Raw genomic sequence first — 144,179 nt, forward strand, 5'->3', positions numbered from 1 at the left:
AAGGAACTGTGAAAGACTAGGAAATAGAGCTCCGAGATAGAGGGGAGCTGGTACCCTGATAGACAGGGTGAGTGTTTTGAGTTAAGGATGTATGATTCCCCAAGGGTTTTTGGTTGATTTTTGGGGATGTGTTAGATATGTATATATATGTATATGGATGTTTAGTACTCTGATTATTTGTATTCTGGATGGTATGTATATATGGACTTCCGCTGTTAGATATGTATTTATATGATGGACTGATTACCCGGTATCCCACTTTGGGTCGAGTTATTTTTAAATGGTATAAGAGTTTTTGATGTGACTGATGTTTGATTAATATTTATTATTTATTTGAGGAAAAAAATGGTATGAAAATCGGAGCATCACATGGAAAGGTATTGTTACTGCGATCAGTAGTTTTGTAGGAAAATCAAAACTGAACTTTGATGAAGCCGTCAGCATGATTTTGACGGAAGAGATCAGGATGCAGTCAAATAGTGCTTCTACCTCAAGTTCAGCCTTAAACGTGGAAAGTCGAGGGAGAAATTCATGGAAAGGAAGCAGACATGGACGATCAAACAATCGCGACAGATCTAGAGTCCAAATCCAGAAATCCCAATGATTCCCAGGGCACAAATAACATTGAGTGCTAGAACTGTGGAAAGATTGGTCATTACAAGAAGCAGTGCAAAGGTCCAAAAAAAGAATATAAGGTGAAAACAGAAACAAATGTCGTTTCAGAAGAACGTAATATGTTAATATGCTATTTGTTGAGCCACGTAAATCTTGTATTAATTTTTATTTATTTCTTAATTTTTTAGTTGTGTTTTATTTACTTGATTTACTTATCGCATCCTATTTCCAATCATCATACAACACACACCTTATTACAATCACTACCCTAGGCCCATTGTCCATCTTAAATAACTTTTCCTCTAATTCAGATACTTCTACTTTTCATTTCTACCAAACCTTCGGCTTTCTTTCTTCCTTTGATCCAATCCTTTATATACTCAAAGCTAATCTCTGCAATTCCTCACAAAAAAGAAAAAGAAAAAAAGAGACACAGAGCTCAAACTAAAAAACTCAAAACTCATGGCTTCCTGCTGCTGTGCTGACATATGGACCTGGGTTCAGAACCTGCCACCACTCACTCACTGGAAAACAGAGTTCATGTCCACATGCATATGCCCTTCATCCTCATCCTCCCCACCATCCCTCAATCTCCTCATCACCGCAAACCTTCAACCACCCTCTCTCTCCTTCTCCATTCTTGCAGATTTCAAAACCCCCATCTCCCTCTGGACCTCAAAACCCTTCAAGCTCACTCCTAAACCCTCAAAGCTACTATCAGCATCAGATGAAGAAACCCTTTCCAATCTCCTCACCAATCTCATCGAAGATGTCCTCAAGTACAGCGCAACCAAATCCAAAAGCTTCTTCCTCAAAATCCCCAAATTGGGTTCTATCCCTAATTTCAAAGACATCTTCAATTTCTCATTCCTAACCCTAACCCTCCTCCTCGGCATCTACGAAGCTCCCATGGACATCCGCTCAAACTGTCTCACGACCCTGAAGACTGAATTAACGAGTACCCAATCGAGAGAAGCATCAAAGCTGCTGATGAGATTATTGGGATCGAATCTGGAAGAACAGTGGATGCGATCCATAAACCTTGCAATTACCAATAGGATCGTGGAGCTTCAAGCTACTCATCACTCCCTGAAAACGCCGTCTCCCCTGTTTTCTTACGCGGTTTCAGCGTCCGGGATGTGGAAAGTTCAGCTGTACTGTCCCGTCATAGCCATGGATGTTGAGAATGCAAGGAATTCGGCCGATGAGCGCCTGCTTTTCTCTCTGAAGTACCACCAGCTCGAGGGTGTCGTCCAGTTTAATTACAGAGTCATCGTCAGGGAGAATTGGGTTGATGTGTTGGTGAACACCGACAATATAAGGTATTAATTAGGATTTCCCTTATAAATAAATTAAAGAAATGGAAGAAGTAAATACTATAATTCTAATGTCAAGTAAAAAATTATCAAATAAAATTTTTGAGTAATTAAATATTAATCAAAATTAAAGATTATGTTAGACATGTCATAAAATATTTTTATAATGGAAAATATAAAATAATATTTGTACCATGCAAATCTTTATGATCAAATTTCATATTTGTGTTTCTTTCTTTTCTATTAGGTGTGATGTTATTCGACTAGTGAATGAAACTCTCCTAACTGAGCAAGGAGCAGGGCCAGCGGAAAAACACTTTCCTTCACGAATCTCTCTACAACTCACACCACTTCTCCAGACTGATGTGCTAAGCATATCGGTTAGCAAATCTTCTGAGAATCCAGTGAGGGAAATTGGCTTTGAAAATACTCTAGAAGGCTCAGTTGAAATTGAACCTCCTGCAACTCACGTGGGACTCAAGGCGACTAGTGGAGAGACCATGACCATGACCTTAAAGCCATGGAAATTCGAACAATCTGTCCATGGTAACACCGCAATGTTAAATTGGTTTCTTCATGACTGTGTGAATGGGAAAGAGGTATTCTCTTCAGAACCTTCAAAGAAGTCGTTGCTTTATCCTAAGGCATGGTTTAAAGACAGATACTCTAGTGCTTATCGACCTTTCACTCGGCAAGGTGGGGTGATTTTTGCCAAGGATGAGTATGGAGATGAAGTGTGGTGGAAAGTGGATAAAGGTGCTGTAGGAAAGACAATGAAGTGGGAGATAAGAGGGTGGGTCTGGTTAACGTATTGGCCTAATAAATATAAGACATTTTATAATGATACCAGGAGGTTGGAATTCAAAGAAAACCTTTATCTTACCCTCATTTAGATACAAAAGAATATATTATTAATAATAGGGAAATTGGCAGCTTAATTTTCAATGTTGTGTTACAAAAAAATAAGATGTTCGTTTCTTTTTTTTTTTTTCTAAATTAATGGATGTCAAAATATTTCTTTCAAGGAAAGATATTGTTGTAAACATATTATCTACGCTACATAATTAATAACATTATGCAAGAGCGTCAACTTTAGCGCTTTCAGTATGGATAATTAGAGTAATCTATTTAAGACTAGATGATTTTTCAAGTTAAAAATGGTTAGAAAATCAAACTTATGTATACGATTATTGTAACCGTAGCATCCAATTTATGCTCCCCTGATAGATTGATTTATAATTGATGTACCCAAGTAAAGATGTGAATTTTTGCCCTTGAAATTCATGAATAATCATACTTGTGTCATTTTTAGATATTGGTGTGCATATTTAAAACATGTATCAGCTCTGTATGGTGATGTTGCTTATAAAAACTTGGGACAATAATATTTTTTTAACTTTTTTTTGATAATTGATTCTAATGGTTGATTTTCTTAAAAGGTTATGGCTATTTATGTTGATGGGGCCAAACTAGAAGAACATTGGTACCAATCATCCTATATATTTGTGGAATTATGAGCAACTAAACACTTAGGCATTTCAAAACATCAAAGAACAAGTCAAAACAAAGACAAAAAATATTATGATTTACTTGTTTATGAAAATATTTTCTTGCTCAAATATCTAGGTTGATAGATACTCCAAATTAGTGATTCACTATTTGTTGGGTGAGTTTCAAATTGCAAGTATCAATCACATAATTAAAAAGGTTAGTAGCCTAATAAAGTATCTTTTGTTTGCCTACCCTTTTGTTACTAAATCAAAAAAAGAAAAACTTCAACAGTTATTGATAAAACCTTTTGACCTCATTTGGAACTCAGAAAATATTAAAAAAAAGATAGAAAAATATGAAGGAGTCCATATTTTCATGTTTGGTTCTTAAGAAAAGTGAGAAAGAAAATAAAAAAAATTGTATATCAAATATATGAAAAAAATCTTAATTCTACATATCATTAATATATAATTTTCTTAACTTAGTCATATTAAAATAAAATTTCATTTTTGATAGTGTATAATAGAGAAGGAAAAATGAGTTTTATTCTTATTTTTTTCCTTTCATTTTTTCAAATAAAATCTTTAATTCAAACAAACCATTTGAGTTTAGATTTTAAAATACCATCCTTTTCCTCTTATGTTTTAACTGATTGATGCGTAAAAATGTTTTGTATGCTCTAATTGTGTCGGTGCTTGCTTACATTTTGAGATTTTATCACATAATAGACAAAAAAAAAAATTATTTTACACAACTCATAGATTGTCTTAACATGATAAATATACAAGCATGCAGAACCTTAACACTTCTTGGATAAAAAGATTCACCTAGACTTTAGGCCTAGTTTGGAACTCTAAAAATATTAGAGAAAGAAAAGAAAACTTAATAAGAAATTTAAGAAAGAAAATACAAAAAAATATCAAATATATGGATAAATTTTTATTTTTTATAATATTTTATATAAAAATAAAATATAATGAAAAATGTGTTTCCTTGAAATAAAATTCTTGAAGGATCCTTAATGAAAAGTAAAAATTCATTTGCAAAAAAAAAAAAAAAAAAAAAAATAGTACAGGCAGAAAAATAATAAGGGGCAAGTTTAGGTAACTATTAAACCAACCACGCGGAGGGGGTGTACATAAGCTTAACATCCTGCTCGGCACACCCGGCGCATGTTAGCCAATGGCAGTGGAAGTACGCTTGCGACTTGCGAGGGAGGGGTTGTGGGCAAACAAACCGGACTGAGAGTGAGAGGGGCGGACATTTCGAAGGCTCTGCTAACCAAACTCAACCATACATACTCCGTCGCCTCCATTGTTCTTCAGATCTCTCTATTGCACTTTCTCCTCTCTCTCGCTCCCCCCTCCCCCCCCCCCCCCCCCCCCCCCCCCCGGGAATTCCAATCGAATCGCTCATCGCTTCTCCTCCCTCCTCTCATGGAGTTCGCTGCAGTTCTTCGTCCTTTCCACTGTAAGCCTCTCTCTCTCTCTCTCTCTCTCTCTCTCTCCAAATTTGGTTGCTCTGTTTGCGTTTATGAACCCTAGTTCGATCGAGATTTGCATTTATGGTGAATTGTGTGGGTTTTATTATTATGCTTCTCGTCTGGAATTTATGCTTGATATTGAATGTGCCGTCAGCCGTGCCATTGTTGTCTGCTATTTGCGTGCAGACAGGCGGAAATACAGAAGTTTATTTGCGTTACTATGAAATTGGCTAGGTACTGAAACTAGACTCTTGGATCCACTGTGATCTGCTCTCGATCCGTCTCCCGAGCTGTGCAAACCTATAAGCACGCCTAATTGGTGCGGCACATTCTCTTGAGTTAATTGAAATTGTCAGCACAAAATCGACTGAATTTTAGTGACTAATTAACCAGACATTGTTTCGGGCTAAACATGACTACATGAGTGCTTAAACGATTGGATAAAGCCCTTGATCGATGCCATTTGCTTTTGGCGTCAGTATTAATTGCTGAAAATGAAAGTGATAAGCAGATCAATTTGTAGACTACTCAAATAAAGGCTAAGAATCTGCAATAATGTCAAAATGAATTGCACCTATTTATCATGCATCCATGAGAATTTCTGTTTAATATGTTAAAACCTTCTTACCACAGACTATTGGAATACACATGCCACATAGAATAGCTAAAATGTGTAGCTTTCTCTGTCTTCCTACAGCATAAACTTTTGGTGCAATAAGTATGGGTTTTTCTAACAGGCTGCAATTAGATCGAAATCTTTCACTTTCCTGGGAATTCAAGCAGTCTAGTGCACTTCTAGGAATTTGTAGAATATTCTATCGACCCATAAAGTGCATTTTGTGAGGATTATGAACTTTTCAATGAGTCTCCCCGTATTGCTGTCATCTTGTGGTCTTTTCCTGTAATTTTATGCATTCTTTGAAAATTGCACTAATTGTGAAATGGTTTCTATTAGCACCATGCATGCACTGATCATGTTGTGTTATATTTTTGAATTCCTTTCCTGCATTTCCCATATTTTTTCTTCACGTGTGGTAAAACTGCATAACTTTAATCAAGATTTGGATACTCATTTGGCACTGCTGAATTGCAGATTCCACAGGCACTCTGTCACATATGCGTTTCTTACTTGAGAAACCTGGCCTGGTTCCTATGTATAATGCTGCACCACAAACTTTGAGGCAATCATGCGTCCAAAGATTGACAATTGGTGGGAAGCTTGTTTCTTCTCCAATAGCACGGAAAGAAACATTAATTTCATGTGTAAAGACATCTGAAACTGCTGTAACAGCTAAGTCCAATGGTGAGTTTATTTATCTTTAGAATTACGAAATTCTTTTCTTCTTTTGGGCCAAGGAATGCTCTTAGGTCTTGCTGTATTTATATTTTGAGCACTGTGGTATTTGGTCTTCCATTTTGCTTTCTTTTTTTGGTAGACATGCAGTAAAAAATGTCTTTTTCTAGTTGCATTTTGAGTTATTTGAATGATGCATGCTTTTGTTTTTTATTTTTTAATTTCATTATGTTCAAATTGAATACAGTATATGGGATCACTCGCAATTGATAACTGAATATAAGTTCGAAATGATAAATAGCAGATTTGTACTAAAGAACCTGTGTCTTCCAAAAAAAGGACACTCAGAATGCATCAACTCTAGTGGGTTTAAAATCTAAATTGTGTCAAATTCAACCTACATAATTTTTTTTATAACAATTGTAAATTGATGCACTACCCGTGGGACACCTACTGCAATAACATCAGCCATGGGTATTTACTCAATTATGTGTTTGATCCCACGAGGAATCAACCCCAAGATGTTTGAGTTGATGGCTGGTCCCAAGCTTGCTGGTACTGCTGGGCTATTATGTGAGAGTAATTTTACTTATGCGTAAGAAGGAAACAAAAAAACAAAATACATCTGGAGTGCCTCAAATCTAAATTGTGAAATTGTTTAAAATGAATTTCTTTTTATTGGTAATCATTCTTAAAAATGAATGCATTTGTGAGAAGCATAAGGTAGCTCCAATTGGGAACATGATGACGAAAAATCATTTACAGTGGTTTTGTTTGGTGCAATGAAGACCAAAGACTATGCCCGTAAAGAGGAGCAATTTGATTGAAGTTGGTGTTGTAGGAATAGAAGAAGAAGGAGGAGAAGGAGGAGGAGGTCACACATGAGCCACTAGGATACATTTATTTACGAACAAATAAAGACACATTTATTTACATACATATCTTTTAGCTCCTTTTTTATTTATTTTGGTTGCTAATGTGTTGAGTAGGATGATTGAGAGGCCCATAGTTAGGGGTAATTTTCAGGGTGTTGCTGTGGATATAGATGGTGCGATTGTGTCTCATTTGAATTTCAAATTCGAAAAATACAAGAAATTGATTTCAACCAACAGTTCATAGAATACACTAAAATATATATAAAAAAAAATACATATGAACCCCTAAGGTTACATATATTTACAAACAAATAAAGACACATTAATTTACAAACACATCTTTTATCTCCTTTTTAAAATTTATTTTGGTTGCTAATGTGTTCAGTAGGATGATTGAGAGGGCCATAGAGAGGGTCATGTTCAGGGTGTTGCTGTGGATAGAAATGGTGTGATTGTGTCTCATTTGCAGTTTGCTGATTACTCGATTCTCTTCTTGTTGGATGATAGGAGCTCTTTTTGTAATATTCTCACTCTTGTACAAGCCTTCAGTTAGTTTTCAGGCTTAAGATTAATTTAAGTAAGTGTGGTCTTGCTGTAATTAATTTGAGGCCTGAGGTGTCTTCTAGTTTGGTTTCTTTTGTGGGGTGAGCGATTTTGTAGTTGCCTTTGACCTATCTAGAAGACCCTTTAGGAGGGAACCCTCAATCTGATAGGTTTTGGGATCTGGTGATCATTGAGATGGCTATAGCCTATATGTCCAGATGGGTGGAAGGATGTGTTCTTTTCTTTAGGGGGTCGCATTACGTCAATTTTGATGTGCCTCTCATTGATCTCTTTGTATTTTTTTTTTTTTAATTCTTCGTTTAGGATCGTGTTGGGAGTGGCTTATAAGCTAGAGAGGATTATATGTGGGATTTTCTCGGTCAGGGGTGTGTGAAAAGAGGAATCACCTTGGGAAATTAGTTCAAAGGTCCAGGGAGGAGGGTGGGTCATGGCAATTTGGTATTGAAAAACATGGCTTTGGTGAGTAAATGGTTATGGCGATTCCCTTTGGAAACTAATTTTCTTTGATATAGGGTTATTAAAGTTAATTTGGTTGCAGGATGGGATGCCAATACTATAGCTAGAATTTCACATCTAGGCCATCTAGGCCCTTGAAAATTCATCTCTCAAGCACTTCTTTGTTCTTCACTTGTATCAAATATAATGTGGGAGATGGGTGTAGAGTTCAGTTTTGGAAGGATATTCAGACCAGGGATGTTTGCTTTTCTGTTTCCTTCCCCTTCTTTTTCCATTTTTCGTTGCATTTTGATGCTCCCAGCTTGTCTTGTTGTTTTGGATAGCTCTGAGAGTTCATGGGATTTTCACTTCCATTGCAATCTTAATTATCAGGGGAGGTTGAAGATCTTTCATCTCTCTTGAGGTTGTTAGGTTCTTTGCATCGTTTTCATCATGGGGATGTTAGGATTTTGTGTTTGGATAATTCACGCGTGTTCTCTTGTGAATCATTCCATGTTCGCTAAATATGTATTTTCATTCTTATCCTCTTGCCAATAGATTGCTGTGATCTAAAATCCCTTCAAAGGTAAAGGCTTTTGTGGGGGTTGCTATTCTCAACCGGGCTAGCACCAATGGTATGCTATATGTTCGAAGACCATACATGGCTTTATCCCTAGATGTTTATGTAATGTGTTATGGTAGTAATAGGGATCATGCTTACTTATTTTTGCATTGCACCTTTGGCTTGGACTTGGAGGCTTTGGAACAAACTTTTTTGATTTGATGGAGAGTGTTGGGTGTGCTTTATTCTTTGGAGGCTTACTTGACGGTTGATTTTAGGGGTTTTGGAATGTGTAAGGATGTTAGGAATTAGGATCCTGTGGTGGTGTGCAATTTTTGCTGTTATTTGGGTTAAATGGCTGGAGAGAAATGCCTTGATTTTTTGACATTCTCTGTCTTCTTTGGATTTGATTTGGGACCAGTTGTATTTTAGCGTCTCGTTTCAGTGCAAAGTGTTTTGTTTGTATGGTTTTTTCTTGTGATTGGCGGGCTCATTTGACCTAGTCTTGGTTTTCTTTCCTTAACTTTTTTGTTTCTCTATTTCTTGTTTTTTGAGGATCTCACATACTCTTTGTACATTCCTGGTTCTTCATGTATTTGGTTTTTCTATCCAAAAGAAAGGGAAGAATAGTAAGCAAGCATCTACACCATATTTAAAATGTCGGGCTCTTCCGCTTGGCCTAAATCCATAAACAAGTAAAGTCCTCTAACATCCTAAAAGATAGAGGCAGGGTTTTAAATTTCGATTTTGACTAAAATTTTGAGGCTTGAAAAGTGTGGAAATGCCGACGTTGATGTCAATTGTGGTTTTTGATTTTAAAAAATAGTTGAAATTAGAACTGAACATGGAATTTATTTTTTTTGAAACTTTAGAAACTGCTAATAGACATTATAATGCTTTACAACTAAAATAATGTAAATAAGATACATCATTGACAAGTATATGGGGCATAAAGTGCAATACCTGCAATGCAGTAGACGTATTAAACTTATTCAATTAATGTAAATAAAATTCTTATATCATGTAAATTTTTTAATAAATTTTTAGTAGTTATGCAAATGCCATTAAATTTTTTGACGTAAAAGATTGAATAAAATGTTGTAGCTAATATCTAAGTTTAATACGACATAAAACTTATGAAAGTCTTCATTATCTTAGGATTTATTAGGAGAGAAATTTCAATTTGGGTTTTGAATCTCAAATTTCAATTTCAAGTAAATTTCTTCCATAATCAAATATTGACATAAAATTTGTGAAATTTTAATATTCGATAAATTTTGATGATTTGTGGAAATATTGATGTAAATTGATTATCATTTCAATTTTGAGGGTGATGGAAAACATAAATTTCTGTGGAACTTTCGAAAAATTTCCTGGAAATTTAAGACCATGGATAGAGGCTGTAACTTATAAGTACTCACCCAAAATCCTCACCTTTGGCTTGATTATACCCCATCCACATGCGAACCATCACATTGTTAACGCTCACACATGTGTTTTTTTCTTTTATACTATCTCAATCTCACAATGATATATCCTGTAAAGCTGCAGAATCTTTAAAACCACCTGGACAAAGGATACCTTGCCCTTCCAAAAAACTAAGGTTCTGAGTCAAACTTGGAGTTTGAGGCATAATTCCAACATATAGTGAAGCTGTAGTAGTTTGGATTAAAGGGTGTCTTGAGTAGTTGGAGAATACAACAACAACAACCACAAGCCATAAGTCCCACTAGGTGGGGTTGGCTACATGAATCCTTCTTTATTAGATTAAGGGCTATTAAATCCTTCCTTACTACTTCATTCCAAGTTATTTTAGGCTTACCCCATACCCCTTTTCATGCCAGAAATCATAACTCACTCACTCACTCCTCCTCACAGGTGCTCTACTAGGCCTGCGTTAAGTAGTTGGAGTATGATTCAAATAATGGGTTTATCTGGGTGTGAAGATTAGGTATATCTCATGAAGATCCTCATTCTTGTTTTCAATACGTGCGAGGATTCTTTGAAATTCCGTTTGTGCTTGTCATATGTAATATAATGTCTCTTTGAGGATTTTATGCATGGAGTTTGCAAATTGCATGCTGAAACTTGATAAGTATATCAAACATATCTGACAGATAGCAGTCTGAAAGGATCATTGCAGAAGAACTCAGTACGCACTGCAACTTTTCCTAATGGGTTTGAGGTGAGTTTTTCTCTTTGAACATAATTTGCATTCTTTTCCTATATTTCTTGTGACTGTTTGTTGATCAAAGTTTGTGCTGATTGAATTTTTCTTTTTAATGAGATTCTTCTTTAGTTAAAAAGCATGAAGTGTTGATTGAATGGAGAAGAAGAATCCATATGCCTGACCCTAATTTGGTGGGATAAAGCCATAAATCTGAGCTGTTGGTGTTGATAACATCTTTATGAAGGCTAGCCATTATTCTATTTTTATGTGCTTGTGCATAGGATTCTTTTTCTTCTTCTTCTTCTTCTTCTTTTTTAAAATTTCTCTTTTGTGTTCTGAAAACATATAACCATGTTGTTGCTAGCATATGAGCATGAGCACATAGCCTTGAAAGTCCAAATCTATTGATTATTGTTTTGAGCCTTAAAAGCTTGTTGAAATTTCATGTATGGATGGATGGATTGGAGAGTCCTCTTATCTGCAGGATCTTTATTCTTAATATTAAAAAATTGCTTCATTTCAAAGCTTGGGTTGTTAGGTGAGGATCCATGAATAAGATTTACTATCTATCACGTCCCTAAAGCCAAGTCCGTTGGGCTTGAAAGCTTGGACAAAATGTAGGCCGCTTATTTTATCTTCTGCTTAAATTTAATTGAAAGAATGGGGACTTCATGAACTCTGGCCTTTAAGGACAATGAGGCTTTGGCACCATATTAAAGAACTGCTCTACCTAAGAGCTTCATATGATCTTATTGACTGTTAACTTTATGCTACATTTTTATTTGCTTTGTTGTAGAGATTTCACTGATTAAATCACATATTTCACCCATTCATGATCTTTAAAGGAGAGGAATGATTTTGTTTTCTCAAACATTGCATCCCCATTTGGATCTCTCATGCATCTGCATCCTACACATGTTTGAGTCTTTGAGAGATGAAAAACAAGCTTAGAGCATTTTCTTCTTCCTAAATTCAATTGTTTTTCCTCATTTTGTTGTTCTTTGTTGTTTTCCTTTGACGAGTTTGGACGATAACAATTATTCTTCATCCTACCTTCAAATGGAAGTTTAGGATTTTGAATCTTTTTATACTAACACGTTTATTCTTTTTAAATTAGGCATTGATCTTGGAGGTTTGTGATGAGACGGAAGTTGCTGAGCTGAAGCTAAAGGTAAATTGATGTTTTATTTTGAAATGATTTTCATATAGCGAAACTTATTCTTTTGCTAATGGTTCACTAAGCCTTTTGTATAGGATAGATCAAAGTGAAAAAATGTTGTGCCAACCAATTATGCTGCATGAGGGGATATGATGCATGAGTGCAAAATGTGGCTCCTTGTATTGATGATTTGACCTTAGACTTCGCCATGTTAGGTGAAACATAGTGATGTGATCCTAGACTTTGTCATGTCATGTGCTTTTGTTATAATAAATACATGCTTTAAGAAGGGAGAAGAACACTTGATTACCTTCAGGATTCAACAAAATAAATTCAAATAGAGTTTTTCTTAACTAGGAGGGTCTACATTTATCATGTAAGGATTGTAGGGTTATCCTAGGTTAAAGTTTAATTACACAACATAGAGTTCTAGTGTTAGGCATATGTATCGAAAAATGGAAAAGAAAGGATAACATAAATTAATGCCAGAAAACCAGGTGGCGGAACTTAAAGGAAGAAAATATAGTAAAATTTTAAAATAAAATGATCAAAGAGGGTGATTAGAAAATAAAGGATAATGTAGACGCCAACACTCTTTGGAGTAGGATAACTAGCTCTATTAAAAAGATAGCAAAAAGAGATTTTTCAGGTGAATCTAAAGAAAGATTCTTAGCTAGTAAAGAAAGTTGGTGGTGGGATCAACATCTTTGAAAAGCCGTAAAGAGAAAAAAATTGGTATAAAATATGACAAATGCATAAAAATATGAAAAGCTTTGAAAAATATGAAGAGGCAAGAGTGGATGCAAAGAAGGCATTAGTGAAGCTAAAGATAGAGCATATGATAACTTTATGCTAGATTATATATAAAATAATTATATGATAGATTAAATATAAAAGAAGGGAAAGAGACATTTGAACTTGATTGAACTAGAGAAAGAAAGAGTATGGACTTAGATAATGTAAAATGTATAAAAAATGAGAATGATAGTGTTTTAGTTAAAGAAGACATAAAAAAAGATGACGAAGTTACTTTAATAAGATATTCAATGAAAACCAAGTAAAAGGCTTAAACCTAGAATTTACAAATGAGGAGAAAAACTAAAAAATTGATATTTATTTGTAAAATTAGAGTTAATGAAATTAAGTTTGCATTAAAAAAAATGAAAAATAGGAAAGTTAGAGGACCATATGACATCCCAATAGAAGTTTAGAAAGACTTAGATAATGACAGAATTATTTGGATATTAATACAATTATTAGAACTAAGAAAATGCCAGATGAATGGAGGGAAAGTACTTTAATACCTATATATAAAAATAAGGGGGATATTCAAAATTGTAATAACTATCGTGGAATTAAATTTATGAGTTATACAATGAAATTGTGGAAAAGGGTAATTAAGTAAAGATTAAGGGTAGAAACAAGGGTCTCTGAGATCAATTTGTTTTTGTGCTTGGTAGATCGATTACATGAGCTATACATCTTTTAAGAAGATTAATGGAAAAGTTTAGGGAAAAGAAGAGGGGGCTTGCATGTGGTTTTTGCTGACTTAGAAAAAAAAGTGGATACCTTGGGAATTTCTATGATGGGCTTTAGAAAAAAAAAAAACATGGAGTATGCAATAGAAATATTGATGTGATCAAGGATATGTATTAGAGTAATGACTAACACTAGGACTACTAATAGAGTGTTTAGGGCAATTCTAGTCACAATAGGTGTACATCAAGGATCTGCTTTGAGTCCTTATCTTTTTGACTAGTCATATATGAACTTACTAGGAGTATGAGAGTATCCTAAATAAGGTTCCATGGTGTATGTTTTTTTCATACAATATTGTCTTGATTGATTAAAGATGGAATAGAATCTATTTTAAAATTATGGAGAGAAGCTTTAGAATCTAGAGGATCTAGGATAAGTACAAATAAGATAGAATATATGAGATGTAATTTCAGCTACAATATGAGTAATATTAGAAAAATGATTAACCTTGATGGTCAAGGAATTAATAGTAGTACTAGATTTCAATACCTTGGATCTATTATACAAGCTAAAGGAGAAAATGGTGAAGATGTTATATACAAAGTTAAAGCAGGGAGGGTAAAAATGGAGAAGTGCCTTGGGCGTGTTGTATGGTTGTAGAATAACCTTAAAATTAAAAGGAAAGTTTTATAGGACTGCTATAAGACCATCTATTCTATAAACCATATGAATTAGAATGTTGGGCAACTAAAAAACAATGTATCCAAAAAAAATGTTGCAAAAGGGAGTGCTTAGGTGAATGAGTGATATAGTGTAAAAGATGAATTAAGGAATGAACATATTTGTAGTAAGTTTGACATAGCACCTGTAGAAGGTAATATAAGGAAGGGGCACTCAAATGGTCTAGGCATGTTTAACATAGGATAAATGGTGCTCTAGTAAAGAAGTGTGAGCTAGTTATAGTTAGGGGTAGGGTAGACTTAAAATAAATTGGGATGAGATAGTAAGGATTTAATAACCTTTAAATTATTGGAAAAAGTTGCCTATGATCGTGTATATTGGTGGAAAAGGATTCATGTAGCAAACCCATCTAATGGGACTTGAGGCTTGGTTTATTGTTGTTGTTTGTAGTCGCATCAGGTTCATTTAGTGGATTTGCAAGAGTTGACCTATTAGACACTCATGTTTCTCTCATTAGAAATTTTTTTTTAAGGATTAAATTAATAATAATATGAATACGAGGAAAAATACTTTAATACCTATATACAATTGTAAAAACTAAGAAAATGTCAGATGAATGGAGGAAAAACACCTTAATACCTATATACAAAAGTAAAGGAGATATTCAAAATTGTAATAACTATCGTGGAATTAAACTTATGAGTCATACAATGAAACTATGGGAAAGAATAGTTCAACAAAGATTAAGGTTAGAAACGAAGATCTCAGAAAATCAATTTGGTTTTATGCTTAGGAGATCTACCACAGAAGCTATTTATCTTTTAAGAAGATTAATGGAAAAGTTTAGGGAAAAGAAGAGGGACTTGCATATGATATTTATTGACCTTGAGAAAGCATATGATAGGATACGTAGGGAAGTTCTATGGTGGGTTTTAGAAAAAAAGGGTGTATGTTGTAGGTATACCGATGTCATTAAGGATATGTACGATGGAGTAATGACTAGTGTAAGGACTATAGATGGAGAAACTAGAGAATTTCCAATTACCATAGGTGTACATCAAGGATATGCTTTGAGTCCTTATCTTTTTGCTTTAGTGATGGACCAATTGACTAAGAGTATTCAAAAGGAGGTTCCATGGTGTATGTTATTTGCAGATGATATTGTATTAATTGACGAAACTAGGGATGAAGTAGAGGCTGAGTTAGAATTATGGAGAGAAGCTTTGGAATCTAGATGCTTTAAGATAAGTAGAAATAAAACAGAATATATGAAATGTAATTTTAGTAATGATAGGAGGAATATTGGAGACAAAGTTAAACTTGATGATGAAGAAATAAATAGCACTTGCAGATTTCGATACCTTGGATCTATTATGCAAGCTGAAAGAGAAATTGAAGATGATGTAATGCATAGAGTTAAAGCAGGTTGGGTAAAATGGAGAAGTGCTTCAAGTGTGCTATGTGATTGTAGAATACCTTTAAAATTGAAAGAGAAGTTTTATAGGACAGCTATAAGACCAGTTATGCTATATGGATCGGAATGTTGGGCGACGAAGAAACATAATATTCAAAAAGTAAAAGTTGCCGAGATGAGGATGCTTAAATGAATGAGTGGTATAACATTGAAAGATAAATTATGGATGAACATATTCGTAGTAAGTTAGGTGTAGCGCCTATAGAAGATAAGATAAAGGAGGGACGACTCAGACGGTATGGACACTTGCAACGTAGGCCTTATAGTGCACTTGTGAGGAAGAGTGACTTAGTTACTATGGGAGACAATAAAAGGGGTAGGGGTAGACCAAAATAACTTGGGAGTAGATAGTGAGTAAGGATTTAATATCCTTGAATCTATCAAAAGAAATGGTCCATGATCGCATAAATTGGCAGAAAATGATTCATATAGCCGAATCCACTTAGTGGGAATAAGGCTTGGTTTTTTTTGTTGTTTGTTTATGAATACGAGGAAAAAGGGGGGCTTGCTAGATCTATATGAAATTAGTTATTTAATGGGGCACCCCGTACAACTGTACAAGCGACATATTGCACTTATATCACTTGGGTGTGGCAAATAATGGGCAAGGGTGGGCTAGGTCATCTCTTTTAGTGAGCTTCATGTCGGCATCTAGGTACAATGTTAAATAAGTGAGGGTTCCTACACTATTGTGGACGTGAGTGGGTAAAGAAGCTAGTTGAGGATATTAGGATTACATTAGCAGTATGGAACATAGGGACACTTATTGATAAAAGCATGGAAGGAGTTGACAGATGATACAATGATTAGAAGAAACCCTAACATTATTTGCCTTCAAAATCAAGATTTAGACTTTTTGTACATTGGAAAGAAAAAAATTAGAATGAGGTAGGAATAATTGTAAAGAAAGACCTAAATGATAGTGTTGTAGATTATAAAAAGTAGGAAATAAGAAAGATCATAAAAATAACCTTAAAAGGCAATTTTAGGAAAATATGGATGATATCAGACAAGGGATAGTAGGGAGAGAGAAGATATTCATGGGAGTGGAATAGTAGGTTTGAATGCTCATGTTGGAAAGGACAATAAAGATTGGATACTTGGAGGGCATGGATATGGAGATAAAAATGTGGCAAGGATATGATTTTAGACTTAGCTATGTCATATGATCTTATAACAAGTTTTAAAAGGGAAGAACACTTAATAACCTTCAAGAGTGGATGAAATAAAAGTCAATAATTATTTTCTTGACTAGGAGGGTAGATTGTTTATCATGTAAAGATTGTAAGTTATTCCAGAAAATTAACTACACAACATAGAGTTTTAGTACTTGATATATGCATTAAAAAATGGAAGGGAAAGGGTAATATAGATCAATGTAAGAGAGCTAGAGAAGGAGTAAAGATTTAGGTAATAGTGTTTTTAGTTAAAGAAAGAAAGATGGTGAACTTATTTTAAAAGCTATTTAATGAAAACCAAGTAGAAGGTTTCTATTAATGAAAACCAGTTGAAGAAGTTCTTTTGCTTGTGGATGATTTTGGCAATTGCATGTAGGTGTCTCATCCAATATTTAGTTATATATATATACGACTATTTATTTTTATTTTTTTGGGGGGGGGTGGTTTGATTTAGGACCACATCATGGAATTACAGCCTACAGATCATTTGGAGGGGTAGAGAGGATAGGGGAAGAAGAAGAGAAGACTCAAAAAAAGCAGCAAAAATTATTTCTTACTGCTGTCATTGTCAGTGACAAATTGTTGCACCAAATGCTGATGGAACACTGGAAATCTAATTTCTAGCTTCTTGTATCAAAATATTGTGTTTGCTTGCAAAATATTAAGTCCGAAACCAAAATATCTTGCTGCAGATCAAAATCTCAGAACGAAGTTGCAGTAGATCTGGCAATTATTTTTTATCTTACCTGCATTGCGGGCATGTGAGGTGCATCAGTCACCTGAGGCAACTTTCTGGCGATGAAATTTGGCATGAAGGTAGATCAAAGGGTGGAAAGTTCAGTGGTAGTGGTGATGTGATGAAAGAAGCACAAGAAATTAGGGATTTTGAAAGGCCGAAGGCTGGGAGGTTTTCTGTTGGCACATGAGATCACATGCGTGGATCGGATGGCATGAATTTTGGGGGTTGGGCTGATCAGCAGTTTCTGTTTTTAATGGTGAAGGAGGTGCAATAAGATGATTCCTGGAAATCAGCGTTTGAATTCAGGGGGCATGAGCATAATGCTTGGAGAAGTTGCTGTTGAATTTTTTTTTCACTGAAATTTTATAGCAGAGATGATGATTGAAGGGGCTTTCATGGACGGTGTCGAGATGAGGGATTGATAGAGAGGGAGAGTACTGAATGGAGAGAATGAAAGATGTAAGAAGAGAAGTTTCGGTTGAAGAATTCTGCTGGAGAATAGAAATTGGTGTAGCACAGAAATGGAAATTCAGAATGAGAGAAGAATGGAGGAGATGAAGAGGAGTTAAGAAGGGAGAAGGAAGGAAGATGCTGCAGCCAGCAGAGTCAGGACAAATATTAGAGACAGAACAGAGAGTTTAAGGACAGACAGAGGGAGAGAGACACAGCAGAGGAGCAGAAGGAGAAGAAGAAGAAGAGAGGAGGAAGGATGAAGGAGATGCAGCGTGATGGGGAACAGTTCAGAAAAGAGGAGAGGAGTTAAGAAGGGAGAAGGAAGGAAGATGCTGCAGCCAGAAGAGACAGGGCAAATATTAGAGACAGAATTGATTGTTAAAGGACACAGAGGGAGAAAGACACAGCAGAGTAGCAGGACGAGGAGAAGAAGATGAAGAAGAGAGGAAGAAGGATGGAGAGAGCAGGACGGGGAGTCAGGGACAGCAAAAAAAGAAGGGAAGAACGAAAGGAAGAAGAAAAATGTTTGGAAGGAAAATGGGGGACTGAAAATGGAAGAATGTGGATTGTGGTTGGGCTCTGACACCAAATGATACGGGACAGCATCATGGAATTGCAGCCAACAAGTAGTTTGGAGAGATATAAGTGAGGAGTGGGGGAAGAAGAAGGGGGGAGAAAGAAGAGAAGGAAAGAGATACGGGGGGGAAACACACATTTCATATTCATAAAAAACTGCCTCTTACATTGCTTTTACACACTATTTATACGAAAGGCAATACAAGAAATTCCAGAGACACCTGAAGATACATGAAACTACAAACAGACCTCTAAAATACACAAATACTTCCAACCCTCAAATGCACATAATCCTATATTAATTGAACTGAACACATAACAAACTATCAACTGAACTGAAAAATTGCTTGATCCAATTCTTCTGAATTAGTCTCCAATGAGGATCTACTCATGGTCCAGCTTCTTGTCCTACATCAAGTAGGGTGGGGGGGGGGGGGAGAGTAGGCGATGTGGAGGGTTAAATAAATGTCAACTGTAAATGCATATGGGATAGCAAGAGTCAAGGTTCTCTTCATGATTGACTGAGGAAATGTCTTCTGTGAAAGTGTCCTCTGCTTACTTATTCTCAGACATCAACCCATCATACAATTAAAATGGCAAGATTTGTGACTTGTGATTGAGTGTTTGTAATTATATATGGTTGATTGAATTGGGAAACCTTGTTAACAGAACTGTGGTATGGTGAAGCATAATTGTTTTTGAAATAATCATCCTCTATGAAGTTTCCATGGTGACAGAAGGAAATGATTGCTAATGTTACTTTGGAACTGAGTGTGTTGGTTGCCCTTTGACCATTTTCATTTGAATGATTAATCTTACAATATTGAGTACATTTTCATCTTTCACTGGGCATTTATTACTTTGCAATAGGTTGGAGACTTTGAAATGCATCTCAAGCGGAACATTGGAGCCACAAAATTTCCTATGTCTAACATTTCCCCCACAACTCCGCCACCTATTCCAACTGAACCCATGGATGAATCAGCCCCTGTTGCTGCACCCTCATCACCATCACCATCATCACTGCCACCAAAATCCACTTCTGAGAAAACCAATCCATTTACAAATGTCTCCTCATTGAAGTCATCAAAGCTAGCAGCCTTGGAAGCTTCTGGGACTAATGCATATGTTATTGTGTCATCACCAACGGTTTGCTTCTTAACCACATAGTATAAGTTTTCATTATTGTTTAGTCAGTGTAATGTATAACATGGTATCCACAATTATGTATACATTTTTTTCCAGGTTGGTTCATTTAGAAGGGGCAGAACAGTGAAAGGAAAGAAGCAACCTCCCATTTGCAAAGAGGTATTCATTACTGACCTTGTAGTGTTGTCTAAATCTAATGTTGATGTCTTAAGTTCTCAGATTTTTCTGTTCATCTATGTCTTTTTTTTTTTTCCTTCTAATTCTCATCTTTATATTTGAATGCGTGATCTATCTTTTGTATTTTCTCTTTTCTATTTCTTGCAACTCTATGGGATACATCAATAACTGACCTGATAAGCTGAAAATTAATCCATGAATGTGTCTGGTTAGCTAATTATGCTTAGTATGCATTCTGGGCATTTCCTTGCTGTGATTATTATGGTATTTCTCTCCTAGTATTTTTGACTTCTCTAGCAACTTTCATGTTTTTATGTTTTTTTTTTTTTGTTAAATGTTTCTGAAGCAATGAATTGAGATAAACATTATATTTATTTGTTAAACAGGGTGATGTAATCAAAGAAGGACAAGTTATTGGCTTTCTGGATCAGTTTGGCACTCAACTTCCAGTGAGGGTGAGCCTTCCATTTGTGCTTCTTCATTTGTGATGCTGCTGTCATAATAGATGCTTTTCATGATTGTTTGCTTATATTTGTGGTGCAGTCAGATGTGGCTGGAGAAGTCCTAAAATTTCTCTTTGATGATGGAGGTATGGCATTGTGGTTTTTGATTTATTATTTTAAATATATTACTATATCAACTCATTTAAAAGACTCCAAGAAAGGAAGCCTGCGATAGTAGGGGCTTGAATTCTGTGATAAAGATTCAGGTGTAGTTCACCTAGGTCTGCAACATGGTCTAGGTTAATTTGGTTTAGCCTCAATGGGCTGAACTTATCTAAGGTTGGTTCATGTTATCTTTGACTAGGATTAACCCATGGATCAAACCTAGCCATGTGTAGTGTTTGGGTTGGTTGGTTGGTCATGAAATTTCCCATTGGATTGATTCATCCCCAAAGGTGGTCATATTGTTTTGTTTTTTGCGTTTATTCTAAGGCATTATGTACCCATATATTTACCCTATGTTTGCTAAACGTAAAAGGGGCAAAAGCTATATTTTTGCTACAACTTACCCAATTTATTGGTTCTTTAGATAGTTAAGTTATGGTGATAAAAGCCAAAACAATAAGTTGATCTGATAAACATAATCTTCACAAAGGCTTCTAGATCTGCTGCTTATCGACTCTCTGTGGTTTACAGAAGCCATTGGTTATGGAGAACCTCTCATTGCTGTATTACCGTCATTTCACGGTATCAAGTGAGTCATTGCCAAAGTTGCACGCCGTTAGGAGGTCTGAGGTTGTTTTTCTCAAGTCCCTTTTCTGTTCATTCCATCTCGTGAATGTTTGTTTTGTGCAATCTGGGGGGACGGCATAGTTTGTGGTATTAGTTGATGTTTCTTTTCACTTAATGGACTATCATCTGCAAATAAGGGACTGCATTAGACTTGATCAGAGTTTGTCACTTTTGTTGGACAATGCTTTTGTATATTGGGGTAGAGCCGATAGTCATTGCTCAAGGATACTAGCAGGACTGCTCCAACACCGGCTGGATGTTTTTTCATTGAACTTTGGACGCTGTAATGACAAATTGTTAAAAAAAAATATTGAGAAGAGAAAAGTATGCCACTGCACATTCTGCGTACATGGTGCAGCAAGCTGTAGATGTATAATCCTTTTTGATTTGGATGTGGGCTTGGGGAATTTGAAGCTCATCTGAGTGAGCCAGTTCAGAAAATGAATGTATATTCCCGCCTTCCCTGGCTTGGTGGAAAATATCAACCAAATTCCTGATATTGTGTGTTTAGTTTAGTGGTTGAAGAGTTTTTGCGCTTATATATGGTATTTTAACTCATTAGACATTTGGTAATCCTTAAAAAGTTAAGCAAACATCAGGTGTTTCTCCTTTTCTGCTATGGCCCAGCTAGCGATTGGGTGGCTAAAAGTTCTTTTTAACATTTCAAAAATTATTCGTTCCAACTGCAATCATCAACACCAATAGTGACTGTAAAGGCAGTATTAGTGGCTATTATCAAAGACAATAATCCTATATTTGGATAGACATTACATTCATAGTTGTATTGAATTTGGATAAAATATAATATAAACTTGTATTGAAATTTATCTAAATTTAAATTTAAGAATTGAAATTCATGTTTTTAAATGCAATATAAGTGTGTGCTGTTAGAAAAAGAAAAAAAAAAAACTATTAAAAGTCATTGAGGAATTCAAGCTTTGAAATATCTTTCCGTTAATCTTTAAATTTAGGAATATTTTTTGGTCGACTAATGTTACATTAAATGAAATCGCTCGTCATATGGGGATGCCAATGAACTGCCCTCGCAATTCATGCTTAGTTATATGTTCCCCCGTTGTACTTTTGGCACAAAATAATCCGACTGCTGAACAGCTGAAGGCAGCGCGGCATCATGCATGGAGCCAATACTGTCTTCTTCTGGCATCTAACATTTTGAGCGAGCCTGATTCCCTATTTCCACTCAACTTGCTTGGACTGTTGTGCCGTACGAAATCAAGCATTCGCGCCCCCACCCACCCTCCCCAAAAAAAAAAAAAAAAGCCATTTCTAATATGAAAATGCGGCCGGGAGAAAAGTTAAGAGCCGCCTGTGGAAAACAATTTTTTCTTTATTTTTAGTTCTTTTAAAGGAATTTACAAAAATAAAAAAATGTCAATTTATTTTTGGGATTGTTTGGTATCAGTGTCAAAAAAGTATGAAAGGAAAATTGAAAATCCAAAACTAGCAAGTTTAGTTATTTTTTTAATAATTAAAATAAATTAAAAACTTAATTGAACGAATGTTCATTTTTATCCTTAAATCAAAAGAAAACTAAAAACATGATTAAAATAATAAAATTATAAAATGATACAAAATTTAAATATTATAATAAAATAAAAGTTATTATATTTATTTATTTTACTTGATATTTTAAAATCTACTATATAAGAACAGCTTATTGTACATCACCATTGAAAAATATATAAAATGTTTTCAATAGATTTTATTGTTTTTATTTAAATTTTTTTAAATTTAGGGATATTTTTATTTTAATTATATTTTGAATTTATACAATCATTTTTATTTTTATTTTCATTAAAAATTGATATAAAATGAATAATTTAATTGAAAAAAAAATTATCCTAGATATTAAAGTATTTTGGCATCAACTTGCAAGAACTAGATAAAATCATAAATTTTAATTTGTAATTTTTTTTTAAAACAGTTGAAAACCGACGATAGAATAGAAAACTAACAGTGTAAAGAAATATATTTTTATAATATGTTTCTTCAACATACAAACAAATAGAAAATAGAAAACAAAAGATATAGGTGACACCAAAGACACTCTTAGTTATATGTAATTTTATATAAAAAATAGAAAATAAATTTTAAAAATTGACACATTTTACTTGCAAAAAATAGTTTTATTTTTCATTTCTAAATTTCTAAATAGTTATATTGTTTTTTAGATTTTTTATTTAATATAAATTCTAAAAAATTAGAGAATAAGGTGTCTTTTTGTAATTATTTTGAAATTAGAAATGAAAAATAAAAATTGTCGTGAACAATTAAAAGATTCTTTATTTTTTATCTTTTTATTATGAATCTTGGAAATTTTTAAAATAAGTTAAACTTTTAATGTAATGACACTTCAGACCTTACCAGGTTCGGTACGTGACATTTAATAATTCTTTGAATAAAAAATTAAACATGCCCTTAGGTGTTATGTGGATGATGCTCTAGTACCACTTCTTCATACATGTAGGATAAAATATAACCATACACGGATGTAATGGTTTATCAAAATTGAAAATTTTATTTGCATGTGAAAAGGTTGAGAAAATTTTATTTTGAGAATTTTTTACCAAAAAAAAAAAACTCTAGGGTAATCTTCATTTTGGCGACATTTAATTATTTAGAATCACAATTAAAATAAAATAAGTTAGAATTCAAAATCATTTGTACCGAAGACAAGTTAAAATGTTTATTCTATTAAGGTGTTTAGATAATGCATGAAATTTGAGTCAAATTATTGAATAATTCCTATTGATGTTGTTTGGTACAATTAAGGAATCAAAATCAATTGTATTCACATTTCAAAAATAAAAAATTGTAATTTATTAACCAAAATTTGTCTCATATATGATATTTCAACAAAGCATCACTATAAATAGCAATATACATGTGCACAAGCATGTGTGTTTCAACAATAATAAACATTTAATTTGGTTTATTTTTATTTTTATTTTTATTGCAAAATATTCATTAAATTAATATTTTATAAGATTATATTACGTGATTATCATGATAATAATGTTATTATAAGTCCCTAATTATTAATAATATCACGCTATAATTGTATTATGAAAAAATATATATTCATTTAAAAAGAAGATACGAGAAGAGAAAATAAATATTTATTTAAAAGTTATTTTGAAAATTGATGAAAAATCTTCAATTGTAATTTTATGTTGAGTCATTAATAAAAGATCAATTTAATTTTATTTTGATTTAAATTTTAATTTAAACATAAAGTAATTTTGATTTTCCTTTTCAAAAACCTTTTTTTTTCTAAATTCAAAAATGAGACTTTTATCTCAAATTTTAACCGTTGTAATTAGTTAGAAACCACCAGCCACTCCCCAAACTAACCATAAATCTGAAGAAGGCCACATTAGAAATTGCATTGGAGGCCTCATATTTCTGCCATAGGGTCTTCTCCTAGGCACGAGGGAGGCCTTCACAGCTACGAGCCCGCACCGCTCGTATTCCCCTTCCCACCGCTGCCCCCCCACCCACCGTCTCCGTCCAACCCCCTCGGAAGCCACCACCGCCACCTCCCAAATCAAATCAATGGCTTCTCCTCCCACGGCTCTCCCCATCTCCACACCCCAATCTGGTGGTGGCGCCGCCCCCAGCCAGCCGCCAATCGCCACCCCCGCGTTCCGCGCCTTCCTCTCCCGCTTCTCTTCCTCCATCCGCCACGGCTTCTCCCAGCGCCGACCCTGGTCCGAGCTCCTCGATCGCACATCCATGGCCCGCCCCGACTCCCTCTCCGAAGCCGCCTCCCGCATCCGCAAGAACTTCTCCTACTTCCGCGTCAACTACCTCACCCTCCTCGCCCTCGTCCTCGCTCTCTCTCTCCTCTCCCATCCCTTCTCTCTCCTCGTCCTCCTCTGCCTCCTCGCCGCCTGGTTCTTCCTCTACCTTTTCCGCCCCTCGGATCAGCCCTTGGTCATCCTCGGCCGCACCTTCAGTGATCGCGAAACCCTAGGCGTCTTGACCCTTCTCACCGTCATCGTGATCTTCCTCACCACCGTCGGATCGCTTCTCATATCTGCACTGATGATCGGATTGGGTATTGTGTGTGCGCACGGCGCGTTTAGGGTTCCTGAGGATCTGTTTCTCGACGACCAGGAGCCGGTGAACGCCGGATTCCTCTCATTTCTCGGCGGTGCCGCCTCGTCCGCCGCTGCCGCTGCCGCTGTAGCTCCTGCGGTTGCCGCTCGTGTTTGAGGAGGACGGTTAGGGTAAACCTGATTGATCGTCGTTTTACTGATCATTTTCTGTATGGTCTTTGGTAGGAGCGTATTGAATTTTGTAGCGGCAATTGTTGGTTAGACTTTGTTTGTATGTAGAATGGATCTGGAACCCTGCAATTTAAGATCTGTTTGGTTTGATCGTGTACTGTAACTTTGTGCCTGACGGATCTAGTTTGATCACATGTTCTTTATACAAGCTATTGATTTCTTATTGATCCAATGAAAAAAAGCATTATCTTGATATTTCTGAAGATTTGTCTACATCTTGGTGGGAATTTTTTATTTTTTCTTTCCATTGTTCTTCTTCTTTCTTAATGTGGAGATTTTGCATGCTTGTTCTGCAATAAAGAATGTGGTTTTAAGGTGCGACTTTAATGTGAATTCAAGAAATCTGTCTGGTATAACATACTTCAAGTTTTCATCTGGTTTTACAATCAATGGCCCTGCCATTCCATAGGGATTTGCCTTCTTCAAAATGATGTGTGACAATAAGAACCTCTTAAGGGAAAAACAAAGGAGATGAAAATAGGCCTCCTTTAACATGAAATGTGTTTGATCTGCAGATAATTAATTTACCTGGAAAATAGTGGCTATTCCTCAAAAACAATCAAACCTTTTTAAAGATGAAATATGATATAAGGATAGACCTAGAATAACTTGGGCTGAAACAGTAAATAAGGATTAGACAGCTCTCATATTTCTTGGAGAAGATGATATTTGATATAAGGAAAGATGTAGAATAACTTGGATTGAAATATTAAATAAGGATTTGACGGCTCTCATATTTCTTGGAAAATTGTCTTAGATTTTGTGCATAATGGTGAAAGAGGATTCACTTAGCCGACCCTGGTGGGACTTAAGTTCAAGTCTCGTAGCTATTGTTGTTTGTTGTAGGGGTGGGAAACATTTGGATAACATATTGATGATGGATCCGGCAGATTTTATGTTTTTGAGATGAGTTGAACTCTGCAGCAAAAGGCTTTTCAGATAAGCTAAAATTCAATTTTGTGTGTTTTTTCAAGGAGCCTACTGTTGATTTCTGGGTGAATGCCATAGCAAATGCGCATTGTAATCTGACTTCTTCTAGTTAAAGGGAATGGGTGCATAGTGGTTGTGCTAAGGCTTTGAAACTTGGTTGGAATCATTAAATTAATGCTGATTTTGGGTTTCTATTGCAGAACTGATGGTTTAAGAAGAGGAATGCATCACTGTATCCTCACCTTATATTTCAGTGGCCAGATTTGTTTGCTTGTTACTTTTCTTCCCTACCCCGAGTCTTTCTTTTATAAGTGGGCAATCTATTGATGTTGCAGAGAGTGTAACGACCCAGAAGATATCGATATTCAAATATTAATAAAGAGAGAGGAAAATAGATACAGAAACAGAAGGAGACCGTAGACTTCGTCGACGAATATAGGGTCTTATCGATGAAGATCTTCAAAATTTCGTCGACGAACACAGGACTTCGTCGACGAGAAAATACCGAGAAAGGTTCTGAGACAGCCTGAATTTCGTTGACGAATATAGGGTCTCGTCGACGAAATTTGTGAAGGACTCGTCGACGAATACAGGGTCTCGTCGACGAAATCCCCTAGTTTATATGTAAGCGGAATCCGGGAATTATTTCATTTTAAGAAGTCTCTCTCCTCTCTCTCTCTCCCTTCTCTCTTCGTTTCCGGTCCCACCAGTCGCCGGATCGACGATCCGAAGCTACCACGACGCTCCTGGTGGAATTCTCTGCAAGTTTGCCGGAGCGGATCGTCGAGAAAACGAAGTTTGATTTCATCCTAAATTTAGAGTAAGGTCTTTTATTGAGTTTTTGACTTTATGGCAGTTATAAGAAATGATGTAAACTAAGAAATACTGATGTTTTGTTCTGAGACATTGTGTTTTCAGGATATTGAGTTAGGAATCCTGCGGGTATAGAGCCAGATTTTTATAGGGACTTTTCAAAGTTTAGGTAAGGGAAATATGCTATGTTAGGAATTTTTATAAAGTTATTAGAGAATTTATAAACGTATATTCATATCAATTTATTATACAGTTTATACAGAATATGGGTTAAATGCTTGTGTGGTTTGAGTAGATTTTCATGAGATAAAGAATTTATATAGTTTTGTTATGTATCATATTATACTGAATATACAGTTATTGACAGTACATACAATTTACATAGTTTTTCCAGTATATGAGTTTACATAGAATATACAGATATAGATTTATATTCACAGAGAAATGTACATGCTTATACAGCTTTTATATGAATGGTTTCATGAAACAGATATATACATACATCCATATACATGTATACAGATACTCAGAACAGTATATATATATATATATATATATATATATATATATATATATATACAGTGTTATAACATGCCACGTTTTCCTATTACCATAACATACAGAACATACAGACAGAGTACATATATAGACTACATGGATAGATATACAGAGGTAGCATCAAGATGCTACAGATACAGTACACAGAGATACAGTATTTATAGTACAAAAAGATAGAGTTATGGTAATTTTGAAAATATGATGAAAACAGTAAAAGAGTATATATGTATATAGTATCAGATCCCTGAGAAAAGATACACAGACAGATACAGATTACAGAGTACGGTACCGTTGCTAGATATAGATAGAGTGCAATCACATATCTCAGATAGTATGTGGGTACCGTCAACCGCGCTTGGAGAGTATGCAGCTCCCCAGTACACTGGGTTGAGAGGGCCGGTTTGACTAGGTAGTAGCCAGTCCCGAACTTAGGAGAGGATGCAGTTTGGCCAGACTGAGATAGTGTAGAGTATGATGACTTATCTGGAGGGCCGACCAGATAGAGTCCCGCCTACGAGCCGCACAACCCTGTCATGAGGGGTCCAATCATGACGTACAGAGTCCCAGGGATAAAAGCACAGTTATATATATATTTACAGTTTTACATTATGTGATGAGTATAGTATGATATATTATCAGTATGAAAAGTAGAAAAATACAGATGATACAGTGTACTTTAAATTAAGAAGGAAAGATATGTTTGAAAGATATGATTTACAGGTTGTTTATTGCATTACAGATCAGTTATTATTTTAAAAGCATACTTAACTTAGTTGCCACACACTAGTGATAGCATATTTCCACTTGCTGAGCGTCGACTTACTCCATTACATTACCATTTTTCAGGTGAGACAGTTGGGCGAGCAGATCAGGCTCGTGGATAGAGGGTATTTAGATCACCCTGGGTTTTGGGTGAGTTTTTGACGAATTTGTATTTTTGGAAAAGATGGGGATAGAGGGGTTTACTTTGTATGGATATGATCTGTATATACTGGATTCTGGTATTGTACAGTTATGTTATAATAGTGATATGCTTTATGTTTCCGCTGCATAGGAATGTTTATTGTATATAAATATTTTTTAAAAAGAAGATGATGAAAAATGATAAGAATTTTGAGGTCGTTACAGAGAGAGAGAGAGAGAGAGAGAGAGGCAACTTAAAGTTCTGTAGTCAGTCAGTCAGAACTAATTGTTCAATAACCAGCTGTAGCACTTAAACCAGTCCAATCCTAACTAAATTAATGAAGTTAAAACAAACCCAAGAATAGGGCTTGGGCCCATGGTTCATCATCTGCTCGTCATATGGGAAGCCTATTAGGATGCTTCTTTTGGGGGCATTGTAGATGGCCACATGCTGAAGAAAACAAAACAAACATTAGCAAAATTAAAGCAAGCCCAAATTATTAAAACACCAAATAAATATGCCATGAGTAACTCAAATTATGATATCATGTCACTTTTCACCTCTTGCAAGTTGCAACTATGATATGTGTGGCTCCTCAGCTTCCCCCATAATACTGTTTTTTGAAGTAGATCGAACAAGGACATGGAGAATAATCAATTTTGGCCATTGTGGGGATGTTAGGATTTGATGTTCGGATACTTGTGGCGTTGTCTCTTGGAAATCTTTTATTCTCATTTTAACTGGTCTTCTCATTCATTCCTTTTTACTAATTGAGTGTGGAAAGCTAAAATTTTTTGAAATGTAAAGGGTCATGCTCATCTATTTCTTCATTGCGCTGTGGCTTAAGTTTTTGGTCTGTTGTGATAGTGTTGGGTTTGTTATGCTAGTAGTGAGGGTCTTGCTCATTTATTTCTTCATTGTGCTATAGCTTAAGTTTTTGGTGATAGTGTTGGGTTTGTCCTCATTCTTTGGAGGCATTCTTGTTGATTGGTTTTAGAGGCTTTGGGAGGCAAAAGAATGTGAGAATATTGTGGCGGTCTGTAGTTTTTGTAGTTATGTGGGCACTTTGGCTGGAGAGAAATGCCTGGATTTTCCAAGATTGTGCTTCATCCATTGATTTGGTCAAGAACTGAATTATTTTTCTTCCACTTTCATATTTTTTTCTTCTTTTCTGCAGAGAGTTTTGGTAGCATGGCTTTCTTTGATATCCTGGGTGTTTTTATTCTATATACAATAAGAGACAGGTGGCATGATTGTGATTTCTTGGGCCTCAACTAATTCTTTTGCTGGTCAAAAGCTCAGTATCAGTCACCAATGTATGGTGTTTCCCGGACATAGGTTGAGCAATTGATTTGAGTTTTCAGTCAGCTATGAGCTCCATGTAAAATAGGAGTGTATAATTTTTATACACAAATATTTTTGGTTGATCCTTCCATTGTGATGCTGAAGTTCTTGTTTGTAGCTCTAATGTGGTTTTAAATATTGAAGATTTTTTAGTTTGGATTTAAGGTTCTTTGAAGTGAGAATTTGGAAGAATTTGAATATGTGGGGCACCCATTGATGAATATGCTTGCTGGATGGCTTTTATATGAGGGTTGATTCTTCGTCAGAGATAATTTTTTTTTAATGGGATCGGAGCCCCAGGGGGGGGGGGGGGGGGGTGTTATCCACCTTTGGACCGGCAGAAGCATACTCCACTGTTTATCAGGCACAACCATCAACTGGGGCATTAGTTTTTATCATTTCAGTCTCAGATTATTCATGGTCTAGCTTTTTAGGCCAAACTCTTAGAAAGACCTAATGGAATGATAGATGTTAAGGTTTTAGTTGCACGTCAGTTGCAGGAGAAGGATATGGCATTGATGTCTGAATGATTTAATGTTTTATGCCCGGGGGGTTCTTTGTGGAAATGAGAGGTGGGTACAGTGCGAATTCGAGGAACATAATGAAGATGTTCTGCTGTCACTTAATAGACCCTGCCCTGTGACAGCATAGACATGTGATAAAAGGGACTTGAATCTCCGGCAATAAATTGGATGTGATCACATGTGTGGGTGGTTGCCCACATAGTGGGGGAAGGAGACCCAAACAGGTCAAGTGTGTTAATGAGCCTTGCCACTTCCTTTTCTAACAGTCATTGCTTTTCACCTTCCTATTTTTATTTTGAACCAGATCTGATTGAGAGGAGACTTCTGGTGATAATCCACCATGCCTGTTTTTATCGTATGACATGAAATGAGAGGTTGGCATGGATTGCAGGGAGTTTTAAGGGCAAGGACAAACGGAGCATCAAAGGTTGACTTCGCAATTTCTCCACCCACTTCGAGGACAATCATCAGGTATGCGAATCTGCAAGATGTTTAGGAGAGGGTCAAGAGAGGAGTAAACGTGAAAAGAATCACATGGCGAAGATCATCACTCCTAACCGATGCTCGAGTTAGCAGCCTAAGGAAATATTTAGGGGGCGGACCTCACTTAATGAACCTACCAAGCAGGATCCTGTCACGTATCATCGTGACTGATCTTGGTCGTGGCCTTTATGGCCTATGGGTTTGCCTTTCTGTAGATGCTCAAGCAGTTGAGGCAAAACAGTCAGGGCAAGGTGATTACAAAGCACGGTGCTAGCAGAACGAAAACTCATCACCAACTTTAACTTTAAATTTTAAGTTTAAAATTCATTATTTGGATTAAAACATAATATAAATTTATGTCGGTTTCATTTAAATTCACATGAATTCAAATTCAAAAGTTGGAATGACATAATTTTGTGACTGCTGATCTGCTTTACTTTGATGACTTTGAATCCTATGTTACTATAGATGAAATAGAAGGGGCAACAAAAGCAGCCATTTATTAGTTTTTTGTTTTTTTTTTTTGGTAAAAGAGGACAGCACCTCTTAACTTTATTAGAAAACCCTTCACTTATGGCGGAGGAAAACCATTGTTACAATTTTGAGATTTTGGGATAATAAAAGCAAATTTCAAGACTCTAAAACTAAACTTAACCAACATAAACCAAACAGCAGCCATTTATTCATGCATTTGAATGCGACCACCAACACCACTCCTCACATTCACTTTGTCTCCCCATTTCACTAGACTTCGCAAACATTTATAATACTATTTTAATGAAGGGAGCATGGCATCCCAATAAATAGTTTGATCCCTCACAAACAAATATAATAATACTATTTTAATAAAGGAAGTATGGGATCAAGATAAGTAGTTTGAATGCGTAGTTTATCATTTATTCCTTAATTTACCTTTTAGTATTATACCACTCATTCACCTTAATATTCACATTTCGACAATTTTTATTTTTATACATATTTTTTCTTAAGGTGTAGCTCCTATAGAAAATAAAATAAGGGAATGATGACTCAGATGGTATGAACACTTACAACGTAAGCCACATAGTGTACTTGTAAGAAAGAATGATTTAGTTACCCACAGGGTGTGGTTCAGGTGATAGTGCGGATTGCGGGAGTGTCTCTCACGAGGTCAGGTGTTCAAACCCTCCGGGGCTCGTTTCCACCCCTGAACTCCTGAATTTACCCTCCCTTTGGAGTTGTGGGGTCAACTTTAAGGGACGCGGGATTAGTCACGTGGACCGCAAAACGGACACGTGGATACCCGGTACGTAATCAAAAAAAAAAAAAAATGATTTAGTTATCGTGGAGGGTAATAGAAGGGGTAGGGGTAAACTTAAAATAATTTGGGAGGAGATAGTGAGTAAGTATTTAATATCTTTAAATCTATCAAAAGAAATAATCTATGATCGTATAAATTGACGAAAAATGATTCATATAACCGGCCCCATTTAGTGGGACTAAGACTTGATTTTATTGTTGTTGTTATACATATTCTTTCTTAATTACCCAACATTCTAATCCATAAAATACGGGTTGACTTTATAGTTATCTTATACAATTTTCGTCTTAATTTTAATCAGGATTGATTTTAATTTTAATAGAATAAATTGCTTAGTTGACCTTTGAAACCTATTTAATTGAATAAAATTTCACGAACAAATTTTAAAAACGCAATGCAAATTTTAAAATTTTAAAATTAGTCCAAATGTTCAAAGTAAAATCTGAAAAGTCTAATATCTTTATGCCTAGAAAATTAGAAATTAGTGTGCAATCAAGGAAGAGGAGTCCATGTCAAATTTAATGTCATACTTAAGAGACCTACATGTTAGGTTTTAAGTGGCAACAATTAATAAGGTAGGTTTGTTATGAGCTGACCTGTCACTCAAAAAATAAAAGAAAAAGAAGGATGATGTGGCAATAAAGTAGGCTCAAACTTTAATTAGAACACATGCAGTACTTTATTCCACTTCTATGATGAACCATTCAAAGTGTGTGCGGAGTCTTTGTATTTAAACCTGGTACTGTACAACCCTAAAAAGCCACGTCCTTGGCTCTGTGGCTGACCACCCGCAGGAAGCCCTAGATCCGATCCCAGGGCTACTACGGTCTTTTCACCATCCATTTAATTGTAGCAGTACGCCTGTCGCGTTTGGAGGAGAGAGCCGTTGGAGGAGCGGTTGGGTTATTAAAAGACGAAGCTTAATTTCCTTCTAAAAAAAAAAAACTGGTTTCTAATTGTTATTGAGTCCCACCCACGGGCAATTGAAGAACCTCTTTAAAAACTAGCCGTTAGGCACTGCCCCTGCGTGAGAAGAAGAGCCTCTGCTCTGCACACACCACATATGGCCCCTGACACACTGTCTCCCTCCCATCTTTCTCCCGTTTTATTGCTCCGCATCCAATACAAAGAAAGATTCCTCTCTCTCTCTCTCTCTCTCTCTCTCTCTCTCTCTCTCTCAGAGAGGAAGGCAGATGGTCACGTGCTCCGTCACAGGAAGCCCACTTCCAGTTTCAGCTCCCCTCCCTCACTACAAAACCATTTCTTGACATTTCAAATCATCTGAATTAAACCACATTTCAATTGTGTGTATTGAAAAAGAAAAAAAAAAAAGGAAAATTCCTCACAAAGGGTGTCTGCTTTCTTCTTCTTGTTCTTCGAACAATTTTTTAGCTACTCGGTCTATGTTCATGGAGAATACAATTCACTTCTTCAGTGGATGTAACGTAGACCCTTTACAGATTTTTCACTTTCTGACAAGCAACTCGAATAGGAGGAAGGAGAAATGGGAGGGGAAGAAGAAGAGTGGCTCCTTTGGAAATGACTCATTTCGGATTTCTGAGTTTTTGTTGTTTCTTCAGTTGCTAGTTTCTGTGATTCGTCCGGTCTCAGGTCAGGCGTGGGATGGGGTTATTGTTACCCAAGCGGATTTTCAAGCACTGCAAGCCTTCAAACAAGGCTTAATCGATCCTAAAGGGTTCTTGCGAGGCTGGAACGACAGTGGCTATGGAGCCTGTTCTGGTGGTTGGGTTGGAATCAAGTGTGCTCAGGGGCAAGTTATTGTAATCCAGCTTCCATGGAAGGGATTGATGGGCCGAATCTCCGATAAGATTGGGCAGCTTCAAGCGCTCCGGAAGCTTAGCCTCCATGACAATCTCATTGGCGGTTCGATCCCACTAACACTGAGTCTTCTCCCTAACCTCAGAGGCATTCAGCTCTTCAACAATCGACTTTCGGGTTCCATCCCACCTTCACTTGGTTCATGTCCCCTGCTTCAGACTCTTGACCTCAGTAATAATTCGCTCACAGGAGCAATCCCGGGCAATCTCGCAAACTCTACTAAACTTTACAGGCTCAATCTGAGCTTCAATTCCTTGTCCGGTTCCCTCCCGGTTAGTCTTACTCACTCTTCTTCCTTCATCTTCCTTGCTCTCCAATACAATAACCTCTCAGGTTCTGTCCCAGACTCCTGGGGTGGCAGTGGAACAGCAAAAGATGGATCTTTTCAACTTCAGTCACTAGCCCTTGATCATAACTCCTTCACTGGAAGCATTCCTGCTTCTTTAAGCATGTTAAGCAAGCTTGAAGAGTTATCCCTGAGCCATAACCAGATCACAGGAGCCATACCAGACGAATTGTGGAGGCTTTCTAAGCTTAGAACAATTGATTTTTCAAGTAATGCAATCAACGGAAGCCTTCCAATCAGTATGTCTAATCTATCCTCTCTTGTTGTCCTGAATCTGGAGAGCAATCAAATAGGTAACCAAATCCCGGAAGACCTGGACAAACTGAAGAAGCTATCAGTTCTCAACTTAAGGAGAAACCAATTCAACGGCCGCATTCCCGCGACCATTGGGAACTTGTCCTCACTCACTCAACTCGATTTGTCTCGCAACAATTTCAGCGGAGAAATCCCATCTTCTCTTGCCGACATTCTAAATCTCAACTCCTTAAATGTTTCTTACAATAACCTCTCGGGTTCTGTCCCTATTCGTCTCGCCCGAAAATTCAATTCGAGTTCTTTCGCAGGGAATCTCGAGCTATGTGGGTATAGCGATTCTAGTTCATGTCCTTCTCTGGCTCCTTCTCAGGCTACACCGGGTCCAGCTCCAGCTCCATCTACAGAGAAAACAAAATCCCATCGGCGGCATAAGCTAAGTACCAAAGACAAAGTTCTCATTGCTGCTGGGGCCCTCCTGCTGGTTTTGCTTCTAGTATGCTGTCTTTTGCTTGGTTGCTTAATCAGGAAGAGGGTTGCATCAAAGTCCAAAAATGGGGAAGCTGCAGGAAGGGCTGGCGGCACTGGGAGGGCTGAGAAGGGGACTCTGCCCGTTGGAGGCGATGTTGAATCCGGCGAAGCTGGAGGCAAACTAGTCCATTTTGATGGGCCAATGGTTTTTACAGCAGATGATCTCTTGTGTGCAACAGCTGAAATTATGGGGAAGAGCACTTATGGGACTGTGTATAAGGCAACATTGGAGGATGGGAACCAAGTTGCAGTCAAGAGATTAAGAGAGAAGATCACCAAAAACCAGAGGGAATTTGAAACTGAAGTCAGCGTGCTTGGGAAAATCAGACACCCAAATCTTTTGGCCCTGAGAGCTTATTACATAGGACCCAAAGGAGAGAAGCTTCTTGTGTTTGATTACATGCCCAAAGGCAGCCTTGCAACTTTCCTCCATGGTGTGTAGTCCTCCACCTACTTAGCTCTTCATTTTCTTGCTTTCTAGACAATTGCTTAAAAAAAGACTAATAATTTCTGCTCTATTTGGCTGCAGCTAGGGGACCCGAAAACCACATTGATTGGCCGACTAGGAAGAACATTGCTCGAGGCATAACGTGCGGTCTCTTCTACCTCCACACCCATGAGAATATAATCCACGGGAACCTTACTTCGACCAATATCCTGCTTGATGAGCAAACCAATGCCAAAATTGCCGATTTCGGCCTTGCCCGGCTGATGACTACTGCAGCCAATTCTAATGTAATTGCCACCGCAGCAGCACTAGGTTACCGCGCACCAGAGCTTTCAAAGCTCAAGAAAGCCAACACAAAGACTGATGTGTACAGTCTTGGGGTTATTATACTGGAGCTCCTAACTGGGAAATCTCCAGGGGAGGCCATGAATGGTGTGGATTTGCCTCAGTGGGTTGCATCCATTGTAAAAGAGGAATGGACAAATGAGGTTTTTGATGTAGAGTTGATGAAGGATGCACCTGCAATTGTTGATGATCTTCTAAACACTTTGAAATTGGCATTGCATTGTGTTGATCCATCGCCATCGGCACGACCGGAGGTCCAGCAGGTTCTTCAGCTGCTAGAAGAGTTTAGACCGGAGATGGCTGCCAGTACCAGTGATGACCCGCCCAGAGCCGGAGCCGGAGTTGAAGCCCCTTCAACGAGTGATTAAGAAGGAGATGGAGAACTTGGGGCGGTTGGTTGTTTGTTCCAGGAAGAGAGGCTAATATATTCTTTCATTCATAATTTTTTATGTTTAAGGGGATTTTTTTCTCGTTAGTGTCTGTAAATAAAATTTGTTTTTGTTGCCTGAAAAATTTTCAAAACCATTTCCAGAAACTTCAGTTCGCCAAAACTAAAATCTCATCAGAACATGTTCTTAACAGAAAAATATATACGTTACTTCTATATAGATTTTCATTATTACAACAATTAAGGTACTACAAATTGTAGTCTATAATGTCATGTTGAAGATGTCTGTGAATTCATTGTATTGCCATGTTAAAGATGGCTGTGATTTAATTGTATTTGTGAATTTAATTATGATTTACTGGGAATGACGATGAGAAGATATCCTACATTAAATTGATAAAAATTATTTAAAAGTGGTATTGAGGCTTGTTAAAAAAAAAAACTATAACCATTTCTTAAAAGAAAAAAAAAATATTTAACACCGTAGACATCCTTTTAGATCCCACATGTATAATTGGCCCTCTAAATAATGTAACAAATCTTAATTATAAATAATTATTTTATGAACTAGTTGAAAATTAAACTTGTTTCAATGATTAATTGAACCTTTGTTAATCAATGTTTTGGACCAATATCTAGCAAATCAAATTGAAACTAGTTCTTAAACAGTATAGATTTTATGCTAAAAAAATATTTATATATATATATATATATATAAATTAACAAAATTACAATTTTCAACAGAATAAATTAGTTAGCCTGTACCTTTTTTTTTTTTTTGTTTGGGTAAAAGAGGGCAGCATCTCCTAACTTTATTAGAAAACCCTTCACTTATGACGGAGGAATACCGTGGTTCCAAGCTTGAGACTTTGGGACAACAAAAGCAAACTCCAAAACCCTAAAACTAACTTAGCCAACATAAACCAAACCAAAAAACCAAAGACCAGCAACCAAACAAAAAAACTAAGAACTAAACCACTAAAAGTGGAAAACAAACAAAACTCCAGAAAATAAAACATCATGAGCGCAAAGAAGGAAAACCCAACAAACCCAATCGAATCATTCCCCTGACTTACTAAGGAAGATCATCCTGAAAACTATATGATCGAGAAATATCATATTCACCTTATTTGACAAAGAAATCTGCACTTTTATTCACCTCCTTGTAAACATGTTTCACTTTAAATTGTATGTCTCTCAATGCTAACATAAGCTCTTCCCACAATTCCCATAAGTTTCAAATCGAGCACTTCCCAGAATTTATCCACTGAACCAACAAAGCAAAGTCACAAGCAATCTCCACTTGATCAAATTCGAGATTTTTGCACAAATTAGTTAGTACAAATATGACTTAATTCTCTTTATTCATTATAATTTGAAGCATTATCTTATAATTTCTAAATTTAAATTTAAATTCAAATGCATAAATTCTTAACATATCCAAAACAAAGAACCCTGCAAGTTCATGAATTCTTAACATATCCAAAACAAAGAACTCTGCAAGTACATGCATTTTAATTCATTCCTGAACAATAACTTCGTAAATCTTGAATTCGAAGTACATGCATTTGAAACATACGTGTTTTTCACATCCCCAAACACAATCTAATGGGTTTTAAAGAGTAAAAAAATGATGATAAACAGAGAAATTAACTACATATGATTCTGTAATAAAAGGGAGGGAGAGGATTTCCCGACCACAGGTCCGGAATAGCAATCTAAGGAAAATAGGATCAGAAAATTGTAACAAGATACCAGAAACTGCAACATTTTCACAACATAGATAGTGGTACTATAGAAAAATGTCTACAACAGACTGCTAACTTTTATTGCCGAGTACTTTTAAATAAGCTATCTCTACATCAGACTCTTATCTGCTGACATTTTTTTCTTCTCCCCAATTCTGTTTCCACATGGAATTCCCTGCTCAGCCTGTCCCATTGTTGGCGCTGTCTCTCTTGCATTATTTTCCCCAAGCCCCGAGGTCTGCATCCAAGTAAACAGGCAGCACAGAATCTTCAATTGCATTTCCAGACACATGAAGTTGATTGTATCATGAATCTCACTAATCCCAACTAGTGTACATCAATGAGTACAGAGGAAGTGGGAAGAAGGATCAAAACCAAAAGCATTTTACAGCCACGAGCTTCAACCACCATCTTTGGCATAGCCACTTGTTTCCTCTGCAACCTTTTCCCATACATCTGCCATCTTCTCTGCGTATCCCACCTGTTAACATGAATGATTCGAGTTTTGAAAAGCCACAAATAATGTGTTGCTGAATTTTATTCTCTGAACAGAATTTACAGTCCTATACTCCTATGGCAGTGTAAGAGGATAAACAAGAGGTTTAAGTACATATCTTTAGAATCTCAACTGTAATCCAATTTTAATTCATATGACTAGTTCTTTCAATAATAAAAGAGGGAGCAGCGCCAGAGGGGAAAAATAGCAAGAGAACAAAAAAAAAAAGAGAAAAAATAAAAAATGGGATCTATAAAAACAAATTTAAGGGTTGCACAAGATACACTTCTTACTGAGATAGAAGAATCCAAGTATTTTTCTTTTTTTTTTTTAAAAAAAATGTAATCCAGGGTGCTTTATGAAAAGTTACCAGCTCAACCAGTTCTCTGCAACATGGATTCTATTGACATGTATGTTGCACCATTGCGTTAGCCATTCCACAAGAAAATTAACAGAACCATATATATGTCAAAAAAAATTTTGACGGACAAATGCAGCCTTGCCCACATGAATGGCTCCATCAGCATCCAATTAATGCATATGGACTGAAGTCAACATAAATAATTATCTCCAAATGAACTCACACTATCAGGTAAATGAAGCAACATGGTGCTAGAGATTCTGATCCCAAAGTTTCACCCAAAAAAAGGGGGGAAAAATAGTAAGCGAAAGCATGCTTTAAGGGTAAAAAGAATCGGAGATTTCCTTAAAAATAAATGAAACAAAATTTTAAAAGGTTGACTATGCAATTCCTAGAAAAATTTCATATTCAGAAATAAATTTGAGTGACTGATGGACCCAGCCTTTAGTTTCTGAAGTTAAGCCATTTCTAATGTACTCTCATTTAAATTCAGTCAACTTCTAAATTTCCTTTGAGACAACCATGGAATGGCAAATGTTTCTAGTCATTCAGACCATTAACATACGTTTCCATATGATACGGTAAACAGCACCTTTACAGCACAGTGAACAGCACCCCAAGCCCAAAGTTCAATTCATCTCCCAAATCAAACCTCTTTCAATGTCATTCTACTAAACTAATGCCTCTGTTGATCAACTTGGGGCTTGTTTGGTATCGTTGCTAATTTCTATTTTCTGTTTCTATTTTCGCACAGTGAAAAAATAGATTATAAAAACACATTTGTTTATACTGTCGATTTTTAATTTCTATTGTTGGTTTTCAAATATTTGTGAAAAAAATCGAAAATCATATTTTATGGTTTTCAGTTACCTTGGATCTTTTATGCAAGCTAAAGGAGAAATTGAAGATGATGTAATGCATAGAGTTAAAGCAAGTTAGGTAAAATGGAGAAGTACTTCAAGTGTGTTCTGTGATCGAAGAATACCCTTAAAATTGAAAGGAAAGTTTTAAAGAACAGCTGTAAGACAAGCTATGCTACATGGATCGGAATGTTGGGCGACGAAAAAACATAATATCCAAAAAGTAAAAGTTTTCGAGATGAGAATGCTTAGATGGATGAGTGATATAACATTGAAAGATAAATTAAGAAATGAACATATTTGCGGGAAGTTAGGTGTAACTCCTATAGAAGATAAGATAAGGGAAGGACTACTCAGATGGTATGGACGCTTGCAACGTAGGCCACATAGTGCACCAATGAGAAAGAGTTAGTTACTGTGGGGGCAGTAGAAGGGGTAGGGGTAGAACTAAAATAACTTGGGAAAAGATAATAAATAAGGATTTAATATCCCTAAATCTATAAAAAGAAATGGTCCATGATCGCATAAATTGGCGGAAAAGGATTCATATAGCTGACCCCACCTAGTGGGACTTAAGGTTTTGTTTTGTTGTTGTTGTTGTTGTTGTAGTTACTTTAGCAACCTATTGCCAGAAATTTTAATATCAAGAAATAATTTTTTTATTTTATTAAATCATTAATTTTATACACTTTTAAATGTAAATTAATATTAAATGATCATATAAATTTAAATATAAATAAATTAAAAATATACATAAATTTTAAAAAATAATAATAAAGTTAATCACAAAATATTTTTACTATTTTTCAAATGTCATGTTCAATAAAATTGTTATTGTGAAGTACATTTTGAAAGTATAACAATAAGTAAAATAATTATACTAATTTTAATTTTATTATAGTAATTTTTTAATGTGTATTATTTGTAATTTTATTATTTTAATCATATTTTTATAATATTATTTGATTTAAAGATGAAAATGAGTATCTTTTCAATTAAGTTTTTAATTAGTATTAGTTTATAAATGTTAACCAAACAGGTTGCAGGTTTTTGATTTTTAGTTTCTATTTTGGTTTTTGGTTTTCATTTCTAATTTTCACTTATGTAATTTTTGACAATGATACTGTCATTTTCAGATGTTGTGACATGTGGATGGCCCAATGTCCACATTTCCTTTGCCTACATGATGACACGTGGACGACCTCCCGATGTGCACATCGGTTCATAATTGTTTATAGATTTTGAATGGATTATTTGAAGAATTTTAAGTGTGAGAAAGACCTGAGTAGAGATGTCAAAGCAAGTCTGAATTCAAGACCCATGTGGGCCTCACACGGTCTTGTGGGCCCCACACAGCTTCATTGGACCCACACAAATTGGGCCTCCTTTTGACTTTTGTTTGTATTTAATTTGTAAACATGCAAGACAACTTGCTTGCATGTGTATGTTAGGAAATTGTGCGAGTATGTCTAGTGAGTTGGAGTGTTAGTAAGTTGTGCTTAGTGTTTATTGTGTCTAGAAAGTTAGACCATTTATTTTGTTAGTAACTTGGAAGAGTAATTAATGTATCTAGTAAGTTGGTGTCTTTATTATTTGTTTCTCCTATGTTTGTGTGGGAATTGTTAGTTGTTTAATATCTTTGTCCCCCAATGCTAGCTAAGCTTATTAATGCTTTGTCCCCCTATGCTAACTTATATATACCCCTTCATTGTAAGAATTATGGAGAGAGAGCGAGAGAGAGAGAAAAGTATTGATATTGAATTAAAGGGTATTTCCTTTTTGAAGTTTGTTAAGTTTTGTCCAATCCTTGTGATTGTGCAGTGAGAGACTACGTCGTTCTCTTTGGAGATCAAGTGGTGAGAGGCCACTATTTTATCCAACGAATCCATCCCTATCCCACCTTCACGACTTCCCTCCATCACCCACACAGCCATCACCAAGTTACACCCAAAGGCCACCAATCCATCGTTTCATTTGCTACATACATATCCATATTTTAAAGTGTGCACGAAGAACTTCAAACGAGTTCTAACTATCCTCCAACGCATTCACACGGCCACACCAAAATTAACCCCCCCCCCCCCCCCCACCCAACACGACCACTTCCCCTCCATTACATTGCTGAGTTTGTCTCGGTGTTTCAAAGCTTGTTCCAAGGAATTTTCTGGCATGGTCTAAGACTGGTGTTGAATAACGTCAAGACATCCAAACAATTCTCTTGGTAATCTCAGCACTTATTTGAACCCTTATTTTATATTGTAAGCCTTTGCTGGAAATCTAAAATTCCATATTTGATAAGCCCTTTGAATCCATAGATTGCAATATTGATACTTGCTAGCTTTAAATCTATTCTGGGAATATTGTTGTGCTAATCATAGAACTTTTATTCTTGAAATATTGAAATAGTATCTTTCTGAATTTAACTTGATTCCTTTGTGAAAGAACTCATGGGACTTATTTTCTGGACAGCCGACAGCATCATACACCGTTTAAAAATTCAACAACATGTGAGCTATAGGAGGGATGTTTTTATTAGGATAATTGAATTCTTAATTTAAAGTGTATTGAGTGAATGTGCTTGCTTGTATGAGGGTTGAACCGTAGGATAGGCCATCCTTACCTGTCCTACATTAGAAGATACCAAACAATCCCTACTTTTTCTATTAGGTTTCTTTTTGTTGATTGCATCATGTATCCTGGGAGTGGTTTGCTGAATATGGTCCTAAACCATTTGCATGAAGTAACTGCTTACAAGAAATTTTACCATAGAACCAAGCAATGTCTCCGTAGATTATTCCAATCCTACGGTTATAAATCTCTCTTTTAACAGTAGATGTTATTGAGGACAGCTCCATACAGAGCCAGCTAGGAGTAAAGCAGGAGATTCTAATCAAACTTCATCAATATTCCAGAAGAATAGTGACCATCAGCATGGCAGGACTTGGTCAATAGATGCTGTTAACTAGTTGGGTTTGAGCAGTAAGTCAACTTCTAATGCACCCTCTGTTCATCTGACTGACTTTAGAACCAACACATTTGTCCAGCAAACTCAAGATTTATATTTAGATGCTTAAAGCCCACATCAACAAGCCCAGGTCCAATTATCTTAATCAAATTCATCTATTTGGAAAGCATATTAAGCTCCAGCTAGGCAAGCAAGGCTTATAAACACACATGGCAAGGAAGGGATAATTGATTCAAGTTCAATGTGAAGGGCGTATCCTTGGATCAGGAAGCTCTAGATAATGATAAACAAGACTAGTCAGCAGAGCGGAACTTCCGGCTCAGGGAGCACCAGGTGCTTGTTTACACAAGGAAGACTAGAGAACACCATTGGTGCATTGAGACAAGACACAATGGCATGTGATTTAAATAAAGATATGGCTTTAAATGGAAAATAGGATATCTGTCAGCTGACCTAAAGAAGTAGGGAATCAGGAGCCAAAATTTAGTCAGTTGAGTTGTTATTCATTTGCGCAATGTCCATAATCCATATGTTGGTCCTGATCCAATGTTACGTTTGGCTTGCGGAATGTCAATTCCTAGGAATAGATCAGTTTTAGTGGGTTAGTTACAATTAGTTATATGAAAAATTCTGTTACTATAAAGTAAATAATAATGTGAAACATTTTTATGAGTCCATAATAAGGAATAGACAAGGAATAGCTATTTCCAAATTTCATCACGAGGGTTTCTACTCCTCTCTTATTATATGTTGAATGAAATAATTAGAAATATACAAGGAATAACTATTCCTTTGATTTCCAAAATTTAAACCATATTTCATCTTATTCCAAGAAATAACTATTCTGCTGAACCAAACGAGCCGTAAGAGTTTATAAAATCACAAATTCCTTCCACACCACCACAGGCAAAAAATCCACTATTAATTCCTATATCTATAATGTTTTGAAAAGAGGGAAATCAACATTAAGATAAAAAAGAGTTTTAATGTAATAAAATGAAACAAAGGAGCATTGTCTCCTTAGCAAGCACAAGCTTTTATTGGTCTCCGGAACATCAAAACCGGTTTTTTGATATCTAGAATGAGGTCATAAAAAGAACATAAAAGATCCCATTTCATAATGAGGTTGAAGGGGAGGGGGGATTAAAAAAATGAAAAACAAGAAAAGAAAAAGAAGCATGATTTGCAATTGGACTGCTGACATGTACGATCCCTATAAATTATAAATGCAAAGAATAGAAAGAAAAGAAAAGTACCTGATTAAATACAAACCCTTTTAACATGTTAAGGAAATCACCGCGCCTCTCCTGGTCTAGCCTTTCAAGTTCATTACGGTTGTTTTCCTGCATATAATTTGACAACTCTAATACGTCAATGTTTTTGCAGAAGTAACAATTATGTACAATCTTTCAATGAAATATTATCAATATTATATTCAGAAGAGAGGGTGAGGCTGAACAGAGAGAGAGGGGGTAACAGTCTGGAAATCTGAACAAATACGATAACTGTTTCATATACCTCACAGATAAAGCATTTAAACACCCACATAACTAAAGCAAACTATAAAAAAATAACCCCAAAAAACTTAAAATACACAAATACCTCTACATTAATTAAAGTTATTAAACTACTACAATAACCAGAAATTTTCCAAACTAAAAAAAAAAAAACCTAAAACTATAGCTGCAATATAAGCATCTAAGGGGTCGTTTGGTATCAATGTCAAAATTTCTAAAAATGAAACACAACAAACGAAAAACGAAAACTAAAAACTAGAAACAAAGACTAAAAAATTAAAACCAGCAACCTGGTTAATATTTATATAACAAACACAAATTCAAAATTTGATTGAAGAAATGCTCATTTTTGTCCTTGAATCAAATATCAATTAAAAAATATGATTTAAATAATAAAATTACAAAATAATATAAATTAAAAAATATTATAACACTAGAAATTATTATATTTATTATATTTCAAAACACATTTTTTAGAGTGCAACAAGAACAATCATATCGTTTGTGAAAATTGAAAAATAGTGAAAATATTTTTTAAATGACTAAATTTTTCTTTATTTTTAAAGAAACTTTATGGATATTTTTATGCTTATATTTTAAATTCAGTCATGTTATTTTAATTTTAATTAAAAATTATGTATAAATTGAATACAAAAGTTAATTCTACATATTGAAGCATTGTGGCAACATGTTGCCAAAACAACTAGAAAGCATAAAATTTGGTTTTTAGTTATTCTAACATTGCTAAAAACTAACAACGAAACAAAAAAATGGCTATGTAAACAAAATGCATTGTCATAATATGTTTCTTCTTTGTGGATAATGGGAGGGGCTCTCTAGCCCCTCCCATTATTGAAGCATTGTGGCAACATGCTGCCAAAACAACTAGAAAGCATAAAATCTGGTTTTTAGTTTTTTCTACAACAAAAAAACCAAGCCTTAGTCCCACTAAGTGGGGTCGGCTATATGAATCCTTTTTCGCCAATTTATGCAATCATGGACCATTTCTTTCGATAGATTCAAGGATATTATATCCTTACTCACTATCTCCTCCCAAGTTATTTTAGGTCTATCCCTACCCCTTCTACTGCCCCCCACAGTAACTAAATCACTCTTCCTCACAGGTGCACTATAAGGCCTACGTTGCAAGTGTCCATACTATTTGAGTCGTCCCTCCCTTATCTTATCTTCTATAGGAACTACACCTAACTTACCACGAATATGATCATTCCTTAATTTATCTTTCAATGTTATATCACTCATCCATCTTAGCATCCTCATCTAGGCAACTTTTACTTTTTGGATATTATGTTTCTTCGTCGCCCAACATTCCGATCCATATAGCATAGCTGGTCTTATAGCTGTCCTATAAAACTTCCCTTTCAATTTTAAGGGTATTCTACGATCACATAGCACACTTGAAGGACTTTTCCATTTTACCCAACCTGCTTTAACTCTATGCATTACATCATCTTCAATTTCTCCTTCAGCTTGCATAATAGATCCAAGATATCGAAATCTACAAGTGCTATTTATTTCTTCATCATCAAGTTTAACTTTGTCTCCAATATTCCTCCTATCATTACTAAAATTACATTTCATATATTCTGTTTTATTTCTATTTATCCTAAAGCCTCTGGATTCCAAAACTTCTCTCCATAATTCTAACTCAGCCTCTACTCCATCCCTACTTTTATCAATTAATACAATATCATCTGCAATAAACATATACCATGGAACCTCCTTTTGAATACTCTTAATCAATTGGTCCATCACTAAAGCAAAAAGATAAGGACTCCAAGCAGATCCCTGATGTACACCTATGATAATTGGAAATTCTCTAGTTTCTTTATCTACAGTCCTTACACTAGTCATTACTTCATCGTACATATCCTTAATGACATCGGTATACCTACAACATACACCCTTTTTTTCTAAAACCCACCATAGAACTTTCCTAGATATCCTATCATATGCTTTCTCAAGGTCAATAAATATCATATGTAAGTCCCTCTTCTTTTCCCTAAACTTTTCCATTAATTTTCTTAAAAAATAAATAGCTTCTGTGGTAGATCTCTCAGGCATAAAACCAAATTGATTTTCTGAAATCTTCGTTTCTAACCTTAATCTTTATTCAACTACTCTTTCCCATAGTTTCATCGTATGACTCATAAGTTTAATTCCCCGATAGTTATTACAATTTTGAATATCTCCTTTACTTTTGTATATAGGTATTAAAGTGTTTTTCCTCCATTCATCTGGCATTTTCTTAGTTTTTACAATTGTATTAAATAAATTATTTAACCATATAATTCCGTTATCACCCAAGCATTTCCAAACTTCAATTGGGATGTTATCTGGTCCCATAGCTTTCCCATTTTTTATCCTTTTTTAGTACAAACTTAACTTCGTTAACTCTAATTTTGTGAATAAATCTTATATTTTTAGTCTTTTCCTCATTTGACAATTCTAAGTTTAAGCCTTCTATTTGGTTTTCATTAAACAACTTACTAAAGTAACTTCGTCATCTTTCTTTAATATCATCGTCCTTAACCAAGACAATATCATCCTCACTTTTTATACATTTTACATTTCCTAAGTCCTTGCTCTTCCTTTCTCTAACTTTAGCAAGTTTATATATATATATCTCTTTCCCCTTCTTTTGTACCTAATCTATCATACAAACTATTAAATGATTTATATTTGGCTTCACTAATAGCCTTTTTTGCATTTTTCTTACCTCCTTATATTTTTCAAAATTATCTCTGTTTCTACATTTTTGCCACGTTTTATACCAAATTCTTTGTCTTTATGATTTTTTGTACATCTTTATCCCACCACCAACTTTCTTTGCTATTCGAGAATCTTCCCCTTGATTCACCTAAAATCTTTTTGCTATCTTTTTAATAGAGCTAGCTAATCTATTCCAAAAAATATTTGTATCTATCCCATTCTCTAAGGTCCTCCCCATCTTTTATCATTTTATCTTTAAATTTTATTATATTTTCTCCTATTAGGTTCCACCATCTAGTTCTCCTACACTGGTTTATTTTATCCTTTTTCTTTCATTTTTTAATACATATATCTAACACTAAGACTCTATGTTGTGTGGTTAGGCTTTCACCTAGAATAAATTTACAATCCTTGCATGATAAACGATCTACCCTCCTAGTTAAAAAAAAATCTATTTGACTTCTATTTTGTCCACTTTTAAAGGTTATTAAGTGTTCTTCTCTCTTCTTAAAGCAAGTATTCATTATACTAAAATCATATGACATAGCAAAGTCTAAGATCATCTCCCCAGACTCATTTTGTCTCCATATCCATATCCTCTATGTATCCTCTCATAATTTTTATTATCTCTTCCAACGTGTCCATTCAGATCTCCTCCTATAAATATTTTCTCAGTCTTTGGTACGCCTTGTATAATACTATCCATATCTTCCCAAAATTTTCTCTTAAGATTTTCTGCTAAGCCAACTTGAAGAGCATAAGCACTAATGATATTTATTATCTCTTGTCCTAATACCATCTTGATTTTTATAAGTCTATCTCTTACTCTGGTTACATCCACAACGCTATCTTTTAAGTTTTTGTCTATAATAATGCCTACTCCATTCTTATGTTTTTTTTTTCCAGTGTACCAAAGTTTAAATCCTGATTTATCGATTTCTCTAGCTTTCTCCCCCACCCACTTAGTTTCTTGAAGGCAAATTATATTAATTCTTCTTCTAATCATTGTATCCACAATTTTCATGTTTTTACCCGTAAGTGTCCCTATATTCCAAGTTGCTAATCTAATCCTAGTTTCCTGAACTAACGTCTTTACCTGCCCACGTCCAGAATAATGCAGGAACCCTCGCATATTTGACATCATACCCGGGCGCCGACACAGCGCGTCGCTTTGGGGCGACGACCTAGCCCACCCTCGCCCACTTTTCGCTACACCCGGGTGGTTCAAGTGCAACGCGCCGCTCGTAGGGGACGCCCAAGCAAATATTCGGTAAGAATTCATATCATAGTGATCTGAAAAATTTTACGCTAGCTGCCAGCTACCTAACGCAACCCTCCTCCTTAACCCGGGCTTGGGACCGGCAATGTAAACAAAATGCATTGCATTAATATGTTTCTTCTTTGTGGATAATGGGAGGGGCTTTCTAGCCTCTTGGAATCTTCATTTCGAGAGACCTTTGGATGATAGAGAGATGGTGGAGTTGTGTTCTTTGTTGTCCTAGTGAACAATTGCATATTATCCTCGGGTAGGGATGTTCATACTTGGTGTTTGGATCATTCAAGGGTGTTCTCTTGTAAATCATTCTCTTAATTTTTTACCTATTCAAATTATCCTTTTCCTCTTTATTTAGTTATTTGGAAGGTTAAAATTCCCTTGAAAATTAAGGAGCCATTTGGTATCACTATCAAAAATTAAACCATAAACAAAAACCAAAAGCTAAAACTAGAAACTAAAAACTAGAAGCCACCAACCTGTTTGGTTAACATTTATAAAACTAATACAAATTAAAAGCTTAATTAAAAAATGTTCATTTTCATCTTTATATCAAATAATATTATAGAAATATGATTAAAGTAACAAAATTACAAATGATATAAGTTAAAAAATTACTACAACAAAATTAAAAATTATTATAATTATTTTTACTAAATTGTTCTACTTTCAAATTTTATTGGACACGACAATTGAAAAATAGTAAAAGTATTTTGTAATTGGCTTTATTATTACTTTTTGAAATTTATGTATATTTTTATTTAATTATATTTAAATTTATATGATCATTTAATTTCGATTTTCATTTAAGTGTATAAAATGAATAATTTAATCCAAGAAAAACTATTTCTAGATATTAAAACTTTTGGCAACAAGTTGCCAAAATAATTGAAAACCATAAAATCTGGTTTTCAATTTTCTGGCAAACAATTGAAAGCCAACAACAGAAATAGAAAATTGACAACATAAACAAACAAAAACAAAAAATAGATAACAGCAACGAAACAGACCCTAAAGCGTTTACTTGGTTGGTTGTGCTTAGCAAAATTAATACCAATTGTTGGCCTTATAAGGCTTAAAATATTGTTTTGATGATAACAAATCTAACATATTTGGTTAAGTGATGATATTTCAAAATTCAAGCATGTGAATATAAGGTCAAGTGCTCACAAGGATTATTGAAAGCTTATACTCTAATGAAAGATGATCAAATGAAGCTTAAAGAGTACAAAAGCATGGATTCAAAAATGATCTAATAAAACTTGAAGTATATTGAAGCATGAAGTTATAGATGAAACTTAAAGACAAATTCAAAATGAAGAATGGAAGCTACACATGAAGACTTACTGCTTAGAGTGCTTAAGTTTAAGAAGTCTTATGTAAGTACTTCATTCGATTTTAATATGAATACGTGAAACTCTTTGGTTAATTACTTGGACCTAGATACATTTTAAAATACTTGGAAAATATTTTTATAAGGTCAAAAGTTATTTCAAAAAGGTTTAAATTATTTTTTGAATGAAAAGCACCAAAACAGGGTTCTTCAAATTACCTTCTTTTTTCTACATCTGTATTGATGAGCATTTTTCTCTATCAAATACTCTTTATTTTAAAAAGTGTTCAACATGAAAGTTGTGGGATTTTCTTTTAACTTTTTGTTGATACCAAGAACGTTAAAATCAGAGTTTTATAGTGAAAGTCATACCAAAAATACTGAAGGCTGGTCGAAGCTGTCAGCATCCCAGGCGATTGACATAATCTGTCCAGGTGACTGAACAGCAACCCAAGAGGACTCAAGCGACTGACTCAGTGTTTCCAGTCGACTGACTCCTCGCCGACTTTGAATTCTCTATGTTTTTAACTATCCAAGCGACTGTCTCTCTGTTTCTAGTCAACTAACTCTTTGAGATTTCAAATTTTAAAAATAACGGGAAGTTTTCAAATTTGATTTTTTGAATACTAAACGTTATGAAAACTTGGGAAACACTCCAAGTCACTTGGGGAACACAAAATACACTTTATAAACTCTATAAATACCCCTTAAACCCAAGGATTTAAAAACACTAAGGAATACAAACAGCAATCAAGCTATATTGCAAATACTTCTCAGAAGCTCTCTCTTGCTCAAACTCTTGCTGAAGTTTCTACTGAGAATTTGTTGATTTAAAAGCCACGGTTCTTTGAGTTTCTACTGAGATTTTCCAAAAGAACCCCAGTGATATTATCTTGAGTTCCTTTTTTCTATATTGATTTCTATTGAAGTATATTGTGCTAATCAATTGTACTAATCAACTCTTGTAGAGAGTGTCATTGTACACCATTTGTTTTCTACTTTTGTGACAATTCAGGATTATTGGATCGTTGGATTTGCAAGAAGAGGAATTCTTGTGTAACTGAGCGTGGGGTATCGCTTGGAGAGGAGGGCTCTATCCTATTGAAGGAGTGTTGTAAAAGATTTGCTCCGCCCATAAAGGAGTGGTATAAGAGAATCCTTAGGTGTGTTGCCTAAGGTGACGACATAGGTAGGTATAGCCGAACCTCGTAAAAACTCAGTCTCACTCTCTTCCCTACTCTCTTTAATTTTCCTTTCATATTAACTGCATGGTTGATTATTTAATTTCCCGTTCATATTAACTGCGTGGTTGATTGTTTATTTTTCAGTTCATATACACTGCGTGTTTTGGAAATAAACAAAGCTGAAAATTAATTTGATATTGGGATTGCGAAAACCGAAAAGGGAGTACATTGGTTGATCAAATCTTATTGCGAAAACCATAAAGGAGTATGTTTATTGATTAACACTCAAGACTCAAAAATCATTAAAAGAAAATCAACAAAGATCTTTAATCTTGAAAGTGATTGGTTTGAAATCTGAGTTTTGGAAGAGTGGTTGGAAATTTCTATTGTGTTTCATATTGAAAAATCAAGTGTATCACATGTATTAATAGCAGGGCTTTTGCCAGCAACATACATAAAAGTTGAATCTTGGAAGCATTACTGAGATTGTGTTATTATTTCATACTGTGAATCTTATCTTGGTTACCTTGGTTGGATTGGTTTGTTGGATAATTGCTGAAAGATTTCTTGACTAATCCATAAAGCATTCAAAGTAAGCATACTCATTTATTAAGGTTGATAACTAATTTAATCTTCCGCTGTACTTATTATTGATAATCAATCTTACATGTGTAATTACTAAAATTAAAGAGGATTGAGAAAGAGTTTATTAAAAAGAATTTAAAGAAAATTTTAAGTCCCAATTCACCCCCTTCTTGGGAGTACACCTTCCTTTTTCACAAATAACTTGCTGCAGATTAGGAGACCTTTGAAGGCTCTCTCTCCAGATGTTTGGATGCTCTATTATGGGAATTCCAAAACAGCCTCTCACCTCTTTTCGCATTGTTTTGCATGGAGGATTTGGAATAAATTCTCTGGTGTTATGGAAGAGAGTTGGGTATGCCCTTATTCAGTGGAAGATTTGTTGATCATTTCTTTTGCGGGCTTCGGAAGAAAGAAAGGGCTGCTCTCTGGAAGTGTAGTACGTATGCAGTTTTATGGGGTCTTTGGTTGGAATGTAATGTGCAGATGTTTCTGGCAAGAAGTTGAATTTGTATTTGGTATGAGAAAAGATTCAGTTCTTGACTTCTTTGTGGTGTATTGGGTTTGGAATTTTTTTGAGAAGCTAGCTTTCAGGATGCTTACATGCTAGATATTCCTGATAATTTTGGTATAAACAATGTATTTAATGTTGAAGATCTAACGCCTTTTCTGGAAGCTAATTTTTTTGCAGACCCTAGCCCTTCTAACCCTGCAGATGAACCTACTCCCATTCATAACTCCAGTTGCACCAAAAATGCCGAATTTACCTTTAGCACCACCATTAGTCCCACTAAAGAAACTCGAGCAAATTGAAGACATTCTGGATGTTAAAACAACAAACACACAAGCCGAAACGTACCAAAAGGTCAAATGGAAAGGGAAGCCACTATTAGAAAACAATTGGATTCTTAAAGATGATGTCCTTCGTCTCAACCTAGAGCTATATACCGAGTACTTTCAACATAATTCTCTGGAGGAGAATTCTTTTCGGTCGGGGAGAGATGATGGGGATTAACATGCACCTCGAGTATCTTTTGCGGATATTGTGACACGTGGACAACCACCCGAAGTCCACCATTGGATGTGAACTTTATTTGTAGCAATTGAAACTTATCTTGGAAGCTAGCTTGGAAAGATGATAACTTGCAAGTCAAAAAGTCTTTTTTTTTTTTTTAAGAAGCATCTATTTCATTTTAAGTTCCTAGACTCCACTATCATAATTATTGTAGTTCCTAGGCACCTATTTCCTATGACAAACTATTTCCTAGGAACCTCATTGCCTATGTTTTAAATGTTTTATTTTACTTTTGTATTTTCTTTAATCTTTTAAGAAGCCATGTGCAAGTCATGTGCATTTAAGGCTATAAATATGCCATCACTTGTATTGTAAAAGGCATCTTTGCATTATTGAAAAAAAAGAAAGTCCTTGCTTAAACTTGTGAATCTTGTTCCTCTCCTTGTGAGTGAGTAGTGTGACGCTATGTTCCGTCTCCCCAGAGATTGGGTGGTGAGAGATCACGACAACATCAACATTACACGCCCACTCCTCTTTCATAGCTCACAGCCACAACCTTCTTCAAGCTTCATTCTTGTCTCAAGATTCCTAAGGATCAACAAGCTTGTTCGTGGTGTGATTGAGTACACATGTGTCTTGGTGTTGACATTTCGAACCTTTCGGTAAGCACGTTTCAATTCCTTTTTTGTGACCATCTAAAACAGCCCCTAAAAGTACCTTGTAAGCCCTGAATCCTTGATTGAAAAACCTTGTTCATTCTCTTGGACTCTTCCTAGATTTTCAACATGAACATGCTTGCTTGTACCGTGCTTAGGGATATTCGATTTGTACACTAGGACTTGTGATCTAAGAGTTCTAATATAACATCTTTTAGAGTGAACTTGATTACTTGAATGAAATGATCAACTAAGGGCTTTTAAACCAAATCATATATGTTTTCAAAATCTCAACAACTTGTGATCATTAGAATATGTTTGTGATGTTCATGCTTGGTTAATTCAATTCTTCCCATAGATTGTGATATTGTGTGTGCTACAAAGAAGGTCAACCGTAGGACTAGGGCTACTTAGAACCGTCCTACATCAGAACATAAGCTCTAGAAGCCTGAAGTAGAACTATATCAAAAGCCTCTTAAGGAGGCTCAAGCAAAATCAAGCAGCAAAGGATCTCAGATCAATAGCCTATACACACATCAAAGGAGAATGTTCAAGTCTTAAAAAAAACTACATCCAGGAACATGATCTAAATACATATCAGTGTTACCAAAAGTGACTTACAACTAGATTGTACACACTGCAAATTTACTATATTGCTCTTTGTGTAGGTGTTTAAAAGCTTCAAATTATCTAAACATCCAAGTTCTAAGTTTTAGGGCAATTCCAGACATATATATTAAAGACTCTCAGTTGGGAGATCTTGAGTAGTTTAACTCTCAGAGTCTCAGCTCAAGACATCATATGATGTTGAATTGCAACATAACCAAACAACACATGATCTTAAAGGTCCCACTTTTGTTGATACCTGCTGTTTTCCACAACAATTTTAAAGGTCCTATATTGAGCACACAAGTGCATTTGGTTTTCAATTTTTGTTGATACTTCACTGTCTTCAACAATAATTTGGCCTGAAACGCATGCTATTGGTGCAGTACCACATTGTAGATTTCCATGAGGGTACGACAAGCATTTCATCTTCATCCTATATATTACAGTGGTTGACAACTACAAGTCGAATCCTAATATAATATATTTTTATGCCAGAGAGACAAGACATAATGGTTATGTAAACATGATTGGATCCTGAGAAAAATAATTTAGTGGCCATATAATAGTTATGTAAACATGATTAAAGCATGTACATTAGAACAGCAGTTCAGGTTAGATTGAAAGAGAAACAAGAGTAATCCCATGTTAATTTCAAAATGAGTTTGTATAAATTGTTAATTCTTTTGCATCAGTAAATGAAATTACCAGAAATAATATAGATGTATGTGGTTGCCCAACATGGTAAAAGCAAGGTACCATGAGGTCCCTAGGTTCTATTTTTGGCAGCATTTACTGTTTGCTTGGGAAAAAAATTATGTTCTTGAAGGGAATTGTTCATTGTTTGTTTCTCTCTCCACATGCAGTCAGGCTGCACGTGCAGAGGAGTGTTAAATGCTTGATATACATTGTTTTCCAACAACCTAACAGCCTTAGATTTTGGGTAAAGTGATTGATTAACAACAGTCATAAGAATGCTAATGTTGCATAGAACAGACTGTTGGGCTGTTGAGTAAAGGCAATATTCAGAAAAAATCTTTTTTTTCTGAAAGTATGAATGGAAGTATTTCAAATACATTAAATGATGAATATTTCCTGACATAACAATGCTAACAAGTACTGTTAGGGAAATCATTATCCGGAAAAAGAATGTAATCATAATGATGACAGATTTCGACAAGTGGCACAAGAAAAATAATAAAAAATCATTACATGCATAAAACTGAAAAAAGGTTAGGAATGGCATCAGTAAAACAAAATGAGAGAAAACTGATTGTTATATAGTCCAGATGAGAATGCAAAAACTGTCGTAATAAGGAAAAGTGAATTAATTTGAGTAAAGCATAGTGAAAGAAAAAGATTGAAAACTAAGAATGGAGATTGGGGCAAATAAAAAAGATTCAACAAAATCTATTTGTTAAATAGTTTGTCACATGGCTGTCAAATCGAGATTTGAAACGTGAATTAAAATCCCAATTTTAGGAATCGAGAATCAAATCAAATCAAATCATAAGATTTGGTAAAAATTTTCCAAAACAACTCCAAATGACGTACACAAACTGATATATGTACAACAAACAATACAGTAAGACACACTTAATTTTTCACAATAAAAAGACCATATTTTATGTGTGTGCTTTATCTAAACAGTTAAAAGTAAGGGTTGATTCAAGAAAAATTAATTAAGTTTATATTGTTTAACGGAAGGAATCAACAAAATAAGAAAAAAAATTTGGTGTTTATCAACAATGAAAAAATCATATTTCATGCATATGCTTTCTCTAATTAACTTAAACAAAACTGATAAATAATAGAATTATGGAACATATTACTAAAAAAATAACATTTTGAATCTTAACAACACAGAGAAACGTGAGAACCACCTTAGTGCCCTTATTCTCAATGGCAGAGCAATAGACTCCTCAAAGAGTGAAGCAATACTTCTCAATAGTTTAGTGAAGCAACAGAAGACCTAAACTTCTATTTTCTCCTCTTTTTCAGACAGAGCAGACATAGAGAAAGAGTGGAAGGCAATTATGCAAAAAATCAATTAAAAAGAAGGCTGTTTTGGGGTTTTAAACCAGTCAGGTCAGGTCTGATTCATATGACTCATAACTGGATCTAGTCTCAGAATCATGTGAATTGATCATATCATACCAATTCGCTAGATTCAGGGGGGTGAATTGATTGATTCAGCATTAGTCGTTTCTTTTTTTATTCTTCAGTAGAAATTCAAATCAGCTTGAAGAGGAATTGGTGCGAATGGTATGATTTGAATCATGAATTGTTAGATTCTACGATATTAGCAACAATACATTGTTAACCCACTATCTAACAAGAGATTTTACAGGGAACCTGCCCTTCCATGTGTCTGTTTTTATGATGTGGAATATGTAACAGTCGGTTCCACATTTATTAGCATTGGATGAATAAGGAGTGGAGCCTACTTGTCACAGTTTCATATCTAAAAACCAGGCACATGGACAACATGGAGAGGCAGGTCTCCTGTATAATTTCTCCTATTTTAAAGCTTAAGCTTTTAGGTAATGAAGTGATCAAACATGATATTAGAGCTGTAAATTCCCTCCAAACTCATTGATTAGAGTTGCTTGCTTTAGACCCTCCCTTTCATCCCTCTTTTATTTTCATCTTGGTCAATTCTTACATTAGAATCTTCCACTGGCTAAACATTTATTAACCCAAAGTACAGCTGTTAAGATTATCAAGATGCAATGGGTACAATTCTCAACTGCAAACTTCTGTTGAGACTGAGTTCTAGGCTCAGATACATTCATGGTCAGATTCTTTTTGAAGAGTCCATATCAACAATGAATGAAACAAGTGCAAGACATAGAATATTACCAAATACATGTCGTGAGTTCTTTAGCCTTCTCACAAGTTATGTTAAATCATGGTAGTTGCTACACTTGGCTGTAGAGAAAGCAGAGGCAAGGTGAGGCCTTAGAAGAGGTAGTAGTTTTGGTTGAGGTGCTGGTTGTGGTGGTGCTAATTGCACTCATCGTGAGAAGGAGAACTATACTAATGATCATTGCTGAGATCTCCATAGGAAACCAACTTGGGCCAACAACTTGTCGCCAATATTGATTCTGAGATGTATCCCTCTTGTACTCTTTGTCATCTTACTTGAAAAATGTGAGTACATCATCCATCGAATCCTAAGAGGAGTACAACAATCTAGTCTGTATGATCCCTTCAGGAATCTTCTTCTGCATATAATGCTACTCTAATCCATTAGATACTCCAGGGCTTCTACAGCCTCATTTCCAAACCTCAAATTATTTTGGTCACTGAAACCTTGTAGTCACTGCTCTAAAGTTACTCTTGCCGATGGTCCAGTTTCTCCTGTCTCTTGTTGTGGGGATATTTCTTTCTTTTCCCTCCATTCCTATCCCATCAACACCATATGTTTCTAAATTTTTGTTTGAATTTATTACGAGTCACCTCACAGAGTCTATCAGATGTTTAGTAACACTTAATCCTTCCTCCTGTGTCAGTTAGGACCTCCAAAGTCCAAACAAAGAAGAAGACTGGTGGAGGGATTGAAAAGGATGGTCTATATCATTTTTATGGTAGTGCTGGTAATCCTCAGTGTTTCTTTGGATTAGTCGTATGTTCAGTTAAAACATCCTTCTCTCTTGGAAATTCAACAAGCTCAGCCAGTTTTTTTAATCTGTCAAATAAGTCAGTTATTAATATAAAATTGTCTAAAATGAAATTGTTTACTTAAGTTTGTATAAGTAGATAGACCCCTTCATCAGGCATGCAAGTTGCATTCTTATTGATGACATAGTAGAATTAACAATCTTTCACTTTTAATATTTTGACCATTATTAAGCAAACATATGCGCGCGCGCACACAAAAAGAGGAGCATATGATTAGTGTCCTGTGGAGCTTACGAATGAATGAAATACAAAGCAAAACTTTAAAAGAGCAGCTGATTGATTTTATGTGGTGTAGCTGGCAGTTATGAAGTTAGATACTGTAGACAAAGAACTAACACCACACAAAATGGATTATTATAACAACGAAGTTACTCTTCTTAAGGTGGCCCCTAATCTAAAAACAAATCCATGAAATCAAAGCTGCAAAACATTGCTGCGCTCTGAGGCATGTGTGGGCTAAATAGAAGGCAGAAAGATGTTACCTTGATCCGCTCATACTCTTTAACTGCACAGCATTTAGCATCCTCAGTCACTTTCACGGCTTCTTTCAACTCCTCTATTTTGCGAATCCTAGACCTGTCCCCTCCAAATATTTTTGATGATGCAACTTCGAGCTTTTCAATCCTAGAATGCAAGGAAGACAGCTCCGATACAAGAGTCTGCACAGTCAGCAAAGCACTTGACCGGTCTGCAAATGCGCCATTTACAGCCAACATCATCCCCAGATAATCATGGAGTTTATCCTGCAATATATATTAACATCAAGATAATTCAAGAAGCTTCACTCCCTATTCAAAGAACATTTGACCAGAAGGTTATTCCAATTCTGTACAATTCACTAAATTGAAAAAACTTCACCTATGTATAATAACAGCTATCAAGAAACGTTCGTATACTTCATCATTCTTTTAGCCACATGTTCACAGGCAAAAATCAAGTACAACTAAAACTAAATTCAAGTGTTACATTAATAGCTAACTACCAAATGTTTGACAGTTTGTCCATTCAACTCCCGATACAGTCTGCTCGCTTTAACAGCAGCTGTAGCCACATTTTTCATGTCAGAAGCCCGCACTCTCTGTGAGTTATACACAGCTTCATCCGTCTCGAACTTGGTCAGTTTCACAAATGCCAACCCCAGCTCTCCCATTGTCTCCCCAATGTCCTGCTGAGCTTTGACAAGTGATTCAGCCTGCACACCACAATAAACAACATAGATCATCACCAAAACAAAAAATGCCCACAAACTTACATACTTATGACATCCAATTAAATTCTATCAATGTTTTAAAGGCTCAATCAAGGCTTGCCTTGAGGATCCTTTAGGCTCAATCCAAAATGCCAAATCCCAAAAGGCTATCGCAGTACATACTAAGGCTTACGCATTAGTACAAAGATGCCTTTTGCACTTCTCTAGTTGAGGCTTACACATTTTGGGTATGTGAATCTCAAGTTAGATTTGGTTAGAAAATTTTAACTGCATGTATATATAAAAGGTTGGCGCAACGGTAAGGTTGTCTCCGTGTGACCTAGAGGGTTCGAGGCGTGAAAACAGCCTCTTGCAAAAATACAAATTCAGGCTGCGTACTATAGACCCATTGTGGTCCGCCCCTTCCCAGGACTCCACATACGCGGGAGCTTTGTGCACCAGGCTGCCCTTATATATAAAAGAAATTTCATAATATGAGTTGATTTTAAGAACTTTTGAACCTCAACCTTTCCAAAATAACTAAGAGTTTATCTTAAATCTTGAAAATAATTTGAACTTTATAATGTTATAGCTCTTTGTTGTCATAATTTATGTAATGAATTAAAGTTAGCAATTTGAATGCCCAAAAAGGAGTTTACAATTTATATTTGATTTTTTAAACTTTTTATTTGTGATTTTGTTAATTTTTCTTTATTTGTAAACTATATGTAATTTATTTACATATTTTTATCAAAAAATAAAATTGGCTTACGCCTCACCGCTTAAGGGTTAGAATGCCCTTGCCTTATGCCTTCACCTTTTAGAACATTGAATTCTACAATAAAAGCATGAGATATCAATGGAAGAAGAAATCTTTCTACCATTCGGGTCCTACTTATAGTCTATTTCCTTTTTCAATTTACGTGTTATCATCAGGCGACTCGAAGAATTGAACTGAGCACAGAGAGATCTCTACCTAAGCCAACTTCACCTAAGTTCATATGTATCAAACGAGTGATTCAGCCTACATAACCACAATAAATCACACACTTCACCAGAAAAATAAAAATAAAAAATAAAAAACAAATGCTAATAAAGGTATTAAGTATAACATCTTCCTAAAAAAAGAATTTATTCATGCCAAACCTGTTGAGAAACACTGCTTAGTTGCTGCTCAAGATCCTGCAACTTCTCTTTCTTTTCCAAGAACTCCTTATCTTCCTCTACAACCGACGGTTTCGCCCCACCCCAATCATTTGTAACAGACTGCTTCAATTCCCTGAACATCCTCAATAAATCTCTGCCCCCTTTCGCTGGCTGCACGACCTCCTGCAAGTCCACCACACTCGCTGCTTCCCCAAATAACTGTTTCGGAAGCTTCACCGCACCGTCCAGCATCCTGGACGCAACATCCGTCGTCCTGGGCAATGGGAGCTTCCCCTGTATTTCCAAAAATAGCCTCAGTTCATCACTCTTCTTAATCACGGGATGCGTTGCTAATCTCCGCAAGTACTTCTCCAGTGCCAATCGCCTCTGCTCCACGAACTCCTGCTTCTGCATCACTTGACTCTCCACCACATTCTTGTCCGGCCTCGGCGGAATGAAGAACCCTCTGTACGTCTCCGACAATCGATCCGCCAAAGTGACGACGTCCTTGAACCGCCGGCGAACGCTGAATTCGGATCCGTTAAACTCCGGCAAGTTGGTCCTCGTCGTGATCAAATAGGTAAAGTAAGTGTTCCCGCCCGGGACAAGCGAATTGGATAACTCCTGCTCTTTCTGCGGGTCGGAAACGGAGATCTTCAAATTCTCGGAGCTGGAAAAGTCGGACGTGGACGGAGTTTTGGGGGCTTCGTCGCGGCCGTTGATGTGGGCATTCGTGGATTCGTCGAAGGAAGTGAAGACGGCGTCGGCGTAGGAGGGAGGGTCGAGAAAGGAGTTGAGGGAGGAGTTGGGGTTCATCAAAGAGGGAGAAGAAGAAGAAGAAGAAGAAGAAAGCGAGGGCTCCTCCGCGGAGGGCAGAGACAAAGGGTGGCGAGATTCAGGCAATGATTTGGTGGCGTCGGATCGATCGTCGAGGACGAGGCTTTCCATTTCTTCGGGGGATGCGTAGAGGTGGGCTTCGTTGTAGCCCTGGTTCTCTACCCCCATCATCTTGATTGAATTGGGAAGAAGAAAATAACAAACACACGATTTGTTGGGGGTGGAACAAAGGATTGAATCAATTGATTAATTTACAGAAGGATGAATTCGGGTTAGGGTTTCACAGCGTGAAGAAGAAAGAAGATTAAAGGGCTCGGAATCGGGCTGGTGGTGGGGATTTCGAGGAGTAGACGGCAAGTGAAGCGAGCGAGGGGACTCGGCGGAGCGTTTTCGAGACCTGGGGGCCCTGTTTGCACACCCAGAACGACGTCGTTTTAGTGGTCCTCGGGTTCAAAATTATCGTACTTCTTAAAATAAAAAGATAAGAAAAAAGTAGTGAAGAGTGAACGCCAGTGCTGGACCGCCAGCAACGGCTTTAGAGTGGAGACAGCGCGCTGGCCGTGGGCGTGGGCGTGGATTGAAGACAGCCGGTGCAGTGAGCGTCTCTTATCCCGTCAGGAATGGGCCCATTTTAAATTATATATCGTTTTTTATCACAAAGCAGCAGCAGCCCAAAGCAAAAAAGGACACGAAAATAAAAGAAAAGAAGATGGAGGCGTAGGGTAAGGGGGTTGAATTTGTCAGATGGGTTTTGGCCTTTTGCGCTTTAATAAGCCCGGCCCATCCACGTGCATGATTCAGCCTGTGTTTTTCTTTAAAAATTATATCTAAAAACCCGTTTAAATTTTACAAGTCTTAAAAATAATTTTATAGATATTTTTGTGTTATTAAATACAAAATTTTGGATGTTATTAACATAATTGAATAAACTAGGTCAAATTCAAATTCAGGCTGGACATTTTCAAGAGAAAAATATGATTTTGATATTCTAAATATTAATATAATATTTTATAAATTACAATTAATGAATTAACTAGATTTAAATTTTATAATTATATATTAATTATTAATTTCCAATTGAAAAAATACATACTAGTTAATTGATTTCATGAATCATATGTTGCTTGATGTTGTTCAAAACTAATATTTGTTCTTCTGTTAGCAAGAAATTAATTAATATATTTTAATAACAAATATATTAAAATAATATTTTGTAAATTGTAATTAATAAATTGATTAGATTTCAAATTTTATAATTATTTTTTTAATTTTAAATTGGCAAAAACGCGTAAGTGTAATGGATGCGCTAAATCTAATATCAGTTAGCAACAATTAATTAATCTATATCGGAGTCGCCTATCAAAAATAAAATTAAAAATAACTTATCACCCCGGCCTGCTCATGCATGGCGCAGGTTTTTAATATTGCATCACCCCGGCCTGCTCATACATGGCGCAGGTTTTTAATATTGCAGCAAACAGCTGGCATTATAGTCCACGTGTCAATCTGTATGTGGTCCATTTATCTATATCCAGCAAGGCCCTTCAGGACTTCATCCAATCGCCATGCATGCAGGCAGCATGGATCACTTTCATTTTCGAAAAAGATATGGGAAAGCTAGGCGTATAAATTTATCATATATTAAATGTATTTTATTTTTATTGGACCACAATTAATGGCACGTAGGACATTATGTCCAAAAGGACAACCCAATTAATCAAACCCCGTGCGAGAATGGGTCCATCCCCCACATAAAAAAATGTGCACATTCAATTCACGTGGATTCGTTTTTTGTTTTTTCTTGATTGATAAGATTTAAAACATACCTTACATAAATGTAATGAGATTAAAAGTGGTAGAGACTTAATTTTATTTCAGACTTTATATAATAAAATTTATTTATTTATTTTTATTAATGACAGTATTTTTTAGGGTCTTCACCGAAGCGTGACCTATCATTTTATCGTTCAATTCAAATTTGTATACTATTTTGTAAATATTCATTACAATAATTTCAAAAAAATGAATAAAAATAATAAAAGTATGAAAATTAAAAATAAAAAAATATGGTCGGCCAGCTCCTCCATCTTTATGTACGCTGTGTAGTGACCCGAAAAATAATAGTATTTAAATATAATAAGAGAGAGAGAAATAGAAACAGAAACAGAAGGAGGTCGTAGACTTCGTCGACAAACGCATAACGTTCGTCGACGACATTACATTTTGGGGGATAATAATAATAAATTCAAGGAAATTTCCACAACTCGTCAACGAATACAAGGTTTCGTCTGCAAGAAAATACCAAGCAGGGTTTTTGGCTGCTCTGAATTTCGTCGATGAATACAGGGTTTCGTCGATGAATACAGGGTTTCGTCAACGAATTTAATGAAGGACTCGTCGACGATGTGACGTGTCTCGTCGACGAATCTGACCCTATAAATAGCTAAAAACCGGATTTTTATTCACTTTTAACGCTCCTCTCTCTCCTCTCTCTCTCTCTCTCTCTCTCTTACGTCTCTCTCTCTCCCTTCTCTTTTCAATTTTGGCCCCGCCAGTTGCCAGATCAAAGATTTAAGGCTACCATGAAGCTCCTGGCGAAGTTCTCTACGAGTCTGCTAGAGCAGATCGTTGGGAAAGGAAGTTGGATTTCATCCCAAATTCAGGGTAAGACCTTTTAGCCTATTTTTGGCCTTATAGTAGTTATAAGAAATGATGTAGGTGATGAAATATTGATATTTTGTTCTGACGAATATTATTTTCAGGGTGTTGTGTAGGAGGCACTGCAGGTGTTAGGCTAGTATTCCATAGGGGCTTTTGTTGACTTTTTGAGTCTGATCCCTATTTTGATAATGACAAACCACATTATCCCACTTGTGTAACTGAGTGTGAACAGGTTTATATTTCTGTAAGCATAAGTGATGAATAAAAAATCGAAGTCGTAAAGAGCACTGAAAAGAACACCAATCGGTATATTCCATGGAGCATTGAGGAGCAAAAGGCACGAAGATTTCATTTATTTTTTGGGTTGTAATAGTAATTAGTGTTGAATGTGCATACATCTTACATGATTTAAAATTGAAACTCTACCTGACCTTAGATTGACCATAGGACCTCTAAATAACATGAAAAACTCTTTTCATAAAATGTCTAACTTATACAAATGCTTTTAAATTGTTTTAAAGTTAAAAGAAGGTAAAAACTAAATTTTTCAAAGGGGTCGGTTAACCGGCCAGTCGACTGAATGTTATAAATGAGCAATTTTCTCACTCAATTCGATCTCATATCAAACCATGTTCAACGTGAAAATAGTGGCATTTTCCCATAGCTTGAGTTTGATACCAAGAACGTCCAAATTGGAGTTACACATAAAAAGTTTTGGCCAAAACACTGAAACGTGTTCGTAAGAGAAAAACTCCATTCATGTTTCTTCCGTCTCATTGATGGACATTTTTCTCAAACCAAAAATCATTATATTAAAATGTGTTCAACATGAAAGTTGTGATATTTTCTCTTACCTTCCTATTAATATCAAGAATATCCAATTTGGAGTTGTATAGAAAAAGTTATGGCCAAAACACTGAATAGTGTCTGCGTAGAAAAGTAGAGGCCGATCGACTGAACCTTCACTATGGTCTACCGAAACTCGTTGATTTCAAGCCTCAGTTGACCGTACCTTGAGCCTGGTCGACCGACCTTCTCAGAAAAGTGTCCCAATGGCCAAAAAACGGCTAGTTTTCAAAATAAAAATATATTTTAAGGTCCCAACGGCTATATAATGGTCACAAGGGATTTTTGCCTATAAATACAATCCCAAAACACTTGAAAACTATTGGAGAATCCCTTTGTTAATTTAGTTCATCATTCTTTGATTCTCCCACACTTCTATACCCCATTTTTTCTTTAAATTCTCATTTTTCTCCTACTCTTATTTTTTTGAAAATCATTTTGGGAGAAAATATTTTTAGGGGTTTTATGTGAAGAGGCTTGAGCATATATCATATACATATATATTGCTTGATGGCCTTCTTCTTTCATTTGTGATATATTTTCAAAGATTAAAATGTCTCCTATTCTTTTCTTTTGAAAACCATTTTTGGGGAAAATATTTTTGGGGTTATATTTGAAAAGGCTTGAGCATATAACATTCTCTATATGTATATTGCTTGAAGGTCTTTCTATTTTTCATGTTTTCAAAGATTAAATTTCTCCCATATTCTTTTATTTGAAAAAATATTTTTTAGAGAAATTTATTGTGAATAATGTCTTGAAGGCTTGGGCTAATATTCTTACTCATATATTTTGCTTGAATGCCTTCTTGGGATTAATTTTACTAAGGTCAATCATTTTGAAGAGAACTCTAATATTCTTCTACTCTTATCTTGACATACATTTGTTGGAGAATTTCTTTGGGTTATACAAGAGAGAGCCTTAAGCATATATCAATTTAATATATACTTGCTTGAGAGGCTTTTCCTTCTATTTTATAAAAGTTAATCATTTTATAAAAGAAAATCATTTTCCAAACTCTCAAGTTTTACTTGAAAAATATTTTGAGAAAAAACACATACTCTACATGAGCTTCATTTCAAAATCATATGAGAATGCATATTAAATTTTAATGTTGTACATCTCTGCTTGTATTTCAGAAGCATATTTTATGTACAAAATGATTTTATTGTAACGGTTCGGTTCAACCCATTAATTGAACTGGGGAGTCTCAGCCCCGCAAGTGAGACTGGTTCGGTTCAACCAGTTAATTGAATTGGGGAGTCTCAGCCCCGCAAGTGAGACCGGTTCGGTTCAGCCCGGAATTGAACTGGGGAGTCTCAGCCCCGCAAGTGAGACTAGTTTGGCTCAGCCTAATAATTAAGCTAGGGTTTTTCTCGTCCCATAAGGAGAGGATGTAAAAGGCTTTTGCTCCGCCCGGTTAAGTGAGCAAGTATAGTGGAATCCTTGGGGGTAAGCCCAAGGCGGGGATGTAGGCTGGTTTGGCCGAACCTCGATAACAAATCTGGTGTCTCTCTTTCTATCTTATTTAAATTCTTGCATTTTAATTTCAGCATGTGTATGAATGTTTATTTAATGTTGAAATTATTTTCATGCACACATTTGATTTTAATAAGATACCGCACACGTGTATGTTTGTTTTTATTGTTAAACTCACTTTACATACACGTGTACATGTTGAATGGGATATGATACTGTGGTGACTCGGCCAATTGTTTAAATTAGCTAAAAAGTTTTTAAAACCCAATTCACCCCCCTCCCTCTTGGGATCACACCAATTCCAATAGCTTTCCAGTAGTCAAGTAAGGGAAATATGCTACGCTAGGTATTTTTTAAAATATTATACAGTTTATTAAATGATGAAAATTATGTATTACAATATCGTGTGACTTGTGAATATGAATATAGTACGGAGATATGTTTTTCGATATTTCAGTATTCTGATTTTACGATATTTCAGTACCATGATAATACGAATATCAGTATTATGATCATGCAGTTTCAGTACTATGATTATGCAAATATCAGTGTTATGATTATACAGTTCTCAGTATTACATATGAACTACAGTTACAGTTTATGCAACATCATGGTTATTTCAGTATTTCAGAATCATGGTAAATCAGATAGGTATATATATATATATATTATATGATATTATATACATATATTATATGATATCAGACCCTGTTGGACTATGCAGCTACAGAACACGGTACCGTTGCTACAAATATTATGTTACTTTATGAGTGCAACCACTTATTTAGATAATACGTGGTAAGGTCGATCACCTAGGCCCTTGAAGAGGATAGACTCCTCATCCAGATATGGGTTGAGGTGGGCAGATCGACCGATGGAGTATAGTGATTTATTCCTGGTTGGCCAGTCAGGGTAAATCCCACCTACGGACCGCACAACCCTGTCATGAGGGGGTAAGTCATGACACACAGATATCCACAAAGAACATTTTCAGTTATTATTACGTATGTACAGATTTACAGAAACAGGGAATATACTTATGTATAATAGAAGTATTTTGATTAGTAACCTACGATACTGTTATGTAAAGCAACATGGAAGGGGGGGTGTATTTTATCACTTGTACTTTATTTATATACTCAGTTATACATGTTTATTTATAAACAGATTTTCATGATATAGTAGCTCATTTGCCACACACTAGTAATAGCATATTTCGTCTTACTGAGCATTGGCTCATCCCAATGTTGAATCATTTTTCAGGCGATCCAGGTAGGCGAGCAGATCAGGCTAGCAGATAGAGGGGCTTCAGTGGTACCCTGTCAGAGAGTGAGTATATTTTGGGAGTGTTTTTTTGTATATCCCAGCATGGTTGAGTGTATCTTGGGTAAACAATGATATGTGTATATTTTGGGAACCGTGTAGTACTCTGGTATTATGTGGTATTGGTTTTTGTATTGTGTATATATTTTCATATGGTTATGTCTATGTGATTTATGCTTCGCTGCTTAGGTTCATGGTTGGGTTTATCCCAGTATGGTATCGGAGCATGTAGATTATCATAGTATATAAAAAAAAAAAAATCAGTTTATTAAGCAGGTCGTTACACACTGAGTACACATCACAAGATAAATTTTTTTATTTTAAATTTGATTAATCAATCAGAATTAATTGGAGGTTCTCATTTTGCCTTATAAATAGAACATTTCAAAGAATCAAAAGGGGGAGGAAAATTTTGGAGAAGGAAAAAAAGTAAGATGAAAAGGCTGAGAGATTGAAATTTAGAGAAAGGGTTGAAATTCTAAGAGTGAAAGATTTCAAAGTTTTGCAATTGGGAGTGGCAAAGAAGTGACAAAGGAAAGAGGAGCAACTCAGGATTGTTGAATAGCAGAGAAAATAGTAAACAAAAGGAGGCAACATTAAAAATAGTAAAGAAGGGGATCTAAAAGGTAGGTATCCTATACCTTTTTTAATGCATGGTTTGCTCTAAATGTTCAATAAGCAGTGAGTGGTAAAATGCATGATTAAGCAAGTTATTGAATCAAACTAATTTGCAAAACTTTATTATGAAAATGGACATTTCAAAGGATTTAATTTTGCCATTCACCAATCCTCTAAAGGCTTAAATCCCAGAAGCTCAAAACAAAAACCTCAAATCCCTAAAATTTAAATCTCAAATTCACCATATAGGGCCCCAAAATTTGGAAGCTAGAGGCTCACCAAAGACTCCAAAATCTCTTGAACCCTAAATTTTGATCTAAAAAATTCGAAAAACCTAACTCGAAGACCTAAATTTTAAAAATTATACCAAAAAACTTGAACCTGAAAACTCATATCCAAATATCCATGCCGAAATACCATACCTGAATATTGGGCTCGACTCGGAACCCAGGTCAACTTAACTCGAGTCCAAGTCAACTGAGCCGAAAACTCAAGTCAATTTAGACCTAGATAAATTGACCCTTTAACCCAAGCCTAAGTCTTAACCGGCCTGAAATTAACTTAGCTTATAGCTTAAACTCCAGCTAATTAACCTGAACCTTGATTTAGTCCCACCTAAACTCATACAAGCCCCATGACCTGATTGGCTTGCCTTAGCCCTAAAACCCCACTATCTAAATAGCCTTTATTTAATTTGGTCTAACCTAGCCAAACTAAGTCCAAATGCCCTTTAAACGCCCAACTAAAACCCTAAAAATAGTTTCAAGGTCCAATTGAGTTCAATTTAAAATTAGCTAGTTCATAGACCAATTGGGCTTAACCCAGATCCTTCCAGTCCACAATCCAATTGGGCTTAACCCAATTAAACAAAACCATATGACCTAATTACACTAAGCCCAATTCAACCCAAATCACCCTAGCTCAATTGCCTAACCCTAACCTAGCCTAAACTTAACCTAACCCCTTGACCTAGATTAAGTTAACCTAACCCAAACACACATCAACCCTGTTTAGCATGTAAGAAACACCAAGAAAATGCAAGAAAAGCAAGGAAATATGAAACAAATAAGAAAATCACAAAAGAAGAGAAAAGGGAACAAAAAATTGAAGGGAGAGAGGTCAGGTTTTACCTTTAATTGATCCAAATATGAATCCGAAGGGTGAGGCAGAGAGCTTAAAACTCTCTACCATGGTGTGCATTATTCGAACTTGCAAAATAAGAAAAGGGAAGGAGTGGCATCTAGAGATCAAGTAATATATATGGTGTATATATATGTTGTGATTAAAATGAAAGAAAAAAAAAATAGGGAATGTGATAGTATGGTGTCAAAGATATTATGTTGATGTCACAATGGTTTATTATTATGATTATATTTATTATATTAGCAGGTATTTTTTAGGGTGTTACACCATAGTTGGTATCAGAGCTTAGAATATAAATTCTATAGACTTTAGAAATTATTTTTATCAGAGTATAGGTATTAATTAGGATAAGGGTAGGAATAAATAAGTTAGGATAGTTTTAAATTTAGGGTTACGTTAGATTCCAATTAGGGTTATATCTACCAAAATTTCGAGGATGAAATTTCTATGAGGATAGGAGAATGTAATGACCCCAAAATTATATATACATTATTAATATAGTAATCATATAAAAAATTTATTAAATAATATAATATAATATAATAATATTTTAATAATATAATATAATAATATTATATATATATATATATATTCAAAGTGAAGCTTCAGGAAATTTTAAGAATCAACCCCCCTGTTCTCTCGCCATTCTCTCTCTCTCTCTCTCTCTCTCTCTCTCTCTCTCTCAATTTCTCTTCCATTTCTTAGCTAAATTGAAAAATGAACATTATATCCGGGTTTTAACTCTGCTCCTCAACGTTTTAGTCGGAATGATTTCATCATTTCGATGTCGTAAGCACCACTCCAGGTTTAGTGTAAGTGGGTTAGATTATGTCAAAATTTATTTTAAAATATGCCTGAATTAAATTGACTACGTTAATTTAATTATATTCTTATGCCTGAATTAAATTGTACTACGAGAATTTGATTATATCGGATTTTCTGATTATATTAGCATTAAATTAAATAGGTGGATTATTATACATTTTCTATGGTAATTTGTTAAAACTATATTTATTAGAAAAATCTTGTGGCATGGGTTAAAATTTTATAATTTTGCATAATTGAGCAAATTTGAGATTTTTGTGGTGTTATGCTTATTATGTGATTTATTGAAAATATTTATGCGATTTGATTATAATTTGATGTTGGGGAAATTTTCAGATTATTATACGGTTTAATTGCATAAATTGTATTATATGTTTTAAGAACCCTCATGGTCGTAACTATAGATGAATGTTAGTGCAACCACACTATTATGGAAGTGTTGGCAGTGGATAATCTGTAATAACCCAAGAAATTCTACAGGACTCGTTGACGAACATAGGGGTTTCGTCGAGGAGGGCTCTTCAGGATCTCGTCGACGAAGTACAGTTTCGTCGACGAGAAGATACCGAGAGAGGATTTAAGGCAGACTGAAACTCATCGATGAGAGTGCGGGTTCGTCGACGAACTTTCTACAGGACTCGTCGATGAGGTGACGTGTCTCATCGATGAATTCCGCCCTATAAATAGCTGAAACTCGGATTTTTAATCAAATCTTCAGCGCAGAAACCTTTCTCTCTCTCTCTCTCTCTCTCTCTCTCTCTCTCTCTCTCACGACCCCCTCCCCTTCTCTCTTCAATCCTGGCCTTATTTCTCACCGGATTGAAGATCTGAGACCACCACGACGCTCCTGGCGAAGTTCTCTGCAAGTCTGCCGGAGCTGATCGTGGGAAAAGTTGGTTTGAAATTCATCCCAAATCCGGGGTAAAGTATTTTATTTAGAATCTGCTTTCCCTACAGTTATAAGAAGTGTTGTATATAGAAAAATACTGATATTTTGTTCTGGGGGATATTTTTTTCAGGATATTGAGTTAGGAACCCTGCAGGTATAAAGCCAGAATTTAATATGGGCTTTTCAGATTTAAGGTAAGGGAAATATGCTATGGTAGCAGTTTTAATATGCATACAGAATATTATGAATATGTGTTTACAAGCATGCAGATCAGATTATTTTTCTAGGGAATTATAATATTATTTTTATAGCAGAATTATAGAAATCGAGCATGAGACTATGTTTACTCAAATGTGTGGCATAAGTTTATTACAGTACAATATATATATAGATTTTACAGTAATACAGATATTCAGATGTTTCAGATTTTTAGAAATGAATGAGACTTACAGTATTTCCCAGAGAAAAACATGATTTCTAAACTATAACACTCAGACAGTTATACAGACAGATTATACAGCTATAGCATCAAGATGCTACAGCAGATTGTTCAGAGATTACAGATGTTAAATACAGAGTATATGTAGTGACCCAAAGTATAATGGTATTTAATAATAAAGAGGGAGGGAAATGGAAACTATAACAGAAGGAGGCAGCTGACTTCGTCAATGAATGCTTTGTGTTCATCAACTACATTGCATTTTGGAGGTGATAATTCCAAGAAATTTCCCAAGCCTCGTCGACGAACACAGGGGTTTCATCGATGAGGGTTCTTCAGGATCTCATCGAAGAGGTACCGTCTTGTCGATGAGAAGATACTAAGAGAGGATTTTTGGGATGTCTGAAATTCGTCGATGAGGTGACGTGGCTCGTTGACGAATCTCGCAGTATAAATAGTACTAAACTTAGTTTTCTTGCACAGAAAACTCACTGAACCCTCTCTTCTCCCTCCTTTACGGCCCTTCCCCCTTCTCACTTCGATTTCGGCCCTGTTAGTCGCCGGATCAACGATCTGAGGCCACCACGACACTCTTAGCGAAGTTCTCTTCAAATCTGCTGGGGCGGATCGTCGGTGGAATCAAGTCGAATATCTTCCCAAAATCAGGGTAAGGCCTTTTAGTCAATTTTTGGTCTTCTGGCAGTTGTAGAAAATGATGTAGGCAACGAAATATTGATATTCTGTTCTGACGAATGTACTTTTTCAGGGTGTCGTGTAGGAAGCCCTACGGGGGTAGGACCGGTATACAATAAGGGTTTTTTAATAGTCAGGTAAGGGAAATATGCTATACTAGGCAAATTTAGTATGATTTTTAGTATAATATATATATTTATATCATATTATTATTCACAAAAGGAATTAATATAGTTTATCCATTATGTATAATATGTTTTAAATTACTGTGTGGCTTGAGAATATGAATATAGTACAGAAACATGCTTTACAGTATTTTTGAGAGCTATGTTTTACAAAATATATACACAGAGGAAGTATTTTATAGTAATTACAGAATACCATGATTATATAGTTGATACAGATACAGTTTACAGTACCATGACATACAGTTTTATAGTTCATCTTTGAAATATAGTTGATACAGATACTGTTTATCACAGTGTCATAGTTTATACAATTATTAGAGAATCATGGTAAAACAGATAATTATATATAGAGATGTATTATATAGTATCAGACCCTGTTGGACCATTACAGATTACAGAGCACAATACAGTTACTACACACAGTATATAGAGTGCAACCACCTATTTAGATAATACGTAGTATAAAGATCGATCGTATAAATCCTATGAGTGGACAGGCTTCCCATCAGATATGGGTTGAGGATGGCTGATCAGACCGATGGAGTATAGTGGTTTATTTTGGTTGGCCAGCTAAGGTAGATCCCGCCTACAGACCACACAACCTTGTCATGAGGGGTTAAATCATGACACACAGTTATTCACAGGGAAATTTTTAGTTATTATTATGTATATACAAATTTATAAAGACATAAAATATACATATATATATATTAGGAGTATTTTTAGTAGAAACCTAAAGTACAGATATGTTAAGCAACAGGAAAAAGGTGATAGATTATATTACTGGTATTGTATTTACAGATTCAGTGATACATGATTAGATAGTAATAGATTTTCATAGTATTGTAACTCATTTGCCACACACTAGCAATAACATATTTCGTCTTACTGAGCGTTGTCTCATCTTATTACTTTAATATTTTTCAGGTGATCCAGGTAGGCGAGCGGATCAGACTCGCAGGTTAAGGGGCTTCAGTACTGCCCTGTCAGTAGAGGGTGGGTTTTTTTTTTTGGAGTATTTTTGTATAGCCCTAGCCCAATTGAGGGTATTTTAGAGAACAGTCGTGCATGTATATTTTGGGAACATTTTAGCACTCTGGTATTGTATATTTTGAATACGGTTATATGGATTCCGCTTCTCACTGCTTAGGTTGATGATTAGGTTTAATCCAGTGTGGTATCAGAGCATTATAAATGTTACAATATAAAAAAAAAACCCAAGTTAAATAGCAGGTCGTTACAATTTGGTATCAGAGCCTAGGTTGCTAGGTTTTGTAGACTTTAGAGTGCAGCGGAAGCAATACCAGAGTATAGGGAAGGATTTGAGGTTTGTTCTGTGGTATGGGTACAGGATTACCATGGTGGTTTCTGTGTTTTTTCTAGGGTGACAATTTTAGGAAAACTATAGTAAACTATTGTCGGGTCGTGTGTCTAGGTGACAGAATTGGATATTGAGTTAAGGTCAGGGAAGGTAGTTAATTTTGAATTGGTATAGGATAGGTCTGTGTAGAAGATAAGGTGCTTAAGTGTGTTTCTTATTTCAGGATGGACCCAGGAAGTAGTGGTACGAATGCTGGGGAGGATAGGCTAGGATCTTCCAGCATGGGCAGAGATACTAACGCAGTACTGCACAGCGTCACTCGGCAAGTGATAGCTAAGATGGCCAGGAGCTCTGGGGAGCGTGGTTGTTCGATCGAGCAGTTTACATGGATGAAGCCCCCATCCTTTGCTAGAGGAGATGACCTGATTATAGCTGAGAATTGGGTCCAGGACATCGAAGAAATGTTGGCAGTGCTTCCTTGTTCATATGAGCAGAAGGTAGTATTTACAACATATAAGTTGATAGGGGAGGCAAAGCGATGGTGGAGATCAACGCAACTGATAAAGGAGCAGAGGTCGGTTCCAGTGCCAGTGACGTGGGACCGATTCAAGGAGGTGTTCTTCGAGCGGTATTTCCTTGCCATCGTTCGGAGTGCGAAGGCAGGAGAGTTTATGCACCTGGTACAGGGGGCAGATGTCAGTATCCCAGTATGCGGTTTGGTTTATTGAGTTGTCACGTTTTGCTCCACATCTAGCACCTGATGAAAAGAAAAAGGCAAGGAAGTTTGAAGAAAGACTGGGGCAGAACTTATTTGAGCAGGTTATTGGCTTCAGAGCTCAGACATTTATGGAGGTTGTAGACAGAGTTGTGATCATTGAGAGTGGTATACAAAGGGGTATAGCGGCTCAGAGTCATAGGAAGAGGCATGCGCCTCAGGGTTTCAGGCTGGCTCTAGTAGGGGTCCATGGAGAGGAGGTTACGATAGGGGAGATCAGAGGCAGATGGCGAGACCTCGGGGGAATCAGGGTGCACCGATCATCCCGGTATGTCAGACGTGCGGGAGACGTGATTTGGGGGAGTGCCGGGTAGGGAGAGATGTATGCTATCGATGTGGGAGACCCGGGCACATGGCACGTGCATGCCCAGGACTGTCAGACCAGGTCCCAACTCTCATGCCCTATCGGGGAGGATATCAAACACCTCGTTGAGGACAGTAGAGGAATGTGGCCCCGACGAGGGTTTACGCATTGACACCAGGTGATGCTGAGGCTACCGCGGATGTGGTGACAGGTACTTTTACTGTGTTATCACATTCCATTATTTTTTTATTTGATTCAGGTGCTACTCATTCCTTTGTCTCTGCATTGTACGTTAAATTATCTGGAAGTGAGACTCAGTTATTAGATAGAGAATTGTCAGTGGCTACACCGTTAGGGTTGGTATTGAGGTGTAAAAGGGTACTCAGAGGCGATCCAATAGAAATTCAGGGGAGAATGCTACCAGCAGACTTGATTGTGTTTGAGATGTGTGGGTTTGATGTAATACTGGGTATGGATTGGTTGGCAACTAATCACGCAAGTATTGATTGTTCTCATAAGGAAGTAATTTTCAGACCCCCTGGTGAGCAAGAATTTAGGTTTGTTGGTTCGCGTGTACATGCTCCATTGCAAATAGTATCAGCTGTACAGGTAAGCAGATTACTTCGGGACAGAAGTCAGGGGTTTGTGACTTTTGTAAAGGAAGTGTCAGAAAATGAAGTGAAGCTTGACAGTACCCCAGTCGTATGAGAATTTCCAGATGTTTTCCTAGAGGAGCTACCAGGGTTGCCTCCTGAACGTGAGGTGGATTTTCCCATATATCTATCTCCAGGGATGGCACTGATTTCTAAGGTTCCTTATCGTATGGTTCCAGCTGAGTTAGAAGAATTGAAGAACCTGTTGCAAGATTTGCTGAATAGGGGATTTATACAACCCAGTGTATCGCCATGGGGAGCTCCAGTGTTGTTTGTAAAGAAGAAAGACGAGTTTATGAGGATGTGTATTGATTACAGAGAAATCAACAAGGCTACTATTAAGAATAAATATCCTCTACCCCATATTGACGATTTGTTTGATCATCTCCAGGGAACACGAGTATATTCCAAGATCGACCTCAGATCAGGTTATCATCAGGTGAGGGTAAAAGCAGATGATGTTACAAAGACAGCTTTCAAGACCAGGTATGGGCATTACAAATTCCTCGTTATGCTGTTTGGTTTGACGAATGCCCCAGCCATGTTTATGGATTTGATGAATAAAGTCTTTCAATAGTATTTGGACCATTTTGTGGTGGTTTTTATTGATGATATACTGGTCTACTCAAGGAGTTTTGAGGATCATGAGATGCATTTAAGACGGGTATTGCAGACTCTCAAGGAAGAGAAGCTCTATGCCAAGTTTAATAAGTGTAAGTTCTGGTTTGAGAAAGTTGCATTTTTAGGTCACGTGATCTCAGGAGACGGTATATCAGTGGATCCCAGTAAGATCGATGCGGTAGTGAATTGGGCCAGGCCGAAGAACGTGTAGGAAGTCAGGAGTTTCTTGGGACTGGCAGGTTATTACCGTCAATTTGTAGAGGGATTTTTGACCAGAAAGAATGCCAAATTTGTGTGGGGTGAAGAATGCAAGCAAAGTTTTCAAGAATTAAAGCAGCGGCTCGTCACTGCACCAGTACTGACGATTCCATCAGGAGGTGATGGTTATGTGATTTATAGTGACACATCTTTGAGAAGACTCGGTTGTGTACTGATGCAATATGGTAGGGTGGTGGCTTATGTGTCCAGGCAGTTAAAAGAGTATGAAAAGAACTACCCTACTCACGATTTGGAATTAGCTGCGGTTGTACATGCACTGAAGATCTAGAGACATTACTTATATGGTGAGAAATGTGAAATATTTTCTGATCACAAGAGCCTAAAGTACATCTTCACATAGAAAGAGTTGAATATGCGCTAGAGGAGATGGTTAGAACTCATCAAGGATTACGACTGTATCATCAGTTACCACCCAAGTAAATGTGGTGGCTGATATTTTGAGCCGTAAATCAGAAAATATAGTACAACTAGCCACAGTAGTTCAGCGCCCAATTCAGATGGACTTGGAAAGACTCGATGTGGAGTTAGTGGAAGATGATCATCAGGCGCTTATTGCCAGTTTGGTTGTACAACCTACACTTTATGAGAGAATTAAAGCTGCTCAGAGGGATGATCCGAAATTGGCAGAAGTGATAGCCAGAATACAGGATGGTTAGGGGAAAGAATTCAGCATTTCTGAAGATGGGGCTCTGAGATTTCGCACCAGATTGTGTGTCTGCAGATGACAGTATCAGGAGGACGATTCTAGAAAAGGCACACAGATCTCTATACACTGTCCATCCTGGCAGTACGAAAATGTGTAGGGATCTGCAGGAGTATTTCTGGTGGAGTAGCATGAAGAGGAAAATAGCAGAGTTTGTGCGGCAGTATTTGACGTGCCAGCAGGTTAAGGCTGAGCACCAGAGGTTGGCTGGTCTCTTTTCATTCCTGAATGGAAGTGGGACCACGTATCCATGGATTTTGTTACTGGGCTATCGCCGGCGCTGCATGGTCAGAATGCCATCTGGGCAATTATTGATAGGTTGACGAAGACAGTGCACTTTCTGCCCATTAAGGTTAGCTACCCTCTGAATAGATTAGCATAGATTTACATACAGGAGATTGTTCGACCCCATGGAGTGCTAGTATCCATAGTCTCGGACCGTGATCCACGTTTCACCTCGCGGTTTTGGAGGAGTTTATAGGAGGCACTAAGGACTTAGTTAGCATTCAGCACCGCTTTGGTTAGACAAAGAGAACTATTCAGGCACTCGAGGATATGTTGTGAGCGTGTGTTTTTGGATTTTGGGGGTAGCTAGACTCAGTATATGCCATTGGTGGAATTTTCCTACAACAACAGCTATCAGACTAGCATTGGCATGGCTCCTTATAAGGCATTTTATGGTAGGAAGTGTTGTTCCCATTTATACTAGAGTAAGTTGGATGAGAGGCGAGTTTTGGGGCCAAAGATAGTTCAACAAGTGTACGATAAAGTCTGACTCATTTAAGATAGAATCAGTGCAGGACAGAATCGGCAGAAGAGCTACGCGGATACTCGCCGCCAGGAACTGGAATTTGGAGTAGGTGATCATGTATTTCTTCAAATAGCACCACTGAAGGGAATCATGAGGTTTGGGAAGAAGGGTAAGTTGAGCCCTAGGTTCATTGGCCCATTTGAAATACTTAAGAAGATTGAGTCAATTGCCTATCGGCTAGCTTTACTGCCATCTCTATTCATAATTCACGATGTGTTTCATGTTTCTATGTTAAGGAAATACGTCCCAGATCCTTCCCATATCATCAACTATGCAGAATTGGAACTCAAAGGTGATCTAGCATATGAAGAAGCCTAGTGCGGATCCTGGATAGAATAGAACAGGTATTGCGCAGCAAAAGGATTCCGTTAGTAAAAGTCTTGTGGATGAATCACATGGTAGAAGAAGCCTCGTGGGAACTTGAAGATGAAATCAGATAGAAATATCCCCACTTATTTATTGAACCCAGCGGTAATGTATAGATTAGAGTAGTAGTAATTTTATTTTGTTTTGTATAATGTAATTGTAATATGGAGTATAAGATAGGTAGTGTTTTGGTTTTGTGAAAATTTTCTTTTTATAGTTGTAATCTCCCAAAACTACCCATGTGACCACGGTATTCCTCCGCCATAAATGAGGGCAGCTAATAAAATAAGTAGATTGTTTTGCCTTTTAAAGAATGATGAGATATATGAACAGTAAATTTTGAGGACTGAATTTTATAAGGAGGGGAGAATGTAGTGACCCGAAGAATAATGGTATTTAATAATAAAGAGGGAGGGTAATGGAAACAGTAATAGAAGGAGGCAGCCGACTTCGTCGACGACATTGCATTTTGGAGGTGATAATTCCAAGAAATTTTCCAGGCCTCGTCAACGAACACAGGGGTTTCATCGACGAGGGTTCTTCAGGATCTTGTCGACGAGAAGATACCGAGAGAGGATTTTTGAGATGTCTGAAATTCATCAACAAGGGTACAGGTTCGTCAACGAACTTTCTACAGGACTCATCGACGAGGTGACGTAGCTTGTCAACGAATCCCGCAGTATAAATAGTGCTAAACTTAGTTTTCTTGCGCGGAAAACTCAGTGAACCCTCTTTTCTCTCTCCTCTACGGCCCTTCCCCCTTCTCTTTTCGATTTCAGCCCCGTAATTCATCGGATCGACGATCTAAGGCCACCACGATGCTTCTGGCGGAGTTCTCTTCAAGTCTGCTGGGGCTGATCGTCGGTGGGATCAAGTCGAATTTCTTCCCAGAATCAGGATAAGGCCTTTTAGTTAATTTTTCACCTTCTGGCAGTTGTAGGAAATGATGTAGGCAAAGAAATATTGATATTATGTTATGATGAATGTTGTTTTCTGGGTGTCGTGTAGGAAGCCCTGAGGGGGTAGGACCGGTATACGATAAGAATTTTTTAATAGTTAGGTAAGGAAAATATGCTATACTAGGCAAATTTAGTATGATTTTCAATATAGTATATATATTTATATTAGATTATTATTCACAGCAGGAATTAATATAATTTATCCATTATGTATAATATGTTTTAAATTACTGTGTGGCTTGAGAATATGAATATAGTACAGAGACATGCTTTACAGTATTTTTGAGAGCTATGTTTTACAGAATATACAGACAGAGGAAGTATTTAATAGTAATTACTGAATACCATGATTATATAGTTGATACAAATACAATTTAAAATACCATGACATACAATTTTACAGTTCATTTCTGAAATACAGTTGATACAGATACAGTTTATCACAGCGTCACAGTTTATACAATTATTACAAAATCATGGTAAAACAAATAATTATATATAGAGATGTATTACATAGTGTCAGACCCTGTTGGAACATTACAGATTACAGAGCATGGTATCGTTGCTACATACAGTATATAGAGTGCAACCACCTATTCAGATAATACGTGGTATAAAGGTCGATCGTATAGAGCCCACGAGTGGACAGGCTCCCCATCAGATATGGGTTGAGGAGGGCTGATCAGACCGATGGACTATAGTGGTTTATCCTGGTCGGCCAGCCATGGTAGATCCCGCCTACGGGCCGCACAACCCTGTCATGAGGGGTTAAATCATGACACACAGTTATCCACAGGGAAGTTTTCAGTTATTATTATGCATATATAGATTTACAAAGACATAAAATATACATACATATATATATATATATATATTAGGAGTATTTTGAGTAGAAACCTAAAGTACATATATGTTAAGCAACAGGAAAAAGGTGATAGTTTATATTACTGGTATTGTATTTACAGATTCAGTGATTTAACATTTTTCAGGTGATCCATGTAGGAGAGCGGATCAGGCTCGCAAGTAAAGGGGCTTCAGTACTGCCCTGTTAGTAGAGGGTGAGTATTTGTTTTTGGAGTATTTATGTATAGCCCTAGCCCAGTTGAGGGTATTTTAAAGAACAGTCGTGCATGTATATTTTGGGAACATTTTAGCACTCTGGTATTGTATATTTTGAATATGGTTATATAGATTCCGCTTCTCGCTGCTTAGGTTGATGATTGAGTTTAATCCAGTATGGTATCAGAGCATTATAAATGTTACAGTATAAAAAAAAAACCCAAGTTAAATAGCAGGTTGTTACAGTATACAGATATTATATAGAGAGTATACAGATTTTATATACAGAGTATACAGATATTTTATACAGATATTACGTATAGTACAGACAGAAAACACAGATGTTACAAACAGATAATATATATTTATATTTCAGTCAGATATCTCAGATAATACAGCTTATAATTATAGTGTTATGGTTGTTTTTGAAATCATGTTAAAAGCAGCAAGATGATTATATATTTATATATGTATACAATATTACACGATATCAGATCCCTGTGGAAATTACAGATAGATATATTTACAGCAGAGCACGGTACCGTTGCTAGTTTCAGACACATGCAACCACATGACTCAGATAGTATGTGGATTTTGTCTAACCGTTCTAGGAGAGATTTTCAGTCTCCCCAGCATGTTGGGTTGAGGTAGCCGATTAGACGATAACAGAGGTTTGAGACAGCCCGGAGTGATTGCAGTGGGCTAGGATCTTCATAGATCATTACAAATTGGCAGATGATAAAGATTGACTTACTTGGAGGGCCGACCAGAGTAGGTCCAGCCTACGAGCCACACAACCATATCATGAGAGGATATATCATGATATACAGATGACAGGGTATAGCAGAAGTTCCTATGTATAGATATATCACACAGCAACAGATTATACTATTATATTAGCAGTACCTTCAGATAGCAAACTCAGATACACAGTTATATTTTAAAAGATTACATGGTAGATATATATTTTGTACAGTTTACCAGTTTTCTCATATTACAATATTATTTCAGTATTTTAAATGATTAACTCAGCCGCCACACACTAGTAATAGCATATTTCCACTTAATAAGCGTTGTCTCATCCCAGTGACTTATCATTTTTTAGGAGATCTAATTAGGTAAGTAGATTAGGCTCGCGGATAGAGGTAGACTTGTGCTGCCCTTACAGAAAAGGGTAGGTATTTGAGATACCAGAGTTTTGGGATAGTTTCCAGATTACAGTGATGTCACTGGGTATTTTGTATTGTAAATATACTTCAGAGCATTATAGTTTCCTAGTATTGTATTTAACAGTTCCTGTTTTTATGTACCACTGCTTAGTTATGTATGACAGACAGAGTTTCCTCGGTGCTCTTTGGGCCTGGGATGTTATTATCAGTATTTCAGACATATGACATTTATTATATTCAGAAAGAGAAAAAAAAATGTTGAATAAGTAGCAGGCTCTAGAATGTAGTGGATATAATACCAGAATATAGGAAAAGAATTTGAGGATTTGTTCTGTAGTCTGAATACAGGATTTTCGTGGTAGTTTTAGTGTTTTTCCTAGGGTGATGATTTTAGGAAAATCATAGCAAACTATTGACAAGTCGTGTATTTGGGTCGCAGGATTGGATTTTAGGGCAAGAACAAGGGAAAAAGTTGACAGTGAATTTAAGGTTTTAGTTGGATGAAGTAAAGTAGATTTGTAAAGGATTTTAAAATAGTGTTTGTGTATTTTCAGGATGGATCTGGGTAGCAGTGGTACTGATGTTGGAGGTGACAGACTAGGACCCTCCAATATGGGAGGTGGAGATACAGACGTCATGTTTCGCAGTGTCACTCAGCAGGTGATGGCTAAAATGGCTAGGAGTGGAGGAGAACGTAGCTACACGATTGAACAGTTTACGCGGATGAGGCCTCCTTCTTTTGTTGGAGGACCTGACCTAACTGTGGTTGAGGATTGGATTCAGGATGTTGAGGAGATTTTAGTAGTACTGGCATGTATAGACGAGCAGAAAGTGACCTTTGCGATGTTTAAATTGACAAGAAAAGTAAAGCGCTGGTGGAGATCAGCACGTATGATTAAGGAGCAGAGGCCAGATCCAGTGCCAATGTTGTGGAGTTAGTTCAAGGAATTATTCTTCGAGCGGTATTTTCCTGCTATCGTTCGGAGTGCAAAGGCAGCAGAGTTCCTGCATTTGTCTCGGGGGTTGATAATGGTGACACAGTATGCTGCACTATTTCTTGAGTTATATCGTTTCGCCCCACATTTAGCACCAGACGAAGAGAAAAAGGCCAAGAAGTTTGAAGAGGAATTGAAATAGAGTTTATTTGAGCAAGTTAGTGGCTTTCGAGTTCAAATGTTTGCATAGGTGGTGGATAGAGCTACTATGATTAAGAGTGGTATATAGAGGAGTGTTGCCGCTCAGGGTCAGAGGAAGAGGTCGGCACCTCAAAATTTACAGGAGAGCTCTAGCAGAAGGCCGTGGAGAGGGGATCGATATGGAGGTGGTCAGGGACGGATGATGGACCGTGGTGGTTTTCGGGGTGGATGGGCTGCTCCTGCCTGTCTCAGATGTGGCCGTAGACATCCAGGTGAATGCAGGATAAGTGAGGACATCTGCTACCGTTGTGGAAGACCCGAGCACAGATCCTAGTTGTCTTAGGGATTGATAGCTTAGGCACTAGCTCCCAGACCATACCGGGGTGGTTATCAGGCGACCCGTGGAGGACAGCAGAGGAATACGACACCGGCGATAGTGTACGCGTTGATGCCGAGTGACGCCGATGTGGCTGGAGACGTAGTTATAGGTACCCTTACTCCTTTCTCATTTATAACTATTGTTTTATTTGATGCAGGTGCCACCCACTCTTTTGTTTATGCGGTATATGCTAAGTTAACAGGGTATGAGGCATAGTTGTTGAATATTGGGTTGGCTGTAGCTACGCTGACTGGGTCAGTGGTGAGATGTAGAAGGGTACTCAGGGGTTTTCCAGTAACTATTCAGGGGAAAATATTGCTAGCTGATTAGATGATATTAGATATGTAAGGTTTTGATATAATTCTGGGTATAGACTGGTTAGCAGATAATCATGCTAGTATTGACTGTCACTTGAAAGAAGTGATTTTCAGATGTCCAGGCGAGTCAGAATATAGATTTCTGGGTTCATGTGTACGTTCTTTGCCATAGCTTGCGTCAGCTGTTCACCTAAGAAAATTGATCCAAGAAGGCTGCCAGGGATTTGTTGCTTACATCAAGGAATCGCCGAAAGAAGAACTGAAACAAGCTAATGTCCCTGTAGTTAGAGAATTCTCAGGTGTATTCTTAAAAGAATTACCTAGTTTGCCATTAAACCGTGAAGTTGAGTTTATTATGGATCTTCTACCAAGGTTAGCGCCAGTATCTAAAGCTCCTTATCGGTTGGCCCCAGCTAAGTTAAAAGAACTGAAGGATCAATTGCAAGAATTGTTGGATAAAGGATTTATCAGGCCTAGCGTGTCGCCCTGGGGAGCGTCAGTTCTATTTGTGAAAAAGAAAGATGGAACCATGAGGATGTGTATAGATTATAGAAAAATAAATAAACTGACAATTAAGAATAAATATCCTCTTCCCAGGATCGACGATTTTTTTGATCAGCTCCAGGGGACCCAGGTCTATTCTAAAATTGACCTGCGATCAGGTTATCATTAGGTGAGAGTGAGGGCAGAGCACGTCTCAAAGACGGAGTTTTGGACGAGATACGGGTATTATGAATTCTTGGTGATGCCATTTGGGTTGACTAATGCACCAACGGTATTTATGGATTTAATGAACCGAGTGTTCCATCAATATTTGGACCAGTTTGTGGTTGTCTTCGTTGATGATATACTGGCCTACTCGAGGAGCTTTGAGAAGCACGAGCTTTATTTGAGGCTGGTATTGCGGACATTAAAAGAGAAAAAGTTATATGCAAAGTTTAAGAAATGTGAATTCTGGTTGAGGCAGGTTTCTTTTCTTGGCCATGTGATCTCTGAGGCAGGTGTAGCTGTCGATCCGAGTAAGATAGAGACAATGGTAAATTGGATGAGGCCTGGAAATGTTCAAGAGGTTCGGAGTTTTCTAGGTTTTGCAGGCTACTATCGACGTTTTGTGGATGGTTTCTCTAGTTGATGCGACTTACGAAGAAAAATGTAAGGTTTGAATGGACTGATGATTGTGAGCAGAGCTTTCGGGAGTTGAAACAGAGGTTGGTTATAACCCTAGTAATAGCTATCCCATCGGGGGAGGATGGGTTTGTGATATACAGTGATAGTCCCTGAAGGGACTTGGGTGCGTATTGATGCAGCACGGTAGGGTCATTGCATATGCTTCTAGACAGCTTAAAGAATATGAGAAGAATTAACATGTGCATGATTTAGAGTCAGCTGCAGTGGTATATGTTCTCAAAATCTGGAGACATTATCTGTATGGTGGGAAATGCGAGATCTTCACGGATCACAAGAGTTTGAAATATTTCTTCACTTAGAAAAAATTGAACATGAGGCAAAGGAGGTGGTTAGAACTTATCAAAGATTATGACTGTACTATTAGTTACCACCCAGGGAAAGCGAATATAGTGGCAAATGCGCTGAGTAAGAAATCAGTTGAATAAGCATTAGCAGCCATAGAGATTCAGCATCCAATCCTGGTGGCTTTGGAGAGACTCAGCATATAGTTGGTAGAGGATAGTCCTCAAGCTTTTGTTGCCAGCCTAGTTATACAACCTACCCAATATGAGAAAAGTAAAGCAGCTCAGGGTGATGATGCAGAGTTGGTAGAGGTTATGGCTAGAGTGCGGGATGGTCAGGGAGAGGAGTTCAGCATATCAGATGACGGAGCCCTGCGGTTCCATACTAGACTATGTGTTCCTACAGATACTGAGATCAGGAGAACTATATTGGAGGAGGCTCACAGATCACTATACATAGTCCATCCTGGCGGTACTAAAATGTACAGGGATATGCGAGAGTACTTTTGGTGGAGTGGGATGAAAAGAGAAATTGCTGAATTTGTACAGCAGTGCTTAACGTACCAACAAGTTAAGGCTGAGCACCAAAGACCAGCAGGACAATTGCAGCCACTCTTCATTCCAGAGTGGAAGTGGGACCACGTTTCTATGGATTTTGTTACGGGGTTACCACCAGTGCGGAAGGGATTGAATGCAATTTGGGTGGTTGTTGATCATCTGACGAAGACTGCCCATTTCATCCCTATTAAAGTCGGCTATTCCATGGACAGACTGGCAGAGATATATGTTTAGGAGATAGTTAGCGTCCATGGTGTACCAGTATCCATAGTCTCAGACCGGGATCCTCGATTTACTTCACGATTCTAGAAAAGCTTTCAAGAGGCTATGGGTACACAATTAACATTTAGTGCAACTTTCCATCCTCATATAGATGGTCAGACTGAGAGGACAATTCATACCTTAGAAGATATGCTTTGTGCATGCGTGCTAGATTTTAGGGGTAGCTGGACTTAGTTTCTACCACTAGTTGAATTTGCCTACAATAACAGCTACCAATCTAGTATTGGCATGTCTCCATACGAGGCATTGTATGGCAGGAGATGTCATTCTCCTCTTTTCTGGGATGAGGTAGGTGAGAGGCGAGTTTTGAGTCCAAAGATAGTACAACAGACTTGTGAGAAGGCCCGACTAATTAAAGAAAGAATCAGTACTGCACAGAGTCGGCAGAAAAGTTATGCAGACACTCGCCGCCAGGAATTAGAGTTTGAAGTGGGAGATCAGGTATTCTTGAAAGTAGCTCCTCTGAGAGGGGTTATGAGGTTTGAAAAGAAGGGCAAGTTGAGCCCTAGGTATGTTGGCCATTTTGAGATACTAGAAAGAACAGGATCAATTGCCTACAGGCTAACTTTGATGCCAGCGTTATCCATAATACACGACTTGTTTCATGTTGCAATGTTAAGGAAATACGTCCCAGACCCGTCCCACATCATTAGCTATGTAGAGATAGAACTTAAGGATTCATTAGCTTATGAAGAAGCACCAGTACAGATATTAGACAGAAAGACGCAAGAATTACGCACAAAATAAATTTAGTTAGTGAAAGTTTTGTTGAAGAATCACGCTATAGAGGAAGCTTCTTGGGAACTCGATGAGCAGATCAGACAGAGATACCCGTAGTTGTTCCAAGAGATATAGAGGTAATTAGGTAAAGTATAATTGTTAGATAAGTTTCTTTTGCAGGTACATGTTTGAATTTAGTTAGTAGATAGTTTAGTTTTATATATGTAATCTCCCAAAACATAGTATGTAACCACGGTATTCCTCTGCCATAAGTGAGGGTAAGTGACTTACTTCTAAAAATGAGTAGCACTAGGGCTATCCCAAGTATAGGAGCTACGTCGTGTAATAATTAACTCAAATAGGTCAGATCGTCTCCACGGGGAATGCAAATTAGCTCAAAACTAGTGCGAAATAGGCAAAGAAAATAAGAAAAAAAATTTAACTGAACATGGTTCAAATTCGAAATCTTTGGGCTTTTGAAATATTTATGACAGAATTGAAACAAACAACATCTAAACTATGAACATAACGCGCACAAAATCAACCGACAATTCACTAATGACAGACTAATCATTCAATCTCGACACTAACTTTAAATGAAAATGACTAAACTCTTGATAGAAATAACTCAAGCAAATTACTAAACTTAAACGATCATTAAAGTAATGTTAAAGCGCATAACTACACTGAAACAAATAAACACACTAATTATCTCAAACCAAAAATGTGAACAAAAATTGTCCCAACATCACTAATTATCTTAACCCGAACAAACACACTAATCATCCTAACCCGAACAAACACACTAATTATCCTAACATCAACTTCACATGGAGACAATAGTTCCATCAATAATGTGAACAGAAATTAAATTCAACCCAACAATAAATTCGAACAAAAATAAACTCAATATCTTAACTACTTAAATGGAAAACAACCTACTAAAACAAAATAATAATTAAGAGTCTCAAATAAAATGAAATTAAAAATAGATATAACCCAACAAGATAATCAATACGAAATTAAAGTAAATCAATAAACAACAAGTTCCAACAAGGTATTTTAAATTGACATTAGACTAAAATAATACAGCAAGTTTAATTTAAAATGACATTAACATAACAAAATACAAGTAAATAATAATAAAGATCAGAGAGAGAATTAGAGAGGGAGAGAGAGAAGGGCCAGCAAATGAGAGTTGCTGGCAGCAGTGGCCGATCGAGAAGCTGATATCTCCAAGTGGCTTGAATGAAGGAGAAGGTGGCTCGGGAAATTGCAGCTGGAGCAGGGGAGTGCCTCGGCTGCTGGTGGAGCTACTGGAAAAATGCTGGAAAGCTGGAGAAGAAGGCTTTAAAGGAGAAAACCTTGCTCCCCCTTGCTCCCCTCCTCTATGTGTGTTCAAAGCCCCAATGTTCCTCCCAAAAGAATACTCCCAGCGCACCTCTCTCATGTATTAATCCACATGCACGCCCAGCTATCCCTTTTGACTTCTTTGTTTCACAACTCACACACCTACAACCCACAAATTTGGACTTTCAAAATTGTGTATTTCCAAGCCATTGTCTTTCAAATTTTTGACTTTTCCAATTTCATATATATATATATATATATATATATATATATATATATATATTTCAAAGCCATTGTCTTTGAATTTTCCAATTGCATCTTTCCAAACTGTATATATATATATTTTCTCTTTTGATTTTTCTTTATTTTTGTTCTCTGCGTTCACAGCCAAGTTCGACCTTCCTAGAGCCCATTTCTCGTGAAAATCGAAACATGGAAGTTGTAGATAATCCTTTCCTCTTTCTTTATAAATTTGAATCGTCTCAATCAAAACTTGGACAAAAAATTTATAATTACGAATAGGTGCCGGTTATGGTTGCTGGGAATTTTTCTACGATAAAAAATTACCAAAAATTCATAAATTGTGCAATAAAATTAAATAATGATAAATATGACACTTTATTAAAATATTAGACAACTTTGGACATTTAATTAGAAATATAAGCTGTAAAAATTAGGTTAAAGTGCCCAATTACGCAGTTTTGACGCGTAATCAGTAAGTAATAAAATAAGTAGATCATTTGCTTTCATGGGATGATAGAAGGTAATACAGATAATAAATTTCGACAACAAAATTTTATAAGGAGGGGAGAATGTAATAACCCAAGAAATTCTACAGGACTCGTCGACGAACACAGAGGTTTCGTCGACGAGGGCTCTTCAGGATCTCGTCGATGAAGTACAGTTTCGTCGACAAGAAGATATCGAGAAAGGATTTAAGGCAGACTGAAACTCGTCGACGAGGGTGCGAGTTCGTTGACAAACTTTCTACAGGACTCGTCGACGAGGTGACGTGTCTCGTCGATGAATTCCTCCCTATAAATAGCTGAAACTCGGATTTTTAATCAAATCTTCAGCGCAAAACCCCTTCTCTCTCTCTCTCTCTCTCTCTCTCTCTCTCTCTCTCTCTCTCTCTTTCACGACCCCCTCCCCTTCTCTCTTCGATCCTGGCCTCCTGGCGAAGTTCTCTGCAAGTCTATCGGAGCTGATCATGGGGAAAGTTGGTTTAAAATTCATCTCAAATCCAGGGTAAGGTGTTTTATTTAGAATCTGCTTTCCCTACAGTTATAAGAAGTGTTGTATACAAAAAAATACTGATATTTTGTTCTGGGGGATATTGTTTTCAGGATGTTGAGTTAGGAATTCTGTGGGTATAGAGCCAGAATTTAATAGGGACTTTTCAGATTTAAGGTAAGGGAAATATACTATGGTAGCAGTTTAATATGTATGCAGAATATTATGAATATGTGTTTAAAAGCATGCAAATCAAATTATTTTTCTAGAGAATTATGAATATTATTTTTATAGTAGAATTATAGAAATCGAGCATGAGATTGTGTTTACTCAAATGTGTGGCATGAGTTTATTACAGTACAATATTTATATAGATTTTACAGTATTACAAATATTCAGATGTTTCAGATTGTTAGAAATGAATGAGACTTATAGTATTTCCAAGAGAAAAACATGATTTCTAAATCATAACACTCAAACAGTTATACAGACAGATTATACAGTTATAGCATCAAGATGATACAGCAGATTATTCAGAGATTACAGATGTTATATATAGAGTATACAAATATTATATACAGAGTATACAAATATTATATACATATATTACCAAATAGTATAGACAGAAAACACAGATTTTACAGACAGATAACATATATTTATATTTCAGTCAGATATCTCAGATAATACAGCTCAGAATTATAGTGTTATGGTTATTTTTGAAATCATGTTAAAAGCAGCAAAATGATTATATATTTGTATATGTATACAGTATTACACGATATCAGATCCCTGTGAAAATTACAAATAGATATATTTACAGCAAAGCACGGTATCGTTGCCAGTTTCAGACACATGCAACTACATGACTCAGATAGTATATGGATTCCGTCTAACTGTGATAGGAGAGATTTGCAGTCTCCCTAACATGTTTGGTTGAGGTAGTTGGTTAGACACTAACAGAGGTTTAAGACATCCCGGACTGGTTGCAGTGGGCTAGGATATTCATAGATCATTGCAGATTGGCGGATGATAGAGATTGACTTACCTGGAGGGCCGACCAGAGTAAATCCAGCTGTAATGACCCGAATTTAAAATGAAATTTAAATAATAAGGAAAGGGAAATGGAAATCGGGAATAGAAGGAGGTCGTAGATTTCATCGACAAATCCCCTGTATTTTTCGACGAAGGCTTAAGAGAATTCATCGACGAGCACAGGGCTTCGTCAACGAGAAAATACCGAGAGAGGTTCTAAGGCAGCCTGAATTTCGTCGACGAATACAGGGTTTCGTCGACGAAATTTGTGAAGGACTCATCGACGAAGGTTGGGCTCGTCGACGAAATCCTGTTTTATAAGAATGAAAAATCCTGGAGAAATATCATTTTTTTAGAAGCCTCTCTCTCTCCTCTCTTTTTCTATGGTTCTCTCTCCCTTCTCTCTACGTTTTCGGCCCCACCAGTTGTCAAATTAACGATCTGAAGCCACCACGACGCTCCTAGTGGAGTTCTCTCCAATTCTGCTGGAGTGGATCGTGGGAGAAAACTAGTTGGAAATCATCCCAAAGTTGAGGTAAGGCTTTTTAAGTCATATTTGGTCTTGCGCTAGTTATAAGAAATGTTGTGCGCATGAAAATACTGAAGTTTAATACTGAGGGTTTTTAGTTTTGGAGTATTGGTTAGGGAACCCCTCAGGTGTTAGACTTGAATGCTTTTGGGTGAAAACTTTCTACCCAATATTTGAGTTTTTTGCAGTTGAGGAAAATATTGTATGTTTCGAAATACTGAACTTTAATTCAGGGATTTTTTATTTTCAGGGTGTTGAGTTAGGAACCCTGCGTGTGAGGGGCAGTTTTATTAAGGGCTTTCCAGGAATCAGGTAAGGGGATATGTAATGTCCCTCAATTTCTTAATATAAAATGTCACATAATAAATCAAATGGTCAACTCGAACTCGTGGGTAGCGGGGACACCTGTCAAACACAGCGGAAAACCTAGCAGCAGTAAACATAAAATCTCAAACATCCAATCATAAAACATAATACCAGAGCTTTCTATAACATCAAAATACTGTTATTATATACAACCTCCAAAAGTCAAAATAACACTAGGATCAAATAACAAAAACTCTCGATCCTAGTTCAATGCTTACCCTTCTAGTAGGGAAGCTCCTAATCACTCAGTGGCGGCTCTGGCCCGCCGGTCTCATTAGATTTCCTGAAAATCATTTAATGTTCGGGGGTGAGACACTTCTCAGTAAGGGAAAATAAACTAAATATAACTGTGTGGCAACATGAATATTTAATGCAATTATACGTATACAGTACATTTCGTAATTCTATAAACATCATCATATCGTACTGGGTAAACATATATTTTCACATCTGTTAATAATCATAACATACATAAAATCATTTGTTATAACTGTAGTACTGAAAACAAACCCAGGATAAATAGCTAACTGGTGTCATGTATTACCCCCCATGACGAGTTGTGCATCTTGAAGGCGGGACCCGACAATGGCTGGCCGACCACTGCTGAATCAAATATGTCTGTAAGCACGATGAGCCCGCCACACCCTGGTCCGGACTGCCAGGTGGATGTCCACACTCTACTGAAAGCCACATCGACTATCCATCTCCCATCCCCTCGTGGGATGGTTAGCACTAATCTGACGTAGATATTTGATCTACACATATAGCTACGGTACCGAGCCCCTGAACTGAACTAAACTAACATCCTGGTGGTGATAACATATAATACATGATCATATATATAACATCATTACGACCTCGTGCTGAAAATATAGTAATTACGGCCTCGTGTAGAAAACATAAATACATGGCCTCGCGCCAATAACATAAATACGGCCTCGTGCCGGTAACATAAATACATGGCCTCGCGCCAATAACATAAATACGGCCTCGTGCTGATAACATAAATATATGGCCTCGTGCCAATAACATAAATACGGCCTCGTGCCGATAACATAAATATATAGCCTCGCGCCAAAATTGTTTTAAGTATATATATTCTAAAAATACATCATTTATCATATACTCGTCAAAACCATCGCAACATAATTCATCTTTTCATAATACCTGAAAACATGTTTCGTTCGTAAAATTTTTCAAATCATAATACATTCCACGTAAAACAATATTCATGCCACACATGTGCTGTAAAAAAAAACCATACTTCATATTCTAAAATCGTGAATTCCTTACATCTCATACATACATATACATTTTAATCATCATAGTAGTATTTTCCCAATCGTACATTTCATTCGTAATAGACAATATAACATATGTTTTTCTGAAAATAAATTTACTCATAATTAATAATAATTTGTATGGAAAATTACTGCTTTAGTTTATTCCCTTACCTAGCTATTGAGAAATTCCTTAGGACCCAAATCCTACGCCCTTAGCGCTCGAAATTCAACTCCTGAAATTTACATTTTCCCTAGATGAATTAATCTATTTCTTCAAAATAATATTCATCTAGCCTTCCCTAGGCTCCATATACCTCAAATTAATATTTAAACTATTATTTAATATCCTTACTTAATTTTCCAAATTTTTCCTACGGGTCCAAAAATTACACCCACGGCGCTCACCCGGTCCCTAAATTCTAGAAATCCTACTTCAGTCCTAGATGCTTAATATTTTAGCATTTCTAAATTAATATTAATTAATTAAAAATAAGCCCATTAATAACCCCTGTACCCCTAATTTGGGGTTTTGACCCGACACCTCCATGAGAATTCCGTCCCACTAGACTTGTAGAGAATCATCCTAGATTCTCGTGGTGGTGTCCGTTCGTTAATTTGGCTTATATTTTGTAAGAAATTAAAGAAAAAGGAGAAAATGGCTTACCCCAGGGAATATGCCTATGCCGCTCCTACCACCGATCCGCTCCGGTAGAAATGACAGCAGCGGCGAATGAAGTCCAGTGGTATTTTCAGATTTTCGATCGGCTGAAAATCTGTCATGAAATCAAGGAGAGAGGGAGAGAGAACGTGAGGAGAGAGAGAGAGAGAGTTAAGAGAGTTGCAGAGAAGAAAAGAAAAGAAGAAGAAAAATAATAATAATAATATATATATATATATATATATATATATATATATATATAAGTTTGAATCTCCTGAAGCTTCAACAAGCTTCAGGAGGACAAATATAATAATAATAATAATAGTAATAAAAAAAAAATAATGATAATTAATTTTAATAATAATATTTTTTAATAAAATAAAAATTAATTTTAATTAATTTTTTTCTTTTTTAAAAAAATTTCATTTAATTAATTTATTATTAATAAATTTTTTAATTTTTTTTTTTTAAATCATTCTATTAATCTTTTATATATCTTTTTGGGGTTTTTACAGGATAAACTAAGCTAGTACTGTTTTGGAAAATGCTTATATATATATATATATATATATATATATATATATATATATAGATATAATTTGATTTATGGAAAATGTATATGTTTATATATGTATGTTTTATATTTGCAAAATACTGTGAAAATGATCGTATGTTGAGTATGTGGAAAATCTACTGTGTGGCATGAGTAAAAATATTGTGTAATGTTGTTTTCTGGGAATGTGGATGATGTAGATTTTTATGATGGAAAACCGGTGTACGGGCCGAGATGTTTTTGTATATATATATATATATATATATATATATATATATATATGGATATGTTTGCCGGCGTACGGGCCGTGTTATGTGAATTGCCAGCGTACGGGCCGTGCTATGTGATTTACCAGCGTATGGGCCATGCTATGTGATTTGCTAGCGTACGGGCTGTGCTATGTGTAGCTGGCGTACGGGCCGAGCTATGATAAAATGTGAAATACCGGCGTACGGGCCGATGATTTTTACGATACATGTATATATGTGAAATGATATAATTGATGTGAAAATATATGAAATGAGATATTTATGTATCACGGTTATATGTATATGATATCAGAACCTGGTTGGTTTGGTCTAGGCTAGCACTTGCACAGTACCGTTGCTATGTGTCCATGGTCCTCGTGATCATGATATTTGTGTTAACGCCGTTGTACGGAGTGGTGTGAGATTGGATGGTCAATGTGGTTATTTTCAAGAAGTGTGATGTTATCGCCCCTGGTGTACGGACCAGTCTGGGTAGACCCATCGGACCTACAGACTAGACTATTGACTTGACTGTGGTCGGCCAACCATTGTCAGGTCCCACCTTCAGGCCACACAACCCAGTCATGTGGGGGTAATACATGACAACAGTCAACCAACCTACTAGGATTGTTTTATGATATTATTATTATTATGATATGAGATGAGATATGTTATGAAAATGCAGTATGTTCTGCCATGTTAATTTATATATATGTTTTCCCAAATTTGATGAAACAGTATTGTGATATATGATATATGTTGAACACGAATTACTCATGTTGCCACACACTAGTATTAGTTTATTTCCCTTACTGAGAGGTGTCTCACCCCTAAATCTTCTACATTTTCATGAGCCCCGGATAGGAGAGCGGGAAAAGCCCCGCAGAATTAGTGTTGTTTATCTGCCCTCTGCGAAGGGTAAGTTTTTGTTATAGACAGTTAGGTTTTTGTGGGAATTGTCCCTAGATTCCATTTTTGGGATGTATATATACTGAGAGTTAGTGTTTATAGTACTCTGGTATGTATTGGACACATTATGATGAGATGTATATAATTTTATACTTTTTGCTGCGTAGGCTTCTGCTGTATGTTTTGTTATATCCCTGGTACCCACGGGTCCAGGTGGATGGTGACTTGCTGAGCTAGATTGTGGGATATGTAGTATAGATTTTATGATGTTGATAATAAAAATAAAAAAAAAAAATGTGAAAAATGAGCAGGTCGTGACACCAGCGTACGGACTGCACAACCCTATCATGAGGGGATATATCATGATATACAGATGACAGGGTATAGCAGAAGTTCCTATGTACAAATATATCACACAGTAGCAGATTATACTATTATATTAGCAGTACCTTCAGATAGCAAACTCAGATACACAGTTATATTTTAAAAGATTACATGGTAGATATATATTCTGTACAGTTTACCAGTTTTCTCAGATTACAGTATTATTTCAGTATTTTAAATGATTAATTCAGCCGCCACACACTAGTAATAGCATATTTCCACTTAATGAGCATTGTCTCATCTCAGTGACTTATCATTTTTCAGGAGATCCAGTTAGGCGAGCAGATTAGGCTCGCGGATAGAGGTAGACTTGTGCTGCCCTTACAGAATAGGGTAGGTATTTGAGATACCAGAGTTTTGGGATAGTTTCCAAATTACAATGATGTCATTGGATATTTTGTATTGTAAATATACTTCAGAGCATTATAGTTTCCTAGTATTGTATTTAGTAGTTCCTAGTTTTATGTACCACTGCTTAGTTATGTATGACAGACAGAGTTTCCTTAGTGCTCTTTGGGCCTGGGATGTTATTATTAGTATTTCAGACATATAACATTTATTATATTCAGAAAGAGAAAAAAAAATGTTGAGTAAGTAGCAGGTCGTTACAGTTTGGTATCAAAGCTTAGGTTGCTAGGTTCTATAGACTCTAGAATGCAGCGGATACAATACCTAAATATAGGAAATAATTTGAAGATTTGTTCTATGGTCTGAATACAGGATTTTTGTGGTGGTTTCTGTGTTTTTCTTGAGGTGACGATTTCAAGAAAATCATAATAAACTATCGACGTGTCTATAGTTTTTGAGGATTTGTTTGTTGAGCTTGTTCAAATTAAAAAAAAAATAAAACAAAGTATAGTCATCAAGTTGTTAGTTGATATGAAAAAAAGTCAAACTCATTTTTTTGAACTAATCATGTGTATCTTTTACTATATTTTTCAATTTGATCGACAAGATATGAAATTCATATGAAAAAAAAAATCCATTGAAGGAGCATCAAAGCAAGAAGTGAACTTCCAAAGAGTGGATGAGGGGCTAATCATTCAGAAATTGCACCTTATTATTTTTTTTTTATAAAAATTTTCAATATTTATTTGTTTATCGAGGAGTTAATTAAGAACCATTCGATTCAATTTAAGGATAATTCGCAATTAATTAGGTACCGTTCATAAAACGAGTATATAGGAGGTGCTAGTAGCTTCCCCTCATATAACTGTACTCGGTATCCCAACTCTGGTAAATGCAAATTGAGACTACTGGTTCATTGACCTTAAAATTGGTCTAGAGACCAATTAATAAGTAGTAATTAGGTATGTTGCAACGTCCCGGAGAAGGGTTAGGAATGACGAGAAATAATAATATTATAAGTTCGATGGAGTCGCCATTACATGTTTTTCCCCTAGGTGCGGTTAGTTCACCTAATTACTACTTATTGATTGATCTCTAAACTAATCTTAGGCGAAGAAATCAATAGTCTTGGTCTACTTTTACCAGAATTGAGATCGAAAGTTTAGTTATGCGAAGGGAAGGTACTAGCACCACCTACATACCCTATAATGACAGAAAAAAAAAAGAAAAAGAATAATAATAATGGTTATTTAGTTAGTATCAAAACGAAAGTGTTTCTCTGTTAGGATCCTTGATTCCATGTTTGATGCCTAAAAAAGACCTTGTCTAAACGAGTACTTAGATACCATTGCGGCTCAGTCGCTCCATGGAGGTCGGCCTGGTCAAAATAGAATTTCATAGGATAAAATAGGGTAGACACTGTTTATATACGTAAATAAGTACATAAAATAATGTTTTGACTGACATAATTTGTAAAAATATATGATAAAATAATAATAATATAGGTAACCTATGCGGGGCCCACAAGACTGTGTGGGGCCCACATGAGTCTTGAAGCCGTGTGGAGGTTTACACGAGTCTCGAAGTTACGTAGGGCTCATAAAATCGTATAAGGATTATTGGAGTTACGTAGGATCCATTCGGTTATTGAAGTTGTGTGGGACCCACAAGACCATGTGGGGCGCATATGAATTTTTAAAATTCAAATTAAATTCTTGTTCAAAAATAAATAATAAAATAAATAAATACTAAAAATAGTTTTAAAGTAATAACAATGATAATAATAATGATAATAATGATTAAGAAAAATAATAAAATAATAAATTAACTAATTGATTAATTAATTAGGTAAGTAATTAATTAAAAATTTATTTAATGAAAATGGGGGCAAACACTCCCACATGGCCTCCATCCCCATCCCATACTCAACCCATACCTTACCCATTCTTTAATTATAAAAAAATTATAATTTCACCCATCTCCCCACACTTTTATAAATTCCATTTCTTCCCCAAAATTTTCCTATAAATAGGAAGCTCTCAACCTTCATTTTTCACAACAATTTTCCAAGGAAGAGAATGATTAGTGAGTGAAAGAATTTGTGGTGGAGAGATAATTTTTGAATAAGTTCTCACTCACCCACTCTTTTCGATCTCATTTCTTAGAGATAGTTATTATATTCGTAGCATAAGGTAAAAGAAGAAGGTAAATAAATTTGATTATGTTAGTTTTTTTTATTTAAAATTTATACCCGAGATTATTTTGTAAGTAAATTTCAATTATGTTAGTTAGTTCCATAAAATTTCCATAAGTTTATTTTTACGTATATTTAATTATACCAGTTCTATCTTTAATATACTTGCATTTATTTTTGGGTTAAGAAATGTTTCCAATCTTCTCGGGTAAATTTTCAACATTTCTTTTTATTCAAAAAAAAAAATTATATATATATTTTTAACACAAAAATTATGTGGCATGAGTTTATTTATACGTTACATTTTTTTTATGAAAATATGAGTAAAGATAAAATTTTCACGATATTATTTTAAATTGCATAAATTATAATAAGATGATTTTAAAACCTCTTATGGCAACAAAAGTTCAAAGTTACAGATGCTTGGTACCACAGCTTAAAGTTTAAAAGGATCAGAGTGCACTCACACTGTTTATAGAGTGGTTATTTATGTTAGTGGGTTTATTCTGAGTGCACACGTGGTTCCAGACCAGGACTTAATAAGGAAAATCTCACTTAAAGTGTACGTACGTTGATTTAATTTGGTCGGCCAACCAGTTAAGTCCAGTCTTCGGACCGCACAACCCAGTCATGGGGGTAAACATGACTTACGGCAAACAGACCTAAGGGTGGTTTTTACAATATATGTTTATACATATTTAATTATGTGTACAGAGTTATTAATGAGTTGAAAGAAAAGTATAAGTTTATATGAAAAGAGTCATTCTTGTGCCTAAATGACGATTTAAAGGAAACGTATAAGGAAAAATATATGTATGTATATAGTTAAATATTTTTATAATTTTAAAGTTAAAAGATTAATTTAACGGTCACAGTATATGGTTATTAAATTTTACTGTTATAGTTGATGGTAAAAGGTTTATGCAGAAATTTTTAGATTTACATTTATTTTAGAAAAAATTTTGAAGTTATAATATGAAATATTGTTTTATGAAATTTTTAAAAACTCATTTTGGCCACACACTAATAATAATCTTATTTACTTACTGAGCGTTGTCTCACTCCAATCATATTTTTATTTCAGATAACTCTGAAGGGCATGTCAGAAATCAGACTTAGCAAGCATGTGAGTGGGGATAGAAAAATAAAGATTGATTAGAAATATTAATATGATGCCAGATATTTATGCTTGTGTAATTTTTCTTCTTTTAAAATAAATGATTGTAATATGGATAATTAGCGCTCTGGTTTAATAATAATTGAGTTTATTTGCTTCCGCTGTAAATCAATAGTAAAAAGTAAATATCTCAGACCCTTCGGGATTGGGGTATTACATATCCATTCTACGAACCGTATATGATTAATTATGAATTATTCCTAAATTGAATCAATGGTATTTAATTAACTCATTTATAATAAATAAATAAATAAATAATCATCTAAAGGAAAAATGAAAAATAAAGTGCATTTTAGAAATGTCTAATAAGACTTCTAAAAGAGGGGATCTTGTTACATAAACCCCCCTCAGAATTAACATAGGTGATGTCTGAAATACCTATTTACCCTTTATTTAATTATTAGGATGCACACACACAAAAATAAATATATACAGATAATAATCAAATAAAATCATCAAATTTGAGCAAAATAAGTCTTTAAAGTACTCCTATATTTTTCCAAAATTTTGAAAAAAAAATTTCTAAAAATTTTCTAATATTTTTTCTTAATTTTCTGAAAGTTTTAATGACTTTTCTTTATTTTTTGGTATTTTTGTTTTCCTAGTTTTTTGTTATCTGAGTCAAAATAACTCAAATTTTTTTTTTTCATTTTGTTTATTTTTAAAATATTTTTTTTATGATTTTGTAACATTTTTTTAAAAAATTTAAAAATCAATTAAAAAAATTAAACATAATCAGCGGTTCAAAAATCAGACCAAAAAATAACTCAAATATTTTTTCATTTTGTTTATTTTTAAAATATTTATTTATGATTTTGTACCTTTTAAAAAAAAATCAATTAAAAAAATTAAACGAAATCGGCGGTTCAAAAATCAGACTAATTCAACGAGTCTAAACTGGGTCTAACCCGATTGGGTGGGCCACGTGTTCGCCTATCATGGAGACACGTGGCTCTATTTTATTTTATTTTATTTTGAATTTCCTGTAGCAAGGTGACTTGCACGTAGTGATTTTTTTTTTTTTTGAATTTTATGCAACAATGTGATGTTAGAATGACGTCACCTGCCACGTGGTGATTGATGTCACCCACCACGTGGCGATTTCTGATTGGCTGTAGATATTTGACACGAATTTCTGACATAACAACAATTTGGCCATTCGAGAAAAAAACAGAATGACTAGGATTGCATTGCTTTGCCTTCTGAATGCACAGTCCTAGTTGGGTTAACTGGTTAGATTTGACTATAGTTGAATTGGGTTAGGAGCATGGGTTGATGGGCTTGGATTTAAGATTTTTGTCGCAGGATAATTGGGCATTGGGCTTGGATTTAATTAAATGGATTGTAGGACAATTGAGCTAGACTTGGATTTAATTAAATGGGGCTCAACCAATTGGGTAGAATCCAATAGGCTCAAGTTGGACTTGGGTCTTGGGTCTTTGGATCAACTGATTGAGATCTGGTTCAAGTTGACCTGGATTTGGATCGGATCTCGAGTAATCGGGTATGGCTATATAGATATGGGTTAATAAATCCGGGTGTGGGTAATCAATCCGGATTACAATTCCTACTTGCATTCAAATCACAAAATTTAAAGTTAAAATTTTACAATTTTAATTTTCCTAGAAATGAAACAAAACTAAATAAAATTAATGGAACCAACCTTTGTTCTCTAACTCATCCAATCTTTAAGTCTGTTGCTTTGAATTTTCACTGCCAATATTTCCATTGCTTTTGTAATTCAAACTTCTTGATCTACTATCTTCATTCACTTTCTCAATTTCAAGCACTCAAACTTTTAACAATTCTTCCCTATGTTCGTTTGTCTCTCACTGTCAAAAGTCCCCTGTTTATAGGCTTGGGGGATCAATTCAATCAATTTTGATTTGATCAATTAACACCTAATTTGATCAATCAAAATTGAATTGAATTGATTAATTTGAGCTTGCATTAAACCATAATTTCACCACATGTTTCTTATGTAGATTTGCACATGTTTAATTTATTTTTTCATTTTGTGCTTCCAAGTGTACAGATAAAGATGTTGGTCCGTTTTATTTCATTTTTAAAATTTTTTTTAATGTATTCAATTTTTTTTCCATGTATTCAATTTTTTTCCCTTATATTTTCCATTTTATTGCATTAATAAATTTTGTCCATTTGTATTATATAAGTCCCAGACAAAATGGGTGTCAACAAGGTGAACTAACTATACTTAGGAAAAATAATAGGTTAGTAGCGACTCCATCGAACCATCATAATTATTACCCCAAGCTATTCCAGACCCTTCTCCAAGATATTGTGATGAATACTAATTACATCATCACTATAATACACTTAATATGTAAGACCTACAGAAATGAACTAATCAGCATTCATGGGTAATTTCTCAGCAGCTGAGTTTGAATCAACACCATAATGATCTGCTAGTCTTTATCATTAATTAGTGTTAATCTAAAATAGCATCATTTTGCTCCTTCCTTTGACAAAGGAATTTTACGAATCTGACCAATTATGCGCTTAATCATTTTATATTTGTTTTGTATGCCTCCCTGAATCTAAATCAGATTTGTTCATCTTCAAACATTACCTAACGTCTGAGTGTTAGAGTTGATATGGGCTGTTTTGGTGACGAGCATATGGCTGCACTTGATAAAGGAATCCGTAGCCCAAACACTGTCAAATTGAGGATGAATTGATATTTTACTTGACGTGTGTGGGTTGAATATCCCACTCAAATCATAGTGTGCCCTTTTTGTGTGCATTAAATTGTGCTAGCTTTTGCCCCGCTATGATCACTTGGGAAAAATGCCCATGTGGTCATCCTTGCTTCCTTCACAAGCTCATAAATCCCTCCCACACTTTGTTTCCTAATTATTCCACAACATTTGTCTTTTGCAATTATGAATATGCTTGATGCTGTTATCTAATCATTTTTCATTACAATTCTTCTCCTTTTGCTTTAATTAGAATATGCTGGATGCTTTTATCTCATGACCTTTGTCAATTCTAAGAATGCTAATCCGTTTGGGCTATTCAAATTAATGGGGTTCCCAACTCCCCTTGTTCAATTGTATTTGTTCACTAACAAGACCAGGTTCTTAAACATGGGATTTTGGGTCTATCACAGTTAAAGCCTAGTGCGTTTATTGACTCATCCTTAATAATTCATCAGACAAATCACAAGTGAGAAATCAAAACTAGGACTTTGAAATATTTTGTGTGTGTGTGTGTGTGTATATTACAACGGATGTTTAAAACCTTAAGCAAAACTAGGACCTTGAAATATGCTAGATGCTTTTACCTCATGACCTTTGTCAATTCTAAGAATGCTAATTCGTTTGGGCTATTCAAATTAATGGGGTTTCTAACTCCCCTTGTTCAATTGTATTTGTTCACTAACAAGACCAATTTCTTAAACATGGAATTTTGGGTACATCCCAATTAAAGCCTAGTGCATTTATTGACTCATTCCTAATAATTCATCAGACAAATCACAAGTAAGAGATCGAAACTTGAACCTTGAAATATCCGATGTGTGTGTGCGTGTGTGTGTGTGTATTACAACTAAGGTTTGAAACCTTAAGACAAGTTTTCAAATAATGGGAATTTCGTAAATGCACTCTATCTAGATGCAAATGCACCGACCAATCGCGTAAACTAGCATGTCCATGCTTCTCACTTTTCTATTAATTTGTTGCTTATGTCCGTGATCCTAAGGGTCCGTTTGGATTCATGATTTTGTTTGGAAAAAAAAAAAGAAAGAAAAATAAGGAAGAAATTTATTTTTCCTTGTATTATCCTTCTATATAAATTACTATAAAAAATAAAAATTATTTTTAATATAACTAAAAATTAGGAAAAACTAAATATCAATTATGTGTAAGATTTAATTTTTATTTATAGCTTTTGTGTACATTTTATTTTCTTTCTTATTTTTCTTGGTAACTAAGCATTAGAATGTGAATTTATTGATATTTTTTCTTCTTTTTCCTAATATTTTTTCATTCCAAACGCAGCCCATAAGATACTTCCAATTTTATCAAATTCCCTTAAATTTTGGGCCATGGATGCCTTGTTCGCTTTAATGCAGAGAATCATAGCTAGGGTTGCTTTGGAAAAATAAGGACCTCCATTTCCGCGACCAATGCCCACCGACATCAATCACATGGGGCATGATAATTAGTTAAGCAAAGGTGCAAAATCTGCACGCTCTTTCTACTTGACTTACATATTGGTAAGAATTATGGCTGTGTTATCTAAGTCGATCCCTCTGTTTCGCTGTTCCTTTAACCATTCCTTTTTGTGTAAATCATAAGGCGTGAAAAGCTAGATATATATAGACGAGGGCATCCAGAGGAGAGCCATCTACACAAATGGGGAGCAGCTCACGACCTCCCTTTTTCCTTCCTAGCCCTAAAAGAGTACTGCAAATAATACATAATCATACAGCTCACGATGGACCTGTGTAGCTTGCTTATCACAATCATGTGGACCTTAGGCTCAGCTATCATGACCCAAGTGTCGGATTCGGAAAATGATTTAACCCATGAAAAGAGCACTACTCCTCTTGCTTTCTAAATGACCAGTCCAAAAGCTCAGTGTGAAAATTATGCAATAATACACTTGGTAGTGCATGGAGGCCCAAGTTTCTAGCTACATGTTTAGTATTTAGGAATACACTAAATTTGAATGGAACAAAATCAAATTTGTTATTTGAGTTTATCATGTTCATTCTCGTTTGAATTTTTTTTTCATTCCATTATATTTCCATTTCGTTCTGCAAAATTATATATATATATATATAGCGTAAGTACTAATTTAGAATACAAGTATTTTGAAATATATTTTACCGAGCAATACTTCTCTTCTTAAAAAGAATAAGTAAAAACAGTAGCCTATAGATGATATTTTAAGTGCAAAACATGCTATTAGTTGATGGTTATAATGTAGCTTGATGCTGGCAAATCTAAGCTCTATTAATTTGATCTAGTGAGTGTTTAATTTGTTTGATCAAAAGTTAGTTTGTCTCAAATAAGTGTGGATAGTTAAGTATAATAAATATAAGATCAATCAAGTAAAGCAAGTAAAGACAGTTATTTTGATGAGGCATGGAATGTTTCTCGTAGACTAAAACAATGAGTAGACAAATAAATAATAGACTTAAATCAATTCAATTAATTTCCTACCTAATAAACTCTATTGCGTCATTAATATTTACAGGAAATACAAATATTTATGAAAATTATAATTAATAACCTTGCACTAAAACCCATAAGACTCCACAATTAAAACCCTCACACTAAAACTCAGTACCTCTCTAGTTATAAAAAAAAATAATCAAGATGAAATTAATCAAACATTAATACTAGTAAAATTTAAAATACGCCTTATTGACTTTGCTTCTTAAACGCAATCACAACCCTATAATATATATATATATATATATATATATATATATATATATATATCAATTACGCATTAGCTGTACACACATTGCTTGAACAACATATTGTGTACTAAACATGTTCCGGAATCGACTCCTATTTCCTAAATGGATTCACCTCCTCACAATTATAAGTAAATAAGGTGATTTATACACAGAATATAAGTGTTTGCAAGAGACTAATTTATGCTTTTTATTTATATTATATTACTAAAATATTTTTCCAATTGATTTCATTTTTATAGGTTGTCAGTTTGGATCTTAACCTTAGGCTTGCAAGTCTATATATTTAGATCTTTGGATTCAAATTTTGCATCATCAAGCTCACAACGTATCCATGCTATTAACATAAAGAAATGCATTGTTAACATGTATAATTTAATGTTGATAAAATCTAATTTTAGCTCTTGCTTGATGAAAAATAAAAAGAAAAAATAAAGATTGGTACTTATTAAATTTTAAATTGATTTAAGTAACAATTTGAGCTCAACCATTAATTTGATAGTTTGGAATTATTGGTCTTTCATGAGGGTCCATTGTTAGCATATACTCAAGACAAATTTTAATCCTTATTATACTATTGCTTATTTTGTTTTGTTTTGCTTTTTTGTGGGACAGGGGTTCATTTGATTGTATAGGCCAAAATGTTGTGATTGGGCCTCATCAATGAATTGAACAATCGTTGAGACTTAGAAGCAAATTAATTAGAAGTGGTACCAAAACAAAGTACTATTATATAATGTTGACATTAAAACTTGGAACACAAAATCAAGTTATGCCTACAATACAAATGCAAGAATAAAGTGACTGGAAGCCCGAAAAGGGCTTCATACGTAAGACTTTTGCATTAATATTAAGTCAAAAGAGATATGATTGGGAGCTGTAAAATGAGAGTGGGTAAGATAATATTAATCCATATGCACGCTAAACATTGACACAAGTCCTTTTTACAGAATTTAAAATTAAACTCTGATCCTAACATATTAAACTTTCAACAAATTTCAAATTGTATGAAATAATTTGTCAATGAGGGTCCAATGCCAAATTTACCACCTTCTTTTAGTTGTGATCTAGATATCTACATGACTTAAAAAGATTTGTCTTATCAACATAGAACTTACTAGAATCTATTGTCTTGAATAGTCGGTTGACCAACAAAAAGACCAAAACACCCTTTTATTTTCATGTGTCAATTATTATTATTATTATTATTATTATTATTATTGAATGTGATGAAAATGATGGAAATTCGCACCCACCAATAACAACCAAATGAAAAGGAAAAACTCAAGGAAACAGGACAGTCCAAATATTGTGAAAAGGGAAAGGTGATGAGAGACGAAGCACCAGAAAATAAAATAAAAAAATTAGAAGCTTGACAAGGAAAGCTACCCTCTACCTCCAGTTCCGCTCTTCCATCAATTTTCTGTTTGCATCGATCATTAATCCACAGTGTTAACTATTCTTGCTTCGTTCTCCTCTTGGCTTTGCCTTTTTTTCCTTCTCACGGCTCTCCCCTCTTTCTCTCCTCCTTCAAAGTCAATAACAAACTTCACCAACTTTGATATCTGTTCTTGCCCCCTCCATATATTCTAATATCCATTCTTGGTCAACAAGCCAATACCAACCTCTCCCTCTCTCTCTAGGAAGAATTAATACACACTTCTGTTCAAAGAGACGGCGGGTAATGCCAATTATTATTGTTGTAATTTTGGTTAAATAGTAGCTTGCTTGGGTTGCGGGCACGGTCGGTCCTTGAGAAATTGCCTAGCTAAAGACGGATGTATCATCAAATGATTTCCCTTCTGCTTCACGAAATTTGTTTCTCTCTTGTTTATTTCAGTTTTTCTTTATGTATTATATTTTGGTAAGGGCAACCCGCCCGCCGGCCTCTGATAAAGTAAAAGCAAGCTATATAGCTAGGAGTGGGAGTCTAGGCATGCAGCAGATGCAGATCGATGTACCTATAATTTGGTAGAGCATAATTTAATCAAGGAATTCATAATTATTCCACCAGAACACGTCCATAGTGCTTCAACTAATTAAGAATTAATGTTATGATCCATGCCCATTAATTTATATGAATCAGAAGTTTAGAACAATGAACAATTTTTTAACTGGGCATTTATTAATTAATTAAGAATTATATATATGTACAAGAGGTTTACGGTTGGTTTGATTATGAATGGAGTGAGTGTCAAAGTGATTTCCTAGTTGGTGGGTTGTAGAGAAGGGAACTATATCTAAGAGCAAAAGTGCAAAACAATTTGTCATGACTCATGAAGGAAGAGTAAGATTGGTTAATTTCTGATTTGGTGGGACGCAGCAAGGCAGGTATAGCAGTGGAGTAGTACCCAAAATCTTATATTTTTTTTTATGTTAATTGGGAGTATGAATTTTGAAACTTGATTTAAGTTAATTTATATAAATTTAAATAAAATATAGTATAAAATATATTTTTTTGAAAAAATTGTATAAATTTAAATTTACATCTTAAAATCAATGGTCTTTTTGAGTTTTTTGAATGGTAAGAAAAGAAGTGACTCTAATGATTATTGTTTGGTTTGAGCTTGTTCAAATTAGGAAGAAAAAAAAAGAGCAAGTACAGTCAATCAAGTTGTTAGTTGATATGAAAAAAAGTAAAATTCATTTTTTTGAACTAATCATGTGTATCTTTTACTATATGTTTCAGTTTGATCAACGATATATGAAATTCACATGAAAAAAAAAAAATCCATTGAAGGAGCATCAAAGCAAGAAGCGAACTTCCAAAGAGTGGATGAGCGGCTAATCGTTTTGGTCAAGGCCAGGAATCGCATTATTTCCTCACCTTTCCACTCAGTTCAATATTTTTTTGTTGAGAACAATAGGATTTTATATTGTTTATTTCCAAGGGAAAAAAGGCCTAGCTCAAGTAGTTAGCAACTATTTATCGTCACTATAAATACCTTCTCTTTTTTTTTTTTTGTAGTGTATACTATTCATCTTGGAGTCCTTTCCAAGATAGATTCTCAGATTAATTCCTTAATTACCACATTTTGTGATTTTGTTTGCTTTTGAAAGAGATTAACCGTACATTTAGTACGTAAGAATAAAATGAAATTAAATTTATCACTTCATTTGCACTTTCCATTCAAATTTCGTTTCATTCCTTTTTTGTGTCATTTCATTTCGCAAACCAAATATGTCGTAAGTATAACTTTAGAGATATATAATTCTTCTAAGTATTTGAGATTTCGCAGCAATCTTGCCAAATATATTAAGTATGAGTCAAATTTGATCCTTAATATAGCATGCTCCTAGAAAAATTTGATATTTCTCTAATGAGTATATAGGTTAGAAGCCTGAACTTTAGTAGAAGATAACAAATCTAGAGAGTTCTTAATTTGAGCAAGCAATTTATCATTAAAAAAAAAAACTCTTTTATTTTCATTTGAGTGAAGATTCTACCTTTTACTAAGTTCATTACAAGAAGGAAGACTATTAAGAAGTAGAATATATGCCCTTATATCCATCTTAATTCCTCTTAAAAGTGTCATTTGTTGACTTTTTGAGTCTAATCCTTAGTTTTGATTATGATAAACTGCATATTACTAATGTGTGTGTTTAAGTACTTGAACAGGTTAATTATTCGGATTACACACATGAAAGTGAAGTGGAAGCTAGAAAAGACTTAAAACACATTATCTTGGCTGATTCCATGAAAAGTTAAGAGCAAAAGAAGAAAATATTTGTTTGAATTGTATATGTATTTTTATTTCATTATTTGATCTGTAATAATTTATGCTCTGTAGTAACTGCATCACATGCATAATAGGTATTTATGCTCAACATGACCATAGGGAACCAAATGATCACAGGGAACCCTTCGGTCGACCGACATCGGATTTTTTGGGTTAGCTCTGTGATGACCCAAAAATATATATATATATATATATATATATATGATTAAAGTACAATAATAATAAAATAATAAAAATTGTCATTTAGTTAATATCAATATATAAGTATTTTTCTGTAGGATCCTTGATTCCATATTTGATGCCTAAGAAAGACCTTGTCTTAGCGAGTGCTCAGAGACCATTGCGGCTCAGTCGCTCCCTGGAGGTCGGCCTGGTCAAAATGGAATTTCATAGGATAAACAGGATAGACACTATTTGTACACGTAAATAAGTATATATACATAAAATAGTGTTTTGACAGACATAATTTGTCGAAATACATAATAAGATAATAATAATATAGGTATCATATGTGGGGCCCACAATACTATGTGGGGTCCACATGAGTCCCGGAGCCACAAGACACTGTTTATATACGTAAATAAGTACATAAAATAATGTTTTAACTGATATAATTTGTAGAGATATATGATAAAATAATAATAATATAGGTATCCTATGCGGGGCCCACAAGACTGTGTGGGGCCCACATGAGTCCCGAAACCGTATGAAGGTTTTCACAAGTCTCAAAACTATGCAGGATGCATAAAATCGTATAAGAGTTATTGGAATTACGTACGATCCATTTGGGTCTCGAAATTGTGTGGGGCCCACAAGACTACATGGGGCCCACAAGACCATGTGGGGCCCACATGAGTTTTTAAAATTTAAATTTAATTCTTGTTCAAAAATAAAATAAAATAAATACTAAATATAGTTTAAAATTAATAACAATGATAATAATAATGATTAAGAAAAATAATAAAATAATAAAATAATTAGTTAGGTAATGGATTAATTAATAAGGTAAGTAATTAATTAAAAATTTATTTAGTGAGAATGGTGGCAAGCACTCCCAAATGGCCTCCACTCAAGTTTAAAATTAATAACAATGATAATAATAATGATAATAATGATTAAGAAAAATAATAAAATAATAAAATAATTAGTTAGGTAATGGATTAATTAATTAGGAAAGTAATTAATTAAAAATTTATTTAGTGGGAATGGTGTCAAGCACTCCTAAATAGCCTCCACTCAACCCATACCTTGCCCATTCTTTAATTTTTAAAATTATAATTTCACCTATCTCCCCACACTTTTATAAATTCTATTTCTTCCCCAAAATTTTCCTATAAATAGGGAGCTCTCAACCTTCATTTTTCACAACAATTTTCCAAGGAAGAGAAGGATTAGTGAGTGAAATAATTTGTGGTGGAGAGAGAATTTTTGAATAAATTCTTAATCACCCACTTTTTCCGATCTCATTTCTTAAAGATAATTATTGTGTTCGTAGCACACGGTAAAAGAAGAAGGTAAGTAAATTTGATTATGTTAGTATTTTTATTCAAAATTTATACCCGAGTTTATTTGTAAGTAAATTTGATTATGTTAGTATTTTTATTCAAAATTTATACCCGAGTTTATTTGTAAGTAAATTTTGATTATGTTAGTTTCTTTTTATTTTAAATTCATACCCGAGCTTATTTTGTACGTAAATTTTAATTATGTTACTTAGTTCCACAAAATTTCCATGAGTTTATTTTTACGCATATTTAATTATACCAGTTCTATCTTTAATATACTTGCATATATTTTTGGGTTAAGAAATGTTCCAATCCCCTCGGGTAAATTTTCAGCATTTCTTTCTATTCAAAAATAAAATTATATATATTTTTAACACAAAAATTGTGTGGCATGAGTTTATTTCTACGTTACATTTTTTATGTAAATATGAGTAAAGATAAGATTTTCACGATATTATTTTAAATTGCATAAATGATAATAAGATGATTTTCAAACCCCTTATGGCAACGAAAGTTCAAAGTTACAGATGCTCGGTACCGCAGCTTAAAGTTTATACGGATCAGAGTGCACCCACACTGTTTACAGAGTGGTTATTTATGTTAGTGGATTTCTCCTGAGTGCACACCTGGTTTAAGTCCAGGACTTAATAAGGAAAATCTCACTTAAAGTTTACGTACGTTGATTTAGTTTGGTCGGCCAGCCAGCTCAGTCCAGTCTTCGGACCGCACAACCCAGTCATGGGGGTAAACATGACTTACGGCAAACAGGCCTAAGGGTGGTTTTTACAATATATGTTTATACATATTTAATTACGTGTACAAAGTTACTGATAATTTGAAGGAAAAGTGTAAGTTTACGTGAAAAGGATCATTTTGGTGCTTATATGACGATCTAAGGAAAACGTATAAGGAAAAGTATATGTATGTTTATCATTAAATATTTTTACAGTTTTAAAGTTAAAAATTTAATTTAGCAGTTATAGTATATGATTTAAAAATTTACTGTTGAAATTGATGACAAAAGTTTTATGCAGAAATTGTTAAATTTATGTTTATTCTAAAAGAAATCTTGAAGTTATAGTATTCATTATTGTTTTACGAAATTCTTTAAAAACTCATTTTGGCCACACACTAATAATAATCTTATTTACTTACTGAGCGTCGTCTCACCCCAATCATATTTTATTTCAGATAACTCTGAAGGACATGTCGGAAATCAGGCTTAGCAAGCATGCGGGTGGGGATTAGAAAAATAAAGATTAATTAGAAAATAGTATGATTTCAGATATTTACGTTTGTGTAATTTTCTTCTTTTGAAATAAGTGATTGTAACATGAATAATTAGCGCTCTGGTTTGAATAAAAATTGAGTTTATTTGCTTCCGCTGTAAATTAGTAGTAAAAAGTTAATATCCCAGGCCCCTCGGGGTCGGGGTGTTACAAGCTCAAAGACAATAGATTGACTCAAGGTCCCCAAACATCACATGACAAGACCCCTATAACTTAAAAATTACAATTATGTGAACAGGGGTGACTTTAAATATCAATCAGAATTTAAATGCACACTTTTAGTGTATTTAGTTGACCGAATCCAAACCTTCATAGAAGCTTCGGTTGACCAAACCTCCCAGGGTCAACTGTTGACTATTCGGTCGATCACTTTTTAATGACCTTGACACTTATGGTCGACCGAACTGGCACGTGGGTGATTCCCAACACTCTGGTCGACCGAACCTCTTAATTTAAATTTGTCCTGGTCGACTGAACTTCAAAATTTGGTCAACCGAACATGCCCTGGTCGACCGAACCTCGGAGGGTTCAAAATCGCCTTAATATGGTTGACCACAACCTCAGTTCAAAAATGTCACGATCGACCTAACTTAGGGATATGGTTGACCGAACTTCATATATGGTCGACCAAAAACTCTCGAGTTGCCCAATTTTTACCAAGGTAAAACAGGGTTCATTTTTATTAACCTTGCTTAAATTTTTCTGAAAATACCGAATGAGTCCTGAACGGTTATAATTTTTGGAGTGTCTATATATACTCCCTCATTTGGTTTGATTAGTAACGGATTAGGAAAATCATTAGCTATAAAATTCTCTGAAATTCTTTTTGCTCATACTACTCATTTCGAACAAATTCTTTCAATCTTTCAAAATAGATTTGCTTACTCTCCTCACTTTTTGATTTGAAAAACTATTCTTGAGGAGAATCATTTGTTCATACTCCTTGTTTTGCAAATAGATTTCAACTTGAAGGGGAGTTTGAACTTTTGAGTATTGTGCATATTTCCATCCATTTTCAAGCATACAACTCTCATCTTGCATAATCTTTTGAAAATTATTTGTGAGAGTTAGCTTAGAGAGTTTTTCCCATAGTATTTTACATTGATAAATGTTGATTGGGAAAACTCTAGATTTGCTTAAGATCTTGCATCTTCATTACAAGAATCTAATGCTTGCATATTTTTATTGATATATATTATATTATATTTTTGTAAGCTTTATCCTAATCTTTATTGGGCATTATATTGAAAAATATTTGTTGAAAATATTTGATTAGGTTTCCCAAGTTCTTTTGATTATTTGTGTCATGCCCCGAACCCGGAAATGGGCCCGAGGGGATGATGTAGTAACTTAACCTGTCCATGTATCATACAAAACACACATGATACTATAATGAATAAGGATCCAACCTTGTGGGGTTCCCGTACACCCTATACACTTTCACATACATGACATATACGTAGTGCAAAAGTTGATTCCATTCATACATCGTACCATACCAGAGTCTATACAAACAGAGTCTAAGCTCCATATTACAAAACATAACCCAGGGTGCCAACAATACCCAAAACGACGACCCTGTTACAGTCCTAGTACTTACACAAGTACTCGACGCAGTAAACCGACCACCACGCTCCCAATACTAGGACGCTAGTTTCGGTTACTCGAAGGACTTGAGAATATGTACGTACGATAGGGGTGAGACACCTCTCAGTAAGGCAGAATCAGGTTATATCGGTGTGTGGCATATGAGTATTATCATGACATAAAACATACACAGTTCAGTCAAGTATTTCCACAAAACAGTTCCATTATAGTTCTCAACACACACATGATCAATCAACCCAGTGTCGTCACACTCTTCAGCACGAAGCCAGCCCGCATTACACGGCGTCCCTGGCACATGGCGTAGCCCCAAGCTCCCATGGCATCATACCGATACATCTGGTGGATCCACACCCTTCGGTGATCAGCCGATAAGATGCGATATTTCATGCCCTCGGATATAGAGTCAGACACTCTCGCCACTGGCAGGTGGTATTTCACATCCTTGAATATAGAGCCGAACATTCTTTCACAACCTGAAATAATTCGAAACACACGTTCTTATATCTCATTTTAGCAAATCACAACTCAATGCATATTCATATAATAGTTCATTCCACACTTATTTAGTAATCACAAAATCATGATTTTCAAAACACAGTTTAAAAAAAGTCAAGGCACGTTCATCTCCATAACTAAATATATTCAACAATAAATCCGCGGTTTTCCAATGAAACTTGAGATGCAACCCGATGCCCCTTTTTCCCAAAACTGTAACGTGAAAATCCCGTAATTTTTACCCGTTATATTTTCCCAAATAAGTAGCCAAAACATACGCAGGATCGTGAACCACAGTTCTATCGAATCTGATTTTAAAAATAACCAATATAAACAGAATCCCCTTACCTTTCCCGAAAATCCAAACATGAACTCTACGGCTCCTAAACAGCGAATCAAGCTCCCAAAACCTATAAATCACAGTACAATAATTACTTACAATCTTACTCTCTACAAATCTACCGAAATGGAAATGAAAATCGAGCCTTACCTCGATTTTTGGGTCAAAACCTGAAGACCTCAAAATGAAGATCCGTTCCACAGAACACATAAAGATTCCTTCCCTGATCCTCGTAGTAACGTCAGATCATCGATTCTAACGACGAACAATGAAGAAATCTAGAGAGAGAGTAGAACTTCGAGTTCTAGAGAGAGAGAGAGAGAGAGAGAGAGAGAAATTTGGATATCTTACCCAAGAAGCAAAGAAATGGATATTTATAGAGCCTTTGACCTAGCCAACCTCATCAACGAGGTGGCGTCTTCGTCGATGAGCCAGTGAAGGAAATTCATCGATATAGTGGTGGCCTCGTCGACGAGCCTAAGATTTCAGAATTTCCCAAAATCTCTCGGCTTCTCCTCATCGACGAACCTCTGCATTTCATCGCCGAACAATAGAAGGGTCTTTGTCGATGAAAACATTGGTTTTGTCGACGAAGTCTGCTCAAATTACTGTTTTACCCCCTTTTTATTTATTTATTCCATATCTCACGGGTCGGGTTCTTACAACCTCTCTTCCTTACAAAAATTTCGTCCTATAAATTTGTAATCTCTCATTTACGAACTCATCCACACAACTAAATACACATACCCGACTCTAGGAAAAGTTGGCGACCACTTATAATGCAGCCGCGTCACAATACATGCATACCCTCGCTTATGGTGGAGGAATATCGTGGTTACATACATATACCGTCTCAGGAGTTCACAATAACACACTCTCCCAAAGACTAACCACCTTTTACAATAAAATAGCAGCATTATTCACACGCACTCAACTAACTCTACTATCCAAACTACCTCTTAGAACAACTGTGGATACTTCCGGCGTATCTCCGCTTCCAATTCCCAAGAAACTTCCTCAACCTCGTGATTCTACCACAATACCTTCACTAACGGTATATCCTTGGTACGTAGCTTCTGAACTTTACGGTTCAGAACCTGAACGATTACCTCCTCATACGCTAAAGCATCCTCGATCTCTACATTCTCGCAACTAATAACATACGACGGATCCAACACGTACTTCCTCAACATGGATACGTGGAACACATCGTGGCTCCTCGAGAGCACTGGGGGTAGTGCAATCCTATAGGCTACTGGACCCACTTGCTCAAGAATCTCGAATGGTCCGATATATCTCAGGCTTAGCTTGCCCTTTTTCCCAAATCTCATCACCCATTTCATCGAGACGATTTTTAGGAATATTTTACCCCCCAGCTCGAATTCCAACTCACGACAGCAAACATCCGCATAACTCTTTTGTTGACTCTAAGCCAATTTAATCCTATCCCGAATCAAACCCACCTTCTCAGATGCCTGTTGCACGAGTTCAAGTCCTAAAACCAGACGTTCACCAACCTCATCTCAATATAGAGGAGACCGACACCTTCGACCATACTAAGCCTCGAATGGTGCCATCCCGATACTAGCCTAGAAGCTATTTTTATAAGCAAACTCTACTAGTGGCAAAAGCTGCATCCAGCCACCACCGAAATCTAACACGCAAGCCCGTAACATATCCTCCAAGATTTGTATTGTTCTCTCCGATTGTCCATTAGTCTGGGGGTGGAACACTGTACTGAAAGTAAGCTTCATCCCATATGCTTCCTGCAAGCTCTTCAAGAATCGAGAGGTAAACCTCAGGTCTCGATCTGATACAATGGACACTGGTATCTTGTGCATTTTGACTATCTCAGGTCTACTAGGATACTCAAATGGTAGCTAACCCTCATCGGTACAAAGTGAATAGATTTTGTCAACCTGTCCATGATTACCCAAATAGTGTTCTGCCCATGAAGCACTGGCGGCAATTCGGTAACAAAGTCCATGGAAATATGCTCCCATTTCCACTTCAGAACAGCTAAGGGCTATAACGGCCCTGTCGGCCTCTTATGTTCAGTTTTCACCTGCTGACACATCTAACACTGCTCCATGAACCGAGTAATCTCCCTTTTCATATCGCTCCACCAAAAGGACTCGCACAAATCCCAATACATCTTCGTGCTGTCAGGATGTACCGTTTACAAAGAACGATGTGCTTCCTCCAGAATCGTCCTTCTGATCTCGTTGTCGTTTGGAACACACAGCTTGGTTCCAAACCTCAACACACCTCCCTTAGAGATGTTAAAATCTTCAGCCAACCCCTGCTGCACTTTCTCCATAGTCTTAACTAGCTTCGCATCACTAGCCTGCGCGACTTTAATACGCTCAAACAAAGTCACCTGGATCACCAAGCTAGCAATGAAAGCCTGATGATCTCCGGGCACCAACTCAATACCAAGGCTATCCAAATCCCTTCTGATATGATGCTGAGCTACAACTGCAGATATTTTCGCATGCTTCAACTTCCGACTCAATGCATCAGCTACCATGTTAGCATTCCCCGGGTGATAATTGATGGTGCAATCGTAGTCTTTGATCAGCTCAAGCCACCTCCACTGCATCATGTTCAACTCCTTGTGCATGAAAAAGTACTTGAGGATTTTGTGGTCAGTGAAAATCTTGCACTGAACATCATATAGGTAGTGTCACAAGATCTTTAGTGCATAAACTACAATAGCTAATTTCAGATCATGCGTAGGGTAATTCTTCTCGTATTCCTTGAGTTTCCAAGAAGCATAAGCTATTATCTTACCCCACTACATAAGCACACATCCCAAACCCTTCATAGATTTGCTATAAATCACAAAACTGCCATCCCCAGAAGGAATGGTCAAGACCAGAGCAGTTACCAGTCGATGTTTCAACTCCTGAAAACACAGCTCGCAATCTTTGATCCAATCAAACATCACCCCCTTTCTGGTCAATCGTGTCAGAGGCCCAGACAACTTAAAGAATCCCTCCACGAACTGACGATAATAACCCATCAGTCCTAGGAAACTCTGAACCTCCTACACACTCTTCGGTCTCACCTAGTCGACCACAACTTCAATCTTGCAAGGATCAATCGAGATACCACCCTTAGACACCACATGAGCTAGAAATGCAACTTGCTTCAACCAGAATCCACACTTCTTCAGCTTGGCATACAACTTCATCTCTCGCAGAATCTGCAATACCAACCTCAAGTGATTTTCATGCTCTTCTGGACTTCTCAAGTATACCAAAATGTCATCGATAAACACCACCACAAACTGGTCCAGGTATTCATGGAAAACCCTATTCATCATATCCATGAACACTATCGGAGCATTCGTCAACCCAAAAGACATGACTAAGAACTCGTAGTGGTCGTATCTGATTCGAAAAGCAGTCTTCACAACATCCTCAGATCTAACCCTTACCTAATGATACCTTGACCGTAGGTTGATCTTCAAAAAGATCTGCATCCCCTGTAGCTGGTCAAAGAGATCCCCAATACGAGGCAATGGGTAACGGTTCTTCACAGTCATCTTGTTGATCTCACGGTAATTAATGCACATACGCATTGACCCGTCATTCTTCTTCACGAACAAAACTGGAGCTTCCTAAGGCGAAGCACTAGGTCAGATAAAGCCCTTGTCCAGTAATTCCTACAACTTCTCTTTCAACTCCTAAAGTTTTGCTAGAGCCATCCGGCATAGAGCTTTAGAGATCGGTGTCTTGCCAAGCAGCAACTCTATCGCAAACTCCACCTCATAATCTGGAGGTAAACTGGGTAAGTCTTTTGGAAACACATCCGGGAACTCGTTAACCATTTGAATATCCTCAAGCTTCAACTTATCCCGCGGTGGTTCCTTCACGCAAGCTAGGTACCCCTGACATCCGTCCAAGAGTAACCTTCTCGCCTATAACGCCGATAGAATCTATGGCGTCGAATGCTCACATGATCCTACAAACTCATACTTCTGCTCCCCATGAGGTTTGAACACTACGACCTTTCCACGACATTTGATCACATCATAACTGGAGGATGCCCAATCTGTGAAAACCCCAAAAAGAGATATAAAATATTAGTGGAATGATTCCAAAAAAAAAAATTAATTAATTAATTAATCGAATTTAAAAAAAAAAGAAAAAAATAAAAATAAAAATTTATTTTTATTTTTATTAATTAAATATATTAATATTAATATTAATTAAATATATTATTATTATTATTATTATTCTCCTAAAGCCAGAAGCTTCAGGAGATTCAAATCTTCTTTCTTCTTCTTTTTCTTCTTCTTCTTTTTTCCTTTCTTTTCTTTTATTTATTCTTCCTGCAACGCACTCTCTCTCTCTCTCTCTCTCTCTCTCTCTCTCTCTCTCTCTCTCTCTCTCTCTCTCTCTATCCTCATTGTCTCTCCCTCTATCCTTGATTTTGTGACGGATTTTCTCCCAATCGAAAATCCGAAGATACCGGTGGACTCCATTTGCCGCTGCCGTCATTTCTATCGAAGTGAATCGGTGGTAGGAGCGGTGTAGGCATATTCCCTAGGGTAAGCCATTTTTCATTTTTTCTTTAATTTCTTACAAAATATAAGCCCAATTGACTAACGGACACCACCACGAGAATTTAGGGATGATTCTCTACAAGTCTAGCAGGACGGAATTCTCGTGGGGGTGTTGGGCCAAAATCCCAAATTTTGGGTGCGGGGGTTATTAAGGGGCGTATTTTTAATTAATTAGCATCAATTTAGAAATGCTAAAATATTGAGCATCTAGGGCTGAAGTAGGATTTTTGAAATTTAGGGCTTGGGTGAGCGCCACAGGTGTAATTTTGGAACCCGCAGGTAAAATTTAGAAAATTAAGTGGGGGTGTTAAATAATAGTTTAAATATTAATTTGAGGTATATGGAGCCTAGGAAAGGTTAGATGAGTATGATTTTGAAGAAATAGATTAATTAACCTGGGAAAAATGCAAATTGCAGGAGTTGAATTTCAGGCTCCAAGGGCGTAGGATTTGGGTCCAACGAGACTCTTAATAAGTCAGGTAAGGGGAATAAATTATAATAGTATTTTTAGAATTACTGTGTGAATTAATATGTGAAATTGAGCATATGGTATTTTTCCTGAAAGTTATTATGATATAAATATTAGAAAAATTGCGTGGCATGCGAGTAATATTAAATTGTGAATATTAAATAAAAATGGTGTGGTATGTGGCTTATATTGAAAAATGTGGAATATATCAATGGGTATTTTCTGAGAAAAATATTGAAATGAGAATGATTGATGTGATTAGTGAAAAATAATGAAATGTGATATTTATGGGTGAGTAGAGATTATTTGCATGAAAAATGAGTTTGTACAAATTATTGATATGAGTTTTTTTTTGAAAAATGTGGAAACACATAAAATATGATATATATTATTATGAGATGATAAAATGCGCACAAAAAAATGATGAGAATATTTATATTGAATTGAATTGTGATTTATTGAAACATGATTGATGATATGTCAATACCGCACAATAATTGCGGGTGGGTGGTATTTCTTTCCTACTGATGCTGTTGGGGAGGTATGTTCAGTATGAAAATTGTGTTGTAAAGTTCCTACTAATGCCGTTGGGGAGGTATGGAAATTGTGTTATGAAGTTCCTATTGATGCCGCTGTGGAGGTATGCTCAGTATGAAAATTGTGTGTGAAGTCCCTACTGATGCCGTTGGGGAAGTATGCTCAGTATGGAGATTATGTGTGTCTGTGAAGTCCCTACTGATGCCGTTGGGGAGGTATGCTCAGTATGGAGACTATGTGTGTGTATGTGGAAAGTTCCTACTGATGCCGTTGGGGAGGTATGCTCAATATGGAGACTGTGTATGTGTGTGTGAAGTTCCTACTGATGTCGTTGGAGAGGTATGCTCAGTATGGAAATCGTGAATATGTTGAAAATGAGAATTATGTGATCTAATATATTATGTAAGGTATATAAATGTGAATTTATGTATACATAGATATGTAATTAGTTAAGATGGGAAATGATTATTAGAAATGAAAGAATGTGTTTTATAAAATAAATAATTGAGGCAAAGTGAAACTCTACGCTTGAGGGCTTACTGAGTAAGGTGAGTGCCTTGATAAGTATCAGATGTAGCCATTCCTGGATGCATAACGTATTAGGGCAGAGGGAAGCTACCTATATGGGCAGGTAACCTTCCTTATTCTCAGGAACTTCGCGGTAAATATGTGTTGGAAATTATTGAATTTAAGAAATGGTTTTAAAGCTTATAAAAGCTTGTATTGTATATTTATATGATTATAAGAATGTGTATATCAGTGTATTTTCTCAAATGAAACGAAGGTTTGAAAAGTAAAGTGTATTATAACTGAACTAATATGACCACACGCTGTAAATAATTTATTCCTTCATACTGAGATGTGTCTCACCCAAATTATCTAAATTTTTCAAGGGATAGAGATAGGCCAGGTGGTAGAGCTCCGTGATCATAGGGAGCTGGAACCCTGATATACAAGGTGAGTTTGGACTAGGGAGGTGTGATTCCTTAGGGTTGTATTATTTTTGGGTATGAGATAGTATTGTGTATTTATGTACCTTGATAGTCTGGGTATTGTATTTTGACTGATATGTATATACTATCTTCCGCTGTTATGTTGTATTATAAAATAACTTTTTACCCGGTACCCAATGCGGGTCGGGTCGCATGAATGATAGTAGGATTGTTGACATGACTGATTTGTGAATGTTATGGATGACATGTAATTATTTATTATTATTGGAAATAAAAAATTGTACGAAAATCGGGGCGTCACACAATCCATCCCCAGTATGACTTCAAAACCAGACATAGCGTACACTACAAGATTCGTCGGTAGTTGCCTTTCTTGAATTTCCATTGGGCAGCCTCCTAACATCCTCCTATAAGACGTTACACTCCCAAACGATGTAACTACAGATAACCCCTTATTCATAACTTAGGTCTCAACCCCGCACAGCTTTACAAAGCTTACAAAAGGTACTTGTCACTACATTCCCCGCACGGGCCGCGTCCGCTGGAGTAAGAGAATGCACCCTCGCCGGAGCTGTGTTTGCCTCGATGATTCCCTGAGGTATCTTAACATGTACCACCATATGAATATTATGAACAACACTTTTATTTTTAATACAAAACCACCTAAAAATATGTTTTTAATTAAATTCATGTCATAAATTTTTCAAAAATCACAAATAAAAAAATTCAACACTTGAAAAAAATCCAATTAACTAAAATAATTAAGGCAACATGTTTAACCATTTATATCTACTATACTATTTTAACACAATAATAATATCAATTTTATTTTATTAATGATTTATAATTTTTAAAATAATATTTAAATCTAATAATAACAGGTCATTCTTGTATTGAACCTCCCATGTGTGTGCTTTCATTTTTATAGTAAAATTCGCATTTCTATTGCAATTAGTTGATTTTCTTTCCGTATGGGCCATTGGCCGAATATTGGAATTAAGAAACATATCAATCTCTTAAATTCTCTCATTAATTTACAGAATCACTCATATTTTCTCTTTTTATTGTTTGATTTTTTTCCTAAATTTGTGTGCAACTACTTGTGAAGATCACTTCAATATTCTCGACAGCATCCTATATTTTGTTTGCCCCCTGTGTTTCTGTATTTCTTCTCTTTATTTTTCTGCATTATGGTATATTGTCCCGTATTTTCTATACTATGGTATATTTTTCAATATTTTCGTGTATCACAGTGTATTTTTCTATAAACATTAATAAAAGTTTGGTTATAAATATGATCCCATTAAAATTGGGTATTCACACGAATATAAAATCTCAAATCACATTTTCCCGTCTTCAAGAATGATTCATGCGGGGAGAGGACTGTTCAAGCGACGGACTGGGTCCCGTCTACTCAACTGGAGACATTATTAGTTATTTGACTAACGAACCCTTCTCCCCATAAATAAAAATTATATAGGCAAAGTTTTGGGCTGCTAACTAACGTACGTGCGCGACTGTCCATGTATCATCTACATTACGTCACTTAGTAATTAATTAATTTACTCCATCTACCTCCTGCGCTGCCTGCCTTACGCGTGTCCAACTGTTTGATCGTCTGGACGGGGTAGATGAACCGGCGTCGGCGCCCGGCCTCCTTCGCCATTGCCCATTTATTAAAACCTAAAAGCGCGTTTTTATTTTTTACTTAAAAAAAAAAAAAAACTTTAAAAGCGCGTTGACTCAGAAAGTTCATTCACCTTTTCATCCACATCTAATTTTTTTTTATCTTTTTCAAATATTAAAATTGGTAGATTACGATAGCCTTTACGGCTAAGAAAAGACCTTAATTAATTATCTTTATGACAATGGAAAAATGAAATTAAATGGCCCCAACCTAATCAAAATTAGGTTATCTAATTTTCATTTATTTTAGTTTCAATTTGATTTTTTTTTGGTGTTTGGGTGGGTAACATTTACTACAAAATTATAATTAATCATATGTAACATTTTTTTTTTATAAAAAAATTTGATTGTCTATATTATTCACCAGACCAAACAACAACAATAATAATGACAAATTTTAAATTTCGCTACGTAGGAGAGTTAACTATATGAATCTTTTTTTTATCCGAGCATGCAATTGTGGAAATTTTATTCAACTAAAGCTATCTATTAAATTCTTTTTCATTATTGTATCATTTCAAATTATTTTAAGTCTATCCCTTCTCTTCTAGTATCATTTACAATGACTAATTCATGAGTTCACTCCTCTTCACTAATTCACTTATTTTCAAATGCCCAAATTATCTAGTTTCCCCCTTCCATGTTTTATCTTCTACTAGTGTTAAGCCTAACTTATTGCGAATATGTTCATTAGTCAATTTATTCTTTAATGTTATATCACTCATCAAACTTAGCCTAGCATGCACATTTCCATCACTTCTCTAGAGTTCCACAGGGATAGTTAATTACAAGTCCCCCATTCTATCTCTCATTTTTAAGATCACTTAGGGGCTCAAACTCTGATCCCTCCACATGAGAGCTCAAGAGGAAAATTATGAACTGTTTTCAATTTGAATGATTGACCATTTAGAATTTCATTTAATCAATGAAATTTCATCCCTAAATTCCTAATTCAAGCCCCTTATTTAAAAGTACTTACCCTACATTTAGGTGCATGAATTTTGAATTTTAAATTTAAATTTGTATGATTTTAGATAAAATATAACACAAATTGTACCTATGATATTAATTTTTTTTTCTAAATCATCTACACAATTCAAAATACAAACCTTAAAATATATACATGTTCTCAAATACTACATTAAATTAAAAAACCCAAAAATAACATAAAGGAATCTAGAAGATGAATCACGGGTGAATCCGAGGTTTTAATTAATAAACTAATTTGATATAACACTTATAATTTTTTATAGTAGGCTAATAATTGTGGACCTTAATTATCTAACTGTGCAATATAATAATTGAATTAGTTTTCCCATCAGCCGTGGACTTTGGAAACCCTAGCTTGCTTGTCAAAATGGAATTTCCATTCCCCAGTAGTCCAAGGAAAGGTCAAATTGGCTGAAGGAAAAAAGATAAAAGCTCCTTTCCATTTCAAGGCTTGTATAAATCATGCATGCATATGGATTAATGAACTTCAGCCCCATATAATAGTACTCTAGAAACCCCAACCAAATTAGTAGAAAATGGAAATTGCTTTGTATCAGGATAATGGTTTTATTTGCACCAAGGCAATTCCTTGAAAGGAAAATTGTGCTGTTTAAGCAAAATTAAAGGTGCTACTTTGCTCGCGCTCTAATTTATTTCCCTTTTTCTAATTTGAAAAAGTGAGTTTAACTGAATTGATTGCGCACCAAACATGTGCTAAAAGGAAAATTATTAATTTGAAGATATGTAATCATGATCATACATACAATGATTGTAAAAGAAATGTACTATTTTAAAATTATATCTATAAAATATGCAATATTAGTATTACCTATATTATCATATTAATTGTAGTCGTATTGTAGAGTTAAAAAACAAACAATGCAGAATGCATGGTAACAAATAATTCATTTAAATAATATATTACGAGGACTTGTCATTTTTATTGTTATCATCAAAAAATGATTTTATATTTTGTTAATTAATTAGGACTTTTGGATGACCAAGTCATAATCATCAATCACCTTCTGGATGAAGACAAGGGTAATCCTTGCTTTGAAAATAATAGGAGTGCCCAAAAAGTTTAAGACTCATATATTGATTTTTTTAATTAATTAGAGACTAATTAATTGAGTTTGAATTACAGGAGATAATTCATTTGTTTGTCATCATCACGTACAATTTAATTCTTAGCCCTATCAAAATTTAGAACGAAAAAACTAACTAAAATGAAAGTACCAATTCTAACTAATAATGGGATATCTCATAATATAATTAAGCACCATATGATCAAGTTCTTTGAAATAAAATGAGTTTGACTATTTTGCATTATGTCTTATGGATATGCATTTATTATGGAAGTAAGAATATCTCCTCCTCCTCCTCCTCTTCATCACCATCATCACCATCATCATCATATTGGTAAACACCATAAAATAGATGCGAAATTGCAAAAAACATTGAATATTTATCACCAATTAACCTAAAGTCTCCATTCATTTCCAGACACAACCTTACAATAATTATGCTTAGTGGAAATTCAACCCCAAAAGAAGACTTGTACAGCAAGCGTTCTAAAATTTTCAAAATTTCTTTCTTTTAATTGGAATATAATGGGCCAGTGGGTGCAACAACCCCTCCAGGGTTGAACTAAGCTTGCCCCTGAAACTGACCATCTCATGCTCAATCTAAACCTAATCTGCCAACCCCAACAGTGCCAAACCAAACCCCTCTCCCCCCCTCCCCCTCTTCAATTCCTTTAGCTATAAAGACACACTGCCTCCCCCCCTCTCCCCCATACTCAAATCCTTTGCTCATCTCCGAAGAACTCAACACTCTTCAACCACGTACGTGCAGAGCCACAAAGCTAGCTGATCGAGAATTGACTGAGATTGATGGAGAACTTCACCGGCCGCCGGTGCTCTTCCCTCCTACTTGGTCTTTTGCTTCTCCTTTCTTTTTCATCACTGCTGTCCTCGGCAAATGCAGAAACTCGCTTCTATGATTTTGTGGTGCGTACGTAGCTAATTGCTAGCTTCACTTTCTTCTTAATTAAATGATTTCCTCCACTGCATGCATGAGTACTTCTCTCTCTCTCTCTCTCTCTCTCTCTATATATATATATATATATATATATACACGTATATCTCATAATGTCTATTTACATACATAGGTGCAAGCAACGCCAGTGAAGAGGCTGTGCAAAACCCATAACACCATTACTGTGAACGGCCAGTACCCGGGGCCAACCTTGGAGGTCAACAATGGAGACACCCTTGTGGTTAATGTCGTGAATAGAGCTCGCTACAATGTCACCATTCACTGGTATATATGTAAAATTAATTTTCTCTATTAACATATATAAATTATCTTATGTATATACATCCTTTCGTGTTCAAATATATATATATATATATATACATGCAGATTGGGTTCAAGTTCAATTTTTTTTTTTTTTTCGTTGTTGGTTAATTTTGTGCAGGCATGGGATAAGGCAGATGAGAACGGGATGGGCAGACGGGCCAGAATTTGTGACACAGTGCCCGATAAGGCCCGGAGGAAGCTACACGTATAGGTTCACAATCCAGGGACAGGAAGGCACGCTGTGGTGGCACGCCCACAGCTCCTGGCTGAGAGCCACCGTTTACGGCGGTCTCATCATTCGTCCTCCGCTGGGCGCCTCCTACCCTTTCCCCAAGCCGAAGCGCGAAACTCCCATTCTTCTCGGTATCCCACTTTCATATAAATCCATCAGTCAGTCAATTAATTAATTATTACTACCACAATTGAGCTAGGCTGCATTGGAAAACATTTCAAACCTTAAAATGTAACTGAATTTATTTATTATATTTTGTGCAAATTCATACTTTAATTTTAGTAGTGAGAAGTTTATTAAAATTAATATTGAATGGGTGGGTGCAGGGGAGTGGTGGGATGCAAACCCGATTGATGTAGTGAGACAGGCGACAAGAACAGGGGCGACGCCCAACGTGTCGGACGCATACACCATCAACGGTCAGCCTGGTGATTTTTACAACTGCTCTAGCAAAGGTTTGCTTTATTCCTTCCTTCCTTTCTCACTTTCCTCATCATCATTCTATCTCTAGACAATAACCCAATAATTCATGATCATGGAAAGTACGAACTTTACATGGGAATTCACACTACTCCGCTACGTACTTCTACTAACCTTAATTAATTAATTAATTAATAGCACCACCCTTTTCCTTTAATGACATAATTAATCGTAGCCCTTAAGCTATTTTTCATGTCAGCAAACCCATTCATAAAGCTAGCTAGAAAAAACATTGTAATATATATATATATATATATATATATATATAAGTCAATAAAAGAAAAAACATGAATTTTTATTATGAGAAATTGAATTAAAATCCACTAATATTTTATTACTGTATTTGAAAGAAGAAATTTTAAATTTTGAATTTAATTTAGATAACTTTCATAAATTTTAATGTAATTTTATATTATATTTTATTTAAATTTAATATAAATTTAAAATTGGAACAACATGCATGCATGTCATGTCGTTGCCTTTCTGCTGCATGCCCTCCAGTTGTTTTCCTTAATTTGATGCATGACAGCTTCCTCGGTGTCATAGAATTTACACAAAACACAATAATTAAATTAATTGCCATCATCACACCCACCAAGGAATTGTACGCAGAAGCATGATCATGCAACTCAAATTCTGAGTAGCATCAGCATGACAGAGACCAAGATTGGGCCGTGAAAAATGGGGCAAATCATGCAGTCAACCACCCATTGGCTCACATGTGGATTGGCCCACTCCTCACTCACCCATCATTCTTGGGCCCATCTTGTAGGCCTAATCAGCCACTGTGCCGCGTACGGAGCCCATTAGCCCACACGAGATGATCGAGTAACTAAAACTTGAATTTCCGTTTTTTTCGCAGATACCGTCATCGTCCCGGTGGACTCCGGCGAGACCAACCTTCTCCGCGTCGTCAACTCCGCCCTCAACCAAGAACTATTCTTCACCATCGCCAACCACAAGCTCACCGTCGTCGCCGCCGATGCCTCCTATACCAAACCCTTCACCACCTCCGTCATCATGCTCGGCCCCGGCCAGACCACCGACGTTCTGATCACCGCCGACCAGCCCCCCGCTCGCTACTACATGGCGGCGCGCGCCTACTCCAGCGCCCAGGGCGCCCCCTTCGACAACACCACCACCACCGCCATCCTCGAGTACAAGTCTGCCCCTTGCCCCGCCAAGGGCCTCCGCACCATCCCTGTCAACGCCTCCCTCCCGGCGTTCAACGACACCGCCACCGCCACCGCGTTCACTACCAGCTTCCGAAGCCTCAGGAAAGTCGAACTCCCCAACGAGGTCGACGAGAACCTCTTCTTCACAGTCGGCCTCGGGCTCAACAACTGCCCGCCCGGCCAACGGCCGCGCAACTGCCAGGGCCCCAATGGCACCCGCTTCACGGCGAGCATGAACAATGTCTCCTTCGTGCTTCCCTCGAGTTTCTCGCTCCTTCAAGCTCATCAGCAGGGCATACCCGGAGTGTTCACCACCGATTTCCCGCCGGCGCCGCCCGTGAAATTCGACTACACCGGCAACGTGAGCCGCGGGCTGTGGCAGCCCGTTCCGGGGACTAAATTGTACAAGTTGAAATACGGGGCCAGAGTTCAACTGGTTATACAGGGAACGAGCATTTTCACGGCGGAGAACCACCCAATTCATCTCCATGGCTACGATTTCTACATTCTTGCAGAGGGTTTCGGGAATTTCAACCCCAAAACCGACACCGCTAAATTCAATCTAGTTGATCCGCCGCTGAGGAACACCGTGGGAGTGCCGGTGAACGGGTGGGCAGTCATCCGATTCGTCGCCGATAACCCAGGTAAAAGATTCCCCCTGGTTTGCATTTAAAATTACTAAATTTCCAATTTGATAATTGATTAATTTGTTTCCTCTTTGGTGATTACAGGGGTCTGGCTGATGCACTGCCACTTGGATGTTCATATTACATGGGGTCTGGCCATGGCTTTTCTGGTGGAGAATGGAATCGGAGAGCTGCAGACATTAGAGCCTCCTCCGTTGGATCTGCCTCTCTGCTAGAAATCCACCGATCAGGCATCGACAACAGAACCATTACCCACTTTAGAAATTAAAATTCAATGTGCCCTGTAAACAGGGGTTGTTATTTTAATACCATAGTACATTTTTATTTTTATTTCAGTGTTGGTTCGATTCCCTGCATTTGGGGGCTTAGTTCTTTATCCGTTCCATTGTTTTTTTTTTTTTTTTTTTTGTGATAGATAAATCGGGTATAGAAGATATGGTGCAGCGGGCACAAACCAGAGCACCTATCTGATTTACCCTCACACCCGACATGTGTCATGATTTAGTTGTATTTTTATTTTATTTTATAGAGATGATCGATTTTACAAATAAATTCGAAGTTATAGTGAATATTATTTTTGTTTGTGTTATTGTTTCGGTATATAAAACCTCTGAAACATTATCAAATATACTACAGAAATGTGAGAATTTAAAATTATCCCCCCCTTGCCTCATGGGCTGAATGCTCCATGTAGTTTGGGAATTGGGAGATAAGAAAAAATGGGCTGTAGAGTATTATAGAATTTATATTTTTTTTGGAGACAAATATGTCCAAAATGTACGTTATTTAACGAGAGTAATTCAACATCAACTAAGTCGTTTTATAAACATGATAGATTCATTTAGTTATACCATTGCCCCCTCCCCCTCCCCCTCCCCCAAAGAAATAAATGGGTGGAAACAAATGATAAGCACTAATTAAATTTTTTAATATTTGGTTTGGGCTAAAAAGACTTAAGACAACTCATAAAAAAAGATTTAGTACTTTGATAATATGAATTTTCGAATCACGTAAACTTGTTCGGAACTATAAGCTTATTACTTTAAGGATACCATCATCTTATTGAATGGAGAAGTAGCTCTTGTGGCATGTAAGTATTTCTTGACCAAGGAGACTAGAGGCATGTGCACTCTGTTGTAGACTCAAATTGGGCCTCAATAAGCCCAACTAAGTTCATGACATAATATAATCGGTCTAGACAAAATCCTTTTGGGGCATGGGCTTTGATGATCCATCAAGCCTATAATCTCCTCAAAAAAAATTAGATTCCACCATTAAAGATATTTAGTGTAGACCTGATAAAGCAAATAAGATCAAATAATTTGTGACAGTTTAGGCTAGTAATTGACTGGACAATTGCAACTCATATTAAATTCAATTAAGTGATATCTTGATGATCAGATCAGATGGGCAAGTAATCTATCGTTCCTTACTGTAACTATTTTTACTATTTGATTTGTAATTTATTTCTTAACAATATATCTTCAATTTTGCTTTAATGTATAATGTGATAAAGTGTAAAACATTTAACAATCAATCACAAAGTAAAATTTTTTTTTTTTTTATATAATCTAAAATAGGCTTTGACATTAAACTCGACATTAACTTATGTAAGATAAAAAAAATGAAGCAGCCTTGGAAATTTTAGGTCCGACTGTCAGAGTAGGCATTGCTGTAAAGCTTGTTTTTCATTATTAAATTGTATTGATGTATACATTATTTATACAAGGAGAAGAATCAAGGAGGTTCCCCTACGGTTACAGAGGGGAATATAAGTTTGTTACAGGGATGTGCAAGTATTGTTATGCACAGTGCTGATACGCCCCCTTGAGTCCAATGGAGTACCACGAATATTGAGGCTCGATCGTAATCAGAAAAACGTGTCAGAGACCAGGGGCTTGGTGAAGATATTGGGAAGTTGATCCTTGGAGCTGAGAAAGGAAATTTTCAGAGATTGAGCTGCGACATGATCACGGACAAAGTGAAAATCAATGTCCATGTGTTTTGTCCGGGAGTGGAAAATTGGGTTGGCGGCAAAGTAGGTGGCTCCGATGTTATCGCACCATAAAGTGGGGGGGTGGGCGGGCGAGAGGAATCTGAAGTTCACGGAGAATTGTTTGTAGCCATATTGTTTTAGCAGCAGCAACGGCAATGGAGTTCTATTCAGCCTCTGTGCTTGAACGAGCAACAATTTTCTGCTTTTTGGAGCTCCAAGAGATCAAGTGTTTGCCAAGAAAAATACAATAACCGCCCGTTGATTTTCTGTCATCAGGGCATCCTGCCCAATCGGCATCAAAGTAAGTGTGAATGGATAGGGAGGATGTTGAGGAGAAGAAAATTCCATGATTAATAGTGCCCTGGAGATAGCGCAGAATTCTTTTTACAGCACTCTAGTGAGAAGCTTTGCCATTGTGCATAAATTGACAAACCTTGTTAACAGAGAAGCTAATATCTGGCTGGGTGTGGGATACGTACTGAAGTGCGCCAACAATGCTTCCGAAGAGTGTTGGATCATCAAAGGGGGGTAAGTCAGAGGCGGACAATTTTAAGGAAGCGACCATGGGTGAGGAGACGGATTTGGCAATGGACATATGACTGCGATGGAGCAAGTCCTTGATGTATTTACCCCGAGTAAGCAACATACCATCGTCTAGGTAGGAAACCTCCAAGCCGAGAAAGTATGACAACCGGCCAAGGTCTTTGACAGGAAAGGCCTGACTGAGTGCAGCAATTAGGGAATCTGCGGTAGTGTCATGTGACGAGGTGATAAGAATGTCATCGACATACACGAGCAGGTAGATTTTGATATTATTATTGGTGAGGAAGAACAGAGACGGGTCAGCCTTGGAGGCAATGAAACCAAAAGCGAGAAGCCACGAGCTCAGTTGAACGAACCATGCCCTTGGGGCCTGTTTAAGGCCATACAGAGCCTTGTTCAGCTTGCAGACGTAGTGCGGATGGACAAGATCAATGAACCCTTGAGGTTGCTGTATGAAGACAATTTCGGTCAGATCACCGTGAAGGAAGACATTTTGAATGTCAATTTGGCGCAGAGACCAACGCTGAGCAACGGTGAGCGAGAGGTTCAGACGGATTGTGGGACCTTTGACAATAGGGCTGAAAGTGTCATGGTAGTCAACGCCCTCTTGCTGATGGAAACCTTTGGCGACCAAGCGAGCTTTCTGGCGGTGAATAGAGCCGTCGGAGTTGTATTTTGTCCGAAAAATCCATCTGTAGCCAAGAATGTTAGAAGAAGGGCTAGGGGGAACTAAGGTCCAAGTATTGTTTTGAAGCAAAGCATTGTATTCCTCATCCATGGAGGAACACCATGCGGGAGACTTGGAAGCAGCAGAGAAGCTGAGAGGAGCATCGGGAGATGTGGCTTCAGTGGTGAGGCAGTGACGAGGAGGGTATGGGATTGTTCCATCGGTGAAGATACGTGGCCGAGAGGAAGAGGTGTGGGAGCGAGTGATGATAGGGGATCTGGGAGGAAGTAAGTCATGCTGGGTAGGGTGCAGTGGGTAGGGGGAGGGGGAATCAAGGATGGGAGATGTTTGAGAGAGAGGGGGGGGACACCGGGGGGGGGGAGGGAAGTAGGTATGAGAGGTGAGTGGACCGGGTCAGGAGAGGGAAGGGGGGAGGGACCTGGGCCGAGAATTGAGGGAGGGAAGAAAGGTAGTTGGGCAGTAGGTGAGGTAGCAGGGGCAGGAGTGGACTGGGCTGAGACATGGGCTAGGGGAAAAGAGGTTTCATTGAATAAGACATCTCTAGAAATGTAAAGCCTATTTGAGGAGAGGTCCATACATCTATAACCTTTGTGGGATGGGCTATAGCCCAAAAAGAGGCAGGGTTTGGAACAAAAGTGCATTTTGTGATTGTTATAGGCCCGAAGGTTGGGCCAGTATTCACATCCAAAAACTTTGAGAAATTTGTAGTCTGGGTCTTTGTTAAAGACAAGGGAGTAGGGGGATTTGTTGTTTAGGGTAGGTGAGGGAAGGCGGTTTATTAGATAAACGGCAGTTTCGAAAGCATCAGCTCAAAATTTATATGGTAGTTTTGCATACGCCAATAAGGCCAGGTCTGTTTCAACAATGTGTCTGTGTTTGCGCTCTACACGGCCATTTTGTTGATGCGTGTGTGTGTCACGCCCCGAACCCAAAAATGGGACCTGGGGGTGAATTTAGTAACCTAACCTGTCTCTGTATCAATTTAAACATACATGATACAATACAAATAAAAGGGACCGACCCCATGGGGTACATGGTTGCCCTATATACATACTCATATACCAATCCATACTCATCAGATACGCAGCGGAATATGGTATTTTATACATAGATAAGATCATACCAGAGTCTATACAAACTAGGACATACATTCCCATAAATACAACACGTACCCCAGGTATCTACAAACTATCCTGACAACCTGGATACCAAAACTCGTACCTAAAAGGTACTAGTAGTAGCTACGACACCCCTTGCTTCTGGATGCTAGGATTGTAATAACCCAAGAAAAAAAAAATGAATAATAATAATAATAGTTAGTATTAAAAAAGAAAGTGTTTCTCTGTTAGGATCCTTGATTCAATGTTTGATGTCTAAGAAAGACCTTGTCTAAGCGAGTGCTCAGAGACCATTGCGGCTCAATCGCTCCCTGGAGGTCGGTCTGGTCAAAATGGAATTTCATAGGATAAACAGGGTAGACACTGTTTATATACGTAAATAAGTACATAAAATAATGTTTTGACTGACATAATTTGTAGAAATATATGATAAAATAATAATAATGTAAATATCATATGCGGGGCCCACAAGACTGTGTCTTGTGGGCCTCACATGAGTCCCGAAGCCGTATGGAGGTTTACCCGAGTCTCAAAGCTATTTAGGATGTATAAAATCTTATAAGAATTATTCGAGTTACGTAGGATCCATTCGGGTCTCGAAGTTGTGTGGGGTCCACAAGACCGTGTGGGGCCCACATGAGTTTTCAAAATTCAAATTTAATTCTTGTTCAAAAATAAATAATAAAATAAATAAATACTAAAAATGGTTTAAAAGTAATAACAATGATAATAATAATGATAATAATGATTAAGAAAAATAATAAAATAATTAATTAACTAATTGATTAATTAATTAGGTAAGTAGTTAATTAAAAATTTATTTAATGGGAATGGTGGCAAGCACTCCCACATGGCCTCCATTCCCATCCCATACTCAACCCATACCTTGCCCATCCCTTGCCCATTTTTTAATTTTAAAAAAATTATAATTTCACTCATCTCCCCACACTTTTATAAATTCCATTTCTTCCCCAAAATTTTCCTATAAATAGGGAGCTCTCAACCTTCATTTTTCACAACAATTTTCTAAGGAAGAGAAGGATTAGTGAGTGAAAAAAATTTGTGGTGGAGAGAGAATTTTGAGTAAGTTCTCACTCACCCACTCTTTCCGATCTCATATCTTAAAAATAGTTATTGTGTTCGTAGCACACGGTAAAAGAAAAAGGTAAGTAAATTTGATTATGTTAGTATTTTTATTCAAAATTTATACCCGAGTTTATTTGTAAGTAAATTTTGATTATGTTAGTTTCTTTTTATTTTAAATTCATACCCGAGTTTATTTTGTACGTAAATTTTAATTGTGTTAATTAGTTCCACAAAATTTCCATGAGTTTATTTTTACGCATATTTAATTATATCAGTTCTATCTTTAATATACTTGCATCTATTTTTGGGTTAAAAAATGTTCCAATCCCCTCGGGTAAATTTTCAGCATTTCTTTCTATTCAAAAATAAAATTATATATATTTTTAACACAAAAATTGTGTAGCATGAGTTTATTTTTACGTTGCATTTTTTTATTAAAATATGAGTAAAGATGAGATTTTTACGATATTATTTTAAATTGCATAAATTATAATAAGATGATTTTAAAACCCCTTATGGCAACGAAAGTTCAAAGTTACAGATGCTCGGTACCGCAGCTTAAAGTTTATACGAATCAGAGTGCACCCACACTGTTTACAGAATGGTTATTTATGTTAGTGGATTTCTCCTAAGTGCACACCTGGTTCCGGACTAGGACTTAATAAGGAAAATCTCACTTAAAGTTTACGTACGTTGATTTAGTTTGGTTGGCCAGCCAGCTAAGTCCAGTCTTCGGACCGCACAACCCAGTCATGGGGGTAAACATGACTTACGGCAAACAGGCCTAAGGGTGGGTTTTTATAATATATGTTTATACATATTTAATTACGTGTACAAAGTTACTGATGATTTGAAGGAAAAATGTAAGTTTACGTGAAAAGGATCATTTTGGTGCTTAAATGACGATATAAGGAAAACGTATAAGGAAAAGTATATGTATGTTTATCATTAAATATTTTTATAGTTTTAAAGTTAAAAGTTTAATTTAACAGTTATAGTATAAAATTATAAAATTTTATTGTTGAAATTGATGACAAAAGTTTTATGTAGAAATTTTTAAATTTATATTTATTCTAAAAGCAGTCTTGAAGTTATAGTATTAAATATTGTTTTACGAAATTCTTTAAAAGCTCATTTTGGCCACACACTAATAATAATCTTATTTACTTACTGAGCGTCGTCTCACCCCAATCATATTTTATTTCAGATAACTTTGAAGGACATGTCGGAAATCAGGCTTAGTAAGCATGCGGGTGGGGCTTAGAAAAATAAAGATTGATTAGAAATATTAGTATGGTTTTAGATATTTATGTTTGTGTAATTTTTCTTTTTTGAAATAAATGATTGTAATATGGATAATTAGCGCTCTGGTTTGAATAAAAATTGAGTTTATTTTGCTTCAGCTGTAAAATTAGTAGTAAAAAGTTAATATCCCAGGCCCCTCGGGGTCGGGGTGTTACATTTGGTATCAGAGCAATAGGTTATAGATTCTGTAGACTTTAAGAAATAATTTTACCAGAGCATAGGCATAACCATGATGTGGGTAAGAACGGGTAAATTAGGATGTTTTTCTTTTGCCTATAAATTTGATAAAATTTTAAAAATGAGGTTATGATTTTAAAATAACTCTAGTCCTTTCCCTCAGAATGGACCCAAGGAACAACAACGTAAGTGTTGAAGGAAACGAGAATAATACGGGTACTCGCAATGGAGAAGACATCAATGCTACTACAGTGTTGCGTGACGTGGCACAAGTCATGAAGGAACTTCTGCGGAACTCTAAGGATCGGAATGATCCACCAACCCATGAGGGTTGTACGGTTGAACAGTTCAATCAAATGCACCCTCCGACTTTTGAGGGAAAAGCCGATCCAATTGCTACAGAAGATTGGATGCAAGCAATGGAAGAAATACTACGAGTCCTTCATTGTACGGACGAACAGAAGGTGCTATATGCAGCCTATAAAATGATTGGTGAAGCCAAACGTTGGTGGAACTCGAAAAAGTTACTTTTGGAGGAAGGACCAAATCCAACCGTCCTCACGTGGGAGCGTTTTAAGGAAGTCTTCTTTGAACGATTTTTCCCCAAAACCACCAGAGATGCCAAGGCCAGGGAATTTTTGGAGTTGAAACAAGGAAATATGAATGTACAACAATATGCAGCAAAGTTCATTGAATTATCTCGTTTTGCATCTTATTTGGTTCCGGACGAATCAAAGAAAGCTCGAAAATTTGAAGAAGGATTGAACTCAAGGATTTATGAGATGGTAACAGTATTCGAGCTCGAAGACTTCTCCCAATTGGTGAACAAAGCAACGAAAGCAGAAGAAAGTCTACAAAGGAGTGCGGAGATATCCGAGCAAAGAAAGAGACCTATGCCACAAGGGTCTCACCCTGGTAGAAATCAAGAACCTTGGAAAAGGAGCAACAACAACAACAACAGTAGCAGCAGCAATGTGGGGCGAGGGCAAACAGTGAGAAACCCAAACAATGCACAAGGCACCCCTTGTCCAAAATGCAACAAATTACATGGGGGAGAGTGTCGAGCTGGACTAGGGGTATGTTATCGGTGTGGTGAACCAGGTCACATGCAACGAGAATGCCCACAAAATCAACAAAGAGGAGGCAACCAGGCACCTCGAAGCAACAATCGATAGAACACCACTCAGGCACGTGTCTATGCCCTCACTCCAGGAGATGCCGAAAATACTAGTGATGTGGTGACAGGTATTATTCCTATATTCTCCAAGAAAGCAGTAGTATTATTTAATTCTGGAGCTACACACTCCTTTATATCTACAGGTTATATTAAAATATGCGGGGTAGAGACTCAGCCATTAGAGACTGAGTTATCTGTGGGTACACCAATGGGAACGTCGGTAGTATGTAAAAAAATACTTAAAGGCTACCCAATTTGTATTGAGGAAAGAATACTACCGGTTAACTTGGTAGTATTTAATATGCACGGGTTTGATGTAATTCTTGGGATGGACTGGCTAACTTCTAGTTATGCTAGTATAAATTGCTATAATAAGGAGGTGGTGTTTAGACCTCCTGAAGAACAAGAATACAAGTTCAATGGAACTCGTGTATACCCTTCCCCACAAATATTGTCGACAATCCAGGCAAAGAGATTACTCTTGAATGGATGTCAAGGGTACCTAGCATGCGTGGTGGAGGCACCAAAGGAAGAATTGAAGCTCGAGGATATCCCAATAGTAAGGGAATTCTCGGATGTATTCCCTGAGGATTTACCTGGGCTACCTCCTGATCGCGAAATCGAGTTTGTTATCGACCTACTACCAGGGACGACACCGATATCTAAAGCTCCATACAAAATGGCACCAGTAGAATTGAAAGAACTGAAGGAACAATTACAAGAGTTGCTGGACAAAGGATTCATCAGACCCAGCGTGTCACCATGGGGAGCACCAGTACTGTTTGTTAAAAAGAAAGATGGATCGATGAGAATGTGTATTGATTATCGGGAAATAAATAAAGTGACCATTAAGAACAAGTACCCAATACCTCGCATAGATGACTTGTTTGATCAACTCCAAGGAACACAAGTCTTCTCTAAAATTGACCTTCGATCAGGGTACCATCAAGTGAAAATCAAATCAGAAGATGTTCCAAAGACTGCATTCCGAACGAGATATGGTCACTATGAATTCTTAGTCATGCCATTTGGACTGACCAATGCTCCTGCTGCTTTTATGGACCTTATGAATAGGGTTTTTCATGAATATCTAGATCAATTTGTGGTGGTCTTCATTGATGATATTTTGATTTATTCAAAAAGCCCCCAGGAACATGAGAACCATTTGAGGCTAGTACTCAAAATACTAAGAGATAAGAAACTCTATGCCAAACTTACAAAATGTGAGTTCTTGCTAGAAAGAGTTGCATTCTTAGGGCACGTGATATCTAAGGATGGTATTTCTATGGACCCAAGTAAAATAGAGGCAGTAGTGGATTGGGCGAGACCAAAGAATGTTCATGAGATCAGGAGTTTCTTAGGTCTGGCAGGATATTATCGTCGATTTGTGGAAGGGTTTTCTAAAATATCTGGTCCTCTGACGAGATTGACAAGAAAGAATGTGAAGTATGAATGGACTGATGAATGTGAGCAAAGCTTTCAAGAATTAAAGCAATGACTCATCACTGCCCCGGTGCTGACAATTCCATCAGGAGAAGATGGTTTTGTGATCTACAGTGATGCATCTCGGAAAGGGCTCGGGTGTGTATTAATGCAACAGGGGAAGGTCATTGCATATGCTTCTCGACAACTCAAGGACTACGAGAAGAATTATCCCACACACGATTTGGAGCTAGCAGCTGTGGTATTTGCATTAAAGATCTGGAGACACTATCTCTATGGTGAAAGGTGTGAGATTTTCACAGATCATAAAAGTCTCAAATACTTTTTCACACAAAAGGAATTAAACATGAGACAGAGAAGATGATTAGAATTAATCAAAGATTATGATTGCGCCATCAACTATCACCCAGGAAAAGCCAATGTGGTAGCAGATGCATTAAGTCGAAAGTCAATGAATGCGTCAGTCTCGGCAATGGTGACCCAACATCAAATTATGATGGACCTGGAAAGATTTGGTGTGGAAATAGTAGAAGGAAATCATCAAGCTCTTATTGCTAATCTGGTAATCCAACAGACTTTACAAGAAAAGATTAAGGCTACACAAATGGAAGATGCAGAGCTAGTGAAGATTATGGGTAAAGTACAGAGTGGACTGAAGGGAGACTTTAACATCTCTGACGATTGAGTTTTGAGATTCCAAACTAGATTGTGTGTGCCCAATGACAAAGATATCAAAAGAACAATCTTGGAAGAAGCTCATCGATCTCTTTATACAGTGCATCCGGGAAGCACGAAGATGTATAGGGACTTGAGAGAGTCTTTTTGGTGGAATAACATGAAGAGGGAGATTGCACAATTTGTGGAACAGTGTCTTACTTGTCAGCAAGTAAAGGCTGAGCACCAGAGACCAGCAGGACCACTGCAACCACTCCACATTCCTGAATGGAAATGGGAGCACATTTCCATGGATTTTGTAACTGGGCTACCTCCAGCACTCCATGGACAGAACGCCATCTGGGTGGTTGTTGATCGTCTAACAAAGACCGCTCACTTTATTCCAATCAAAGTTAACTACTCTATGACCAAGCTTGCAGAATTATATGTTCAAGAGATAGTTAGACTACATGGCGTGCCCGTTTCTATCGTATCAGATCAAGATCCACGATTCACATCACAATTTTGGAAGAGTTTGCAAAGAGCCTTGGGATCACAACTTACCTTCAGCACAGCATTTCATCCTCAAACTGATGGACAGTCAGAGAGAACCATTCATATATTGGAGGATATGTTGAGAGCTTGTGTACTGGATTTCAAAGGAAGTTGGATTCAGTATCTACCGTTAGTTGAGTTCGCCTATAACAACAGTTATCAGTCCAGCATAGAGATGGCACCGTATAAAGTGTTATATGGCCGAAAGTGTCGATCCCCATTATATTGGGATGAGGTTGGCGACCGACGAATTTTAGGTCCCGAGATTATACAAAGAACCTCTGAGAAAATTAAGCTCATCCGGGACAAAATAAAAACCGCTCAAAGGCCGCAAAGGAGCTATGCAAATACCCGTCGACGTGAGTTGGAGTTTGAAGTGGGGGATAAAATATTTTTAAAAGTAGCTCCAATGAAAAGAATCATGAGGTTTGGGAAGAAGGGCAAACTAAGCCCCAGGTATATTGGACCATTCGAGGTATTGGAGAAGATTGGTCCAATTGCTTACAAAATTGCCTTACCTCCTGCACTATTGAGAATTCATGATGTATTTCATGTCTCAATGTTAAAGAAGTACGTCCCAGACCCTTCTCATGTGATAAGTTATGAGTTGTTAGAAGTTAGTGACACTCTATCATATGAAGAACTACCAATCCAGATTTTAGACAAGAAGGATCAGGAGTTGCACACAAAGAAGATTTCACTGGTAAAAGTGCTCTGGCACAACCACGACATTGAGGAAGCATCATGGGAGTTAGAAGCAGAAATACGCCAGAAATACCCACATCTTTTCGATGATAGCAAGATCGGGTAAAAACACAACATTATACAAGGTACTCATTTAAATCTTTGTAAATTTCGAGGACGAAATTTTTATAAGGAGGGGAGGATGTAATAACCCAAGAAAAAAAAATGAATAATAATAATAATAGTTAGTATTAAAAAAGAAAGTGTTTCTCTGTTAGGATCCTTGATTCCATGTTTGATGCCTAAGAAAGACCTTGTCTAAGCGAGTGCTCAGACACCATTGCGGCTCAGTCGCTCCCTGGAGGTCGGCCTGGTCAAAATGGAATTTCGTAGGATAAACAGGGTAGACACTGTTTATATACGTAAATAAGTACATAAAATAATGTTTTGACTGACATAATTTGTAGAAATATATGATAAAATAATAATAATGTAAGTATCATATGCGGGGCCCACAAGACGGTGTGGGGTCCACATGAGTCCCGAAGCCGTATGGAGGTTTATCCGAATCTCAAAGCTATTTAAGATGCATAAAATCGTATAAGAATTATTCGAGTTACGTAGGATCCATTCGGGTCTCGAAGTTGTGTGGGGCCCACAAGACCGTGTGGGGCCCACATGAGTTTTCAAAATTCAAATTTAATTTTTGTTCAAAAATAAATAATAAAATAAATAAATACTAAAAATGGTTTAAAAGTAATAACAATGATAATAATAATGATAATAATGATTAAGAAAAATAATAAAATAATTAATTAACTAATTGATTAATTAATTAGGTAAGTAGTTAATTAAAAATTTATTTAATGGGAATGGTGGCAAGCACTCCCACATGGCCTCCATTCCCATCCCATACTCAACCCATACCTTGCCCATCCCTTGCCCATTTTTTAATTTTAAAAAAATTATAATTTCACCCATCTCCCCACACTTTTATAAATTCCATTTCTTCCCCAAAATTTTCCTATAAATAGGGAGCTCTCAACCTTCATTTTTCACAACAATTTTCTAAGGAAGAGAAGGATTAGTGAGTGAAAAAAATTTGTAGTGGAGAGAGAATTTTGAGTAAGTTCTCACTCACCCACTCTTTCCGATCTCATATCTTAAAAATAGTTATTGTGTTCGTAGCACACGGTAAAAGAAAAATGTAAGTAAATTTGATTATGTTAGTATTTTTATTCAAAATTTATACCCGAGTTTATTTGTAAGTAAATTTTGATTATGTTAGTTTCTTTTTATTTTAAATTCATACCCGAGTTTATTTTGTACGTAAATTTTAATTATGTTAATTAGTTCCACAAAATTTCCATGAGTTTATTTTTACGCATATTTAATTATACCAGTTCTATCTTTAATATACTTGCATCTATTTTTGGGTTAAAAAATGTTCCAATCCCCTAGGGTAAATTTTCAGCATTTCTTTCTATTCAAAAATAAAATTATATATATTTTTAACACAAAAATTGTGTAGCATGAGTTTATTTTTACGTTGCATTTTTTTATGAAAATATGAGTAAAGATGAGATTTTTACGATATTATTTTAAATTGCATAAATTATAATAAAATGATTTTAAAACCCCTTATGGCAACGAAAGTTCAAAGTTACAGATGCTCGGTACCGCAGCTTAAAGTTTATACGGATCAGAGTGCACCCACACTGTTTACAGAGTGGTTATTTATGTTAGTGGATTTCTCCTAAGTGCACACCTGGTTCCGGACTAGGACTTAATAAGGAAAATCTCACTTAAAGTTTACGTACGTTGATTTAGTTTGGTTGGCCAGCCAGCTAAGTCCAGTCTTCGGACCGCACAACCTAGTCATGGGGGTAAACATGACTTACGGCAAACAGGCCTAAGGGTGAGTTTTTATAATATATGTTTATACATATTTAATTACGTGTACAAAGTTACTGATGATTTGAAGGAAAAGTGTAAGTTTACGTGAAAAGGATCATTTTGGTGCTTAAATGACGATATAAGGAAAACGTATAAGGGAAAGTATATGTATGTTTATCATTAAATATTTTTATAGTTTTAAAGTTAAAAGTTTAATTTAACAGTTATAGTATAAAATTATAAAATTTTATTGTTGAAATTGATGACAAAAGTTTTATGTAGAAATTTTTAAATTTATATTTATTCTAAAAGCAGTCTTGAAGTTATAGTATTAAATATTGTTTTACGAAATTCTTTAAAAGCTCATTTTGGCCACACACTAATAATAATCTTATTTACTTACTGAGCGTCGTCTCACCCCAATCATATTTTATTTCAGATAACTTTGAAGGACATGTCGGAAATCAGGCTTAGCAAGCATGCGAGTGGGGCTTAGAAAAATAAAGATTGATTAGAAATATTAGTATGGTTTTAGATATTTATGTTTGTGTAATTTTTCTTTTTTGAAATAAATGATTGTAATATGGATAATTAGCGCTCTGGTTTGAATAAAAATTGAGTTTATTTGCTTCCGCTGTAAATCAGTAGTAAAAAGTTAACATTGCTACACAAGGTCACCTAGTCTTACATCGATTATATTGCTACATACGCAACTACAATGTGACGACTCGGGCCCAATAGTGATTACATTGCCACATACACAACTACACAAGGTCACCTAGTCTCATAGCGATTACATTGCTACACATACAACTACGAAGCGACGACTCAGGCCCAACAGTGATTACATTGCCACATACGCAACTACACAAGGTCACCTAGTCTCACAACGATTACATTGCCACATGCACAACTACGCTGCGACGAACTAGGCCCACAGTGATTATATTGCTACATACGGTGTAGAACACACCCTTCGGTGACCAGCCGAAACATACTGGTGATATTTCACACCCCGGATATAGAGCCGGCCACTCTCGCCCATGGCAGTTAACCGATACATGGCTGTTTTACAAAATCCTGGAATCATTTTGGAACTCACGCTCCTATACATTTCAACGTACGGTAATTAGCCGTCATATAGTTGTTTTACAAATACCTAGAACAAATACATACAACCATACATACCACACTTAATTAGTTTACGACAAATTATATCATTTACAATTTCAAGTATACATTTTATGCAAATATGGATTATGGTCACCTCAATAATACAGTTTTAACACAACCAACAGATTTCCAAACAAATTAGAGATGATACCCAAAATCCCCAATTTTTTGAAAAACTATAATCCAAAAATCCTGCATTTTTACCCGATAGATTTCCCCAAATAAGTAGCCGTAACATACATACGATCGTAGCCTACAAGCTTACCGATCCTGATTTCGAAAATGAACTGATATAAACAGAATTCCCTTACCTTAATCCGAGTTCCAACTACGAACTTTACGATCCTCAAAACCACGAACCGAGACTCCAAAACCTACAAATCACAGTACAATACATACTTACAATCCATACTACTACACATATTCTGAATTAGAAATGAAAACCGAGCCTTACCTCGATTTTAGCCCGAAACCCGAAATCCTCTGAAATAAAATTCTGATCCACTAGAAACGTAAAGAATCTTTCACTGATCCTCGCAGTAACTTCGGATTTGCTATTCAGGCGACAATCGGCAAACAAAACTAGAGAGAGAGAGAGAGAGAGTGTGTGTGTGTGTAGGGAGAGTTCTAGAGAGAGAGAGAGAGAGAGAGAGTATTTAGGAAACTTAGTCCCAAAGCAATCAAAATATCCCTTTATAGGACCTTTGACCCGGGCGATTTCGTCGACGAGATGGCATCCTCGTCAACGAGGTCTTTAGAAATTTCGTCGACGAATCCTGATATTTCCAACTTTCCAGACCTTTCGACTTTTTCTCGTTGACGAGCCTCTGAATTTCGTCGACGAGAAGCCTTCTACCTTCATCGACGAATTATGGCCTCGTCGATGAAGTCTGTGCAAATTCCATTTTTACCCCTCTTTTACATACTTAACCCCTATATCATGATTCGGGTTCTTACAGTGTGGGCATGAGAACTGGTGTGTGATGCCAAGGGAGTGACATAGGGGAGTAAGGGATCTAAATTCGCCACCACAGTCAGTCTGAATAGAGATTAATTTGGAGCCAAAAAGTCTTTCAACATAAGGAACAAAGGTGGAGAAAATATGGAAAACATCAGATTTATTTTTAATGGGAAAGAACGAACAAAAACGAGTACATTGGTCAACAATGGATAGGTAGAATCTGAAGCTAGTCCTAGATAGACAAGGGGTGGGGCCCCAAACATCCGCACAGATAAGCTGAAGGGGTTTGGAGGCCTGATACTGATTGGGAAAGAAGCAATGCTGATGACTCTTGGTGAGAGGGCAGGCCGAGCAAAAGGAGGACAAGTCTGAGCAACTAGAGGGTAGATAATGCTGATGGAGAATGCGAGACACCAGACGAAGGGAGAGGTGACCAAGGCGGTGATGCCACTAAGCAGGGGAGGTCCTTTCGCTGACATAGGTGGAGGGAGAAGACGAGAATGCCAACGAAGGTGGAAACACATAGAGGCCATCAATATTGGGACTGGTGAGGAGGATCTTCCCGGTCAGTTTGTCCTTCACAGAGAAAAAGGAAGAGTGAAATTCAAAATAACAGTTGTTATCAGAACAAAAATTACAAACAGAGACAAGATTTTTTGTAATGGACGGAACATGAAGTAAGTTGTGTAAGGTGAAGGAGGAAGAGGAAGTGAGGAAGTTAGAGTCACCGATGTGTTGAATAGGGAGAGCATTGCCATCTCTTACGCGAACCTGATCACCGTCGTTATAGGGATGGGAGGACAGATTAAGATTGTCAAGGGAGTTTGTGATGTGGTGGGTTGCTGCAGAGTCAAGGTACCAAGAGGTGTCAGGAAGGGAAGGGGATGGTGTAACGGTGTTTGTGAAGTTGGCTGAGAGAGATGGAGGGGCTTCATATTGGTAGGAATGGTTGAAGCGATGGCGACATTGAAGCGCAACATGGCCTGGTTTGCTGCAAACTTGACAGGTTGGGCGAGTGGATGAGAAGGAGAATGGTGGGGGATTTGGGTAATTGTTGCTGCAGCCTCCTCTGTTGGAGGAGAAGGAGCGACCTCTGGTGTTGCCATATCTCCCAGATCTGCCACCTCTTGAAAAGCTTCGACCACGGTGGTCACGGCCACTGGATGTTGCTATATTTACTGAAGGTTCATAAGAGATCATGGATCTGGATGAGTGAGCAAGTTGGCTCTCATGAACAAGTAGAAGTTGAAAGAGTTCGTGAGAGGAGATTGGTGTAGATCTCGTGGTGATTGAGGTGACAAACGATTCATAGGTGGAACCAAGTCCAGTGAGCACATATGTAACAAGGTCTTGGTCAGGAAGGGGATTGTTAGTGGAGGCAAGGATGTCAGCCAATGCCTGCACTTTTGAGAAATAATCAGTGATGGAGAGCTCTGCTCGAGTCAGGTTAGAAAGTTGGAAGGGTACTTGAAACTGTTGAGCTTGGGATTTTGAGGTGAAGAGAGAGATGAGGGAACTCCATAGTTCATGTGCGGTGGTTGAAGACAGAACATGGCGTAAGACAGGTTCAGTGATTGAAGAGAATAGGATGCTGAGGACAAACTGATCGGTTAGCATCCAGGCTGAGTATTTTGGGTTGACAGTGAGTTGATCAGGAAGAAGCTGTGGAGGAGCTTGGAGGCTGCCATCGACGTAATGATACAAATCTTGGCCACGGAGATAGGCACTGATCTGAACCTTCCAGAGAGGGAAATTGTCGGTAGTGAGTTTACTAGTGACAATATGGGAGAAGGATGATGTAGCAGTGGCAGAAGGAGTAGCGGAGAGGGAGGTAGCAGAAGAAGAAGCAGCAGCTGTGGCATCGGCCATTTTGGTGACTATTGTTCGCTAGCTCTGATACCATGTCAGAGCAAGCATTGCTGTAAAGCTTGTTTTTCATTTTTAAGTTGTATTGATGTATACATATTTATACAAGGAGAAGAATCAAGGAGGTTGTTACACAGTTGAGGATAAAGATAAGGGAGGAGAGAGGTTCCCCTACAGTTATAGAGGGGAATATAAGTTTGTTACAGGGATGTGCAAGTATTGTTATGCACAGTGCTGATACCTACAAAAAAGTAGCAGGAGATAATAGTGTTTGCATTAACAAGCAACTTTCTTAGGAATTTGAACAAAAACTTAAGAAAATTGATTAATTGGAAAAATTGGTGAAAAAAGTTCACAGCCAAGCCTTAATAAAGGGAACCTTAGCTAAATGTTTTGATCTCCCTTTTACTAAGAAAATAATGGAGATCCTTTTACCTAGTAAATTCAAAAATGCCCATATGATGAACA

The 144,179-nt window shown here is 36.3% G+C and overlaps 6 protein-coding genes across 7 annotated transcripts; 5 read left to right on the forward strand and 1 right to left on the reverse strand.

Annotated features, from left to right (window-relative positions):
• The first annotated feature begins 932 nt into the window (after positions 1-932).
• On the forward strand, positions 933-3,038 carry LOC131166977 (uncharacterized). Its single transcript, XM_058125683.1, has 2 exons — positions 933-1,937; positions 2,179-3,038. The coding sequence occupies exons 1-2, from the start codon at positions 1,078-1,080 to the stop codon at positions 2,822-2,824; spliced, it is 1,506 nt and encodes a 501-aa protein (XP_057981666.1). The 5' UTR covers positions 933-1,077; the 3' UTR covers positions 2,825-3,038.
• A 1,522-nt stretch (positions 3,039-4,560) lies between these two features.
• On the forward strand, positions 4,561-21,602 carry LOC131166978 (uncharacterized). The gene is made up of 9 exons (XM_058125684.1): positions 4,561-4,892; positions 5,999-6,208; positions 10,753-10,820; positions 11,923-11,976; positions 19,415-19,693; positions 19,790-19,852; positions 20,257-20,325; positions 20,414-20,459; positions 21,010-21,602. Exons 1-9 carry the CDS (start codon positions 4,595-4,597, stop codon positions 21,069-21,071), a joined length of 1,149 nt encoding a protein of 382 aa, XP_057981667.1. The 5' UTR covers positions 4,561-4,594; the 3' UTR covers positions 21,072-21,602.
• A 2,903-nt stretch (positions 21,603-24,505) lies between these two features.
• On the forward strand, positions 24,506-28,770 carry LOC131166979 (PRA1 family protein B3-like). Its single transcript, XM_058125685.1, has 2 exons — positions 24,506-25,358; positions 28,566-28,770. The coding sequence occupies exon 1, from the start codon at positions 24,682-24,684 to the stop codon at positions 25,342-25,344; it is 663 nt and encodes a 220-aa protein (XP_057981668.1). The 5' UTR covers positions 24,506-24,681; the 3' UTR covers positions 25,345-25,358; positions 28,566-28,770.
• Positions 28,771-33,221: 4,451 nt separating this feature from the next.
• Positions 33,222-36,622, forward strand: LOC131166980 (probable leucine-rich repeat receptor-like protein kinase IMK3). The gene is made up of 2 exons (XM_058125686.1): positions 33,222-35,676; positions 35,772-36,622. Exons 1-2 carry the CDS (start codon positions 33,678-33,680, stop codon positions 36,401-36,403), a joined length of 2,631 nt encoding a protein of 876 aa, XP_057981669.1. The 5' UTR covers positions 33,222-33,677; the 3' UTR covers positions 36,404-36,622.
• Positions 36,623-37,919: 1,297 nt separating this feature from the next.
• On the reverse strand, positions 37,920-61,447 carry LOC131166981 (sorting nexin 2A-like). Of its 2 annotated transcripts, XM_058125688.1 has the most exons (6): positions 59,772-61,447; positions 58,419-58,628; positions 57,919-58,179; positions 44,110-44,196; positions 38,547-38,652; positions 37,920-38,409 (listed from the first exon to the last, which is right to left on the reverse strand). In XM_058125688.1, exons 1-5 carry the CDS (start codon positions 60,777-60,779, stop codon positions 38,572-38,574), a joined length of 1,647 nt encoding a protein of 548 aa, XP_057981671.1. In that variant the 5' UTR covers positions 60,780-61,447; the 3' UTR covers positions 37,920-38,409; positions 38,547-38,571. The 2 variants fall into 2 exon arrangements, with proteins under 2 accessions (XP_057981671.1, XP_057981670.1); XM_058125687.1 differs by having other exon boundaries at positions 37,920-38,652.
• Positions 61,448-123,160: 61,713 nt separating this feature from the next.
• On the forward strand, positions 123,161-126,958 carry LOC131165756 (laccase-12-like). Its single transcript, XM_058123798.1, has 6 exons — positions 123,161-123,503; positions 123,665-123,816; positions 123,974-124,218; positions 124,414-124,542; positions 125,430-126,386; positions 126,474-126,958. Exons 1-6 carry the CDS (start codon positions 123,387-123,389, stop codon positions 126,602-126,604), a joined length of 1,731 nt encoding a protein of 576 aa, XP_057979781.1. The 5' UTR covers positions 123,161-123,386; the 3' UTR covers positions 126,605-126,958.
• The last annotated feature ends 17,221 nt before the right edge of the window (positions 126,959-144,179 follow it).

Source organism: Malania oleifera, chromosome 10, assembly GCF_029873635.1.
Source record: "Malania oleifera isolate guangnan ecotype guangnan chromosome 10, ASM2987363v1, whole genome shotgun sequence".
Taxonomy (NCBI): Eukaryota; Viridiplantae; Streptophyta; class Magnoliopsida; order Santalales; family Ximeniaceae; genus Malania; species Malania oleifera.

Excerpts from the sequence above, each read along its gene's own strand:
- LOC131165756 (XM_058123798.1), top strand. The coding sequence starts at position 123,387 with ATGGAGAACTTCACCGGCCGCCGGTGCTCTTCCCTCCTACTTGGTCTT. Across the intron at positions 123,504-123,664 it reads CTCGCTTCTATGATTTTGTG|GTGCAAGCAACGCCAGTGAA; the intron begins GTGCGTACGTAG and ends TTACATACATAG. Across the intron at positions 124,543-125,429 it reads TTACAACTGCTCTAGCAAAG|ATACCGTCATCGTCCCGGTG; the intron begins GTTTGCTTTATT and ends TTTTTTTCGCAG.
- LOC131166979 (XM_058125685.1), top strand. The coding sequence starts at position 24,682 with ATGGCTTCTCCTCCCACGGCTCTCCCCATCTCCACACCCCAATCTGGT.
- LOC131166980 (XM_058125686.1), top strand. The coding sequence starts at position 33,678 with ATGTTCATGGAGAATACAATTCACTTCTTCAGTGGATGTAACGTAGAC. Across the intron at positions 35,677-35,771 it reads CCTTGCAACTTTCCTCCATG|CTAGGGGACCCGAAAACCAC; the intron begins GTGTGTAGTCCT and ends ATTTGGCTGCAG.
- LOC131166977 (XM_058125683.1), top strand. The coding sequence starts at position 1,078 with ATGGCTTCCTGCTGCTGTGCTGACATATGGACCTGGGTTCAGAACCTG. Across the intron at positions 1,938-2,178 it reads GTGAACACCGACAATATAAG|GTGTGATGTTATTCGACTAG; the intron begins GTATTAATTAGG and ends CTTTTCTATTAG.
- LOC131166978 (XM_058125684.1), top strand. The coding sequence starts at position 4,595 with ATGTTAGCCAATGGCAGTGGAAGTACGCTTGCGACTTGCGAGGGAGGG. Across the intron at positions 11,977-19,414 it reads TTGCTGAGCTGAAGCTAAAG|GTTGGAGACTTTGAAATGCA; the intron begins GTAAATTGATGT and ends ACTTTGCAATAG. Across the intron at positions 20,460-21,009 it reads ATTTCTCTTTGATGATGGAG|AAGCCATTGGTTATGGAGAA; the intron begins GTATGGCATTGT and ends TGTGGTTTACAG.
- LOC131166981 (XM_058125688.1), bottom strand. The coding sequence starts at position 60,779 with ATGATGGGGGTAGAGAACCAGGGCTACAACGAAGCCCACCTCTACGCA. Across the intron at positions 58,629-59,771 it reads TAAGCAGTGTTTCTCAACAG|GCTGAATCACTTGTCAAAGC; the intron begins GTTTGGCATGAA and ends TGTGGTGTGCAG. Across the intron at positions 44,197-57,918 it reads AAGAGTATGAGCGGATCAAG|GAAAACAACCGTAATGAACT; the intron begins GTAACATCTTTC and ends AATTATATGCAG.